Source organism: Rhinopithecus roxellana, chromosome 10 (genome assembly GCF_007565055.1).
Source record: "Rhinopithecus roxellana isolate Shanxi Qingling chromosome 10, ASM756505v1, whole genome shotgun sequence".
In the NCBI taxonomy this organism is placed as follows: domain Eukaryota; kingdom Metazoa; phylum Chordata; class Mammalia; order Primates; family Cercopithecidae; genus Rhinopithecus; species Rhinopithecus roxellana.
The window spans coordinates 138,423,865-138,566,700 of record NC_044558.1 but is presented as its reverse complement, the minus strand read 5'-3'; the positions used below and the strand labels follow the sequence as shown (position 1 = coordinate 138,566,700).

At 48.9% G+C, this 142,836-nt stretch overlaps 2 protein-coding genes across 3 annotated transcripts; one reads left to right on the top strand and one right to left on the bottom strand.

The window, feature by feature from the left end:
- Positions 1–57,776: 57,776 nt before the first annotated feature.
- Positions 57,777–128,739, bottom strand: TSPAN11 (tetraspanin 11). The gene is made up of 8 exons (XM_010386219.2): positions 128,424–128,739; positions 101,175–101,269; positions 91,377–91,568; positions 76,656–76,730; positions 75,618–75,722; positions 72,592–72,750; positions 72,133–72,219; positions 57,777–62,542 (listed from the first exon to the last, which is right to left on the bottom strand). The coding sequence occupies exons 2-8, from the start codon at positions 101,256–101,258 to the stop codon at positions 62,483–62,485; spliced, it is 762 nt and encodes a 253-aa protein (XP_010384521.1). The 5' UTR covers positions 101,259–101,269; positions 128,424–128,739; the 3' UTR covers positions 57,777–62,482.
- Positions 63,161–64,014, top strand: LOC104680306 (39S ribosomal protein L11, mitochondrial-like). 2 transcript variants are annotated; one of them, XM_030939651.1, is made up of 2 exons: positions 63,166–63,290; positions 63,369–64,014. In XM_030939651.1, the coding sequence occupies exons 1-2, from the start codon at positions 63,246–63,248 to the stop codon at positions 63,822–63,824; spliced, it is 501 nt and encodes a 166-aa protein (XP_030795511.1). In that variant the 5' UTR covers positions 63,166–63,245; the 3' UTR covers positions 63,825–64,014. The 2 variants fall into 2 exon arrangements, with proteins under 2 accessions (XP_030795510.1, XP_030795511.1); XM_030939650.1 differs by having other exon boundaries at positions 63,161–64,014.
- Positions 128,740–142,836: the final 14,097 nt, after the last annotated feature.

The following is a 142,836-nucleotide window of genomic DNA, read 5'->3' as shown; positions in this document are numbered from 1 at the left end:
ATAGAAAGTGTACCGTGAATGGCCGGTCGCGGTGGCTCAAGCCTGTAATCCCAGCACTTTGGGAGGCCGAGATGGGCGGATCACGAGGTCAGGAGATCGAGACCATCCTGGCTAACACGGTGAAACCCCGTCTCTACTAAAAATACAAAAAAACTAGCCGGGCGAAGTGGCGGGCGCCTGTAGTCCCAGCTACTCGGGAGGCTGAGGCAGGAGAATGGCGTAAACCCGGGAGGCGGAGCTTGCAGTGAGCTGAGATCCGGCCACTGCACTCCAGCCCCGGCGAGAGTGTGAGACTAGTGTACCGTGAAGATAGTACATTCTGTGAGGACAATTTTATTTAGTATTTAAACAGTGTTATATGTCGTATCCTCTTAACCACTCATTCACACACACATCCCCCTCCATAAGAATTCTTCTTTGTCAGTATTTTTTTTTTTTTTTTTTTTGAGACAAGTTCTGGCTCTGTCACCCTGGCTGGAGTGCAGTGGCACAATCAGGGCTCACTGCAGCCTTGATCTCTCAGGCTCAAGCAATCCTCTCACCTCAGCCCTCCAAGTAGCTGGGACTACAGGCACGCACCACCACGCCTGACTAATTTTTTTTTTTTTAGTTTTACTAGAGATGAGGTCTTGCTATGTTGCCCAGGCTGGTCTCAAACTCCTGAGCTCAAGTGATCCTTCCACTTCGGCCTCCCAAAGTGCTAGGATTACAGGCATGAGCCACCACAGCCCGCCTTGTCGGTATCTAAAAGTTCCGTTTTTAAAATTCTTGGGTTGGTAGCTTAAATCCATCTCCTTCTGCTAGAGTAGGCATGCTTTTTATTCCTTAGAAGGTTTCAAACTTGGGCTTTCTCAGCCTGTTTACTTTTCTAAGATATTAAGTAGATAGACTAGATTTTTCTATGTCATTGCGAAGTTTATTGACTAGTTATAGAAGTCATTTAAAAAATACCTCCCGTGACATGATTCCCATCATTTTCCAAATTGGGAGCACCTAATGGATACTGATGGATGACGCCAGCCATCAGAGGCTTTAGAAATCTCTTGTGCTTTTTGGCAAATCCGACACAATATAAACAATGCAAACTGCTTGTTGGATATCAATGTATACATTTGAATCTGTCTCTTTTTGATGGTGGAACACACTTTATTTGCATAAGATCTACCAGAGAAGCTGGCCAGCAGGTTTTTACCCTGAACATCCCTGGTAATGGTAACTAGTTGGAATTTAAGAAATTCAACTTTGTCAGAAATTATTCTTTTCAAAAATATGACCCTAGAGACCATCAGATAATATTTTGGCTCTTTGAGTCTTTGTGACTAATATTAAGCATGGCAGGCATTTTCACATCAGGTCAGTCTAAACAGAGGGTCAACCCTTTTATTCTTGCCTCTAATTTTTTTTTTTTTTTTTCTTGAGACAGATTCTTGCTCTGTTGCCCAGGCTGGAGTGCACTGGGGTGATCCCGGCTCACTGCAAGCTCCACCTCCTGGGTTCAGGTGATTCTTCTGCCTCAGCCTCCCGAGTAGCTGGAAATACAGGTGCCCACCACCACGCCTAGATAATTTTTGTATTTTTAGTAGACATGGAGTCCGCTGCCTCGGCCTCCCAGAATGCTGGGATTACAGGAGTGAGCCACTGCTCCCAGCTCCTCTTTTTTTTATAACATGCTGGTTCTTCCTTGCCACCAGGCATCCTGGCTAGAAAAGCAAAGAGGATGAGGCATATTCTTATTCAGTTTCCTTCTTAGGAGCAAAAGTTCCTCGTGTATGGGAAAGGCACAACACTAAGTTTCTCAAGAGCAGTTGTTGTAAATCTAATTGTATTTTTCACCATTCTTAGCATTGGTGAGGTACACATTACACTTTCTGAAAATAAATTTAGGGAGTGTGTTAAAATATGTGTATATGTATATGTATATATGTATGTGTGTAAATCATGGAGTGAGCTACAGTAGTTTATTAATTTTTGTGTGTTCATTGTGTGGTTAAATAAAATGTATACAACCATAAAATGTGGATTTGATTATCTTAAACATGGAGAGCTCCTGACTCTTTTTTTTTTGAGATGGAGTTTTGCTCTTGTTGCAGGCTGGAGTGCAATGGTGTGATCTCGACTCACCACAACCTCCACCTCCTGGGTTCAAGCGATTCTCCTGCCTCAGCCTCCCAAGTAGCTGAGATTATAGGCATTCACCGCCATGCCCAGCTAATTTTGTATTTTTAGTAGAGACGGCGTTTCTCCATGTTGGTAAGACTGGTCTCAAACTCCTGACCTCAGGTGATCTGCCTGCCTCGGCCTCCCAAAGTGCTGGGATTACAGGCCTGAGCAACCGCACCCGGCTAGAACTCCTGACTCTTTAGTATTACCTGATTTATAATTTTTATGAAATCTCCCGCTTTGTTAGCTAAATATTTTCTAAGATATTAGAATGTTGAAAAGTTGCCTTTAACAACTAGCATGTTCAAAGGTGACACCGTTTTCCTTGCAAGGAAGTAAGCATCTGTTCTCTAGGGGTACCGAGAGGCTGGTCAGGGTACGAAGAGGACAGTAAGGACAGGTGACCCCACGTTAAACTCTACTATAAGAATACCTTCCCTGTTCCTTGTACCATTCAGGCTAAAATGAATTGACCATTTATTAGAATTCTGAAGAGGCAATTTGTGTATGAAGACAGGACAGTAGGAAAAGACTGCTGAAATTCTTTATGTACTAAAAATAACTGTACTTGAGATTGATAAAATTAATGCTTAATGCTTCACCAAGGACTTTTTTTTTTTTTTTTTTTTTTTTTTTTTTTTTTTTTTTGAGACAGAGTCTTGCTCTGTCGCCCAGGCTGGAATGCAGTGATTCTATCTCAGCTCACTGCAACCTCCGCCTCCCGGGTTCAAACAATTCTCCTGCCTCAGCCTCCCTAGTAGCTGGAATTACAGGCATGCGCCATTACACCTGGCTAATTTTTGTATTTTTACAAAAAAAATACAAAAGAGATGGGGTTTCACCATGTTGGCTAGGCTGGTCTCGTACTCCTGGCCTCAAGTCATCTGCCCACCTCAGCCTCCTAAAGTGCTGGAATTATAGGCGTGAGCTACTGCGCCCAGCCCATCAAAGACCGTTTTAAGTGAAATTGACTTTTTTTGTGTGTGTGAGTCTCTGGTGTTGACAAGTAAAATGGTTATTAATACGTTTGGTGCTACCACCTTGACTTGGGCTAAGGTGCCAGCAGTTTATCCCACCAGTACCTTCCCTGCCATCAGTGCACTTGTCAAAAGTGAAGAAGGCAAATAATGTCTTATTATTGATATCAAAATAGAATCATTTAAAAATCCAGTCTGACAACTATTCTCATTTGATTAGTCTGTTTACATTTAGTGTAAACAGATATATTTGGATTTGTCTGCTATCTTACTATTTGTTTCTATTTTATCCCATCAGTTTTGTATGCTCACTTTTCCTCACTTTTCTTGCCTTTATTTGGAGTAGTTTTTTAAATTTTTCTTTCCCTCCACGTCCCTGCCAGTAGCTTGTTATTCATTGTTTTACTACTCTTTTAATGGTTACCCAAGAGATTATAATAGAAATCCTTGCTTAAGTAAGATTGTAATGTAAGTATTGGCACCAGTTTCTGGACAATGTGAGGGCTTTAAACACTTTCACTCCATTAACCCTCCTTCTTTTTAAAAAACTTTTTTAGAGATAAGGTCTTGCTGTGTCACCCAGGCTGGTGTGCAATGGTGCAATTCTGGCTTGTTTCACCCTTAAACTCCAAGGCTCAAATGATCCTCCTGCTTCAGCCTCTCCAGTAGCTGAGACTACAGGCACATGCCACCACACCTGGCTGATATTTTAATTTTTTGTAGAGACAGGGTCTCATTATGTTACCCAGGCTGGTCTTGAACACCAGGACACAAGCAAGTCTGCCGCCTTGGCCTCCCGAAGTGCTAGGATTACAGGTGTGAGCCACTGTGCCCAGCCATTTACCTTCCTTTAAAAAGTTTTTTACTTTGAGAAAAAATTTGAACCTGGTTGGATGAAGCCCACCTAGGTTATAAAAGATTATCTCCTTTATTTAAAGTCAATTAAGTGTAGCTGTTAACCATGTCTACAGAATACCTTCACCTAGATTTGTGCTTAATTGAATAAATTGGGTACTATGACTTTGCCAATCTGACATACAACATTAACCATCAAAGCATATTCAGTTTCTTCTCGTTGTCAGGGAACAACAGCCATTTGCACTTTCCATTTGTTCATTCATTTATTCAAGAATTATTTTTTGAACACCAGCTATGTGCCAGATACTGTGATAGATGTGTGGATATGTGTTCTAAGATCCAGACAGCTGACTTACAGATAACTGTTACAATAGAACCTATTTATAAGTTAGGGCCCTATTATATATAAGGTTATACCTTCTTTTTGAGTTAATTTTCCTGCAAGACATAGACAGAAATGTATTCATTTTCATGACTTTCATCAGTCTCCTTGCTTAGTTCTTTGTCAAGTAAATATAAATATCTGCCAAATAGCTATCAAAAACAACATTTGGCCAGGTGCAGTGGCTCACACCTGTAATCCCAACATGGGATAGGTGGGGGCGGGAGGATTGCTTTAGAGCAGGAGTTCTTGCTGCAGTGAGCCAGGATTGCACCACTGAACTGGGTGACAGAGCAAGACTCTGTTTCTTTAAAAAAAAAAAAAAGTTTACCAATAGTTTTACCAGGATGGCTGAACTCAAGAGTAATTGAAGTGGAAGAAAAATCTCTGCCCCATGTGGCAGCTGATTTCCAAAAGGGGCAAGAAAGGACAAGACCCATTGCATAAATGTTTTTCAGGCCTCTGCTTTCATCTCATTTGCTAATGTCCCATTGTCCAAAGCAAGTCACAAGGCCAGTCTAGGTTCAAGGGGTGGGGAAATGGAGTTCATATCCTGGTGGAAATTGCTACATATAATTTGTGACCATTTATTCTTTGCCATCTACTGCAATGGTTTGAAAGAAATATGAAGCACATGACAGCAGGTTGGCAGATGGTCAGAGGGTCACATCAATGGAGCCCCGCCGGGCATATTCTGACATATATGGATGGTGCTTTCTAGGCCATACTGTGGTAACCTGGCCACTGTTTAACATAAAGGGTGAAAGCTGCTGATTATATAATTAAATCAGACAAACCACATCATTTAAGCATTAAAAAATCTCCTTTGAAGCCTGAATTATTGGTTTTCCCATTATATCAGCCAGACACCTTGCCAAATGGTGCCTTTTGTTTTATAGGCATTATATCTGCAATTTAGATTACTGCATTTTTCCTTTATTCCTGTGCTTATAAGCATACCCTGAATCCCTAAAAAAAAAAAAAAAAAAAAAAAAAAAACCCTGATTTTCTTCTTTTCCTTGATTATACACCTTCTAAAAGACTGCTTTGGGCTGGGCGCAGTGGCTCATGCCTGTAAACCCAGCACTTTGGGAGGCCGAGGTGGGCGGATCACCTGACATAAGAGTTCAAGACCAGCCTGGCCAACATGGTGAAACCCCATCTCTACTAAAAACACAAAAATTAGCGGGGCGTGGTGGCGGGTGCCTGTAATCCCAGCTACTTGGGAGGCTGAGGCCAGTGAATCGCTTGAATCCAGGAGGCTGAGGCTGCAGTGAGCCGAGATTGCGCCACTGCACTCCAGCCTGGGCAGCAAGAATGAAACTCTGTCTAAAAAAAAAAAAAAAAAAAAAAAATTAGATTCAGAACAATGCATTCTATTCTCCCAGTAATAGCTTTTTATGTTTTCTTAAATAAGTAAAGTGGAAGGTATGTAATAGCCATTACTGCTTCCTCCCGCTGGGAGAATTACTTAGTTTTAGTAACATAACATGTCATGCTTTAAAAATCTGGCAAGAAATGATGAAAATATACCCTTCAACAAAGTTCTGCTGACGTGAACTGAGTTGCTAAGATACTTAGCCAGGCAAATTCAATTATAAACTTTGTGACTCAACTGCACACTGATTTTCAGGATCTTGCAATGTCACCCTACTGACCTGGAAGAATGAATGCACCTTTAACGAAGGGGGAGATTACTTGCTTCCCATTAGCAGGCTCAAGCTCAGTATTTTCATAGCATATGTAATAAAGCTTTGGAAAGAACACAGTTAAAGTGATGACCATTAGCTGGAGTAGGAAAAGATTCAACTCAAACATATTTCAGTTATCTTAAACAAATTCTTCCCTGAAGTGTACACACATGCAATTAGTTGCCTTTCCCGATGAATGTTGTACAGCCATATGCCCCAGAAGAATTTGCCTCCATTCAGTTACAATTTACAAAAGGCATTTTTCAAACATCTCCAGCGATACACATAGCTGGGAAGAGTGTTAACTGCAGAAGCACTCTGATTTATCAAGCAAATAACTATGTGAATGTGCTTTGTAAACTACAAGATACTCTGAAAATATCTGTTGTCATTCTGGTTGAGTTTTTTTTTTTTTTTTTTTTTTTTTTTTTGAGACAGAGTCTCGTTCTGTCGCCTAGGCTGCAGTGCAATGGGGAGATGTCGGCTCTGCCTCTTGGGTTCAAGTGATTCTCATGCTCAGCTTCCTGTGTAGCTGGGACCATAGGCCTGTGCCAACATGCCTGACTAATTTTTGTGGTTTTTGGTAGAAACAGAGTTTTGCCATGTTGGCCAGGTTGGTCTCGAACTCCTGACTTCGAGTGATCTGCCTGTCTTGGCCTCCTATGCTGGGATTACAGGCATGAGCCACTGTGCCCAGCTGTCATTCTGTTTTTTAACTCACGTATGTAATACATACAGATTAATATGTTACACCTTCTTCAAAATGACTTTGCAATTGGTTGGACTGAAAAATGAAACAATTTTGGTAACACTCTTCCAAGATCGGTGAGTTTTTCTGTTGTTTTCTTTCTTCTTACCATTAGACTATAGGCACAATGTCTCAATCGTATTTATAATTCCTTGAAAGAATTATTTCTAATTATCTATGTAATATACACCTATTTTAGAAAAGTTTAAAAATGGAGAAAAGTATGAAAAGTAAAGTAAATAATAATGAATTATTCCATCACCCAGAGGTAGTAGTCATTAATATTTAGTCCATTTTCTTCTCATCCTTTTTCTGCACACATAAGTATATATGGAAATATGAAAATGACATGTATTTTTGATGTGATTGTATAAGAGGCAATATAGAATACAATTGAATATTGGAGAGATGTGCCATGATTTACTTAACCAGCTCCATTGCTGAGTATTGTTTACAAATTGTTACTATTACAAATATTATTATAATGAATATCTTAATGCATAAAGTTTTATCTGCATTTCAGATTATTTGGTTAAATTAGATTCCTACAAAGAGATTCTGTTAACCATTCTCCAACAGTATGGTCCCCTTTTCTGTTATTACTGCTGTTGTGTAAGTACCACCCCCTGAGCCCCCATTCCCACTTCCCACTGAACGGAACTTTTTTGTGTTACCAGTATGATATTGCAAAAATGATGAAGTGTGATTTCTGCGGCCAGCCATTGTGGCTTTCCCCTTGATCTCTCTGTGCTGGTTCACTTGTTCTGGCAGAAGACTTCAGCATTCCTTTGGAGAGGTCCATGTGGTAAGGACGTGAGGCATCCCCCAACTACTATGTGAATGAGCTGCCTTGGGAGTAGATCTTCCAGCCCTGGCTAAGCCTTCAGACATCTGAAGCCTTGGCCACCAGCTGGAATGAAACCTCATGAAAAACCCTGAGCTGGAACCATCTAGGCCAATAGGCTCCCAGATTCCTGTCTGGTAGAAACTATGTGAGATAATAAATGTTATGGTCCTTTAACATATTTAAATTGCTAAATATTAGGGTTCTTTATTATGTAGCAATATATTAGTAATATATAGATAAACTGGGTCAAAAGGTAGAGTATTTAAATATGCTTGATTGTGTTAAATGACTTTCCAGAAATGTTATACTGATTAACTCTTAATAGAAGTATGTCTATTACAGTCATGCCTGTAATCCCAGCACTTTGGGAAGCCAAGGCAAGAGGATTGCTAGAGCCCAGGAGTTCAAGACCAGCCTGGGCAACATAGTGAGGCCACATCTATACAAAAAATAAAAAAGTTAGCCAGGTGAGGTGGCACACACCTACAGTCCTAGCTACTTGAGAGGTTGAGGTGGGAGGATCACTTGTACCTGAGAGGTCAAGGCTGCAGTTAGCCATGATTGTGCCTGGGTGACACAGCAAGACTCTGTCTCAAAGAAAGAAAGGAAGGAAGGAAGGGAGGGAGGGAGGGAGGGAGGAAGGAAGGAAGAGAAAGAGAAAGAGAGAGAGAAAGAGAAAGAAAGAGAGAGAGACAGAGAGAAAGAAAAGTGGTATGTGAGAATGTTTATAGTATTACACCTTCATTACCGTTGAGTATTTATATTTGTAATCTTTATAATTTCATAGAAAAAGTAGGGCATTTTGCCATTTAAAAGTTTTGCTTGTATTTGTTTTCTAGTGAGGTTAATATTTTTTTCATGTTTATTTTTATTTATATTTCCTCTTCTGGGAAACCTCTTTATATATAATTTGCTCAACTTTCTATTGGGGTCTTAGTGTTTTTCTTTGTGATTTGCATAAGCTGTTTATATATAAAAGGCATTAATCATTTGTCATGTTTGTTATAAATATTGTTTTCCAATTGGTTATTGTTTTTTGGTGTCATGTTTATATACAGGTGTTTTAAATTTTTATGCAGTTCAGAGGATTATGATTTTTTTTTTTTTTTTTGAGACGGAGTCTCGCTCTCTCACCCAGGCTGGACTGCAGTGGTGCAATCTCGGCTCACTGCAAGCTCCGCCTCCCGGGTTCCCGCCATTCTTCTGCCTCAGCCTCCCAAGTAGCTGGGACTACAGGCGCCTGGCACCTCGCCCGGCTAATTTTTTGTATTTTTAGTAGAGACGGGGTTTCACTGTGTTAGTCAGGATGGTCTCCATCTCCTGACTTTGTGATCCGCTGGCCTCGGCCTCCCGAAGTGCTGGGATTACAGGCGTGAGCCACCGCGCCCGTCGGTATGTTCTTTTGTGTTTAAGCTTGAACGTGCTTTCGTTTGAAGAGAAGATAAATGCTCATCGTTTTTGGTTTTATTTTATATTCGGATCTTTAATTCATCTGGGATTTATTTATTTATCTTGGGAGACAGAGTCTTACTATATTTTCTAGGCGGGAATGCAGTGACTATTCACAGGTGTGATCATGGCACACTACAGCCTTGAATTCCTGGGCTCAAGCGATCCTCCTGCCTCAGCTACCGAGTAGCTGGGACTACAAGCATGCACCACCGTACTCGACTTATTATTTATTTTATCACCAAATAGCAAGCCAATTTCTGCAATGCTATTTATGAAATAAATGGAACAATTTCCTTCTTTCCTGTTGATTGGTAATTATTATATATTAAGTTGTTTTAAAATCTTGTGACTTTCTGTGCTCTCTATTCTATTTCACTGAAAGCTATTCTTGTGTCAATATGACTCCATTTTAATTATTGCAGATTCATAATTTGTAATAACTGGAAGGACTAGTTAGTAGAATGACTTTAAGAAATATAATCTTTCAGCCTGGGCAACATTGCAAAACCCCGTCTCTACAAAAAATACAAAAAAATTAGCGGGGTGTGGTGCGTGCCTGTAGTCCCAGCTTCTCAGGAGGCTGAAGTGGGAGGATTGCTTCAGCCCAGGAGGTTGAGACTGCAGTGAGCTGTGATTGGGCCACTGAACTCCAGCCTGGGCAATAGGGTGAGACTCTGTCAAAAAAGAAAGAAAGAAAGAAAGAAGGAAGGAAGGAAAGAAGGAAGGAAGGAGGAAGGAAGGAAGGAAGGAAGGAAGGAAGGAAGGAAGGAAGGAAGGAAGGAAATAAATAAATAAATATGAGAAGAAAGAAAGAGAGAAGGGAAGAGAGAGAAAAGAAAGGAGGGAGGGAAGAAGGACGGGGGGAGGAAAGAAGGCATTCAGGAAGCGGAAGACGAGGAGAAGAAAGAAAGAAGGCTGAGGGAAAAGGAAGCGCGGAGGTTCGGCCAGCCAGAGCATCAAGGGCCCCTTACTCACCGACCCCTCCCTCAGTACCCCCCTTCCTACCCCCTCCAGTCAAAACGCACCCCTCCTCCCTCCCTCCCTCCCCCCGCCATCCCTCGACCCATCAAAGAAAGAAAGAAAAGAAAAGAAAGAAAGAAGGGAGGGAGGGAAGAAGGGAGGGAGGGAGGAAGGAAGGAAGGAAGGAAGGAAGGAAGGAAGGAAGGAAGGAAGGAAGGAAGGAAGATCTCATGGTCTCTCAGAGCCACAGAACTTTCCAGAATGCAATCAGATGTTTAAGAGTTGGGTGGCCCGTCACTAAAAAATATGAGAGAAGGCAAAATTTCATCAAAATCAGTTTTGTGGAGCCGGCCAAAGAAAAACATTTTAATATTCTAAGAGGCAAAGAAATGAAAAATCCAATCAAGTGTTCTATCAGAGGCAGGTTAGAGGCCGACTTCTAACAATAAATGGAAGAAAGAGGGAATTATATGATGTAAATGAGTTCTGCTGCATAAACAATGTTTGGTCCATAAATTAGTCTTCATATTTTTGTGTATTTTTGTCCAGATATGGAAAGTTTAAAATAATTGAACAGTAAAACTATCTGAGCCTGGGAAATGTCTAATAAACATTTCTTTGATAACTTACACATTTTTTTCTTTGGCCATAAGTTTTAGATTTTTCAATTCTTGAGTCAGTTTTGGCCATTATATCTTTCTGTTAATCATCTAGTTTACTGAGATTTCTGTTTTATCTGCATATATGAATAATTGTTATTTTATCATTAAAAATTTCCAGACTATTGCTGATTTCTTATTTTATCTATGCTTTTTTTCACGTGTGTGTGTGTGTGTATGTGTGTGAGAGTGTAGAGTGAATTTGACAGAAAGATGCTTACTTCATTTGTATTTTCCCCCTCCCAAAACATCTGCTCTTGGGTTTATCTTTTTTACTGCTTTTATTTTCTTTAAATTTATTTTCATTTTCTCTTTTCTTAGATTTGTTTTAGCTATTCTAATGTTTTGAGTTGAAGAGTTAGATTTTTTTTTTTAAAGAAGAAAAACATTTAAGGTTATGAGTTACACTGTAGCTTGGCTATAACCCCTAACTAAGTTTTCTATGCATTGTTCTCATTTTCATTATTATTATGATTTTCTTGAGACAGGGCTGGATTGCAGTGGCATGCTCATGGCTCACTGCAGCCTCAACTTCCCAGGCTCAAGAGGTCTTTCCACCTCAGCCTCTTTAGTAGCTGGGACTACAGGTGTGTACCACCATGTTCCACAAATTTTTTGTAGAGATGAGGTCCCATTATGTTGCCTAGGCCGGTCCTGAACTCTTGGGCTCAGGTGATTCACCTGCCACAGCCTCCCAAAGTGAGCCACTGCATCCAGCCAATTTTCATTATCTTGCAAATAGTTTGATGTTATATTTATTTTCCTCTTTGACTTAATATTATTTTATTTTTTAAAAAAGAAGCTCTGAACAAGCAAATGACTAGTCTCTCTCTTTATTTGTTTTAGTAGAACTTTTTTTTGGTTCTTTTTTGTCCTAAAATAGTTTCTGAAAATTAGGCCATAGAATAATTTTAGGAAAAACAACAGAAGTCATTGCATTTAAATCATTTACTTCACTTATTTGATCCTAGTCTTATGTGTCCCAGATTAAATCAACTGGCTTTGAAAATCTGAGTTTTATGCCATTTAACTCTGAATGAAGAGTACAAAGTGAAAGACTTGGGAAAAGGGACGAACTTACCCCAAGAAGCCCGGGGCTCCTTGCCTGGCAGATGGCCAGAGAGAACCACACCACCTTCCATTTCCAAGTCCCTAAAGGAGAGGCTCAGGGGCAGAATGAGAATTCTTCCATGAAGTTCAACCCAAGTTGAACAATTACATGTAGAAGAGAGTGAGCAAATAGAGAGCTTACTGAGTGAAAAATGATTCTGAATTCTACAAAAATGTAAGGTCTTCAATCTGGACCCTACTCTATGAATTGTGCAGGCTGCACTAAAACAACCTGGTGATCTGATGTGTAGGAAGAAAGTTAAAGAGTTGATCAGATGGATAGTTCATGATGGGTGATTCCATTCCAAGAGCCCATTGACCAGCTTTGGTTTTGGTTGTATCATAATCTCCAATCATTAATCCTATTGACAGAGTGGAATATTTCAGTTAATAAGACAATATAATTAATAGAGCTATCATTGAGCCCAAAAATGGATTGCCAATTTTAACATAATTATTACAAAATATATGCTAACCCCCAAATAATACTATGCATGATGTGACCTCTCTTTGATTTGGAAGAACCTGGAAAACCTCAGAGGGTGTCAAGGCATCACTTAGAGTATCAGTTATGATTATTTGGAAGTATAGATGGATCAGATGAGAGAAATGACAAGCAGTACTGCTCAGAAGGGAGTTCCAAAGAGGATGACCCCCAAACGGAACCTCCTGCAGCTGAGTTTAAAGAATTCTGTGTTCATGTGTGGTACATGCATTTTAAATTCGCAACATTATTGACATCTGGTCACCTCATCTTTGCATATTGTCCATTTTATTCCAAAAGCCCTTGGCATTTTATCTGGGATAGCATGGGTAAACTGAAACATTTGACCTCGACTTTCTCCTCTTGTCTTTCATCTGTTTCTGGTTCATTGGCTGGGACTTGCACCTACGGGAGGATGTCTCATGCAGACTTGCACATATGTAGGGAGTGTTGCATTGAAGGTCTTTGCTGGACCTTCTGTTCAGAAGGTGATTTTCAAAAGGGAGCAATGCTGCCAATGCAGCTTGCTTCTCTGGACAGATTGAGAAGCCCAGATTCAAAAGTTACCTGTCATTTAAGCAAGGAGTTTGTCAAGCGATCATGGTTCATTTTATTGAAAAGACCTTAAGGAGTTGTAGGATTTATTCATAGATTGCTGAGAACAATGGCAATATTTTTATTTTTACAGATTTTGCACTTCTGATTTTAGGTTAAAGGCTAACTTGTTTTTAGTCTGCTAAGGGGATTGTGACTTGAAAATTTTTATATTCTGATGAGCTTTTTGGTAGTGTCCACAATATTTAAAATATTTCCTAGATGAGATCCATGTTCTCCACTTATTGATGCATTGCAGACCAATTGGAGTGATGTGTTTAAGGAAAATTCTTCCTAGTTTAGTAAGTAAGCTAAAAGCTTTATTTTATTTTATTTAAAATTAGTCTGCAGATACTTTCCCTCACTTCTGTAGGCTCTTGGAAGATAAACATTCAAACAGCGAAAACAAACAATAAATTAAATAAAAAATAAGCATGTTGTATTGTCTTAATTTCTGCCTCAGAATTTGTGTTTTGTCTTTCTGTCTTTTTTTTTTTTTTTGATGTCAAAATAGATGAGCTCGTATACTCTATGGAGTATAAATTGTTACTGAAGTCTTTATTTTTGGTAATGAATGAGTAAGGATAAGAATATCCCTGTGATTATTAAAAAAACATGGAATTATCCAGGAAATTTTCCTTACAAGGAATTAAAAGACTCCTGTATTAAAAAAAAAAAAAAAAAAAAAAAAAAACGAAAAGAAAAGAAAAAAGAAAAATATTAAAAAAGTACTTGTTTGTAACTAGCTCCATCTGGTGAGAATTGGTTAAAATTACATGATTCATTTATGAATCTCCTTTGAAGTAGTAGCATTTTTTTGAGAGCAGTTTTCCATTTTAAAGAACTATAAATCCTGTAATTTTATGTTTTATAGAGTCCCTGATTATAGACTAGAAGATTTCTAGTTATTATAGAGCCTGTTTTAGAAATTAATTTATGGTGAAAAACAGCTCAAAGATATACCTAATGAATTAGTCACTTCTCAACATCATCACTGCAACTTTTTGGAGAAGCAGTAAAGTGGACAGTAAAGCTAAATCCTGGTAAAATACTGACTCTTCTTGAGAGGAGAAGTGGGCGTGGGGCGTAATAGAAAGATGGTGATGAGACTGCTCCAGACTTTAGGATGAAAAGAATAACCTTGTTAACAGTTCACAAATTGCTTGCATTTGCTTTTTAATTTGCTTTTTTGGACATTTTTGAGGTAGCTATTTCAGTCGACTCTTGAACAACATGAGTTTGAACTGTGAGTCCACTTTTACAGGGATTTTTTTCTCTTTTCTTTTTTTGAGACAGGATCTCCCTTTGTCACCCTGGCTGGAGTGCAGTGGCGTAATCACGGTTTACTGCAGCCTTGACCTTCTGGGCTCAAGCGATCCTCCTGTCTCAACCTCTCCAGTAGCTGGGATTATAGGTGCATACCACCACACCCAGCTAATTTTTGTATCTTTTATGGAGAGGTTTTGCATTGTTGCCTAGGCTGTGCGGATTTTTTTCAACAAATGTTACCCCAAGTGTGCCTGCCTCTCCTGCCTCCCCTTCCACCTCCTCCACCTCTTCCACCTCTACCAACCCTAGACAGCAAGACCAACTCCTCCTCTTCCTCCTCCTCAGCCTACTCAGTGTGAAGATGATTACGATGAAGACCTTTATGATTATCTACTTCCACGTAATGACTAACAAATATATATTTTCTGTTTCTTTTCTTTTTTCCTTTTTTTTTTTTGAAACAGAGTCTCTGTTGCCCAGGCTGGAGTGCAGTGCCATGATCTGAACTCATTGCAATCTCTGCCTCATGGGTTCAAGTGATTCTCTTGCCTCAGCCTCCCGAGTAGCTGGGATTACAGGCGCCCACCACCACACCTGGCTAATTTTTGCATGTTTAATAGAGATAGGGTGTCACCACGTTGGCCAGGCTGGTCTCAAACTCCAGACCTCAGGCGATCCGCCCTCCTTGGCCTCCCAAAGTGCTGGGATTACAGATGTGAGCCGCTGTGCCCAGTGTAAACATATATTTTCTTCCTTATAATTTCCTTTTCTCTAGCTTACTTTATTATAAGGATACAGGATACACATCACATACAAAATATGTGTTAATCGACTGTTTCTGTGGGAAGGCTTCTGGTCAACAATAGGTTCTTAGGTTTTTGGGAGTGCCCTCTAGCCACCACACTGCTCAAGAACCAACTGTTTTCCCTTATTTTGCAGGTCAGGAAATAGTCTCAGAAAGGTGAGGGCTGCTCTCAGTGCTGCAGGACATTGTGGATGCTGTGGGTGCTGCCTGGATTCCCCTCCAGGACTGAGACACTGCTCGTTCTCCAGCCGCTGGGGGAGCCGCTGCCTGGCACCTCTCACCTGTGCTATTTTCCCAGTGTTGCTTTTAGCCAAAGAAAGACACTGCCCAAGATTAAGCTCCCTCCCTAGGGACCTTGCACGTCCAATGACTGGCTCCTGTGAGGTACCAAGACTTGTCCACCACGCCTCAGTTTGCAATATCTCAGAAGGGCCATCCCAGATCCAGAGCTCCTCATGGACCTACTGAGGCTCAGCTCAACTTTTCTATCTGCCAAATTCTTCGTCTTTCACCGCTTACAGGTGCTATTTCTATGATTACTCTCCAGTAACTTCTGTATAGAAATCTCAGTGTCTCAGAGTGTGTTTCCCAGTGAACTCCACCTGTGACAGCTGGTACTGGATGTGGTCCTAGGAACCGACTCTAAAATAGGAGGTTGTAGCTGCACCTGGCTGGTTGTAATAAGGACCCCATCACTGGTAGTAGGTGGAGCACTAGTAGCTCCAGGCATCCACGCCAGTGCCAGTGTTCACATGTTTACAGTTGGCAAACTGGGACACGATACTGGTGGAAGGGGATACGCTGGCAAGTGTCACATCTAGGACGTTGAGAGTTTCAGGGGAAATTAAGTAAATACAAGACTTTTGGAATTAGATGGCTGTTGTTGGAGGCTATCCATGCATTGGAGAAAGACAATGACTGCCTGGGTTGGTTACTCAATCATGTGAGAGGAAGTATGAAGCCAGAACTTGGCTGCATATACATAGAATCTCATCTCCGGTAGCCTAGGGGCAATAAAGCTAAGAAATTATATGAATAGCAAAGTTCCAGAAATTGTTGAATTCTTAATTCTCAACTCCAGCCAGTTCTGCCATATGGAGGTCAGGGTACTGATTTGGAAGCAGTAAGATTCTGAGATTTTGGATGGGGATACAAGCACTAAAAAATCTTGAATTATCAGGTTCCACTGGACCTGTGGGCCTGCAGAAGTGACCCACTCCTCTCTGTTAAAGGCTAGAGCCTCTGACTTACTTGAAGATCACATGGAGGATCCTATCTTGCAAGAAAACCCTAGTTTGTTTAGGATGGACTGTAGAATTGCGTAGGCGAGTAAAAAGTAGCACTCCGGTTTGACGTGGGGCGGAGTGCTGAGGGGTTTGCTGGGGTGTAGTTGTGTGGGTCTCCTAGGAGGTCAGCAGAATTGATAAGAGCAGGAGAAGTAGAATTAAGCCTAGAATATCTTTAATTGTGTAATAAGGGTGAAGAGGGATTTTGTCAGAATCTGATGAAATTCCTGAGGGGTTAATAGACCCTGTTTCATGTGATAAGAGGTGAATGGCTACTAGGCTATAATAATGAAAGGTAAGATGAGATGAAAAGTGAAGAATTATGTAAAAGTCGCTTTATCCAATGAGAATCCACCTCAGATTCACTGTACAAGGTCGGTTCTAATATATGGGATGGCCAATAGATCTGTAATTACTGTTGCACCTCAGAATGATGTTTGGCCTCATGAAAGTATGTAACCTATTAATGTTGCTGCTATAACTGCTAATAGAAGAATACTGCCAATATTCCAAGTTTCTAGGAAAGTAAGTGACCCCTAGTATAAGCCTCGACCTACATGTAAAATTAGGCAGATGAAGACTATCAAAGCCCCATTAGCATGTAGCATAATTATAATTCAGCAATAATTTACATCGCAGCAGAATTGAGTGACCGAGAAGGCGGTTAGAGTATCTGACGTGTAGCGTATAGCTAAGAAAACCCTGTGATGATTTGAAGGGCCAGTCAAATACCTAGAAGCAAGCTGAGACTTTACCATGCTGAGATGTTTGATCATGCAGGTGGCTCAATAACCGAGTGACTAATAATAGAGAATGTGTTTTTCAGATGTTAGTCATTAGAGTTCTTAGAGTTGAAGCACGACGACGATTTCTGATGTCATTAGTTATGGTTATATCCCATGTAAGAATTATGACATACACTGTATTCTTATAAAGTATTATTCTTATTACAGGCTTTATGGGGTTTTCTTAAAAGCCTTCTCCTACATATGGAGGCTTGGGTATATTAGCGGAGGTGTGGGTTGCAGTACTGTGTTAAATTTTGGTGGAACTTTTGTAGGTTTAATAGTTTTTTTGTTTTGTTTTGAGACGTAGTCTCGCTCTGTTGCCCAGGCTGGAGTGCAGTGGCACGATCTCAGCTCACTGCAACCTCCGCCTTCCAGGTTCAAGCAATTCTCCTGCCTCAGCCTCCTGAGTAGCTGGGATTACATGCATGCGCCATCATGCCTGGCTAATTTTTGTATTTTTAGTAGAGATGGGGTTTCACCATGTTGGTCAGGCTGGTCTCAAACTCCTGACCTCATGATCCGCCCGTCTCGGCCTCCCAAAGTGCTGGGATTACAGGCGTAAGCCACCGTGCCCGGCCTGGTTTAATAGTTTTAAATTTTTATTTAGGGGGAATAGTGGTTGTTTTTGGTTATATAATGGCAATGGCTACTGAGGAGTATCCTGAGACCTGAAAGTCAAGTGTTGTTATTTGGGGTGCCTTATTATTATGGTTGCTGTTAGAGTTGGTGATAACTATGTGATTAATTGATTATGATGAGGTGGAAATTGTAACTGATTTTAAGAATATGGAAAACTGGATGACTTTTGAGGTTGATGAAATAGGATTACTTCGTGAGGTTTCTATGGATGTAGCTGCCTTGTGCAGTTATGGGTGTTGGTGGGTGGTGGTTGCTGGTTGATTTCTGTTAGTATCTTTACTGCGATTGTGATTATGTGAGGGAATAGGGTTAAATAATTAAGAATAGAGTTAGAGATGGAATAAGGAAGGAGAAAAAGTAGAGCATAATTAGATCTTTCTGGGTAGATACAATGGTGGAGGCTATCATTTGAATCTGGGCAGTATTTTTTGGTATCGATTTTTCTAATCAAATCAGGTCTAGTAGAAGAGAGGTTAGGTTTTGACTTGCATGTAAATTTGAGTGCGGTGTTGTGCAGTGTATTGTGATTGGGTAAAAATCCTACTATGTTGGAGAAATTAAACATTTGTGATGGGTGCTTGAGTTTGAGGTTGTTAGTTATAAGGTTAAGTTCTATTGCTAGTGAGAAGCCTAAAATAATTACGCTGAGGGTTGTGAGTTTGAGGTGAAGGGTCATAGTCATTTGGGGAATTGATATTGGAATAATATTGTTGGAGATGGAAAAACCCGGCAAAAATAGTACCAATTGTTAGGCGTTTGATTGAATTGATTAGGAGGGGGTTGTTTTTGTTGATGAAAATTACAGCCATGAAGCGGGGTTGTCCTAACAGTGCAAAGAAAATAATTTGGGTGCTGTAGACAGCTGTTAGGGAGGCGGCAATGACGGTAATTAAAAGGGCTCAGACGTTGGTATACAACATATTTGCGGTTTGGATAATAAGATCTTTGGAGTGGAAGCCTGTTAAGAAAGGCATTCCTGTGAGTGCAAGGCTGCCGGTAATAAGTGAGGAAGAGGGCCTGCAGAAGTGACCCACTTCTCTCTGTTAAAGGCTAGAGCCTCCGGCTTATTTGAAGATCATGTTGAGGATCCTGTCTTGCAAGAAAACCCGTGCTCTGCTCAGCATTCAGCTCTACCTCCCGCCTTGGCCATCAGACCCGAAACTAAGGTCAAGTTACAACATAATCCCAGCCACAAAAGTGCTGGGCCTGCTAAGAAAAAAAGGAAACCTTGTCCTAAAGTAGTTGTAGGCCTGGTCAATGTGAACCATCAGGAACTGGGGGATTATGTACGGGACTGGATCCTGAGGGTGCTGAACCAAAGGAAACAAAATACTAATTGGAAAAGGGAGAACTTTCTTTTACGGTACGGAATTTACACCCTGACACGGACCCCGGGAGTGGGCGCCAATGCACTACTACATTACAACCTCTAAGAGGTTGCCTCTGAGAGGCTTGAAAAAGTATTGGCCCACGTTATGTGAGGTAGAATTGGAAGAACTGCCACAGCAAATGGTGAAGGAAGGAATCAGAATGTCCAGAGCAGTGGGCATGCCAAACTGGTTAGACTATAGAGGCCAGAAAACCCACCCTGCACAGTGTTCCCTGGGAGGGCCCAGAGCGTACACCGTTTACTGGCGTGCTAAGGTGTGGCCTGGTGAGGAGGGCACCAGCATCACTGAGAAGCCCTGGAGTTGGCGTCCAGCATTCCGAAGGGCAGGCTGATGGCAGGAGATGCTGTTATAGCACTGGGCTCACTGCCAGCAATGGGGATAATAGGGTCCCGAAATAACAGAGGCTGGGGGCAAAGCCCAATGCTGCACGCCAGGTAGGTACAGCTGAGAGTACATTGGCTGTGAACACTCATGACAGGATACCTGGATCAGGAAGGGCTTTCACCCCACCCCAGAATCACACCACATTGCCTCAGTGAAGCTTGAGAGTACCTGGGTGAGATCTCTATTTTTATTTTAAATTTTAGTTGTTAATTTTGGTTTTCTGGTATTAATGATTTTTTATCAGACAGACATCTTTACAGCAGACCTTTTAAAATCTGGATTCTAAGCCCCAGTGCCCTGTGTCATCTGTTGCATGGAACTGATCAACCTCACCCTCCATGCATCTAGATCAGTGCCATCCTTCTGGATTCTAGATTTACCATTATTTTATTTATTTATTTATTTATTTATTTATTTATTTATTTATTTAGAGACAGGTCTTGCTCTGTCACCCAGGCTGGAGTGCAATGGCAAGATCTCATCTCACTGCAGCCTCCGCCTCCTGGATTTAAGGGATTCTCTTGCTTCAGCCTCCAAGGTAGCTGGGATTACAGGCGCCCACCACCACACCTGGCTAATTTTTGTAGTTTTAGTAGAGACAGGGTTTTGCCATGTTGGCCAGGCTGGTCTTGAACTCCTGGCCTCAAGTGATCTGCCCTCCTCAGCCTCCCAAAGTGCTGGGATTACAAGTGTGAGCCACTGCGCCCAGCCGATTTGCCATTCTTATGGGAATTAAGAAATAGTCACTCAAATTAAGTTGTGTGTTCTGGGTCAGATGAGGAATAAGGAACCCTGTTCAGATGAGGAAGCCCAGTTGAGAAGAGTTGCAAGCTACCTGTATCCCTAACCTTTCAAACAATGATGACTTTGCCTTCTTTCCTCTGAAGACTCAGTTTCCCTTCAGATCTCAGGTTTGGTTTTTGTTGTTGCCATTCTCATTGACCTTTGGTTTCTCAAGCTTTACATTGCGCTGTTGCCCCTTCCATAGCTTTCATCTGTCTATTCTCTCAACCTTTGGCAAAAATCCTTCCTCCCTTTAGGATCACAAGAACGCTCTTGAACTGTCTTCTGTTTACGAAACCTTCTTTTTTATATTTTTCAAGTCTCGGATATGTATTAATTAGTATAATCTCCAAAATAATAGATCAAGATGATTTCATGTATTTAGAGGAGAAATGTTTCCTGGGTAAGTGGGAAATTGTGCGGATGGCTCCTGGAAGACCTTCATTCTAAGCAGCTTTAGAGTGAAACATTTCATTCAGAAATCTGGGCCTTCTTGCTTCAGTTTGTTGTAATCCACATTCACTGAGTTGAACTTGTGCTGATCATTGGCACCCAGTTTGTCTCAGGGTTTTGGGTTATTCTTTCTGCCCCTACTAACATCTGATTGAACAGTGCCAGATGCAAGACACACAGTGCTGCTCCAGGACCTCCAGCTCCAATAAATATTAAGAGGAGGATCATGCTTGGAAGCTTCTTGGCCTGGCCGAGGATCTGGTGGAGCATGTTTGCAGGAAAGGAGAAATACTATGAAGGCTTAAGAGACGCTTCCCTTGAAGGCTGTGTCTTGACTGAGACCCTTCCCATTCTCTTTCCTAGTTCTTTCTTTGCCTTCAGGGCACTGATTATTTTGTAACACTCATATAATGGCATATACATAACCTGGTTAATTATGCATATATAAAATCTTACGTAATTATTTTTATGAGTAGTGGATATAAATCTCATTCCTCAGACTCAGGTATGCAAGAAGTACAATTTAAAGTTTTTTTTAAGGCCAGGCATGGTGGCTCACACCTGTAATCCCAGCACTTTGGGAGGCTGAGGCAGGTGGATCACCTGAGGTCAAGAGTTCGAGACCAGCCTGGCCAACATGGTGAAACCCCATCTCTACTAAAAATACAAAAATTAGCTGGGCATGGTGGCGGGCGCCTGTGGTCCCAGCTACTCGGGAGGCTGAGTCAGGAGAATGGCGTGAACCCGGGAGGTGGAGCTTGCAGTGAGCCAAGATCGCACCACTGTATTCCAGCCTGGGTGACAGAGTGAAACTCTGTCTCAAAACAAATATTTTTTTAAAAAATTTATTATTTTTTCGAAACAAGGCGTTGCTCTGTTGCCCAGGCTGGAGTGCAGTGGCATGATCACATCTTAATGAAGCCTTGACATTCCAGGCACAAATGATCCTCCGACCTCAGCCTCCTGAGCAGCTGGGACCACAGGTGTGCACCACCACAGCCAGCTAATTTTTAAATTTTTTGTAGAGTCAGGGTCTCCCTATGTTGCCTAGGCTGTTCTTGAACTTCTGGGCTCAGGCATTTCTCCTACTTTGGCCTCTCAAAGTGTGGAATCATAAGCCTGAGCCACCACATCCAGCCAAGAAGTGCAAATTTAACATTTTTCTGTAACAGGGAACATTTCTGACTCTAAGCCTTCATTCAGCCCAGGCATGAAGCTTAATCCCAGTCATATCTATGGTTCTCTACTGCTGCCTCTGGGGTTTCATCAAGTTAAGACAGTTCTGTAGAGCTGCCCTGGTGGCAACTGCTCCTCCACATCTGCCAGGCCCCTCCATTTGGGCTCAGGCCTGGGTCCTCTTTCCCACCTGCACTCCCTCCCTGGCTAATCTTCTGCAATTCTTGGATGCTAAGTGCTATCTTTGTGTAGATTTGCCCCCAGCCTCTAGGGCAGACTTCTCCCCAGAACTCAGGATGGGTGTACCCATCTGCCCACTTGGCATTTCCATCTCAACATCTGATTTCTCTTTTCTTTTCTTTCTTCTTTTCGGCGTGTTGTCCAGACATCTAATTTCATCTTGGATTTACCTGAACAAAAGAGAACTCTTGATTTCTACCCTTTGCCTTACCCCTCTCCCATCTTCTTCCGTAGCTCCAGCTGGACACTCATGAGCTCTCCCTGGTGGTGCCTGTTTTCCCCATCCAGGCATTCGGCAAATTCTTTTGGCCCTACTCCCAAAATACATCCCCAGTCCATCCACTCTTCTTTATTACCAGTGCTTTCAACCTAGTGTAGAGTATCACCCTTCACCTAGAATACTGGAGGATTTTCCTTGTCTTTTTAAAAAATTTTTGTTGAGACAAGGTTTTGCTCTGTGGCCCAGGCTGGAGTGCAGTGGCATGAATATGGCTCAATGCAACTTCAACCTTCTGGGCTCAAGCAATTCTCCCACCTCAGCCTCCTGAGTACCTGGGACCACAGGCATGCACCATCACATGTAGCTAACTTTAAAGTTTTTTGTAGAGACGTGGTCCTGCCATGTTGTCTAGGCTGGTCTCGAACTCCTGGGCTCAAGCAATCCTCCCACCATGGCTTCTCAAAGTGCTGGGATTATAGGCATGAACCACCGCGCCCAGCCCCTTACTTCTCTTTCAGCTTCTTGCTTGTTTTCTTATAATCATTATTCCATACAGCAGCCAAAGGGTTTCGCTAGGACTAAGAGTGGGACTGAAATGGTGAGACTATGTCGTAACTCAGCTTAATAGCCTCTACTTCCCGCTAAACTCAGAATACAAACCTAAGCTCTTCCTCACGGCCTTCTGTTACAGTGAACTGGGGTCTGCTTGCCTGGTGCAGTAAAACCAGATATCTACACTGAGGTTTTGCAGCGACAGAAGAGTTCATTTTCAGGGCACCAAGCAAAGAGGACCAAGCAGTTAAATGCCCAAATCCTGACCTCCCCAGTGGCTTGCAGGCAAGGGTTTTTAAAGGCAGGAGTAAATTTCAGGAAAGCCGAAGCTACAGGCAAAATCATAAATCAATGCATGGAGATTACACATTGGCTTAGGCCTAAAAGGGTACGATATTTTGAGGGGGGCTTACAGGTCATAGGTAGATTTGAAGATTTTCTGATTTGCAACTGGTTAAAGAAGAGAAGCTTTGTTTAAAAATTTGGGGTCTGTAGAAAAATGTTAACTGGCTGGGATGGGGTGTGACTTTCTCTAAGCCCCATCAGGAAGAAGTTTAATGTTCAGTTTCCCTCTTATCTGAGGTCTAAATGCCACTGGATCTGTTCAGTGTGGGTCCTCAGTGGGGGTTTCTGAAAGACAACTCAAGGACATATGTTAAGATGTTGTCTTTAGTTCCTACAGGGAAAGCAAACATCTCTGAAACTCGAACGTCCTTGGCTCTTGTTTTAGGCTACTATTACCTTCTTATTTACTTCTAGGGCTAGTGAGGTGCCTGGAATTTCTCTTGAAGGAACTCAGGGTTTTTCTTTATTTTCATGCTTGGGGTCGTCAGGCTTCTAAAAAAGGGGTCCCTGTTGCAGCTCAATTCTTTCCTTGTCACTCCACAATCCTGAAGGGTATAGGGGGACAGACCACTCTGGCTACTTCCTGCTGAATCAGAGCAAAGATTGGGGACTAGGATACGGAGATAGAAATTTTCTATAATAGCATGGAGTTCAGAATATTCACGAGTCCCAGGCATGGCACCGTGGTGACGAACTGTCATTGTATTAGTTGCTTTAGTCACAGCTTCACTACAACATTTTAATGCACATTTGGTCATAATAGAAGGTATAAGCACAATTAACAAGACTGACATGCCTAATTTTAGCAACCCAGAAAACATTGACTGTTTTCCATGAGGAATCCAAGAAAACAAAAAAGAAAACCAGTCTTCAGAGACAGTCCGGGAGGGCTGCTGTACCCACGTGGCTTGCTCTCTAACTTTTTCTAGACGAGTTTCTACCTCCACAGATTCGTTTATGTAAATATAGCACGTGGTATTTGCAACCATACATACTCCTCCCTGCTCCGCTAAGATGTAATCTAGGGCTATCCTATTATCTAAGACAACCTGACCAAATACATTAATTCCTCTCTGCTGGGCTGTGATTGCAATTTCCTTGGCAAAAACTCATGAAGCAAGAGATTTTGAATTCTGTGCTCATAGGGCACCGTTCTCCGCCAAGGTAACAGTTTATCTGAAGAAATACCCAGCTCCGTCTTCTTGGTACTGGGCAAGTATGAATCTATGTATCTCCAAAGTGAGTTGTGGACCATGTTGTTTTACCAAGTAATTTTAAGGAGCTTTTCCAGTGCTTGGTTTCAGCAGTTTTGTTCGTAGAAAACTGGGATAAATGAGTATCCTTACAGGTGAGTTCCTCCTATATGCTAGCTGTCAATACATTCATATGTCCACAGGGTTTCTTGTTATCCCCTACAAACAAATAGATATTCCAAGGATGCACAGAGGGACCCAGAAGATTGTATAGATTAAGTTTAGAATCTTGTAGCAGGGCTTCGTGGATTGGATTAAACCAAGGATCTGGTAGGTCTATTTCTGAGTGTCGCTTTGTAGTAAGGAGTTGCTGAATTTAACTCAATCCAAGATAAAGCTTGGAGGCATTCCCGAACGGGCTGTTAGGGAATGACAGTAATAAGAGCAAGGGCTTCTAGAATTCCCATCAATCTGATAGTAAACTAAACAAAGGGGAGGCATATGATTCCTTCTTCAGCAAACTTGATCAAGGTAGCTCCTAGAAGCAAGGACATGTAATGGTATTTTTCTCTTACACGGTATTTGTAGTTGAGTCAGAAAATGAGAAATTAGACAGTGGGTTAATTATGGTGAAATCAACAGACTTGGGGTGGCTGAGGCTGGAGGATTGCTTGACCCCAGTAGTTTGAGACCAGCCTAGGCAGCAGAGTGAGACCTCATTTCTATTAAAAAAAAAAAAAAAAAAAAAAAATTAGCCAGGCATAGTGTGTGCCTATAGCCCCAGGTACTTGGGAGGTTGAGGTGGGTGGATCCCTTGAGCCCAGGAGGTCGAGGCTGCTGTGAGCTGTGATGATACCACTGTACTCCAGCCTGGGTAATAAGTGGGACACTGTCTCAAAAAAAAGTGGCAATAAAGGCACTTTCGTTATCATTGTGTATGCGGAATGGAACCCCAAATCTGAGGACAATTTCTTTCAGTAAAGCTTTTATTTCTTTTGAAACCCTCTCAGTGTGGCAGGGAAAGGCTTGCACCTGTCCAATAAATGTGTCCACCATGACTAAGAACTGAAATTTTCTTTAGCTCTTGGCTTTACATTAAAGATCCAAATCCTGGCTACCACTCCCCCAGGTCCTAGGAAATATTATAGTCAGGAAGCATTGCAATAAAAAAAAAATCATCTTTTTCTTTTTCACAAGCTCAAAGCTAAAAGTAGCCCAGTTCTGCAGATTACACCCTACTGGGCCACAAGGAGGAATAGAGCACACATTTCCCATTTTAGATGACAACCTTAGGTGACAAGCCCTTAATGCCTCAGCTGGGCTTTAAACTGTTTAAACCAAGCCAAACAATTTTAAACAAGTCAAACAATTTTCCATGTGATTTCCCAAGGTCCCAATCCCTTCAGCTGTCTATGAGGTGTCTCCCATCCAAGGCTCTGAAGAAGCAGAGCGCAATATCTTGCCCACGCAACGCCAAGATGCCTTGCCAAAGCGGTACCAAATGTCTGAAGGAAAACTACCTTGAGGTTATTGTCCATGAGCCTGCCACTTAACAGCGGACGTCTTCCCAGCCAAGTGCCTTGTTTTTAACACTGCAATAGTCATAGCACCCCATGGGCCAGTGGTGCCTGGTTGGCAGCCAAACACACAGATCCCTGAATGAAATAATTCGGGCAGTTGCTAGATAGGATCTGAGGGTGACTATGACTAGAGGCTGATGCACCATGGGCGAGATGCCCACGTGGGACTTTCGTCCCTTCACGGTTGTCAGTTGTTTTAGAACTGAACTAGAGCCCTTACCAGGCACAATAAAACCAGGTCTCTGTACTGAGGCTTTGCAGAGATAGAAAGAAAAGCTAAGATCAGGGAAGGAGAGACCAAGGCAGGCTTTTTCATTAGCCATGGTGTTGAGAAGGCAGTTTGGGTAATTTTCTTTTCTTTTTTTGAGATGGAGTTTCACTCTTGTTACCCAGGCTGGAGTGCAATGACGCGAGCTTGGCTCACTGCAACCTCTGCCTCCTGGGTTCAAGCGATTCTCCTGCCTCAGCCTCCCGGGTAGTTGGGACTATAGGTGTGCACCACCACGCCCAGCTAATTTTTTGTATTTTTAGTAGAGACGGGGTTTCACCGTGTTGGTCAGGCTGGTCTTGAACTCCTGACCTCAGGTGATCCGCCCTCCTTGACCTCCCAAAGTGCTGGGATTACAGGCGTGAGCCACTGCGCCTGGCCTGGGTAATTTTCTTCTATATCATCTAAACCAGGTTTAAATTCTGGTCATCCTTCCCTGTCTAGCTGAAATTCCACGGTCTGAATGAAATTTTTTTGTCCCCCTTGCAGGCACCTTACTATCCTCCGAATTTCTCAAGTACACTTTTTATCTGTGTTGTTTAAGCAATTGGTTCCTGTCTTTTTCCCTCAACCAGACCATCAGCCCTTTGAGGGTAGGGCTTTGTTTCTACTCTTTTGTGACTCCCTTTGTGCCCTCCCCCATTCCCTGCCCCACTCCACCCCATGCCAGGCACAGTAATAGATACTCAATAAATATGTTCATTAAATTGACTAAATGATCCCCTCCAGCCACAAGCACCTGCCTGTGAGCTGGGTGACAGGCTACTTTATTATCTTTCCCATTCTTTATCACATGCCCCTTCCAAAAACAACATTCTAAATGCTGTATTTCTGGGAGGCTCAGAGACCATTTTTTTTTTTTTTTTTTAAGGTTTTTAGCTGCATTGTGTAGTGGAGGGGCAAATTCAAGGCCAGACCTGTGGTCAGAGCAGAAGCGTAGAGTGGTCTGCTGCTCTCAACACTCACTTCAGGATCAGCTGCTGATGACTGTGTCATCTCTGCTGTAGGGCTTGGAGAAGAGCTGTATTCTGGCAGCTCTACAGGAAAAAAAATATGATCGCAGTCTCCCAAGTTTTCTCAGGCAGCAGGAGAAGGTAGTAGCAAACAACCCAGACAGTTATGACCTGTAGCTGTTTAAGAAAAAATATAGGTGAGTGAATGAAGGAATGAGTGGAAGGAAGGATGGATGAATGAATGAGATCACAAATGAACAGCATGCTGCAGTGGAAAGAATCCTGGAGACATGGGGTTGGCATCCTAACATTTTCCTTACTCTTTGTATGACGGAAAAATTGCCTGATGTCTTCTCAGTTTCCTCATCTGTAAAGTGCAGCAAAAGTACATACTCCCCAGGGTGGCTGAGAAGATCAAAGGAGATGATGTTTGTGAAAGTACCTACTTCCTTTGAGGCCATGTCTAACGTAACCAGGATCTCGGTGGATCTGTAAGACTGGGTGTGATGAGTACGTGTGTGTCTGTCCCCCACATGTGGGGTTTTAATTGAGTGGGTTTTAATGTGGAAGGTGCCCGCTGCATCCCGTCTCCCACCCTGTGATGATTACCAGCTATTTCAGATGGGGACGGCAGTGTCCTTGTGGACTGGGCTTGCACTGCGATGGAGTTTTAGAGAGTCTACTTTCCTGGTGAGTTCGACTGTGTTAAGACAGATGGCGGGCTCTGGCCAGTGGCACCATCCCAGTTTGCCTATGTGGGAAGAGCAGGTGCCAATCTGATGAGCTCTGGAGTTGCAGGGGAGGGCGGGTTGGCCCAGCTGCCTGCAACAGCACTTAATTTGGTAGAGACCAGCTGATCCTCTCAAATGGAGACTTGCTGAGGCCATGCCTCATGTTTCTGGGGAAGCTGCTGAAGCTGAGGAGGGGTGGAGGTACCCGACCCAAGCTCCCACAGCTACTCTGTCCCTGTGACTTGAGGCTGCAAACTTCCCCAGAGCTGAGGGCACGCTCTGCTGCTGTCTGAACCCCCAGCTCTGCCTCCCGCGCAGATACTGTGTGAATCTGAACCAGTTGCTTAATGTCTCTGAGCGTCACCCTCCTCATTGGTAGAGAGAAGACAATAATACCTACCTGGAGAGATTGGTATGATAATTTAATGTTAATTACCATTTATCGAGTACTTTCTAAGAGTGCCAAATACTTTATAAACACTTTACAAACATGATTTCAACAGTAAACCTGAGAGAGGTGGTATACATGCCATTTTACAGCTGAAGCAGCTGAAGCTCAGAGAGGTTAGGTAGCTTGCTCTGGGCCACACAGCTGGTAGGTTGCAGAGCCCATTCATACCAGCTGTCTTCCTCTTTGCTTCCTGCAGTAGATGAGATGAGATGTGAAGAGCACTCGGCCTGCAGTTGACTGGATCTGAATCTGACAGATCCTGTGGAATTTGCTGAGATTGGTTGGGGCTTTCTGGGCACTAGAAAAAATGGGGATGGGGTAGAGAGGAGATTAGTAAGCCTGGGACTGCGCTCCCCAGCTTTTGAAGGGGAATCGTCAGAGAGTCCAGGCCATGGGGGATTTTTGGTAGCAGGCTGTTGACTCTTTTCCAGGTTCAGTCAGAGGGGGAGGGCAGGTAATGACGCCAAAGGACACAGCTTGTTCTGCAAGTTTGTGAAAAGCTCTGCAGGCTCAGATCCCAACGTCATTGGATGTGCTCTGGTTCCTTGTACCGTAGGGAACATTTGAGACATGTCATACGGACGTGCTCCTACCATTAGGGAGTGCCCAGTTGTCAGACAAACATGGGCACACATGTGATTGGGAGCAGCAGCCAAGGCAGTGAGCAGTGCAGTGTGAGGATCTGCAGGACAGGCGGTTGCTGCAGGTGACTCATCAGGGAGGGCTTCCTGGAGCAGGTGGGGCTGCGGCTGAAGCACGGGTAGAAGTGACCAGGAGAGGGGTGGCAGCTGAGGTAGTGAAATACATCGAAAGGGAGGGCCCTTCCCAAATTTGGGCCAAGGGCTCATAGTATTATGCTGATCAACGTCTCCTTCTTCACATTTTTAAGTATCCTATGTTGGCTGCTCCGATAGGAAGCCACTGACACATAGTCCTGGGTCCTGCCTCCTGATGTCACCAGACAGACAGGCTGGTGACCACTTATGTGAAATGTCACCTGCAAAGAATTTTACGAAGCCATAAGCAGCAGAGAAGTTTCTGGTGTCTGTATTTTCCACCTTCTCCTTGTACCAGGGCTACCTGTTGGCCTCGGAACAGAGGGTCTCTCTGGCCGAGAGACCTCAGAAGGGGCTTTGCCAAATCCCTTTCTTCCTCCCTCACCAAGGACACTTCCAGTGGACAGCCGGAGCCGCCGCAGCCTGTCCCACCTGAGGCAGAATGCCGTAGAAGGGCTCATACACTTAGCCCACTCTTCTTTCTCTGAGCTTGGCCCGCCCTCCTGGTTGGGCTGGAATTGAAAAACTGGCTTTTCTCTCTGGAACAAATGGCAGTTTTATGGTTTAGGGTTTCACCTCTCTGCAAATCTCCCCCATCCCCAGGCACAGAGAGGGCAGAGTCAGCTTGCCCCCGCCTTCCAAAGCTGGGAGAGGGCATTAGTACAACTCCCTCCAGCTGTCCCTGAGTCCACACAGCCAGCTGCTGCCTGCTGCAAAAGGACATTGATGCCGCCGCCATCTGCAGTTCATTTCCCTGGAATCAACTTTGCAAACAACCTTTTTAATCACGTTTATGACCTCAGCATACATTTACTGCAGGTTGAGTTTCCAGTGATGATGAAAAGCTTGGCTATAAAGCCAGTAGGTTGGGTTTCAAAATCTCAGCCTCATTGTGGATCCTTCTCTACCTTCTTCTCTTCCTTCCCTCCTCTTCCCTCCCCATCTCATCCTCAAGAGGACTAGGATATTCCCTCTTTTTCCCATGCTGTTTATGGTTTACAAAGCAATTCTATCGTTCCTGTAGAGAAGATGCATTATGTCCACTCTATAGGGAGAAAAACTGAGGGTCAGAGAGGCCAAGTGATCTGTCCAAGGCTCCTGGTTAGAAGCAGCTGAGCTGAGCCTGGAACCCTGGTCCTGGGTCTGCATCCTTTGCTGCCCTCGTTCTGCGGAGCAGCCTTGGTCTGGCTGGCATGACAAACATCCTTCCTGGCCATCTCAGAGTCCTCTCCTGCCCCACCCCGGGACATACTGGGCTGATCAGTCTGCAGCTGCCAGGAGCCAGCCTGCTTTGTGCTGAATTGTGGTTTGTGGCTTTTATTTGTTCCCACGATGCCCTTTGTGAATGTCATTGAGTTTGTCAGGGCCGGCTCCTTCTCCTTGGCAAGCTAGGAAAACCGAACCCCAGATGGTGCTCTTCCCCGGAAAGCTTGGCCAACTCTCCCCCGTCTCATGGGGAGAGCCCTGGCTGGGAGTCGGGACTCCTAGGTTTAGATCCCAAGGCCAACTAGTCTATATTCCCTGTTTTAGGGGAAAATCCCTTGCCTCATTTCCTCACTCAAGAATGGAGGTAAAGGTTACCTCTTCAAATCCCAGTCCCCAGTGGGGCAGCGGGAGGTCCATTGGGAGAGTTAGCAGGGGTCATCTGAGAGCAGCAGTGGATGCACTGTTTAGTGCTTAGCTGTTAGGGAGCAGAGGCCGCTGAAGGCCTTTCACCCACGGGCATGCTGGCTGTGCATAGTAAACATGAGTGACTGGCGGAACTGGCCCGGTGTCTGTACAGCACCTTCATCCCCAAGCTGTTTCCTCACTTCAGGTTCTCTCTGGTTTCCCCCAAAACATGACTGCCCCAAAGGAATGACCTCCCAAAGGAGGTCAGGTGTCCGTCTTCTCAGCCTGGAGAGGGGTAGTGGATTCTGCAGGCACCCAGTATGGCAGGACATGGCTGGCATTAGACCTGAGGGCACATTGATTTGTCCCTTGATCCTGCCTTCTGTTTTCCAGGCCTGACTCTGTCATCCTGGGAGAGAAGAGGGTGAGCACACTCTCCTCCCTCATGAAAAGGCATGGAGGGGGGCGGGTGGAAAGAAAGTGGCAGGGCTGTTTTCACATCCTTGCTGGGAACGCGGGGCAGGAGACTGGCTGGCTGGGACGTGGCCCCTGTCTGAGCCAGGCCTGCCTGTGCATGCTGCCTTCCTGACTTCAGCCTCTATTGTCTGTGAAAGGCACACACTTGTACACATGTGCAGAGGGGACATCCCCTGTTGGTCCTAATTTTTACCCTCATTAATATAATCATGATGGCATCTATATTCCCATGTCCCCAGCCCTCCATGGTGCCCTGCCAGGCCACCATGTCCCCGCTCTCCTACCTGAAGTGGATCCCAGCAAACAGGTTCTGAGGGACAAGGGCTCTCCTTTTTTGCCTTGTAGAAGTAGTAGCAGCAGTGACTTCTGAACATCTCTTTCCTGGCTCTGCTGGGCTTTCATGTGATGTGTACTGGGTAGGGTTAGTTGCATAGGTGCAGACCGTGGCGTCGCTGGGGCTGAAACCCAGGAGTCCTGGCTCCCGGTCTGCTCTTCTGGATTTGGTCTTCTTGGAGGGTTATCAGAGCTTCTGACAGGGTTTTGACAGGGAGGGTGAGGAATAAGGAGATAAGCAAGGAGCTGAGTGGGGGTGAGGAAAACAGCCAAGGGTGTGGAAATTTTGAAATGGAATAAAGGCAAAAGAATGCGACTATAGGGCAGGAACAGGGAGGGCATCGCCAAGATGAGAGGTACAGAGAAGTTTGACAAAGAGGGACAGGCATCGTGATCTTATGTAGTCCCCCTGTTTCTATTACTCCCCTTTTTCCTCTTATCTTTTTTTTTGTGGGAATTTTTAAGCATGCACAAAAATACGGTGAATAACGTAGTGAACCCTTTTGTCACCCTCACCTGGCTGCCACATTCTACTGTGACTTTATTCCATCTACTCTCACTCCTTTTTCCCTCCTGGGGCATTTTATTTATTTGAGCTGAGCTCATGGAGATGAGCTCATTCTGTTTCCCAGTTTGGAGTGCAGTAGTGCGATCTCAGCTCACTGCCACTTCCACCTCCTGGGTTCAAGTGATTCTTGTGTCTCAGTCTCCCAAGTAGCTGGGATTACGGGCACGACACCACACCTGGTAGTAGCCAGCTCTCGTTTTCGGAGGAACATACACTCCCCACTGCCAGCCCTCGGAGAAGGGAAGCAAGAAGGATCTAAGCCACGAAGCTGCTCTCTGTGTTTTGGGATTTCTCTGAATGACTTTCTTCTCTCAGTCCCCTAGCTGCAGCCAGAGCCAGCCACCACTGAGAGCACCAGCCTTTTCCCTGGTGGGGCATGCTAATCCCTCCCAGCATCTCTCCTTTCCCCAGCTCTGCATTAGGATGGAACCTCTTACAAAGCAGGAGGGGCGTTAGACAGCCTTTGGCAAAGGGGGATGCTGAGCGTATCCCTGGTCTCCTGGGGAGGAAAAGCCAGGGTCTTTGGATCCAGTTCCCTGCCTTCCCACGGTCAGCCCTCAGAGGATGAGGCCCTCTGTAAAGTATACTCGACGGCAATCATAGGATGCTGTTTTTGCCTTTCTTTTTTCTTTATTATTATTATTATTTTTTATAGAGATAGGATCTCACCTTGTGTAGGGAAAACAGAGATCAGACTGTTACTGTGTCTGTGTGGAAAAGGAAGACATAAGAAACTCCATTTTGATCTGTACCCTGAACAAATGTTTTGCCTTGAGATGCTGTTAATCTGTAACTTTAGCCCCAACCTTGTGCTCACAGAAACATGTGTTGTATGGAATCAAGATTTAAGGGATCTAGGGCTGTGCAGGATGTGCCTTGTTAACAAAATGTTTACAGGCGGTTTGCTTCGTAAAAGTCATTGCCGTTCTCCATTCTCGATTAACCAGGGGCACAATGCAGAGGGTACTAAAAGCCTAAAGCCTAAAGAACTAAGGCTAAGGGTACTAAAGGCCTATCCTCGGACCAGTAACTGCATTTCTAAAACTCCATATTAAGAAAATAATAAGAAAAGCTATCAAATATCTTATGTGTTAGAGTGCTCATTAAGGAGCAATTTATAATAAAGGAAAATTAAAAACAATTTAAATATCTTACATTAGAGGAACATTTTATTTATTCATTTACTTTTTATTTTTTGAGACAGAGTCTCACTATGTTGCCCAGGCTAAGGTGCAATGGTGTGATCTCAGCTCACTGCAACCTCTGCCTCCCAGGTTCAAGCAATTCTCCTGTCTCAGCCTCTTGAGTAGCTAGGATTACATGTGCATGAAAGCATGCCCAGCTAATTTTTGTATTTTTAGTAGGGATGGGGTTCCACCATGTTGGCCAGGCTGGTCTTGAACTCCTGACCCACGTGATCCATCAACCTTGGCCTCCCACAGTGCTGGGATTACAGGCATGAGCCACCGCACCTGGCCCATTAGGGGAACATTTTAAATAAAGTATAGTATGTGCATGGATGAGTGGGTTTGGGAAACTATTCAATGATACAGGGAAAATGTTCTCGATGCACTGTGAAGTTTACATACTGTGTATATATACGCATAATTAGGTTATGTATTACCAACATACATGCCTTACAGTTTGCTCTTTTTATTGATTGATTGATTGATTGATTGAGACAGGGTCTGGCTCTGTTGCCCAGGTTGTAGTGCAGTGGCTCCATCTTGGCTCACTGCAGCCTCAATCTCCTGGGCTCAAGCCTCAGCCTCCCCAGTAGCTGGGATTACAGGTGCGCACCACCACACCTAGCTAATTTTTGTGTTTTTTGTAGAGACAGGTTTCTTCATGTTGTCCAGGCTTGTCTCAGACTCCTGGGCTTAAGCGACTCACCCACCTCAGCCTCCCAAAGTGCTGGGATTATAGGCGTGAGCCACAACTCCCAGCTTTAAGTTTGCTCTTTTTGGTGTTCAGTTCTTGGAGTTTTAAAAAATACATATGGTTGCAGGTGTGTCAATGTAATTTCAAGTGAGGAAAAATAGAATACAGTATGTTCCTAAGTTTTGAAAACATACATGTTTTCTTCATATGGCTGGAAGGAGAGCACTAAAGAGTGATCAAAGTAAGTGGGCCTGGCTTAGCGGCCCTGGAGAAATGGCATGCAAATTTTTAAACAAACATTTTCCTTCTGGGCCTCAGTTTTTTCCCCTGAGATACCATGAGTGCCCTCAGTCCTGCTGTAATCAGTGTGGTGGGTGTGGGCTCCAGGCCACGATAGGTCCTGACTATGGGCAGAGGCCCCGGACTTGCCAGTGTGCCCAGTGGGGCTGGAGAGGTGGTGGGGCATGGCCAGCCTGGGGCTCTGGTGTGTGTCCCTTGGCTCAGTATAGAATGAAAGGCTGCCAGCCGGGGCTGTGTCCTGGCTGGAGAGCAGTGGAGGGCGAAGTCCTCTCCCTGCACCCTCCTCACCATCTCTGCCAGGCAGCTGCTTCAGAGCTGGGGCTCTGGGAGGCAGGGGGCTCCTACAGAAGGAGAAGTCTGCCAGTTCCCCTAAAGAACTAAAATCCTCCCTCTTCTTCTGGGTGGGGTCAGCTAATCAGGGGAGCGAACAGTCTGTTGCCCAGTCCTGTTGCTGCCCCCCTGCCTCCTCTGGTTCCCGAGGCTGGCTTCATGGATCGCCTCTCAGAGCTTCGTTGGCCCCGTAAGGGTGGCATTATTCTTACTTTGTTCCCAGCAGGGAGAAGCCTTCGTGTGTAGTTGGCTAAGCATCTAGAAGCTGCTCTTTCAAAGTCGCTAGCTGGGGTGGGATGTGGATGGGCTGCTTTAGGGCGAGGATGCCCCTGCCAGCAGCCTGGGAAGGCTGCTTGCCCTGCTGTAGGTTGTTGTGGGCATGACCAGGCCCTGGACATGCCTTCTGTCCAATGCCTGGAGCCCTGGGATGCCACCCAGCCTGCCCGCTGTCCCCTCCTCCATCTACCAGTGAGCATGGCTCCCATTCTGCAGATAAGGAGCCACAGCCTAGACATGCAACACAGCCTGCCCAAGCTCCCATGGCCAGTTCTGGAAAGACCCCCGAGTAGAATCTGGGTGCCCTGATGGCCAGGAGTTTTCTTTCCCCTTTGCCTACCAGCAAGGATGTAACAGATGAACAAGGAGCTCCAGTAGTCACCGGGCTTGACCCAGGCCTAGGGCCCTTCCCTCTATGGTGACTACACCCTTATCTCACACACATTCCCAATTGCGCAGAAGTGAAGTGTGGGCCTGTCCTAGAGGGACCATGAGGCAGGGCATTCAGCCAGGAGTTCTGTGGGAGAACTGGGTCCCCAGAGGCCTCCTTGCACAGCCTCTGAATCAGCCTGAGAAAGCTGGGGTGTGGGTGGTGTATTTGGTGGAATGAAGGAGGCTATCATTGATGAGCCTTAAAAACCAAAGCAGAGGGCGGGCACGTTGGCTCACACCTGTAGCCCTAGCATTTGGGGAGGCTGAGGCAGGCGGATCACCTGAGGTCAGGAGTTCGAGACCAGCCTGACTAACATGGAGAAACCCCATCTCTACTAAAAGTACAAAATTAGTCGGGTGTGGTGGCATGTGCCTGTAACCCCAGCTACTCGGGAGGCTGAGGCAGGAGAATGGCTTGAACCTGGGAGGTGGAGGTTGTGGTGAGCTGAGATTGCGCCACTGCACTCCAGCCTGGGCAACAAGAGGGAAACTCCGTCTCAGAAAAGCAAACAAACAAACAAACAAACAAACAAAAAAAGCAGAAAAAATAACTGAATACAGAGGCATCCCTGCAAGCCTGTCATAAGGATGGTTGTTTCTCATGAGCTTTTCCACCTCCTTCCTTGTTGTGAGTGACTGCACAGGGGTTGATTTCCACGTCTTGTCTGCTGGGCTCAGCCATCATGTGGTGATGACCCCACTGCCATGGCAGTTCCCGTTTGTGGAGCATCCCTCATAGGCCAGGCGTGGAGCGGGGTGCTTTACTACCTCACTGAATTTCTGGTAAAACCCCAGGAGGTGGGGGCTCCTGTTGGCTGTTCCTATTTTGCACATAAGGGGGCTCAGAGAAGTGGAGTAACTTGCTCGGGTTTCACAGCAGTTTGCGGGGCACCAGCTCTGGCTGAGGCCCTCACTCTTCCCTCAGGGCTGCATTGATCCCTTCATCCTCACATGGCTGAGCCCTGAGCCCAGGAGAGAGAGCTGTTGGCTAAGCAGCTTAGTGTGCACCCAGATCACAGCAGAAGCAGCCAGGCCTCTGCCCCTCCATTGTCACCCTTCCTGGCTCCCTTTCCATGGGCTGGTCTTGCCCGGGTTTGGCTGAGGAGGGCAGTGAAGTCCCCACTGGTTTCCTGTTTCCTCTGAAACGAGCTTGTTGGGCAGACGGAGAGCCTGAGCTGGGTGCCAGTGATGGGCAGCAGAGGGGCGAGAGGTGACTGAGCTCAAGGGCACCGCCTTTGAGAAGCCAGCTCTAATAGTGCTGTCCTGAGGCTCCACTGTGCTCACAGGCCCTCTCGCTGGGAACCAAGGGCTCACCAGTCGGCCTTGGCTGTCAGTCATAGCTCTCTGGTGCGGGCACCTGGGGTGAGGCTGTCCTTTCAGCTTGCCCATCGGGACAGCTGGGTGTAAGTGTTACAGGGCCTGTCTGGGGGCACCTTGCCCCAAACAGTGCACTCCAAGGGGAGGGTGCTTACACGATGCTGTTTTTGACCCCAACGGTCTGTGCAGAGGCAGGGAGATGACTATGTCTGGGACTTAGCCTTCTGCCCCCAGACTCCTGTCCCCTCCCCAGGAGACTATCAGCTACATGGACCCTGGTCCCTGTGGGTGAACAAGTCCAGGCTGGCCTTATCCTCTTCCTGAGCCTCCTTTTCTTTCCCTGAACTTTCAAAGCCCCTCAACCATTTCCTCAAAGCCTGTGGACATCTCAGGAGGTGAGGAAGGTAGAAGCCCCACCCACTACCTCTCTGTCCCAGTGGGCAGGAGGCCAGGTCCTTCTCTGCCAGCCACAGCCCTGCAGCTGGCTCCCAGTCCTCCCTCTATGGCACGAGGTGCACAGATGGGAGGAGGGGAGGCAGCTGGTGGTGTGGGCTGGGAACTCTGGGAAGTGGCCTGGTGAGCTCTGCCTTGGGAAAACATGCCTTCCAGTCACCTCCTGCCCACCAGACCTTGTGCTCACAGATAGCGAGCGCCAGTGGCAGCAGGTCCTTCCAGAGGGCGAGGCCCCAGTGGCCCCTGTAACCGGGACTGTGTAGTGGCTGGTCTCTTTAGTTACAGTGTGAGAGCCGAGTAATGCGGGAAGAGGGTTCACAGGGGCCAGTTCCTGCTGGAGTAGCAGAGAAAGGAGGGCGTGTGGTTCACTAGGTTCGCACCACCCCAGCCGGGCTCATTCCTGCGGAGTCAGGAGCCTCGGGGGCTTCCTTGCCAGGGCTCTCCCAACCCTTCCCCTCCTAGGGCAGTTGACCTGGCCTCATCTCTCAGCATCCAGCAGTCTGCCGTGGGAGCTTAGGGGCCTCTTTTGCCGAGCCGCTCTCCCACTCTGTGCCTTACTTCTTGACCCTAAGAAGATGGGCACTGGGTCTTTCCAAGGATTCTGGTAGCTCAGCTCACCTAGGTGCTCAGCGATCCTGGGAAGAATAGGAAACACCACCCGCGCCCCCGGCCCTGCTCCGCTCCAGCACCCGCGCCCCCGGCCCTGCTCCCCTCCTGCACCCGCGCCCCCGGCCCTGCTCCCCTCCAGCACCCGCGCCCCCGGCCCTGCTCCCCTCCAGCACCCGCGCCCCCGGCCCTGCTCCCCTCCAGCACCCGCGCCCCCGGCCCTGCTCCCCTCCAGCACCCGCGCCCCCGGCCCTGCTCCCCTCCAGCACCCGCGCCCCCGGCCCTGCTCCCCTCCAGCACCCGCGCCCCCGGCCCTGCTCCCCTCCAGCACCCGCGCCCCCGGCCCTGCTCCCCTCCAGCACCCGCGCCCCTGGCCCTGCTCCCCTCCAGCCTAGGCCGTTGCCTCTGCGGCTCGCTGGCAGCCCCTGGTTCTGGAACTCGGCACACACAAGGGCAGGGCTGGCTTAAAGGTTTTCATTTTAAGTCTCTTAAAATTAAAGCATTTTATTTTAAAGAAATTAAAATTTCTTTCATTTCTCTGAAGGAATGAGGCCTACCCACGCTAGACAGGCAGCCCCATCGGGCCCTGGTGGTATGGGCTGTCTGTGGAGGTCAGGAGCGCCCCCGTGTGTCTGCTCCCCTCCACAGCACATTGTGGTTCTCCCATGAGTTTATCTGAGCTCTCCTGGTCTCAGCCATGTTTTATCCTGTGTCACCTGCATGGTAAGGAGCTCCTTGCCTTTGCCCATTGTGTAAAACTCAACTGCCCTTTATTTGTCCTCAGATCATTCTTTTGAACTTCAAGGGATGCCTGGGGTCCTGTTTCAGGATCTTAGACAGGTCTGTGTCCGTTCTCTTTATTGTCCTCTGTGATTTTGCAGACTTGATTCAATGCCATCAGTCCTTTTCTCCAGAATGGAGTTCCTGGCTTTTTAGTATTCACCTGTCATGTCTCACCATTTCATATGCCTCTTGGGTGTCTGGTGTGTTTCATGTGTCAGAGCGAATCTCCCCAGTAGAGTTGGGGTGCCCTGAAGGCAGGGCCATTATCCCCCCTTTCTAGATCCGCCCATAGCCACACATACAGGAAGACCTTCCCAACCGCACAGATAGACTCGAGAAGCCCCGTCTCTGCTCCCATGCTAGTCCCAGCCGGACCACGCTGAGGTCAGCTTCTCAGTGGCCACAGACATTGACCATCCCAGGTTGACTCAAAGTGCCATGTCCGTGACACCAGAACCCTTTCCCGCTGCTGTGGCAGGAGTGATGGAGGTGTGCAGAGCTGGGCTCTTGGACTTCTGTGTGATGGTTGGCTGCTAGGCTCAGGGAGCAGCCAGGTTAGTGGCCGTGATAGGCATAGCAGCCCTGAAGAAGGGCCTCGGATGCTGGGAGGGACTGAGGTGATAGGGTGGCCTATGGGGGTGGCACTGGGCTCTCTTCCATGTACCGCCTCATCTCCTGTCTGCCTCCCTTCCCTTCTCAGCTCCCTTTCTTCCTCATCGTTCTCCTCTTCCTTTCCCACTGTGCTTTGGGAATTATCTCAGTGGCAGGCATGCCCTCCTGCCACACCATCTCCAGTGGGGAGCTTGGAAGAAATTCCTCATTGTTGGCTTCATACTGCCACGGGTTACTTAGAGGCTGGGGCATTTTTGAGATCAAAAGCTGTCTTTAGAGATGGTCGGAGAGCATTGGTGGCATGCAGAACCACAGCAGAGACCACCTCTAGGACTAAGGAAGAGAGATGATAGTCAGTGTGCACCTGCTGTGTGACACATGCTGTCTACAGGGCCTGGAATCTGGCAGCACAGGGAGCTGGGTGCTGTGGCCTTTCCAGCAATGAGCTGCCCTGGAGATGAAACCCCTGCGCTGTGACACCCTCCCTGGTGTGACTGTACCATGGGTTCTGAAGGAGGAGGGGGCAAGGTCGAGGGCTCTGAGTGGCTGATCTTGACAGATGATGGATGTGTCTGAGAGGGGAGAAGGGAGTTGGTTTTTAAAAATAAAGTTTATTTGTACGGGGCATGGTGGCTCATGCCTACAACCCCAGCACTTTGGGAGGCCAAGGCATGTGGATCACTTGAGATCAGGAGTTCAAGACCAGCCTGGCCAACATGGTGAAACCCCATCCTACTAAAAATACAAAAATTAGCCTGGCATGGTGGCGAGCACCTGTAATCCCAGCTACTTGGGAGGCTGAGGTAGGAGAATCACTTTAACCCAGGAGGTGGAGGTTGCGGTGAGCCGAGATCATGCCATTGCACTCCAGCCTGGGCAACAACAGTGAGACTCCATCTAAAAAAAAAAAGTTTATTTGATTATAAAATTAGCATATAGTCATCAGAGAGTACATGAAAGAACAGCGAGGCATGAAAATTACATGAATTAAAACCACTTACAACGCCGTCATCCAGGGTAACCAGTGTTTATCTTTTGTTGAGTTTCCTAGGCTTGTGGGGGAGGAAGTTCTTTCATTGCACCTTTAGCGTAAAGGACACCTTTACTTTACACAGAGAATGCTGGGTTCTTAGCCTTCCTCCCTCTGACAGTCAGTACCAGCTGTCCACCCCTGGAGACTGGGCAGCCCATCAGCGCCACGCTTGAACTCAGAGCTGGGAGGGGAGGCCAACCTGGAAAGGGGACCCTGCTCCGGGAGCTCCTAGTGCAATGTGGGAGCAAGCAGTGAGACAAGGCTGGGACCGAAGCTCACAGGACAACCCTTCCCAGAGCAGAGGTCTGGCAGGGGGCCAGGCGGTTTCCACCCAGACTTCTCATGGCAGGGACCTCACTGCTTAGCCATCACGTTAGCCCCCTCTGAGTCCCTGGGTGAGTGAGGTTGAGGGATAGGTTTTTACCTTGTAGTTTCTAGCACTTGGTCCCTGTTCTGCCCCCCAGAGCCTCATGGAGTAAGCCCAGACACTAAACCTGGCCATCCTCTCACACTTAAAACTCTGCATTCTTCTGCGTTCCTTGCCAAATCCCTCTCAGGCCAGGCACCTCTAGTTCCCACCCAGTTCCTGTGGGGAATATGATTTCCACCCGCCTGGATGCTGGTGCAGCCAGAGATAGGTGAAGCCTGTAGCCAGGCTTTGTGGAGTAGGTGAGACTGAAATGGCATTTGGAGGGCATGGTGAAGGCAGTGAGATAGGGAAGCTCATTCCAGGCCAGAGAATGGCGCAGGAATGGCCGTTCATCTGTGGCAGGTGTATGCACAGGCCTGTGTGAGCAGGGGCTTACCCTGGGGCCAGGGAGAAATCCCAGGCCCTGGGCTCCCCCAGCCCTATGCTCTTATCTAGCCATTCCTGCCCCCCCAGAGCTCTGGGGGTGGGGACAGAGCCCTCATGCTGTACACATGTGGAGAGCCTGCCACCAACTGGGTCCTGACCAACTCGTGCAGGATCTTCTTGTCACCATGGCCAGAGGCAGCTGCTGATTTGGGACGCATCCCTCGTCCAGCATCTCATGGTGTGCAACCAGAAACAGAACCCTCCTGTTTGGCAAGAGCATGGGTCTTGGACAGCAGCGACCACCTGTGTGAGCCACTGGTGTGAGGTTAAATGGAATAGAGCATTGGGAGCACCCAGCGCAGAGCCTAGAGCCCAGGCCTGGTTCTGGAAAGGGCAGTAGTGGGAGTCATGTCATTCCCTTTGAAGTGCAGGCTGGGCAGGGGCCTGCTTCTCTGCTAGGCCCAGCCTTGCATTCTTGGGAGCAGGTGCTGACTGCCTCCAGGGCTGCAGCCTCCTTTCCCAGCCCTTTCAATGCTCAGAGGTGTTCTTCCTTACCCTCACCCCTGCTCTTCCCACATCCTCAAAGCTGAGGGAGTCTGCTTATTCTGAAGGTGAGGAGCAGTCAGGGAGAACTGCCTATACGTCAGCAGAGAACTGGACAAGAGTGCCTAGCCTTGCCCCTGCGTCAGGCCTGCTGGTGCCTTCTACACCAACCTTGTGCCTGAGTGCCAGGTTTCCGGCTAAATGCTCTACACATTTCTTCACCAAAAAGAGAGCTGAAATGAGTGACTGTGGGGTTCTGTCTTGTCCATTTTGATAATGATGACAATGATGACAACAGCATCCAACACCTATAGAATGTTCACTAGCCACCAGACACTGTTTCTTATGTTAACTTAATTTTTCTTTGCAATGATCTTGAAGGGATATATTTAACATTATAAGAAAAATGAGTTGCAGATGAACTTTGAGTCACCAAGGGCTCTGTTTACAGGCATGCCTCCCCACCATCCTGTCCTTAAAATAGTGATTCCAAGTCAGTTTTCATTAGTGATCCATGAGTGATGGCCAGCATGCAGCACATAGTTTCATGTGGACATTTCTCTCTCTGGTTTATGACCACTACACGGGGTGGATGCATCATGCACCATGTGTGTTGACTGTTGAGTGAAATGTATTTGTTGCTTTCCAGGGGACAGAGGAGAGGCTGGATGGAGGGCAGCAGCTGTCCCACCACCAGAGAGCTGTTCTGGTGCCAGCCTCCCCATCCTGGGGATTCCCTGCTACAGTCTTCAGCTCCCCTTTGTCCTCCAGAGGCCAAAATAGCGGTGCACAGTCAGGAGAGACAATGAGGAGCAAGGCATGTGGCTGGGCTGGAGGGCTGATGGTGCAGGAACAGTCAGTCTTGGGCCCTCCAGCCTGGCTCTGTCTGTCCTGCCAGCTCTAGGCTTTTTATAAAGAGGCTGCGTTAGGTGAGCCTGGAGTGAGCTGTGCATGGACCTCATCTGACTATGGCGTGCTGACCCTTCGCAGAGGTGGTCTAAGGAGACGGGGACCCTGGGCCGACCTGGGTTTGAATCTCCCCAGCAGCTGACTGGCCCTGCCCACGGCCCACATCAAGTAACGGGAGAAACTGATCAGGGCAACTGAAAAAGGAGCCCAACTCAGCTCTGTTAAACTTTTCTCTAGCGCTTTCTTCCCTCTCAAGCCTTTGCCACTGCATACCTGAGATTGTCCCTGTGCCACCCCAAAGGCATGTGGCCTTTGTAAGCTGGTATAGGGAGGGCAGCACAGGGGCCTGTGTTAATTTCATGGAATCGCCAATGGGGTTTCCTTTTTTTTTTTTTTTTTTTTGGTGGCACAGGGGTCCTGTGCAGGTGTGGGCAGCGTGACAGAGTCCCTGAGGCCAAGGCCATAGGCCTGGTGCCTGGCATGTGCTGTGATGGGAGGTGTCGGGTTCCCGCAGGAGGCGAGTGGGTTGTAAGTAGTTAATGCCGGGCTGCAGTGAGAGTTGCCTCCAGTGTAATTGCTGATTTTGGGAGTGTCTTGGCTAGCGCTGGGAGGGGTGGAAGCGGTTAAATGTGGCCTCATTGGCTGATTGGCATTTCTTGAGTTGGATACTAATTCCTTCAGGAGGTCAGAGAAGCTCCCCAGTAGTACCCCTGATCTTGACTTTGGAGGCCAGGTTAAGTCTTTCAGAGGGACTACAGAAAAACCCCTTAGTTATGACTATTCCGCGTTGCTTAAAAGACAGCCTCCTGAGTGGCTGGGATGACAGGCATGCATCACCACACCTGGCTAATTTTTGTATTTTCAGTAGAGACGGGGTTTCACCATGTTGGCCAGGCTGGTCTCAAACTCCTGACCTCACGTGATCTGCCCTCCTCATCCTCCCAAAGTGCTGGCATTACAGGGGTGAGCCACACCACACCTGGCCTGGTTGTTTCTGTTGAATAAACAAGAGCAAGAACAAATTTTTTGCTCAGCTCTCATACGAAAATGCACAGTTTCTTTTTGCTGTTCTCAATCTGTTTCTGTTGTGTTCATTGAACTTTGTTCTTAGCTTCTCTTGCCAGCTCACACCTTGACATAGGTGCCCTCCTGACCCCTCTGTTCATCTTTCTAACACGACCTTGTTTTCTGCCGCCAGGTCTTGGTGGTGGGAGTGCTTATCTTTATCATGAAGAGTTGGAGGAGTGGAGGGAGGGCCTGTTGGGATCTACTTTGATTTTATTTATTTTTTTGAGACAGGGTCTCACTCTGCCACCCAGGCTGGAGTGCATTGGCACAGTCATGGCTCATTGCAACCTCGACCTCCCAGGCTTAAATGCCTTTCACCTCAGCCTCTCATGTAGCTGGGACTATAGGCACGTGTCACCACACCCAGCAAATTTTTTAAAAATTTTCTTCTTAGAGTTGGGGTCTCACTATGTTGCCCAGCCTGGTTTCAAACACCTGAACTCAAGTGATCCTCCTGCCTCAGCCTCCTAAAGTGCTGAGATTATAGGTGTGAGCCACCGTGCCCAGCCAGAGATCTGCTTTAAAGCTGCCCACCCTGAGCCTACCCCAGCCTACACTTGACCAAAGGCCTCACATGACTCTGTTCAGTCTACATATGGGAAGTGCCTGAACTCAGAAGTAATTGATTCTGATTTATAGCCAGGTTGGGGTATAATTAGCAGTTGTGATTTAACGTCATGTGGCCTGAAACTTTGCCATCTTCTCCCTCTCTGTTTGTGTGTATTTAAACCAAGACTGTTTACAAGCATGCCTCCTCGCCATCCTGTCCTTAAAATAGTGATTCCAAGTTGGTTTTCATTAGTGATCCATGAGTGATGGCCAGCATGCAGCACACAGTTTCATGTGGACATTTCTCTCTCTGGTTTATGACCACCAGCTCCCAAGGTAGGGTGGGGAATTAGCACCAGACCTTGACCCTGGGTCCTGAGCAAGTCACATCTCTGAGCCTTGGTTTCCTGCACCAGGGGATTTGGATCATGATGTCATCTCACAAGGGGATGAGGGGCAAGTAACGGCACTTCTCAGGCCCAGCTCACATAGCACTTGGTGGACATCATTTCTTTCCTGCGCTCTTCCCTGAGAGAAGTGGGGCCACTCTCACGGAGGCAGAGGTGCCTGGTTCCAGCTCCTAGCTCTGTGGGCAAGTCACTTAGCCTCAGAGGCCTCAGCCTACTCATCTGTAAATAAACTAATAGCAGTTGTCTTACATATCTCATACAGCTAGAGGGAGGACTAAATAGAAGAGCAGTCATAGGCTCTTAGGGCTGGAAAGGGCTTTGGATATTATTAGTTTCAAGTTTTTGTTTTATAGATGGAAAAACCGAGGCTGAGAGGAGTGAATGATGCCCAGGATGACGCGTCCCATTAGCAGCATGTGGTCAGGGTGCTGTGCTGTTTGGCCTCATGACACTGCTTTATCTAAAGGCCTACTTGTCTGTTAACTCATAAGCATATGCAGAGTGGCTCCCCTCTCTGTGTGTGGCGGTGAATGGACAGATGGCCCCTCTCCTGCCATCTGCTCTGGCCGGTACAAGCCGGGCTGAAGGAGGTCATGTATCATCGCACCAAGGTGGGGAGGCACTTCTGTTGCTGGGCTGAAAACATGTCTTGCTTGCTGCTTCCCTCCTGCGTGGCTCACACAGCCCATATCTGGCTGTTTATGAACGAGATTCCCTCTGTGCCCAGCATCGTGCTTGATGCTAGGACACTCCACAGAGAAGTCTGAACAGAGGCTCCTGTCTTCGTGCAGCCATTTGTAGCTAGAACAGGCACCCGGCAAAAGGTCAGTGCTCACGGGGCGGGAGAAGGCTCTAAGGCTGATGAGGGGTCCAGCCACTGTGGAGCAATAGGGGGTCGGCAGGTCTAGAGGAGGAGGTGGAGCTTCAGCTGGCCTTGAAGGCCCTGGATTGGATTGAGAACAGGGCAGAGAAGACAAGGAAGGCTTTCTGGGTGAGAAGACGTGCTGTGAGCAGGGTCTGGAGGCAGAGGTGTGGAAGGCACATTTGCGAGAACCAGGGTTCATGCTGAAGAGCGAGGAGGCTCCGGGGGAAAGCATTTTGATTTGCGGGGAGGTTTTAAAGTGTTAGTCATTGGGCAGGCAGTGTCTGAGTGACTTAAGTCGTCTAACACAGTGATTGGGGTCATTATTTTGGCTCAGAGCATTGCTGAAAGCCTGGCTTACCTGTCACTGTGACCCTTGGCTTACCCACCTCAAGGATGTCATGGGGCCAGAAGGAGGCAGGTGACCTTCCGAGTCTCTCCTTCTCTTAGAAGCCTGGGTCGAATGGCGCACAGGAAACTCAGGGAAGTGGGTGGGAACCCAGTCTTGCTTTAGATTCGCATTGGCCCCTTCTGTGTTGCAGAGTGACTTCCCGTCTCAGTCACTATCTTAATTTATTGATGAGAACTTGTTTCACAGTCCAGAGCACAGATGGCAGCAGCTCCCTGCCAAAAGAAAACATGCCTGCAAATTGGAAAAGCAGGCTGCCTCCCAGGAGGATAGTGGAGGGAGGAGAGCCTGTCTAGCCAGATGCTGCTGCTGGTCCTGGGCGGATGGGGCTCCGGGAGGCCAGCAGTGTGGCCCCCTCATGGGCGGCCTGGGGCCGGAGCAGCTGGGGCAGTGGCAGGACCTCCTCACCTCTCTCCACTACCAGCTCCTGACTCATGGCTGCCCTGCTTCAGCCTGGTCTCCTTAGCCTGGGGCATTTAGCCTGGGGCTGCAGGCACCATCCACAGCAGCACAGCACCAAGGAGGAAGGACAGGGAAGAGGCTCTGTGTGCTGGGAGCAGGCATGACTGTCCTACGAGGAGCTCCGTGACCTTGGACATGTTTCTCTGGGGAAACTGTGGACAGGCAGCTTTCAGCAGAGGAACCTGAATTGTTCCATGCATAGCTTCAAATATTTAAAGGCCTGTTTTACTTGTTCTTGGTAGATTTCTTGAGCAAAACTAGGACTGATGTGTGTTAGCCACAGGGAAGTAGATTATTGAGTTAATAAGAAAGAATTCTTGACTAAAGTTAAGCAAAAAAAAAAAAAAAAAAAAAAAGAAATGGAATAAGTCGTTGGAGGGTGAACACTCAGATCCTGGGGGACTCTGTGTGGCCGCCTCCCCCTCTGTGGTTCTAGGGAGCTGTGGCCCTTCTGCCTACTGGGTAACTTTGACCAAGATGTCTCTGTCCCTCCATGTCTCTCCATGCGGAAGTGGAAGCACTTCCAGTTAGTTCTCCCTCCTCCCTGGCCCCTGCCTCTATGGCTGTGAGAATGACGGAGCTGCGGAGTTCCTGGAGGCAAGGGGTGCTGAAATACAAAGCAGGGGCACTCCTGAAACTGACATGTTGTCCCTGCTCCCTGAGACGAAGTTCTTGGCAGGTTTTCTTCTCCCAGGGCCGGGCAGGTTCATTACCAGCAGGCATGTCAGGCTGTGAAATTAAAGCCTTAAAAAAAAAAGTCTTCCCATCCACTAATTTATTAAATGTTATTAAATGTTGAGCCTGGCCCTAGCTCACAGAAAGCATCGGGGAGTGCTGAGCCCTAGCATTTGAAAATCTCCTGGAAGCAAAGAGGGGATGAGGGTGGCAGAGGGGCCGAGGGGTCGGGGTGGGGGCCACCAGAGATACCAGACTGGGTGTCTCTGCAGAGAGGCATGAGGCAGTGGGGATTAAAGTAGCCAGGGGATGTGATGGGCTGTGATGGGAGCTGGGGCAGGTAGGGCAGGCAACCTACCCCAGGTCAGTGAGGAGCCAAGGGTGGCTGAAAGGGGAGTAATTTGGGGGCCCTGGGGTTTCTGGGAGTGGGGAAGGTAGGGTGCACAGAGGGCTTTCTCTGGGTTTGTGGGTCTGGGTGTGGCCCTGTTCCTGGGCTGTGGTCTGCTCAGGAACCCCCACCTGTCCCCGTCATTCATTTATTCATTCCTCAAGCAAATATTTATCTGGTATTCCAGGCATGTTCTAGACCTTACAGTGGGAAAAAAAAATGGGTAAGATATGAACCCAGGTGTTGGAAATGCTCTTGTTTTTAGAGAAGGTGGGCAGCAAGTCTACACAGAAGCCTAGGAGGGTTCCCAATGTGCTGCTTTGGGTCCAGCCCCAGCACAAGAGGTCACCCCTGGGGAGGGGCCACCCCTATACCAATGGGAGACTGGTGGCAGCTATGAACGGCTATGGGCAGTGGTTGTCCATGGGTCCTAAGCAGCATGCAAGTGAGGGTAGAAGCTCAGGAGGGAGGGTAGCTTGAGGGGAAATTGTGGGCCCCACCCCCAGAGAAATGGGATGTCTGCATGACATATACATATGGCGGAAACATATGTTAAAACTACAAGTCAATATGGTTCAAACAAAAGAAGAAAAAAATGCCATAGGGATATTGGGCTAATTAAAAGAATTAATAAATGAGGAGTCTGAAGCGGGGGCTCACTATACAGTCATAGCCTGACTGGCCTTAGTTTACCTGCTGTGCATGTGTTGAATGGGCCTGTGGTGATGAGGGAGACCTGAGATGCCCATTGGCTCAGGACTCCTCTCTATGCCAGGGGTCTGCACTTTCTCCCTCCTGCAGAGTCAGGGCAGGGCCCAGACAGGATCACCCTAGGAGGAGGACCCAAAGGAATTGCCAAGGGTGAAGCCCCAGTCTGGGGATTTAACCACAAGCACAACAGACCCAAATCCTGGCCCTTGAGGAGGTCACTGGCAAATGCAAGGGTGAGAATTCATCTTCTCAAATTTCAACGTGGGTTTATTTGGAGCCCTGAATTAAAGTTAGTTTGAAATGCCCTCAGCTGGTGAAGGCGGCAGGGGAGGCTTGATACTCAGGCTGGCCCCTAGGCCTGCCCCTGCTTGTAGAAGGGCACTGATCAGGCCTGGACCACACTGGGATGGTTGGCAACTTCTGGCTGGTTGGTGCTGACACTGGCTGGGGCCTGATCCTCTGAGTCACCCTGCCTCGCCCTAGATTCTCCTGCTGTGGACGAGATGATAGCTTTGGCCATGTCCACTGAGACAACTCTGTGGTTTTGAAAGGGAATTTTCCCAAATGCCACCAGCTAAGCTCTCTGGCTCTGAGCTTTGGCTGTGCTACCACAGGCCTTGCCTCCTTCCTGTACTGGGCGTCCTCCTGCCCTGTTCCTCCCTCTCCCTTCCTGCCACACCCAGGGTGACCTCTGCTCACCATCTTCTTCATTCCAGGGACGTTTTCCCACCACACCAGTGGCTATCCCCACATGCACTAGGAGCCCTGTGACACCCCGACTCGTGGGGCGGAGGTCAGACCCAGAGTGCTGAAGCTCCTGCCGAAGGCCCTTCCGTGTGTCTTTCAGATCCTGGGCACAGCCTTCTCCATAACCACTGCCCAGCACATCCACTGGACTGGTAAGAAGTAGGATGTGTGTGTGGGCTGGCCGGAGTGTCCCCACTCCCCACTTCTCTACTGGATGCTCTGTGGAGGGAGAGGATTTGAGTTTTGTGTTGCTGGCCTACACTCTCCAGATATGACCCCTGCGCCCACCCACCCCTGCCTCCGCCTCAGCCTTCTCAGTGGTGGAGGGGCGGGGAGGAGGTGTCAGCACATGGAGACCTGGGGCATGGGGCACCTGGATGCCTGCATCTGTGTCTGCATATTTGCCAGAGATGATGAGGTGGGCGGGGGGTGTGCTCTGGAGGAACCACCCCCACTGATGGGTGTCTGTCCCCTGCTTTTCCTTACACTGACACTTTGTCCCCCCATGGGGCAGGGAGCACAGTGCTTCCACCTGCGGAGAGACTACCCCCACGGAGGCTGCTGCCATCTGTGGCCGCCATGGGGGAGTTGGCGGGGCAGCGTCTGCCTGCCACTGGGCAAGATCCCTGGAGCACCTCACCAGGCTTTTTATACCTTACAGTATAATTTGTTACCTTTACTTTATTGTGATTAATTGTTCAGGAATACTACCTCTGAGGTAAGTTACGGGTTAGCTTTCTGATCGATAACTTTTTACTGTGTTGATTTCTTTAATGGCTTAATTTATTTTTTCCATAAGTGTGGGGGATGGGTGGGAATACAGGACCCCAGTTCAGTCTCAGTCAGGCCAAATCACTGTGCGACCCCCACAAGGCTCTCTGATGAGGCTCACCAGCCTTTGCTCAGAATGCATGGAGAGGACCCAGGGGTCCTGCCAGGCCTGGCATCTGCAGACAGGAGCCTGGGAGAGGCAGGTGGAGAGAGGAGTGGGAAGGAGGCTGGAGGCAACTAATCACAGGGTGATGGTGTTTGCTAACACAGCTCAGATGCCATAGCAGTGGGGGTCCCCTGGGGGCTGGTGAAGCACTTTGCCAGAAACGCAGCAGAGCTGGCAGGGTCCCTATGCTTTTCACTGAGGAGCAGCTGTTGGGTTTTTCCTTCTTCCTTCCTCCTGCCCTCCACTGGCAAGGGAGGCCGCCCCTTCCACCACATGTGGGCCTTCTCGAGACAGGCTCTGCACACCTTTCAAATTTCTCTCTAGTGTGGATGCTACTCACTTTCTCCCCTTGCTTCTGGGTGGGGAAACTGTCCTTAAGTTTTACTACTCAGACAGCGACAGAGGACCCATCAGGAGGGCAAGTGGGAGTGGTGCCCCTGATCCTGCCAGCTTCACCTAGCCACAGGTTGCCTTGCTGGGAGGGAGGGACAGATGTCCAGTTTGGTCCTAGGACCCCTATCTCCTTCCCAGGGCTCATTGATATCAGCAGTGGGTGGGTGACAATCACATCCTCTGTGATCTCAAAGAGAAGAAATACAGAAAGCCCAAGAGAGATCAGACTGGCCTTAGGGTACCGTAGCCCCAGAAAGAAAGAGCTGGAGTCATGGCATGCACACACCCGGATGTGTGAGATGAACAGACAGGGTTAGGTATTCAATGGCAGGATGCACCCCTCAGAACTGAGGCTGGTCTAGTGTAATGTTTTGCAGTTAAGAAAAAGTCAAGAATCTATGGGACTCAGGGTGCAAAGGTTATCCACTAGCCAGGATCCAGTGCATGTCACTGGGTGGGGCCTTGGTGGGTGGCTGCCCTTCTTCCTACAGTTTGGCTCCTTACCCTGGTTTCCCAGCCAGACAAGGTCTCTTCTCCATCCTCCACCTGCCTGTCTGCTCTCAGCGCTGAGTCATGGCCACCCAGCTTCTTGTCACTCCTCTGTTCATCTTTAAGTAATACATAAATTGGGACCAGGAGGATATAACTTTTGATGTGTTCAGGATTCATATTTTTGGCAGGTGGGAGTGGAGAGTAGGCTGGTCTTAGGGTGCTGGATGGGGTAAAGACAGCTTCTCTGAGACAGGAGCCATGGTGCTGATGCCATACGAGAGAGGCACACATTTGGGCAAAACTACCCTTCCCTAGTCCTCTGGCTGGTCTTCCTGGTCAGGAGTCCTCCCCGGGAACCCCAAAGTGCAGATTCCAGAGCAAACATGCTCTTGTAGACAGATGCTTACCAAACAAGTGCTCAAGTCACCCAGTGGGACCTGGAGCATCATGTGTTTCTGATGTGGGTGTGGGGGGTAGGTTTGTTTATGCCATTTTTAGCTTTTGTTAATATCAACAGCAACAGTCCAGTGCATTGGGAGACGTGTGTCCTCCCTGAAAATCTTGTCTCTGGAGTGCTTTAGGGGCATCCTCTGGCCCTGGAGCCTTTGCTGCAGTGTCTGCTCCCCCGGCCACCCCCTACCTCATCTGTCTGTTTGCAGATCCTCGTTCACAGGTCCTCAAACTGCCTTCTTGGCTCATCCGGTGCTTGGCCGTTTCATCATTTGGCCGAGTCTACATTCAGTGGAAGTCTCCATGCATACAGTAGATGTTCCTCCAAGCCCCCTGCCGGTCCTGCGGAGTGGTCCCCACACCTCCCAGAGGGCCACATCCTGTGAAGCCAGTGAAGGTGGCTCAGTGTCCCTCCTCAGTGTCTCCTGACTATGATCTCACTGGGGCAGAATTCCCCTGAGTGAATTCCCTCACTCTCTGCTTCCCTTGCCAACATCAGAGTTAGTTCAATCAGGTCTGATGCAACCAATTTACAGACTTGTCTCAGAAAGTCCCTGTGAGTTTGTAGATGATTACAGGGGGATGTCTGATGTGGACTCAGCCTTTCTTTGCAGTCATCTCACAGAGGGGGTGAGCAGGCAGGGGGTGAGAGGTGCCTCCGGGCGGCTGGCAGTGGGTGTCAGGGTGCAAGTTTCTTCCCTGCAGCCCCCAGCTGGAGTGGTGTCACCCTCTCTCCTTCTAACATGGGCCTGCATCTTGGGCTCTCTGGAGAGGTTGCTGCCCTGCCGTAGAACCTCTTGTAGATGTTCTGGTTTGACTTGAAACTAGATGGCCATCCCTCCAGGTTTTGGTGGCCAAAGAGCAGTTCAGGTGGATGGAAGTGACTGTCCCTTCCTCTCCAGCCCCTATATAGGTGGAGATGCTAACTAGCAGGGACATGGCACAGGATGGGAGCTGGGTGCCAGTTGCGTGGGGTCCATTCTTTGTCCTGCAGACCCTCAGAGTCCGGTGTGCCCCTCTGCTGCAGTGAGGCAGTAGTCCAGGATGGGTTCCTGCTCCAAATGGGCACTCTGAAGAGGCGGGACCTGAGAGGCATCCCACTGTCCTACTGCAGTAGAAGTCTCGCAGTGGCCTTGGTTGGGTCCTGGTGTATGAGGTTTCCTTGGCTGTCACAGTCACAGTGACACATGGTAGATGACAGCAGCTGAGAATTCCCCTTGCCCTGGGTCATTGCTGAACCACATGTCCCCGGAGAGGAGGCAGGCATAAAGAACAAGTGTGCACATGGGTCTGACAGCAGTTGGAGGTGGGCATCTTGAAACCCCTCTGCACATGGAGCTCCACCCCCTTCTCTCCTCAAGGGGGTGGCCAGGTCCACATGGAATTGTCCCAAGGCATCAGCCTCCAGGGCCCCATCCTGTAACCACTGTGTCCCAAAGCCTACAGAGACCACTCTGTGTCTGAGGGGACCCTCTGACACAGGCCCAGCTGGAGCAGGGTCCCTGAGAGCCTCCCCAGGGGATTTACTGAGAGAGACTCAGTGGCTACAGGATGTGGACTGGTCATGGCAGAGGAGCAGGTAACCCCCATCATCTGTGGAGGACCAACCAAGTCATGGGAATTTTGGTGGAAGCCACCTTGTCTCTGCTTGTTCTTGCTCTGCCTCCTGCCCCCAGGTCTGTGGACCCACTTGTGTGCTTGTGGCTCACAGGGCAGTGGAACGGACTGGCCTCTCTCTTAGCACTGGGCCCCAGTCACACAAGCAGAGCCGCGGAAGTCACACAAGGCAGGCTGCCCTGGCTGTATATGAGGGTCATCTTCCTTCCCTGGGGACGTCTGGGATGGGTCCATGGGAGTGGCTGGGATGACTCTGGGAGCCCTCTCACTGTTGTGCGATGTGGTGGGGGAACTGCCTCCCCATTGGTGCTCAGCAAAGCACAGTTGAGAAAGGGCAGCTTACGAGCTGCAGCAGAACCCTGCCAGCCCTTCATGTGGCTAACACTGGTGCCTGCACACACAAATGTCTATTGGCTCAGACTTACTGAATACTCAAGTAACTCATGCCAAGCACCTAGACAACAGTCAAGGAAGATGCAGACACAGTCCCTGTGCTTGCAGGGCCAACCGTCCAGTGGGGACCCAGAAGAGTGAACGTGATTGCAGGTCAGTGCTGATGGTTATATTCACAGGATACTGGCTGGCCATGTGGGAGAGGCAGTGACCCAACCTGAGGAGAAGGAGGCCCTCCAGAGGAGGTGATGTTGATACTAAGAGCTGAAGATAGGATGTGTTAGTTAACCTGGCAAGGAGTGGAAGGAGATGTGTCCTGTTGATGGATGTGGTCCACAGAGTTGAAGCACAGAGGGTGAAGGTGGACAGTCTGGAGACACTGCCAGATCACAACCTTGAAAACCTGGTCAAGGAGCTTGACGTTTAGGCTGAGAGCAATGCGAGCCATGGAAAGGCTTTCAGCCCAAATGTGATGGGCTCAGATCTGGCCTTTAGAAAGTTGGCTGAAGCTACAGTGTGAAGAGTGGTCAGAGGGACAGGGGAGGCTGCAGGGAGATCAGGCATAGGCACTGCAGTGATTTAGGTGAGAGATGATAGAGCTGCAGGGAAGGGCAGTGGGGTGGAGACAAAGCCAGCAGATCTGAGAGATGCACAGCCTTTGTGGTTAACTAGATTTATTGGTGGGAGAGGGAGCATTTTTGCCATTCATCCAGCATAAATGGGAAGATGACTTATTGTTCATACAAATGGACGGATGAACGGATTTTCTGGGCTCGGTGCTCCTGTGCAGGAGAGGGCAGAGACCAGCATGGTGTAATTAAACCTCTTCTTTTGTGTGTATTGAGCTTCATAGCCTGCAAAACATTATCAAGGTTCCTCCAGACCAAAACTATCTTATCAGCCATCACCACACTTGAACTTTCACCATTAGACATGTACTGTGGCGCGGATGGAAAGGGCACTGGTTTGGGAGTTGGAGACCCTGGGTTAAATTCTCACTGTGCATTTGGTGTCCATGTGAACCTTGGGCAGTCATTGAACTTGTCTTGGTTTTGTCATCCGCAAAATGCGAATAATGCCTGTTTTACAGAGCTGCTGTGGGGATTAAATGAAAGCATGTGTCTAGAGGCATCCAGCTTGTTCCTAGACCAGGATAGGAGCTTGGCAAGAAATTGGTTGGACATGAGTCCCTAAAAAATTAAAGTCAGGTCTTCAAGGAAGAGCATCCTCCAGGCCAAAAGCCGGGGATACAGGAGAACAGTGTGGGAAGGGGGTGGTCGGGGAAGGGGAGTTGGTGTATCAAGGTGGGTGAGCTGCTGCCTGCAGGAGCTCAGGGAACAAGCTTCCGCATGCCTCAGTTTGCTCTGGGTTAGCTCAGCAGCAGCACTCAATATTCCACAGAAGCAAGAGGGAAGCCAGATTAAATAAATGTCATTTTGGACTCAAAGATACTGGCATTGGGATGGCCCCTTCTTAAAGCATTCATCAATTGGGAGGCTATTGATTTAGTCATCTTGCTTTTGCTGAGTTTAATGACAGCCATGAGACAGCCTATTGTCTCCTCAAGCTAACAGAAAGAGTAACAACACTCCACAGGGCATACTTGAGCCAAGTTCTCCTGACTGATGCTGCTTTTTGGGACTTCCCCTTTGTGGCCCCAGAGACCATCAGATAGCTGAGAACCAGCGGGGACAGACCTGGACACTAGTTTCCCTTGGCCCTGTGAGAGGAGAGAGGTGAACTGGTAGAGGAAGGCTGCACAGTGGCCTGTGGTTAGTACCTGTTGCCTAGAAATGTTTCTTCTGGTTACCGAATTCTGGAACTTACCCATGTCCAACATCCAGAGCAGAGCCAATCCACCAGTGGGCAAATTTCTGGAATCCCAAGACAGACGGTCCCCTATTAATGATGGTTCAAATTGTGATTTTTTCGACTTTATGATGGTGTGAAAGCCACATACATTCAGTAGAAACCGTACTTTCAGTACCCATACGAAAACCATTTCTGTTTTTCACTTTCAAACTAGTATTTAATAAATTACATGAGACATTCAACACTTTCTTATAAAACAGGCTTTGTGTTAGATGACTTTGCTGAAACATAGGCTAATTTAAGTGTTCTGGGCACGTTTAAGGTAGGCCAGGCTAAGCTAAGATGTTTGGTAGGTTGGGTGTATTTAACATGCATTTTTTACTTTTCTTTCTTGATGTTTTCTTTTCCCCTTTCTTTCTTTTCTTTTCTTTCCTTTCTTTCCTCTTTTTCTTTCTTTCTTTTTCTTTTTCCTTTTTCTTGGTTGACAGGGTCTTGCTCTGTCATCCAGACTGAAGTACAGTGGTGCAACCATGGCTCACTGCAGCCTTGAACTCCTGGGCTCAAGCAATCCTACCTCAGCCTCCATAGCAGCTGGGACCACAGGTGTGTGCCACCATGCCCAGCCAATTTTGTTTATTTTTTGTAGAGGCGGGGTCTCCGTATGTTGCCCAGGCTAGAACTCCTGGACTCAAGCAATCCTCCCACCTCAGCTTCCCAAAGTGTTGGGATTACAGATGTGAGCCACCACACCTAACTTAGTTACAATATTTTTAACTTACAATGTATTTATCAAGATGTAGCCCCATCATATGTTGAGGAGCATCTGAATATTCTCAATCTATTTCTTTTCTCTGGCGAGAGACCCCAGTTCCTAAAATGACCCAACCTTCTTATTTACCAATGGGGAACTTGGGGAGAGGATGTTGAATTTGACCTCTGGCCCCTAACTCAGGGTTCTCTAAAGTAGAATTTGGGCTTCGTGAACTACGGTGTGTTTTAAAAGCCCAGTGGAAGTTGCTCCTTGTCCCCATCATGGGAAGATTAATGTTCTTGCCTCTGGCTGGCTTTGTTATGCCCTTAGTGTAGTGACATTGTTTATACCTTGCTGATGGAAAGGGCTGGATTCCTGTTTCACTCTTTCCCTCTTGTCCTCTGGCCTGATGCAAAGGCTCCCACCAGGTTCCTGGAAGGATCCTCCCCTTTCTGCTCAAGTTACTGCCAGACAGGGTTTCAGCTAGAGACAGAAGCCAGAGGGTGGCAGGCCAGCCAGCAGCCACCAAAAGCACAGCTTCAGCAATGGCATCATGCTGCCTGCCTGGCTGACATGGCTCTGGTTGGCTGTTGGGGCTGTGTAGGCAGCAGCTGAAAGCCAGTAACAGCGCTGCCTACTTGCAGCAGGAAGGAGCCTGGAGGGCACCTGTCCCTCCTTAGTACATTCGCGCTGGATGATTTGCACACACACATGCACACACTCATAGTGATGGTGGAGGGGAGCAGGCAACTCACCCCAGTGGGACAGATGACCGTGAGCATGCCCTAGGCTGGCTCCATTCCCCTGCTCAACATCTGAACAGTCAGGAGGCCACTGCTATGACCGTTCAGTGAACAACTGGACCTTGACCAAAGAGGCCCTGCAGACACAGGAGAGTGACTGGAGTTCCCCTGCAAAGTGGGTCCCTGCCTGGGGACCTCCCCGGGTGGATCAATGTGTTTACACCGCAAGTGGCAGGGCCCTGTTGGGTTCTCAGCTGCCTCCCTGACCACCCCCATCCCTCTGTCTGGGGATCCCCCGAGCCCAGACTACCTGGGTACTCTTCAGGTTCCTCACTGCCTGATATGGTTTGGCTCTGTGTCCCCCAAATCTCATGTCAAATTGTAATTCTCAATGTTGGGGGAGGGGTCTGGTGGGAGGTGATTGGATCATGGGGGCGATTCCCCCTTGTTGTTCTCGTGATGGTGAGTTCTCATGAGATCTGGTTATTTAAAAGTGTGTGGTACCTATCCCCTCACTCTCCCTCTCCTGCCACCATGTGAAGAAGGTGCCTGCTTCCCCTTCGTCTTTGCCTTCTGTCATGATTGTAAGTTTCCTGAGGCCTCCCAGCCATGCTTCCTGGCAAGCCTGTGAAACTGTGACTCAATTAAACCTCTTCCCTTTATAAATTACCCACTCTTAGGTAGTTCTTTTTAGCAGTGTGAATACAGATGAATACACCACCTCTCAAGCAAGTTTTCTAGGCACAATAGTGAATGAAATAATATGACCATTTTATGTCATAGAAGACAAAAACGTGTACTTTCTTTTAGCTCTGGACTAGGCAACTATTAGTCCCCTCAGCAAAAATTCATCTTTCTGCATTTGCAATGAAAACGCGCCCAACTCCAGGTTTGGGGATGAGGACAAATCAGTTGGTCAATGGTGGAGAAACCCTGTCACAGTGGAGTGAGTTGGTCTGGGGGTGCGGCTTGCAGTAGGAATGTGTGTCTCACCAGACCGAGCCTCCTTGCTCCTGACTTTTTGCCACACTCTGCATCTGCTGCAGCCAAGCAGAGGGTGCCGCCTGCAGTGGAAGGAGCTCACTGCAGGTTCATGAACAGACGCTGGTTGTGCGTCATGGTAAATGGTATGATAACGTGACTGACGGAAGGGAGGAAGCCTGAGGAGGAATACAATTTAAGTACATGTGTTTGAGCCTGGCTCTCTGTTGCAGCCAGGAGCTAATGACACTTGTGAGCAGGAGAAGTCAGTTCAAACACAACAGTGATGAGGGCTGACAAAAGAAGGGTAAGCAGGACCCTATCCAACGTGGCCAATGGTTTACTCATAGGGGAGCCGTGGCTAACACAGCAGCTTCACGATGTAGCAGTGGGTCACAGTACATTTGATGAACTGATGGCCTGGGGCTTCCTTGCAGAGGAGAAAAACAATCAACAGAAGGTAGTCCTAGATACAATTCCTTTATTATCATTATCATGCCCCCTAGCACATGAAGCTGGGCTTCCACCGAGTTCAGGTAAGAACAGGGTTATGTTTACAACGAGAACAATTTCTCTATACACACTAAGTTAAGACATCTGTTTCTAGAATACTGTGATGACCTACATCCATGGGCCTGCTGGTTCCAGGAGTCCATCTGGCCTCACCAACATTGGGCTGTCTGGAATAATGGCTGGCACTTGCACAGGGCAGGGCATGGGGAGCAAGCCTCAGGTTTATAAGCAGGGCTGGGCACTGCTGAAATAGGGGAAGGGAGCAGCCAGAATGTAGCAGGTTCTCCCAAGGCACGTAGAAGTTGGTGGGAAAATGGGGCTGGGGTGTGTAACTTGTCCCCTTCCAGGAAGGGACCCAGGCACCTGGTCTCCTGGCCAAGATTACAGGCCATCCAAGAGTCCTCCAGGGAAGAGCAAGCACTGCACAGACGCACAGCAGAGAGGCTTTCCTGGCTGGCCATGAGCTGACCATGGTGACATGCTTCACTCCCAGCCCCCAGTGGTGGAGCAAGTTGGGAATCTCGGCTGCTGCAGGTGGAGCTCAGCTGGACAGCCTGAGGTACTCGTGAACCCTGAGCATTGTGACATATAAAGGAGGGTGGTTGCATCTTCCTTTAGGGTTTGGTCTAAAGCAGTCGTTCTCAAAGTGTGGTTCCAGGGCCAGCAGCTGCAGCTCCTGGGAACTTGTCAGAAATGCAAAGGATTGGTCTTGCCCCCTCCTGATGAGAAATTCTGGGGGTGGGGCTAGCAATCTGTTTGGAAAAGCCCTTCCAGGTGATGCTGATACTCACTGACGTTTGAGAACGACTGATTTAGACGCTTGGTCACCATACCTTCAGTGGATGTGAGCCTGGCCCAGCAGCCATGCAAAAGACTGGCATTCCCTCCTCAGCCCCAGAGTGGCCAGTACCTCAGAATGTTTTCCAGGTGGGTGACAGGGTGGGCGGTGATGACAGTGACTGTTCCAACTCACTTCTCTAGCTTCAAAACCCTGAAGAGGGCCCAAGTAGCAGATTCTGAAACCAAAGCTGGCTCCAGGGCAGGAGGGCCCCGAGGCACATCACGGTGATCTACCATGTTCCCCCCATACCCCAGGGCCGTGCTGGGCCCTTCTGGATGTGAACACCTCTGGCCGTGCACAGCACAGGCTCCCTGCGAGAAACCACACAGGGTCCACCCCAGAGCCCCAGCAACAGCAGGTGCTCCATGCAGGGGGCTAGAAAGAAGGCAGAAAAGGGCCTCACCTGAAGGGGAGGTGGTCAACGCATCCCCAGAGTGCCCCTCCCTGCCTGCCCAGGGTGGCTCTGGGAGTGGGTGTGACCTGAGGGGTGACCTCCATGTGGACATGAGATTCCGCACACTGCATGAAGGCCCTGAGGGCTGAGGGACAGTCCCTGCTCTTGCTTTGGGGTTAGTGTTGGTACTTGGGGTGATAGGCTGGGTAGTCGTCATGAGCCTTGGCCCTTTGGGCTCCTGGCTGCTGCCTGAGCCCCTGTACCCAGAGGGCCCAGCTGTCAGCCTGAAATGAGCCAGGTTTCCGCATCTCCGGCATATGTGCCGCGCGTGCTGCTTTGTGACAGTGCCCCCTGAGTGACACTCTGTTCCTTACTGACAGCCTGATGGCTCATTATGGAGATGGAGAACTGGGGGACACTGAGGAGAGGGGTTCCCGGCCCAGCTTTCCTTCCTTCTCCCTGGCTGGGGCTGGCAAGACAACAGCCATGACCACTGACAAACAAGTCTTAACTTTGCCCAGCCTTAATTTCCTCATTTATAAAATGGGGGAGATAACACCCTCTTACTGGGGTAACTGCAGGATAAGTATTTATGGTGACAGATTCTAAGTGCACAGCAGGACCTTGGTAAACACAAAAACATGCCTGGACACACGCCTCACTTACTCTGCCTGAGGGGTCCTGGACATGGGGCTGGGGCTAGGGAAGCAGGAGGGAGAAAGAAGAATGGGCACAAGCATTCCACCCCCTCAGCCAAGGCCATGTTTCATTCTTGCCGGCTGTCCTGACACAGGTCACCCGGGGGACTCGGGGACGCGCCCTTCTCCCTTGCTGTCTGCCCCTGCAAGCTTAGGGAAGGGCAGCATGGTGTGTGCAGGGCAAGGATGTGCCCGGGCCAGCTGGGTGGGATCCCAGCTCCTGATGCTGCTTTCCTGGGGCCCTGGCGTGCAGGGGCCTTTTGCCCACACAGGACTGATGGTGACATTCCACAGGCATGTCCTCTCTCTCCAAGGAACTCAAGGCTGTACCAGCTTCCAAACAGGGGCCCAGGAGGAACTGAACTGGACATAGAGCTGTACCCTGCTCAGCAGGAAGGGCACACCCACTGGGGACCACATGGTTGGCTCTGGACTCCAGCCACTGTACACTCCCGGGCAGGTTCTGCCTATCCTAGGCCTCCATTTCCTCTAACCCTGTCTGATCTCCCAGGCTGTTGGCATGGACAAGGAGGTCAGATTTCCAGGCCCTGGGTTGTTCTACCACTGTCTGCAGCTTGGACAAGCCATTCTCTAAGGCAGTCTGGCTGGACGACACACAGGGCAGGAATCACAGCTAATCCTGCCCCAGTAAGGCTGGATCAACTATCCCATGGGGCTGGGGCAGATGGGGCAGGCTCTCCTGGGCCTGCCTTCAGTGACAAGGCTACGCACAGGGCACCTGCCTGCCACCTTTCATCCCCACTAGGGCAGACAGGTAAGACCCCAGCACCCCGTGCCCACTGCCGCCTCCCCTGGGCGCCCCGGCAGGAAGAACATGGCTCTAGCCCAGTACTCCCCCCTCTCTCTCCACTCTCCCTCTGTACTAAGATTTGTCAGTTGTGATCTCATCCTTCAGGGAGCCTGGGAGTCACAGTTTTCGATTATCTGCACGAATTCCAGGAGGTTGGAGAGCAGCACGAATTATGCACTACACCATTTCTCTCTGCCTCTGTGCAGTCTGGGATATCTGGTCTTCCTTTTAATGAATTTGCATTGGCAACTCCAGGGCCTTTTAGGCAGGGGAGATAAACCAGCCTAGGCTCCAAGAAGCCACTGGAGAACACCCAGAGAAGAGGAGGCAACCGGCCCCAAGGCTGGGTTTCCCTCTGTCCATGTGGGTACTTCGTGTGCTGAGGATGCAGCTTCTGGACAGTTCAGGGCTCTGTTGGGGTCAGCACTGCGTGGCCTTGAGGCCACTCCTATGTATGGGAGAGAGAGCACCCCTGCCCCAGGACTGGCCTAGGTCAGCAATGTGCTCATCACAGTGCAATTTGGATCAAGCAGGGAGGCGAGCTGGGACCTCGCTCAGCCTTGGCCTTAGCACAAGGTGCCCCCCTTCGTAGAGGGGAAGAGGGTCCCGCTCTGGGGAGAAGTGCAGGACCTGGGGAGGGTGGAAGCCAGGTATGGTGTTCTTGTGTAGTGAATGGGCTGCCCCCTTGTAATAGCCATTTGGGGGGGTCCCTATGGGTGTCGTACAAAAAGCTGCCAGCATGGATACTCTGTATTTTCTAGGATTTTCTTTCCGTTCTCCCTTATTACTGGGGAAAGTTCTTCCTGAAAATTCCCTGCTGAATTTAGTGATGCAAGAGAGAACCTGGGGAAAAACTCTGTCCACTCTAGGATGGGTGGGAAGGGAAGCAGAGCAGGACCCCCTGGAAGCAGTGCGGTGGCCACAGGGTCAAGGAGAGGGCCCCAGGAATAGTGAGGTTCAGGCAGATGCCCCTCTATTCGGAGCTGCTGCTTCTCAGCGGCTCCGACTTTGCAGGGTTGCGAGTTGGTCCACTCCAGATGTTTGACACACCCACCAACATTAGGAACTGAAGATGGTCTGCAAACCTGGTGCTCCTGAGAATCAGGCCCCGGAACAGGAGATCCCTGGGGGGCATATCACTAGAGGCCAGAGCTTGGGGCTATGGTCTCCCAGGGGGTTTCTCCTGGGAAGGCTGCAAGGAAAGTGCAGGGCTCTGCTCCTAGTGCAGCATGTGCTGGTGTGGCCACCTCACCCCCTGCTTCCTGCCAGGGCGGCTCTACCCAGCCTGTGGCTGCCCTACCCAGGCCTCCCCACTCCCAGGCCCTGCAGGAAGGAGTGAGGCCAGCAGGACATGGCTTTCCAGGCGAGGCAGTGTGGAGAGCGGGCAGGTCAAAGGGCAAGGTCTTGGGGGGGGGGGGAGTGGGGGGCGGGGAAAGTCAGCCCTCCCTGCCCCACCCATGCATTTTTCAGAAACAACAAGGTCAGGGCTTCTAAGCATGGGTGGGGGAAGCCCCTGCTGAATGCAGGAGTGCCGGGGTTCCTGGATTTTCTGCCAATTGTTCCAGGTTCAGGGGTTGGGAGGGAGCAGAGAACCCAACTGCCACCATCCCGTAGTCCACGGGATCCCCTGTGCCTGGTGAGGGGCTCTGGTTGTCTCCTGAAAGGGTCATTTCCCTGCCCAGGATCTGGCCATGGGGGCTGAAAATGGAGAAGAGGGGGCCGAGGGTCCCTGCCTGGGTGGGCATAGTGGAAGCTATGGTCTCAGGCACTTGGTGGATTTGCAGGAGCTGGGCACAAAAGAGGGGGCATCTATGGCCCTAGTGGAGCTGGTGCTAACTCTGCAGGCCTTGCAGATGGCATGTGGCCACCTGTTGTCCTGAGGGGCAGTTGGAAGAGGAGGTGGTTGGCCATTAGTAAAAATGCCGCTGGAGCCTCCGGTGCAAGCAGCAGGTGAGAACCATCCCGCAGATCTGCCAGGTGGAGAGAGCAGAGGGGCAAAGAGAAATCAGAACTCATGGAAGCTGCTGGCCCCCAAGGGCCTGGAGCAGTGCTGTTCACTTGAATCTCCTGGGGCCTGGACAAAGGGCAGATTCCTGCTCGAAAGGTCAGGGTGGGGCCTGAGATTCTGCATTTCCGACAAGCTCCCAGGTGATGGCGGTATGCATGGGGGAATCACATTCTGCCATCTACTATCCAAGAGCAGGGCTTTGCACACTTTAATGGGCATGAATCATCTGGGGACCTCCTTATTACAATTCTGCAGGCCTGGTGGCAGCCTGAGGGTCTGCATTCCTAGCAAGCTCCCAGTTGATGCTGCTGGTCTGTGGTCCTAGATCTCCAGAGACGGCCTGATTTAATTAGGCCCTGAGAGTAACGTTTCCACTCCTTCATCAGAGCTGTCTGAAGTGGACTGTCTCTCTAGGAAAGAGTCTGCCTACATTTTGCTGTCTTTGGACTCCAGAGCAAAACTCAGGTCCATCTTCGATGCTCTGGCTGGTGTATAGGAACCATGGGGGAAACTGAGACTCTGGGAGGAGCCTGCTGAGCTGTCACCCTGTCAGTCAGCATAAAATGACAAGATCTGGACCCTTGACCTCTGGGCCAAGATGGTGGCGCCCAGAGCTTCGCTCTTGCTGCTGCCCTGAGGTGAACTGAAGCCAGCAGTCCCGCATCATGTCGAAGCTCGGCCGGGCCACCCGGGGCCTCAGGAAGCCCGAGGTCGGCGGTGTGATCCGGACCATCGTGCGGGCAGGCCTGGCCATGCCCGGGCTCCCACTAGGCCCAGTGCTGGGGCAGAGAGGTGTTTCCATCAACCAATTTTGCAAGGAGTTCAATGAGAGGACAAAGGACATCAAAGAAGGCATTCCTCTGCCTACCAAGATTTTTGTGAAGCCTGACAGGACATTTGAAATCAAGATTGGACAGCCCACTGTTTCCTACTTCCTGAAGGCAGCAGCTGGGATTGAAAAGGGGGCCCGGCAAACAGGGAAAGAGGTGGCAGGCCTGGTGACCTTGAAGCACGTGTATGAGATTGCCTGCATCAAAGCTCAGGATGAGGCATTCGCCCTGCAGGACGTACCCCTGTCCTCTGTTGTCCGCTCCATCATCAGGTCTGCCCGTTCTCTGGGCATTCGTGTGGTGAAGGCCCTCAGTTCAGAAGAGCTTGCAGCTTTCCAGAAGGAACGAGCCATCTTCCTGGCTGCTCAGAAGGAGGCAGATTTGGCTGCCCAGGAGGAAGCTGCCAAGAAGTGACCCTTGCCCCCCATCTCCCAGATTTCAAACGAGGCAGCTGGGAAGGGGGACCAGTTGCAAAGGCTGTGCCCCAGGGGAGGAAGGAAGTCACACCAATATGATGATGGTTTTCGTGACTTTGAATGATATATTTTTGTACATCTAGCTGTATTGAGGCATCAGGCCTGAATAAACATCCTTTCTTACCCACTGTCCAAAAAAAAAAAAAAAAAAAAAAAAAAAAAAAAAATGACAAGATCTGGTGAGCTCACCCTGTCAATCAGTGTAGAATGCAGCACCAAGCTCAGGCCCCGGGAGTCCTGTCTGCCAGCCCTTCTGTCGGTATCCACAGGCTAAACAAGAAGGGGCTGGATCATCTGGTCCAAAGCAGACACAGGCCTGGGAGGATCACCCTGCATACCCCTTCTCACTTCTCCCACTTCCAGAATGCAGAGGAGCTTTATTCTCCCTCCTTGCTCTTCATGGCCCCCCTCTGCCTTCTTCCTCCTCTTCCTCTCCTCCCTCCCACCCAAGGACGCATTGAGGGTAATGTGATTATGATCCTGATAATGACGATGGCATGTTGCTGAATCTCGGCTGTCCGCACACAGGAGGGGGCACTGGGCTACAGCAGCCCCATGACTGTCCCATGGTACCTGGGGTGAAGGTGGCTTCCCTAAGTATTGAAACAGTGTCCTGTCTTTGCTAGCAGCTGCTGCTGCCCTGATCTTGCTGGTGCAAACCTGGACTCAGGTGGAGCTCTATCCAGCGGGAGGAGAGCAGGCTGGTGGAGATGTGTGCGTCCCGTACCCAGTCTCTCTGACAGGCTAGCTGGGGGAGGTAGTATGGAAGGGGTCCATCTCCTTCCCCTCCTTCCTCCTCTCCATCCCTCCCAACCTGGAGGACACTGTGGAGCCTGAACACTGCTTTCAGCCTGCAGGCTTGGTGTTAATCCACCTGAGGCCTCAGGCTGAAAGGTGGCTTAGGAGGTTATCTCATCTCCCTCTAGCTTTACGCAGGCAGCTGTCATGCTGTTCCACCCATGCAGGTGTCCCTACCTCATGGTTTGATGATTTTCCTGTGGGGTTTTCTGGATCTTTCTTATTTGTGCTAAGAGGGAGGCCAGAAGGGAGCTGTTTGGCTGGCACGGATTTGTGCTGGAAACCATGTCTGCATTGCCTGCAGTGTACGTCTCCTGCTGGGGGAGGGCTGGAGGGGCCATGCTCCCCGGCAGACAGGGTCCTGCATGAGCTGGGTGTTCCCAGGGAGCCTCCCAGGACAGGCACAGTAAGGGGCAGAGGTGTGTGGGCCAGACTCTCATCACTGCATCCACATGCACACACACACATGTGCACACCACGCTGAAGCATGTGGAGGGGTACAGGATGCCACTCAGTCTGGTTCCTGAATAAGCATTGCCATCTCCCTCCTGACAGAGGACACTGAGAAACCATCATGGATGGCTCCAGCAGCCAGCAGGGGGCACGCAGAGACAACACAAGGCCAGCTAACCGCAGGTGCTGGAGGTGGCAGATGGGGTCGGGCCCAGCTTGGAGGCCCAGCCGCACGGTGCCTGGTGCTGTCTTCTGGCAGCTGCCTGTGTGTGACACTTGACCACACATGGGACATTTTTAACAGGGAGGGCGTCCTGCCTTCAGCTTCCTCTGAGGCTTCTGAGTCAGCACCTGGCTGTCAGCAGAGAGCATGAAGGAAGGGCCAGGGAGCGTCCAGGAAGTCATTCCAAAATGATCGTTCGGTTTCCCTTTTAATGACCTGCAGATCCCAGTCTTGACTGTCTTGTGAGTTTTCTATGCTCTGAGACACATTTCCATTTGCAAGGTGAGCATGTTGGAGGTGGGCTAGGTTCTACTCGAGGCTACACCAGTGGCCTGTGTCATCTTGGGTACAGTTACCTCCCTCTCTGAGCCTCAGATCCCCCTCTGCCAATAGGAAAATATCCAGTCTGTACACTGGTTTAGGGTCTTCCTTGGCGAGATTCTTTAAAAACTAGAATAACAGAAACCAACAGCACAACACCCAGTCCTTCCAACACCCCAATCCTTTGAGAGGCCAGGCAGGGTAAAGACCCCCGCTCCCCACCTGCAAGCCAGGGCTTTGCACATGCTATTCCCTTACCCTGGCTCTTTTCCCTCTATCGGGCTTCTTCAGGACTTAATGAGATATCACTTCCTCCAGGAAGCCTTCCCTGACCTCCCGTGACTGGTTAGGGCCACTGATGTTTGCTTCCTAAACCCCAGGGCTCCTGCTAACACAGCACTTAGCACTGCACTGTGACTGCCACACACTTATCTGTCCCCTTCCTTCAAGTAAAATCTCCCTGGAAGAAGGGACGGTACCCTGCCTGCAGTGGGGCCCGGGCACTGGGCACAGCTCCTGGCACACAGCAGCTCTGTTCCAAAGTAAACACAGCCTCCTCTGCCAGTTGCCTGGGCGGAGGCTCCTAGGACGCTGATGTGAGGAGGGCTCCAGGAAAAGGCCTGGGCTACTCTGACATTTTCAGTGAAATGTTCCCCAGCCAGAATATTCTAGAAATTAGCTTCTAAAATTACCTCAAAGTGGAGTGCCTCCAGAGTCTACCCACAAGAGGGGAAGCTGGTGCAGAGGAAGCAGGCCTGTGAGTTGGAGGCCTGGCCAGCTCTGCCACAGCGGCTGTCACCTTCAGCAGGTGACTTTCTGGTGAGCCTTGATGTCTTCACACGTGCACGAATGAGATGAGCCCAGGGACTCTGAACCCTAAATGCACGTTTGACCCAGCACATTTGGGAGGCCGAGACGGGCGGATGACGAGGTCAGGAGAGGCTTAAAAATACCTGTGCACAGACCCCAGCCCAGACAATCCAAGGCAGTCTGTGGACAGGGGGCCAGAGCAATGTGTTTTGTTTGTTTTGTTTTAGACCGAGTCTTGCTCTGTCACCCAGGCTGGAGTGTAGTGGCACAATCTTGGCCCACTGCAACCTCCGTCTCCCTGGTTCAAGGGATACTCCTGCCTTAGCCTCCCGAGTAGCTGCGATTACAGGCACATACCACCATGCCCAGCTAATTTTTTGTATTTTTAGTAGAGACGGGGTTTCACCGTGTTAGCCAGGATGGTCTCGATCTCCTGACCTCGTGATCCGCCCGTCTCGGCCTCCCAAATGTGCTGGGATTAGAGGCGTGAGCCACTGCGCCCGGCCGCAATGGTATTTAAAAACCCGATTCTAGCGTGCAACCAGGACCGGTGGCACTGGTCCAGGTAGTCTGTAAGGCCTTTCCAGGTGGAAGAGTCTGATCGGGGAGTACCTCAGCGCTGTGATGATCCTGTCCAGGTCTGAAACTGCCTCTGGTGTGCCGCTCCATGACTGATGGGGGTGAGAAGCCTGGGAGGTCCCTGCTGAGGGGATAGGTGCACTCCCAGAATGCAGAACCTCAGCGTGGAGGGGATCCTCCCTTCAGCATCCCTGCCCCCAGCCTCTGCCCCAACCTGCAGCCACAGGGAGTTTAGTACTCTGCAAGGGCCACTGTTTAGCAATTCAAATTGTTAAAAAGTTCTTGAATGTGTCTTCTTGAAACGAATTCCACCTACTGTTCACCTTCTGCCCTCTGGAATCTCCCAGGAACAGTCCCTCCCTTCCCCACATGACTGCCTTGGGCATTTCAAGACCACGAGGGTACTGCGTCTGCTCCCCATCTCCTGACCTTCCACACACCTGACTTCCAGGCCCCACACACCCCTTGCCACTCCCTCTGCATCTGGCCACACAGTGGCATCACTGGAGAGCTTCACGAGTACACTGGTGCCCAGGTGCCAGCCCTAGACCATTTTGTTTCATTTTGCTGCGGGTAGCCCAGGCCTGGGGTAGTTTTGTTTTGTTTTTGTTTTGTTTTGTTTGAGACGGAGTCTGTCACCCTAGAGTGCAGTGGCGCGATCTTGGCTCACCGCAACCTCCGCCTCCTGGGTTCAAGCATTTCTCCTGCCTCAGTCTCCCAATAAGCTGGCATTACAGGTGCATGCCTCCACACCCGGCTAATTTTTGCATTTTTCCTAGAGATGGGGTTTCACCATGTTGGCCAGGATGGTCTTGATCTCTTGACTTTGTGATCCGCCCGCCTTGGCCCCCAAAGTGCTGGGATGACAGGCCTGGCATAGTTTTAAAAGCTTGTCAGGTGATCCCAATGTGTAGCCGAGGTTGAGGTCCCTGCTTTGGGGGCTCTGTGGAGGTCTGCTCCTACCTGGAGGGTGGCCTGACCTGGCACTGCCCACACCCTGGCTCTCTCCACGATTTCTACCAGTGCCGTTCCAGGCCACATCTTTGGGGGCAGCACCCTATCATGTAACTCAGGCAGATGCCCTCTCTCTGTTACAGGCTTAAATGCAAAACAAAACAAAGCTCAAGTGCAAGGACTTTAACTCTGTTAAGTGTTTCAGCCTTCATTTCAGCACATCTTCACACCCAGCATGCTCTTTTTTCAATACTAGCTTTATCATACAACAGACCAGAAACGCTAGGTAAATAGTTTAGCATGCTTCCTGGGTCTTTGTTGAGGTCACCAAGAAAAATGAAGAGACAAGTCTGAGGCTGAAGGGCCACAGCCCACTCCTGGAGACTTTTTGCCAAGCTGACGTGAACTCTCTCATCTCCCTCTCACAGCGTGGTCAGTCAGCCTGCCCTGCTTTCTCCTGAGCAGACAAGTGCCTGGTCCACATGTCCACAAGGCAACAAGTGATGCACTGCCAAACACCTGGCTGAAATCAAGGTGTGCTCCCTGCGTTCAATATTCTGTTTAGTTTTCAGTGTTCACAAACCATCTGCTTTAACACTCCAGGTATCGCAGGACATCAGTCTCAAGGTCACTGGTTCCTAAGATGAGAACCTCACTGAAAAATCATAGAACGCTAGATCCAGAAGGTCCCACAAAATAGGCTAGACCCCCAGCTTGCAAGCTGTATTGGAAACCCTTGCGTAGCTCAGGGCCACCAAGGGCTGTGAGGGGAGGTCATGATGCTAGGCTTGTGTCTGCCTGGAACAGCTCCACCTCCTATGGTTTATGTACTGGGCTCCTATGTGAGATTTCCATTGAAAAGAGGATGCTGCTGCTTTAAAAAGGCTCACAAATATCCAATCTGTCCATTTTACAGGTAAGGACACTAAGGGTTCAGAGAGGGAATGAGATTTCCCTGAGGTCACACAGCAAGAGGTGGGGCTATGTTTAGAAGTCAGGCCTTGTAACTCCCAAACAAGATTTCTTGCAGTAGCTGGGGGCTGGGGAACATTATGACACCATGTTGGGCTGGTATTTCCTGAGCCTTGGGGGTCTTGGAAGTGCCAGGCTGGGCATGTAGGGGAGATAAATGCCTGGTGTCTGCTCACTGGGAGGGAAACTGACCCTGGGGAAGAGACTGGTATGAGCCCTTTCTCAAGGCTTATGACCCACCTGGGACTTGAGCAGTGTAGTGCCCAGCGTCGGCTGGCAGAGGGAGCTCTAACCCGAGGCTTGGCTGCTGCAGGGCTGGCTCAGTGGGCCACAGTGGAGAAAACTGGGCAAGAGGTTGAGAGCCACCAAAAGCCATTCCACAGCAACGGCGAAGGAACACGGGCTGCGTAGTGGGGGTTGTGAGTGGGCAGGAGGCGTGGCAGGCCTGCAGGTCCACTGCTCAACAACCTGACCTCTTCAACATCAGACTTACACCAGTATGGTCTACCTTGACCGCCGGCTCTGGGCATCTGCAGCCCCACTCCCTGCCCTCGGCCTCACTGACCTCGTCTGCAGCTTCTACAGGTTCTTGAGGCCAGAGAGGTGAGGAAGAAATAGACAGTGTGGCCCAGGCCTGGTCAGTGTCCATACAGCGCAGGACCCCTCAACACCTGGAGTTAAGAGGTTTCTGGAAAGTTCAGCTGCTCTGTGCTGCTGAGCATCCCTTCCCCTGTTCCCACTGATGACTTCCCTGGGGTTCAGCACAGGGGACAGAAGGCCTGCCCTGGGGAAGTGCAATAGAGGGGCAATGCTCACGCTACCTGGGCTCCCTGGCCCTGCAGCTGAGTGAGGATGACGAGAAGCAGGCTGGTCTGGCCAAGGAACAACAAGAGCCTTTTTTTGAGAGATGATGTGCTTATGCAGAAATCACAGAAATGATGGGTATCATTTATTGAACATCTGCTATCTGCTCAGCCACGAGCTGAGTGACTTACATGGATATTGCTAATTCCCACCACCAGGCAGCAGATAAGGTATTAACTAGCCCCATTTTACAAATGAGTAACTGAGGCTCAGAGATGAAAGAACTGGCCCTAGGTCACACAGCTGTAGGTGGCAGAACCAAGATGGGTGTCCCTCTAGAGGCGACGGACCCTCCTCCCAGTGTGTTAGGCTGCAGCTAGGCCCTCCAGGCCCACAGATGATGTGGGTAGGTGGCGCCATGGTCTCCAAGGACCCTGCACTGGAAGTCTCTCCAAGCCAGTCAAGGCCACTGTCCCCTGCTCTCTTTCCCACAGATCTCTGTCATAGTAGGGAGTTCGGGAAAGCAAAGAACCAAAGCCAGGAGACCTGGGTGCTGGTTCAGGGTGTGAGGCCCTGGGAAACTCACCTCTCTGGGTCTCAACTTTCTGATCTGTAAAATGTGGAGAACAGCTGGGTGCCATGGCTCATGCCTGTAATCCCAGCACTTTGGGAGACCGAGGCGGGCAGATCACCTGAGGTCAAGAGCTGGAGACCAGCCTGGCCAACATGATGAAACCTCAGCCTCTACTGAAAATACAAAACTAGCCGGCATGGTGGCATGCGACTGTAATCCCAGCTACTTGGGAGGCTGAGGCAGGAGAATCGCTTGAACCTGGGAGGTGGAGGTTGCAATGAGCTGAGATTGCACCACTGCACTCTAGCCTGGGTGACAGAGTGAGACTATGTCGCAAAAAAAAAAAAAAAAAAAAAAAAAAAAAGCGAAGAACACTACTCCTTTTCTGGCCTGAGTCTCAGGCTGTTGTGTGGGCCCAATGAGAGGAAGTATCAGAAATCCTCTGAAGTCTACAGAAAACTGGAGAAAGACAGTTTCCACTTCTGGAGGCCTTCCTATGTGCCAGGTACTTCGTAAGTGGGTCACAGGCATCGCCTCATTCAAGAGCTGGGGAAATGGTCCACATTTTGCAGATGAAGAAGTCAATGGACAAGGAAGTTAAATAACTCAAGGTTATCTAGGAGCAAAGCCAGGACTGGACCCAGGCCTTCTGAGACCAAAGCCTCTGCTCCTCCCCTTCTCTAGACGGTGCTTAACCCTGGAGTGGGAAGGGCTGCGCAGGACAGCAGGACTCCTAGAAGGACAGCCCCCACTCAGCTCCTGCTGAGCTGAAGCAGCCATGTACATGAGGTGGGGACTGCAGGGGCCCTTGCTGCTGAGGAGGCCTTCCTGGCTCCCCTCCTTCAGACCCTTGACTAGAGCAACCTGAGAGAGTCACCCTGACTTCCTGGGTAGCAGCTAGGGGAGAGGGTATAGGGAGAAATGGGAGCCAAGAACATTGCTCATCCTAAGAGAGACAGCTGGATGAGGGCGCGCGCACACACACACACACAGTCACCACCCCGGACACCAAAATCCATGGATGCTCAATTCCTGATATAAAATGGTGCAATATTTGCATATAACCTATGCACATTCTCCCCTATATAATACCTGAACCTCATCTCTAGACTACTTATACTACCTTATACAGTGTAAATGCTATGTAAATAGTCGGTATATTGCATTATTCAGGGAGTGGTGCCAAGGTTTGTTCAGTACAGACGCAATCATCCATTTTTTGGAATATTTTTGATCTACAGTTGGTTGAATTCATGGATGCAGAACCCGTGGACATGGAGGACTGACAATACACACACAAACACACATGCACACACAAAGGAATGAATGCAGATACATGCACACTCACACACACATGCACAAGCACCCCTAAACACATATACGTGCATACAACCCCAACCACATGGACCCAGAAGCATGCAGACACACGTACCACAGATGGCTTGCACACTCGCCCCTCCGTGCACACACATGGGGTGCATGCACATACCTGAGCCCACACTCACACTCCTCCCAGGTCCCTGTTCCCGACAAGTTCATGTTGTCCCCCAGCTATTTTCCTTCATGTTCTCTGGGGGAGATACTGACCGTGGGATTCAGCCTTGGTTGCAGAGGGAAGGGAGAGAAGAAGAGAGCAGGGTAGGGTGCGGGTGTGCAAAGGGTCAGTTATTTCAGCCCAGGTGGTTACTGAAGACCTGTGTCAATGCGAGAGGGGTTCAGAGCCCTTCCACCCCTGCCCATCCCTATACTGCAACTCACCTGCAGGCAGGCCACCCCGATGCCCACAGCCCCCATGAGCAGCAGGTGGTCGGCCAGGAACTGCTCCAGCTTGGTGAGGCAGCCTCCCTGTAAGAGAAGGGCAGGTGACGCGGCCATGGCCCAGGAGCAGGCGCAGGTAGGGAGGGAGGGCGGGCTGTCACTGCCACAGAGGCTGAGGACAGGCCAGAGGACTCACAGGCTGGACCCAGCCTTGAACTGCTCACAGGCTACTTGAGTGGACCCAGGGGCATGCCATGGTGCCCTAGACTCTCTGGTATGAGCTGCTTGTCCCAGGGCTTTGTAGAGACTCTGGAAAGCCCCAGGCACTGTGGGCTCGTGGCCAAGGAGCACATGTGTCCTGCTTTCCCACACCCACTTGCCTGATCCAGCCTTTCTGGGGCTCCTGAACGGCCAGGCCGGGGCCCTCTCCTCACCCCCAGCTTGAGCTTGGGTGCTCACCTCCACCTTATAGATGTTGGAGGGGTGGGCCCGCTGGCCGCAGTGCGTCACCACTGTCTTGCAGCAGCTGTCGGGCACCCGGCGGCCCTCGGCCTCCCGCGACAGGATGTACGTGCTGTGCTGCCAGTCGGCTGAGCTGTTGCTTCCACAGCACTTGAACTGGAGGCAGAGGCAGAGGCTGGAGGTGAGAGGCCTGCGTAGGGTTCCAGGCTGCAGGACACATTATTCAAATACTAACCCAACCCCTATTTGTCTATCTGAACCATGGTTAGTTAGTATGTGTATAACGTGTTTTCCCTTTCCATGCTTTGAGAAGAGAGCTGGTCGCTCCAGGGCCCTTCTCAGACTCAGTGCTGAACTGCCTGCAGGACACCTGCTTCCCAGCTTTTTAGCCACCCAAGTCCTTGAAGGAGACTATGCTAGGTGTCTTGGGGGCAGGCCGGGTCTGCGAGGTGGGTCCCCAGAGAGTGAGGCTGTGGACCACTGGGTGGCAGAGCCCAGAGTGGGGACAAAACCACGAGGCAGGGGAGTTTCCTGGTCATCCAGGGGTCAGGATGTGGGGACAGGGATCTAGCCTGGCCAGAGGCTCCGAGGCCCCCATTCAGGCTTTGAAGTCTCAGAGCCCCAGATCTGCCCATGGCACTGGGAGACCAGTGTCAACCAGAGGGGCTGTCATGAGTGCTAAGACCTGGGGTCATCTGCACCACCCCAGGGCAGGAAAGCGCCCACCCAGATATAAAATGATTCCAAGACAGCGGACATTGGTAGCTTCTCGCCTTTCCCAGTTACGGCACTGAGATTCAAAGTTCCTACCCGGGACAGAGAACAAGGCTGCTGTGAGGCTGTTGCTGGTGTGTGTCTGGAGTTCAGGGGGAGGTACGTTTAGTTCAGCTAACAAGAGTTTGCTAGGCAGCTACTATGTGCCTGGAGTGAAGCAACCTGGGTAAGGCATGGGGCCTACCCTTGGGTAGCTTAGCATCCACTGTTGCGTAGTAGGAGATGATAGAAGCTTGTGTGAGGCACAGAGGCTCTGTCCAGGGCCAGGGACAATCCACAGGGATGAACAGGGGCCCCAGGAGTTGAGGAGAGCATGACAGCACACAGACAGAGCAGGGACTGGCACAGCGTGCAGGAGTCACGTGGGAACTGCACATTCCGCGTGACTCTGCCTGTCTGTGCTGGTGCCGCCTGATGGCTGTCATTTGTAAAATGCGGACAACGAAAGTACCTCCATGCCATGCTGTTGTGAGGACTGAAAGAGGTGATTCACATAAAGCACCTAGAAGAGAGCCCGGCGCTGAGTCAGTGGTGAAGGAGAGACACCTGCTTCCACCATCACGCTTATGTGAATAAAGCTTCGTGTGTGTCTGTCATTTATATCCACGTGGTGGTGGATGCTGGCCTGGGTGCTGGCCCTGGCTCTGCAGCCACTGCTTTCTTGGGCTCAGTCTCCTGCCTGAGACGTGGCCTGGGGTTCTAAGTGTTCCTGGCTTGTGTGAGGGCTGTGTCCGCACGCACAGACACCCTGCAAGTCTTTGTCAGCGACACAGCCTTCGCTCTCAGCTGTGCCTTTCCCTATCTGCCCCTGGCCCTGACCTGCCGCTTCCACCCTCTTCACTTAAGCAAACTCTGCCTCTGCCCCATGAAGCCCTCCCTACCTCGGCTGCTCTCTCTTCTGAGGCTCCTGCCTCTTCTGAAGGTGGCCCAGCCTTGCACTGCCTGCACATTGCCTGCTGTGTGTCCAGCTTCCCTGAGGGCAGGGATCCTGTCCTATTCCTCTTGGTCTAGCACAGTTCCTCACAGGTGAGGCCCAGTGAGTGGAGTGCACACTTAGTTTTGCACAGGCTGGCCAGCAGTGTGTGCTGCCTCCTCCTGGTCCTGAGCTAAGCCCATGGGGTGCGAGTGTGCCTGTGGGTGTGTACTTGTGTGTACATGCATGTCCCAGGCCACTATTTCAGAGAAGAGACTCCTCTCTGCAGCACCCAGTAGGAGCTGGTCCTGAGTCTTGGAGAGATGGGGAGGGGCCTTCCAGTTGATCCATGACACCCTTGGGGCTCAGAGCTCCCCACATCTACTTCCTCTACTTGCCTGATGTTCCCCAGGGCCAAGACCAAGGCCTCAGGTCCAGGGGGTGGGGGTGGGGAGTGGGGTGGCAGAGAGAAAGGGGACCAGAGTGGGCAGGTGGGACTGCTTTGAATTTTCTGACATGGACACATTCGGATCCTAGAGCAGTGTTGTCCAGGAGAACTTTCTGCAATGAAGGCAGCGTCCTACATCTGTGCTGTCTGATCGGAGCTCACTAGACACATGGGCTAATGAGCACTAGAAATGCAGTTGGTGTGACTAAGGAATTGAATGTTGTATTTAATTGAGCTGGAAATAGCCACATGTGGGTGGTGGCTGCCATATTGGACAGGACAGCGCTGAGGTCCATTTGCCCATCCTTTATGTCTGGTCAGGCCAGTGGGTGTCCCTGGAGGGATTTGCTGCGTCTCCTCTTGGAAAGGAGAAAACCTTTCTGTCCCCCAGCATTCTGTCTGATGGCTCACACTGGAGGGTTCTTGTGGCAGCTTAACTGAAATATCTCTGCTCGTTACAGCTCACTCTTACGGAGCCGCAGTAGCCAGCTCCCTGGGGAAGGAGGAAGGCAGCCCCGTGGATAGAAGCAGCCTGGAGAGGAGCTTCCTGGGCTGGATCCTGGCAGAAGATGGAGTTCTCCTGGCACAGCCGGCTTCCTGGCCACAGAGGCCCCAGAATGGGAAGGCAGCAGGGGTGGGGCCTGGAGGAGGTGGTCGGAATAGGAGAGGAACCAGGCTTCAGCAGGTACTTTTCATGGCAGTGGGGACATCTACAGATGTGACCATGTTTAATGCTCATATGCCCTAAAGAGGCTTCATTTTAAGGATGTGACATCTGAAGCTCAGAGAGGGTAAGTAACTTGCCTAGGTTCACCCAGACAGGAAAGAACAGTTAGGGTTTGAACCCATGTGGGCTCGGCCTTCAAGGCCCTATGGGGCATGGCTTACATCCTGCTGGAGCCGGTCTACTGAGGCGGTGATCTGCGTGGCTCCAGGCTGCCCGTAGTTCTCAGCCAGAGTCTGGTTCAAGTGCTGCTTCAGTTCATCACTCAGCTGAGGAGGGTAAGAGGGAAGGTGCCATCAGCAGGACCAGCCTCATCCCCGCCCTGGCACCAGGCCTAGTCACACCCCCCACCCCCCAGCTAATTCTAGAACACTGTGGACTATGGACAGTGTGATGCAGAGGTTTCTCAGCAGCATAAGGGACCATCAGCCAGAGAGGTGCAGAAGACAGCTATGGAGAGGAAGATACAAAAACTGGGCCCCCACTTAGGGCAGAGGTGTGATGGGCAGAGCTGAGAGAGGCTGGGGAGACAGCTCAGGTAAAGGGTCACATCCAGAAGCTAGTGGGAGGCGGTGGTGAGGCCAGACACAGGGTGCTTTGAAATGTCTGTTGATCTTAACTGTGATCATGAGGTGATATTGAAAGTATTTATAATTGTTACCCTCTGGGCATCATATCAGCACTGGCTTGAAACAACCAGCAGGGTCATACTGCCTCTACCAACCAAACATTACCTTGGTCATGACCTCAAATTCCCGATTCAGCGGGCTCAAGGGTGGGAGTGGATAGGACTGACTCTGGGACTCACTCCATCGTTTTTCAATCCAGGCAGGCAAGGCCTGATTCTGTTTCAGGGTCTGGCATGTGACCCTGGCCCAGGCCTTTTTTCTTGGATGTCTCTGACAGATGGATTCATCCTCTAGACCATCCTTGGAGGGGGAGAGGGATGACCCAATGTCCCACGGGAAACCCCCGTCCCCAGCTCCCACATGGAAGACATCAGCATCCACACATGCAGCACAGAATTGCTGGAGCCAGGACCAGCAGCTGGGATGCAGATGTGTAGGGGGATTGCCAGGGCCTGGGAAATAGGACCACCCCTGCACCCGCCTCAGCTTCCCTCATCACAATGCAAACCTCCCTACCCACATTGCTTCTTCAGGGCACTGACAGAGGATGCAGGAGGAGGAAACGTCACTCACCCTCTGGTAGTACACATGGGCCAGGACTCCCGCCACCAGCTCAACCAGGAAGATGACGAGCAACAGGCAGAAATACTAGGAGCAAGGAGAGAGGACGGTCACCACTGGGATCAGGATGCTGGTATGACAAACATTTCCCCACAGTGGTGGGGGTGGTAGAGATACCTGCTGGGACCCCTATCATCCAGACTATCTTCCTCCTGGATATACCAGTCTCACTGGCTGCCAGTACCAAGTTCCCCACTTACTCCTTCCCTCCTTGGTCTGCTGACAATTCAGTAATGCATCTACCCATCCAATATGTATTAAATACCTGCTATATGCCAGATGCCAGGTAGCGTAAGACAACTATTGCTCTCAAAGTTACTGATGGTGGGAAGACAGATGAGTGACTGCAATGCTGTGTTATAAATGTAACTATGGGGTAAGCTCTAGAAATGGTGGGAGGCTCCTGGTAGGGTGGGCAGTCAGAGAAGGCTTCCTGGAGGTGGTGACACCTAAGTAACATCTTTAAGGACTGAATAGGCATTTGCTAAGTGAAGGAGGGAAGCACATTCCAGAAAGAGGGGAGAACAAGTGAAAAGCCATGGGGCATTTGTGTTCAGGGAGTGGACAGTACCCTTGTAGCTGGAGTGCAGGGACCAGGGTGGACTGCGACAACCAAGGCTCAGGAAAAACCAAATCAGAGATCCAGGGGAAGGCGATTCCTGCGCTTTCAGCCCTGATGCCCATTTCCTGTTCTTCATGGCCCTGCAGGGGTTCTCATTCCCCTCACCACTGCTCTTCCCACCTCACAGGCCTGCTGCTGCTGCTGGCGTCCCGGCCCTGCACTCAGTGTGACCTGTAGAAGGACATGGGTGCTGCTTCCTTCTCACTCCCACCTGGCTTGCACAGTCAGGGGGAGCTCCTGAGACCCTGCTCGACCAATTCTGCTTGCAGGAGCCAACAGGCCTAGAAGGCATGTTGGGCCTCCCTCTCTCCCAACCCTGGAGAAGCAGGGAGAGGGGGATGAAGCTGGCTACAGGCAGCCATGGAGCTCCCAGGCAGGGACAAGGGAAGAGAAGAGAGGAGAAGAGAGAGGGAGAGAGAGGGAGAGAGAGGGAGAGAGGGGGAGAGAGGGGGAGAGAGGGGGAGAGAGGGGGAGAGAGGGGGAAGGGGGTAGGGGGGGAGGGGGAGAGAGGGGGAGAGAGGGGGAGAGAGAGGGGGAGAGAGGGGGAGAGAGAGGGAGAGAGAGGGGGAGAGAGGGGGAGGGGGAGAGAGGGGCAGAGAGGGGGAACACTATTGCTCAAAACCGGCCCCACTGTGGGGAAGCTCAGCCTGACTCAAGAGCACCTCCCACCCAGGCTGCCCCCAGGCACTCCCCACCCACCTGGCCACAGCAGGGCAGCTGCCCATGGTCACTGGGATGGCTGGATTCTAGGGAAGGCCCAGCCTGTGGGTGAGACTGAGACTCTAGGCTTCACCCAGCAGGGAAAGGAGTGTGAGCAGGAGGTATATGGTGGTGGGTGGTGGTGGGGGATGCCCAGGACAGACAGGGCATTTCAGAGGCAATACTAATCCATGGGCCCATGGGACTCGCCCAACCATCTCCTATACCACTCAGCAGGGAGCCTGGCATGGGCAGGGATTAAGGAATATAGCAGAGGGGCCATTTCTTTTCACAGGGAAAGAACTGTGGTCCAAGAGCAGGGCTTCCTTTCAAATGAAGTGTGTTACCCACCTCCTCATTGCAATTTTACTGTGTCCTATAGTCTCCCAGTATCAGGGACACAGGGAGACTTTCCAGTTTCAGAATAACAGTGTCAGGCCTAGTCCCGTCATTTGTGGGGCCTGAGGCCAAGAGCACAAATGCAAGGTCCCTGCCCCTTCCTTTCCTACCCCAGGCTCTTCGCTGCACCAGGAACAACCTCCAGCTCTGTCTGCCCCTCCCCCAGGGTCAGTTGCCCCTTGGCAGGGGGTGTTGAGAGGGCTGGGTGTGGTGCAGGCTAGAGGCACACATGCCAGGGGTCTAGTCAGCCTCAGGACATGCTTGCAGATGCTGCGTGCAGGTTGTCTGGACAGAGGATTCACACTCCTGGGTCCCTAGGAGGAGGTCAGAAAGTGGTGGGAGGGAGTTGCAGATTCCACAAGGACACATTCCCTCCACCCTATGGACTTTCCACTCCCTGGGGAGGAGTGTGGATGAAGAGGGCCTCAGGCCCAGGCCTGGGTCTACATGTCGTACTGAGTGGGATACAGGGTAAGCTGCGGCAGGAGGCTGAAGAGAGGGTCTGTGGATGGTCCTCCTGCTTGAGGAGCCTCTGAGAAGTAGGGCCCAAACACTGAGGAAGGCTGGGGGAAAGTCAGTGAACTTGGGTTGGGTTCAGGCTCCACCACATGCTGGCTCTAGCTGGATGGCTGCTAGTACTTTGGTGCAAATTAGAAAAACGTGGCTCAGGAAGAGTTGCATGGGCCGGATTTCAGCCTTCTTTGGTCCCCTCGTGTAGGACGCAAACTTTAGGGCTAACAAGGACCCAATGAGAGGGGAAATGTACTTTCCAGTGATCTGACCTCCCTCCTGCCCTCCCAGAGCTCCAGGTCCCACAGCATGAGGGGTGCGGTCCTTGTCAGCCAGTGGCAGGTGTAGCCAGCCCATGCCAGAGTGTGGTCCCCCAGGGAGCCGCCCAGTCCATCAGACAGAGCATGGCTACACATGCACCTTCACCCTACCCAGGGTGAGGCATTCTTGTTTCTGAGCCTCCTTGACTCAGGGGCTCTCCCCTGCCATACGCTGCAGGGTCCTGCGGCTCCCCTCTGACATGCGTGCCCTTCCTGCCTGCTCCAAACTTCCCTCCACCATCTCCAGCTATGGTGCTGAGGCCGGCTCCCTCCCGCTGCACAGGACCTGAAGGCACTGATGCCAGTCGCTCCCAGAGACCTCTGGGACATGGGAGGAAGAGGTGATGGAGGGTCCCTAACTGACAGGAGCACCCAGGCTGCTGGCAGCTAGGAGAGCCACATGCTGGCATCTTTCCACCTTCCTTCTGCCCATCGCCACTGTGGGCTGTGAGTCACACCCACAGGATACTCCTGGATAGCTGGCAGTGTCATGCCGCTTCTCAGAAGCCACTGCCCCAGTTCCTATTGAAGACAAGGTGGCGAACAGGGAGGATGGGGAGGTAGAGATACCAAACCTCACCCCTTGGTTTAGTGGCTGGCTAAATTAGTACATCCTACCCCTGCACAGGCTGGTTCAGAGGCATCAAACAGGCTATCTGACCTGCCGGAGTGACCTCCTCCAGGAGGAGGGGAGAGCGCTTGGCAGGGGCAGTGGTGTGTGGGGATAGCCTTCTCAAGCTCCAGTGTGTAAAGATGCCTGGGAGGGGAGTGAAGGCCTGGCCTGGGGTTTCAAGGGGACTGAGGCCAGGTGCTGGTGGGCACAGGCACTGGCTCCAGGCAGCAGCTTCCATAGCAAAGAGGCTGCAGGTGTGACCCACCAGGTGTGTGGTCCACCAGGCCCAGGAGCAGGCAAAGGGTCCCTCATCAGCTAGGGCTTCAGCCGGGTGAGGTCATGGGCTCTGACAGACCCGTCACCTCTGCCCCTCCACCCTGCACCTTACCCAGCCTTTCCTAACTCCCTGGGTCCGGCGGGATCATCTCAGGGCCCCTGTGGCACACACTGGCTCTGTGTGCAAAGCTGAAAAGTGTTCCTGGTGTTGCTGCACATAGGCCAAGTGTCCAGCCTTCGGGCCTTTGCCCTGCCTGTCCCCCTGCCGAATGCTGGCGCCTACCTCTCCTTCCACACCTGGCTCGGCTCAGTCATGGCTCCACCAGGCCATCCTTGGGCGGGAGCAACTGCCACTCCCCGCCCTCTGAATGCCTGCAGCGCGTCATCTGCTGTCTCCTGACACCTGCACTCTCTGCTTTGCCTGTCTCTCCTCAGCTGGACTGGGCTTCACCTCTGTGTCCCTCCCCTGCCTGCCATGTGGTTCCTCAGTGTAGGTCATCACTGGATGAGTGACACAGCTTTACCCATTGCTCTGTAGCACTGCTTTTGCTTCAGGTGTTACCACTCTGTCCCCTAGAATGACTGTGAGCTTCGAAGAAACAGGGACCACATCTGAGGTTGCTTCTGGCTCCTCCACAGTGCCTGGTATGGTGCTAGGTCTAGACACACACTTAGCAGACATCCCCTGATTAAGATGCAGGAGTGCACCTTCTAATAAAGTATACCTCTGAGACAGCAGAAACTGGCTGGAGCATACCAGCCCCATGCTGGGGGCAGTAGCTTAATCTTTTTCTGATCTGAGAGTAGCATAGCACAGTTACCTTAGTTAAATTTACACCAGTGGTTCTCAACCTGGCACAATTTTGCACCCAGTGGGTATTTGGCAAAAGGAGTATCTAGAGGATCGAGGCCCAGACGCTAAGCATCCCACTGGGTGCAGGGCAGTCCCCCGCAGTGAAAAATTATCTGGCCCAAAATGCCAGCAGTGCTGAGGTGGCAAAACCCTGGGTCACATATTTACCTTCAGGTTCTCAGGCTGATGCTGGGACTTGATTCGCTTATGTGTCCCTATGCACTGTGGGAGCCAGAAAAATAAGATCCAAGGAATGCTACCTAGCTCCCAAGGAGCTGAAAACGGAACATGGACAGAAGCATGTGCAGCACTGTACCCGCCTGGGAGGGCGCCTCTGCGGTAGGAGGCTGCTCGTCCTTGACAAAAGGATCAGGGAAGCCCATATTGCTTCAGCTCACATCCCCATGGGACCCCGGGGGATGGAATTCCACGAGGGAATTCCATGAGGCCAGGTACAACCCAAGCGCTCTCAATGTTTCCTTGGGGATCATCTGTTTTCTGAAGCAGCCATGGATTCCTCCATTTGCCTCAGTGAGCTGGGGAGGGGTGTGACGCCATAAGGTTTGTTAGGGGTTGACTCTAGGAAGCATCAAGAAGGTTCTGGAAACACCTTTAGCCTTCTTTAAGTAGGGTTTGGTATTGCTTTTTGAATTATTATACAAAAGTCAGTAATAAGAAATTCTCAGCCCATATTTCCATGTAGTTAGAATTCACTGGACCTCATGGTGTCCTGCTTTTCCTAGCTCACTGGGCCAGGGAGGGCCCCCGCTCCACCAACAAAGCCCAGAATTCTCTGCAGGGAGCCCCCAGAAGCACTGGCCCATGGCTTAGGAGGCAATACCCCAACTCAGGGTAGGCTGGCCTTGCTTCTCAAAACTTAGTAGAGGAGCAGAGGGCAGGCAGGTTTTCTGTAGTGGGAGCAATAGACAGGCATCCCTTCCAGCAAAAGAAAAAAAATAACCCTTCCTTGGCAGAGGCAGTGCCTTACTCATCTGCACAGCCCTGGAGCACCAAGCCTAGCCTGGCACATGGTTACCACATGTAACAGTAACAGCCCACATGTACAAGCTCTCCCAGGTGCCAGGCCCCCCTTATATGCACATTGCGTGGCATCTCCTGTCCACCCTTGGAGATGAGTACTAAGCATTGCTCATCACATTGCCACGTGGGCACGAGCATCAGCCTCACTTTACAGATGAGGACAGGAGCTTGGAGACGCTAAGTAGCTTGCTGGAGGTCACTTAGCAAGTACATGGTGAGTGAGGAACGGAACCCAGGAGTTCCAGCTGCAGAACCTGTGCTCTGACCTGCTGCATGGTACTGTCCCCACTAAATGGGGGAGCGATGGACGGATGAGCTCCCTGGGCTCACTTAGGGTGGATTCAGCACTTTAGGGCAGGTATGGTTCAGGTGAACACAGGGGTGTCAGTGCTCCACAAGGGACAGAGTGTCAGGAGAGGTGAGGAATGAGTAGGTGAAGATGGATAGAATAGAGGGAAGCCCAGGGAAGCCCTCCCTGCACCAGTGGGGCAGGCAAGAGATAATCCAGGTCCCCTGCCCTGCCCCGGGCAGCTGGCCTTCCCTTTTGCCAAGAATGGCACAAGAGCAGCTTTCACCTGCTCCTCAACCCCTTGGCTCATCCTGGGTTCATGGCCATGGATTCTAATGCCTGTCTCTGCCCCCTCCACCCTTCACTTTATTCAACCCAGCCCGCTTTCACCTCAGAAGCTAGTCACTGTTGTACAAACCTGAGAAACACTCCTGTGCGTGCACACAGAGCCGTACACAGTGAAGCCTCCAGCCTCTGCGCCTTTTGCTCTCGCTGTACCTCCTGCCCAGAATTCCCTGCCCCGACCCCATCTGTGTTCTATTTATTGGCTGCTCAGCCACCAACACTCTCAGCTCAGGCACAGCCTCCACGAAGCCCTCCCTGAGCCAGAGGTTTCTGAGCCATGGGCTCACTGTTAGCATCCTTGTTTCTGAGCCTCCTTGACTCTGGGGCCTCCCTGCTTGTCTCGCTCCCTGGGACTGTGTACACGCTGATCCCTGCTTGCCCTCCTGGCTCTGATCTTTACCTGGTTCTGCCTTCGTGGTCCCTGTGCCCTTGGTATGACCTGAACCTACCCCACTGACCTCCAGCTCCACTCTAGTTTCTGTGACTGGTCTGCCCCTGCAGATCCAGGGCTGCCGGTCCTTCCAAAAGTGACCACCTATGGTCTAATGGAAACAGGTAACGAGAATTCCAAAGAAAGTCCCTGTAGCATCTGCCCCAGAGCCCTCAATAAGAACGATCCCATTTCAAAATATGCCAAACGAGAGCAGTGTGTTCAGCATAGAACGGGATCCAAACATTCATCTTTCCCCATATAGCAAAGTGATTTTATTTCCAATTAATTCTTCAATGTAACAGTTTAAACTAGAAGCAAAACTGGATATTTTCTAAAACTATAGATCCAAAGTGAAGCATAGCACTCTCTGAACCAAACCAATGTTTTCTTTTTGTTTGTTTGTTTTGTTTTTTTAATACAAGGCCTTGCAGGAAATATGCAGAAATATTTCACTGTGACATTAAGGTGAGTAATTAGAAATTGAGTCCTTTTTATTTTATTTTTTTGAGATAGGGTCTTGCTTTGCCACCCTGGCTGGAGTACAGTAGTACAATCATGGCTCACTGCAGCCTCGAACTCATGGGTTCAAGTGATCCTCCCACCTCAGCCTCCTAAGTAGTTGGGACTACAGGTGCATACCACCATGCCTGGCTAATTAAATTTATGTATTTATTTATTTGTAGAGATGGTGTCTCACCATATTTCCCAGGCTGGTCACAAACTCCTGGCCTCAAGCAATCCTCCCAGCTTGGCCTCCCAGAGTGCTGGGATTACAGGCATGAGCCACCATGCCCTGCCAGAAATTGAGGGCTGGACTTATATTGCCTGGGGCAAGCTGAGCCCCAGATAGAGATTTTGGGGCAGATTCACTGGTGCATAAGAGACAGGGCAGCTCAGCATCAGCTGGTGCCATCTTTGAGGTAAGTTTGAAGAACTTTATAAAACTGGAATTTCAAAATTTCTCCATTGGATTGATTCTACCACAAAGAAGGGAGCTTCACTGAAGCATTCCTCATCTGTGTCTCCAGCCATTCTGCGTAATTAGAGATAGTTGGGGTTTGTGAAGCTTCCTGCCACGCCACATCCAGTCAAGGCAGTCCAGGCAGGTTGGGATGAGAGGGAGGTACTAGCCTATTCTCAGAACAGTGCAGCAACAGCCAAAGAAAACCCAAGACGCTGCCAAGGTTAAGCTGCAGGGAGGAGAGCCCAGCCCGAGGCTCCCAGCTGCTGTGTGTGTGAGAGGATTACAGAGGAAGCCGGAAGGAGGGTCAGGGAGCTCAGAACCACCTGCCAAACAAGAAAAGTGAAGCCAGCTTTTTCAGTGGCAACGGCCTCAGGGTGAATTATTTTCTGGCAATTAACCATTAACTGCAGTCGGCTCAGAGGTGCAGCTGCCAGGCCCATTTGTGCAGAAAAGAGAGGATGTAGATTTGGGAGCCTTCAGCCATTCCTATAACCAAGGGTCACTGTTAGAAAGATGGAGATAACCTCTACCCCTCCTGGCCCCAGCCCAGGGCTCAACGCCTGGGTCGTCCAGCTGCAATCACACCAAAGGCTGGGATTCAGCCATTCCACCTGGAAGCGGCTCTACAGTGAGGGCTCAAGAATGTGCTCTGGCCAATGTGTGATACTGACATGTGGTTCTGGGAGCAGAAAAGGGGGCCAGAGTTAGGGTGCAGAAAACCGGTGGACAGAGTAAGGGCATGCTGGAAGAGGCAGGGAGGGACAAAACTGGGTCTCGGGGAGGCAGCAAGTCTTCCAGAGGCACATCAAGAAAATGTGGCTGAGGCCCTTCAATGTTCCAGCCCAAATGTTGGGGGTCTAAGGAGATCACACTGTGTGTGTTCCAGGGGGTGGTGAGGGTCATAGAAGGAGAACACAGTTTCAGAACTCCAGGCCAAAGACAGGCGTTTACTAGGATTCAAGCTGGGATGACTGAGAGCCCAGTCTGAACAGGCTGAGTGACAGTGGTCCCCCAGATTGGGCATTAGGGCCTGGCCAGCTGGCTGGGGCGATGAGGGCCAGTCCCCCTATAGGCAGACACGGCGAAGGGAACTCAGAGGATGCTGGTGTTCAGCGGATTCAGGCATGAGGAAAGTGACCAATTGCTACTTCTTCCCAGTCCCCTGGAAGGACCCAGACTTTCCCATTGGCTGTCTTCTTGCAGGCTGTGGGAGAGATAGTACAGCCTGAAGGCACCTGTGCAAGGAAGGAGCAAGGGTAGGACAAAGAGCAGTGGCAGGGACCCCAGGACAGGGCTGGTGATGGGTCCCTAGCAGTAGTAATTAATTCTAGGACAGGACTGGCTATGGGTGGAAAGGGAAGGCTCCCAAGAACGAGGAGACACCAGGCTCCATGGAACAGGGCAGCCTGGAAGTTAGGGAAAGCCCAGAGGTCAGAGCCTCTGACCAAATCCAATACAAATTTAAACTGCCTGCATGGTCCTTTGCCTTTTAATACAGGCGCCTCGTGCTCCTCACTAGACTCTAAGCCTAGAACTAAGTCAGGGTCCCTTTTTCCTTCCTCCCCTTCTCACCCTGCCTTGGGCCCAGCAGAGCAGGACTTGCCAGGAATGTGCTGGAAATGCTTGTTGCTATTGATGAATTAGGCAGTCCCATCCATGCAATATGGAGCATCCATTGCAAAAAACTGGAGGGAGGTGGTGGTGGAAGTTAATTGGTCGTAGAACCACCCCTTCGAGACAATGCTCCTGGACTGTGGTGATCAGATACACCTGCTGTACCCCGAGAAGGGTGGATGTCAACATAGATCCTATGGGTCTCTTGAGCGGCCAGCTCTTGGGGATGTTTGCATCCTGCTTCTCAAGGATCCTTCAGGGTTCTGAGGCCACCTGATCCATTCCCCTGCCTGCATTGCATAAGCTACGCTGGATGAGGAAAGGCTCATGCTGGAGAGGGGTCGGGGTTCCCAAGCCCTGGCTATAGAATGGTCCCTTTGGAGCATGGTGGGGTCAGCTGACGCACAGGTTAAAGAGCCACCAAACAGATGAGGCAAGGCCCACCCTGGAGCTGGGTGGTTGGTGGAGCAACATAACAGCACATGTAGGTAAGAAACGAGCCAGGGAGGACACAGTCCAGTTCCCAGGCATGGGGACCCAGGCTCTCCTCACCCTGAACTTCCCATCAGCACCAGCTACTTCAGAGGATGTGGCCCAGCTCAGGCTGCAGGGCCCTGGGAGCCATGGCCCTCAGAATAAGTCTTATTTATTTAGGTTCCTTTTTAAGGGAGCTTGGTCATGGTGATGGCAATAGTGATGCGGATGTTCATTAGAGCCACATTTTTACTGTCTTTTTATAATGTGGTGATTCACTTCCTAAGACCTGAAAACACTTCTTCATTAACCTCACACATCATCCTGTATAAAATGGCAACACAAGGAGGCAGGCAGAAGCTGAGTGACTTACCCGAGGTCCCAGAGCAAGCTGGGCAAGGTACACGGAAACCAGCTTTTGAACCTGAGCCCATTTATTTTCAGCTTTGATTGCGGACTGTAGTGCCCTGGTTGATCAAGTCTTGGCCTATTTGATGGAGGTGTGGCAATTCTGGATCCCCTTGTTTACAGAAATTGGTTTTTAGAACTTCTTACTTTTTAATCCATCCCCCAAACAGAAAAGAACGCCCAATAAAGACCCAGTCTAATTTGAATCATCCACCATGATCTTCATTTGGCTTAAAATATGGAAGTTTTCAGAGCCTCCATTCAAAACTCTAAAAATATCCCTCTCTTTTGATCTAGGTGGCCTCTGTCCTGGTCTTTGGCCCTAGGCTCAGACGGCCTGAATGATCTCTCTCATGCAGTCTTTGCTAAAAAAGATCTGGGGTGAATAATTTAAGCCCCACTCCTGTTTCTGCTCGGCAGATTTCCGGTGCCAAGCTGATCATTTCAGCACCAGCAGAGATGTGCTATTTCTGTCCCCGACAGTCACTTCCTTCTTGGGAAAGTGACCTTGAGGGGCTGCAGGTGAGCGAGGAGAAAGGGCTGTGCCAGGACAGACTTCATGCCCATGTGGAAGCTGGATGGTCTCCCTCTGGGTCATTCCTTGGGAACTTCCCCCACACTCCTCCCAATCCAAGGTAGATGCACGTCATTCAGATGCCTGGTCTTTCATCTTTCCCTCTCCTCCTCAGGGACCACTTTGTCTAGTGATAGACTCACTGCCCTTCTCCTTTGGAGCTTCCTTCACCTGTCAGCTGATTCAAGATTTCAAATGGAAGTTAGACATGGAGGGGACAAAATGAAATGAAACCAGAAAGGAATTGCTGAGAGCCATGGAGCACTTTTATACTGCCTTAACCACACCACTTGACTCTAAACAGGAGCCTGGGTTTTAAAATTCCTACTTGTGTTAGCCCAAGAAAGGTTGTACAGCCAGCTTCTTGGTTTAAACAATCAAGTGCTCGATGTTTCAGGGGCTGTTGGGCCAGGACGTGAATTACTCAGGATCCCCAGCTTTACCTCTTGCTCTGTCCTTGGGCCAGTTCTGTCACTGGTTCTTTCAGAGGAGTAGACAAAGCAAAGAAAGCTTTCTAGGCCATGGAGTTTGCTGTTTGCTAGTGCCCTGGCAGAGATGCCTGTCTCCACAGTCCTGCATTGGTGGCTGAGTGCATGTGTGTGTGCATATGCATGTGTGTGTGTGCATGCACACTTTTTTCTGACCTCAGTTTCAAGCTGTTGCCTCCCTGATGTGTCTGTTTAGTGACTTGGACCAGAGAGATCGCCAGTACTGTGTGGGATGGGAGTGAATGCAGACAAGTCTCTACAGAAGAGGGTAAAGTGGAGCTGAGAAGAAGCAGGGAATCTTGCACCAGCCTGTCCAACAGCTGCTGTGCCCCTCCCTGCCTCAAGCCCCAGAGGGATAAGGCTCACTTTGTTGACTCCCTGAAGTGCAGAAGGGTAGGGCAAGAGGTGCCCAGCAAGCCTTTAGGCAAGCACAAGGCCCTGACCTTCACTGACTCTCCACATCTCTCCTGCATGGCCCAGGCACAGGGCTTGGTTCCCTCTGGGCAGGCCGTCTAGACTAAGTGACAGCCAGGTTGAGATGCAGAGGCTGAAGACATTCATTTTTCATGGATCAGCCTGGATGTCTGGACAGATCTCATGAATGGATGGTGTGAGAGGAAGTGTGGAATGGGAGGCTGTGATCAGTGGCTTGGAGAGCACAGCGTGGTCAGGTGCTAAAGCTTAGGCTTCCCTTCTGGCCTTTGAGATGGCCAAGGAGAAGAGCTCCTATGATTACACTATTCTCCAAAAACTCCAATAATTCTGAGTGTCTCCCACTAATGCCTGCGTGACCCACATACTCACCCAGACACTGTCTTTCAGCCTGTAACCTTTGGATGGAGCACTGGACTCTGACCTTCAAGGTCCCTTCTAAACTGAATATGCTCTGACCCAGGTGTGCTGTTCTTTCCTGACTATAATGGGAGCAAGGAGGCACTGAGATGCCTGAGGCTTCTAGGGTCCCCCCACCATGCCCCCGTATCTTGCCCTAGGGTTCTGGGCTAGGTGCTGCAAGGAGCCCTCCTTTGTTACCAACCAGATCTCTGAAAGCCACTGCTCCATGAAGACCTCTCCAGAGATAGAGGGCAGGGTGTGCCCTGCACACATCCTCCCCCTTGGCCTCTGGTCCCTCTGCCTCCCATCAGGCTTGTCCTCCCCAGGGAAGCAGACTCTTAGAGGTGGTTCCAAGAGATTGTAATGCACAGTCCAGCTCCAGGCATTACTTGCTCCACATCTCAGCCCAGTTTCATCATCTGGAAAATGGGAGTGAATATGACTTCTTTGGATGCAGAAGAGTGAGGTGGGTGACAGCGTGGGCTTGGAGGCAGACCACATGCCGCTCACCAGCAGTGTGTATCATGCATTTTAAAACTTTGCATTTCTTCTGCCTCCACATCCCTACATGCGGGCTGTGCGCACCTGCTGGGGTGAGCAGGTACACCAGTGTGATACGGCTGGCCCTGCTACAAGTTCCCCTTGCTACCCTCCCCTGACTGTGATCTAGTGATATTCAAATGCACCAATGGAATCCCCTCCTGCCTTTTCTGATGGTGCCATCCTGACCCCCAGTGAAAGGGTCTCACTCACTCTCTGTTCCCTGCCTGCTTGGGGAGCCCTAGTTCTCCACCCATGTGACCCCCCATCCCACTCCTGGTGGAGTGTGCAGTGAATCTGTCTAGGACAGGGTGTCTGATCTTTTGGCTTCCCTGGTCCACACATAAAACACACTAATGATAGCTGATGAGCTAAGAAAAATAAAATCACAAAAAAGTCTCACGTTTTGGTAAAGTTTACGGATTTGTATTGGGCCTCATTCAAAGCTGTCCTGGGCTGCGGGCGGCCCGTGGGCTACGGGTTGGACAGGCTTGGTCTAGGATCTATGAATCTGGTAAACTCTGTTGTCCTGTGCCTCTCCTGTGCCCCCTCTTGTGGCCACACCTGACTGACCATCACCTAAAAGAACACAACTGCCAGGTGACTCTGGCAAACCGCTTCACCTGCCTCTGCTCTCAGTTTCTTCCCTGTCCATACACAGAGTAAGAGTTGCTGCTCTTCGGGGCAGGGCGAGGACTGAGTGAGTTGATGCGCATGAGTGTTGAGCACAGCACTTGCTCGGCACAGAGTTCAGATTACCGGGACTTTGTAGGTTGCTGTAGTGAGGATACAGGGAGGTGGCTCTAGTGAATAGTGGCCATTTCTGTTCTAATTGGGCTCAGGGAGGAATGCAGGGCCTGTTTCCCAGTGCTGCAGAGGAGCACTGGCCTTTAGTGGCTCTACAGAACCAGGAGAGATGGCTCTGGGTCAGAAGGAAGGCGCTCGGTGGGGGCTTCTGCATTCCTTCTTGAGCTGTCCAGAGGTGAGTCCTGTCCTCTCTAAACTAGATGACCTAACAGAAGGAAGGAGGCAGGTGAGAGCACGTGGCTCAGCAGCCTGCTCATGGGCAGACCTCCAGGCCTGAGGTCCAGAGGCCCAGCCTGAAGCCTGAGGCCAGGCTGAAGGCCTTGCTTGCTAAGGGGTGCAGAGCCAGACAGGATATAAACAGGATTGCTGACACTGCAGAGGAGAGGGGTTCTCTCTCTGGGCCCAACTGCACTGATCCCCGTAAACCTCATGGCTGGTCAGTGCCACCCAGAGGGAATATCCCTAGACACCCTACATGCCTGGTTTTAGTCAGTCATGTCACGTGCCTTCATCCAGCTACGTTGGTCAGATCTGGGATGGGCTACGTGGCTCTCAGGGACCTCAGCTGACCGACCTGCATCGCCCTGCTGGAAATCCTCATGGTAGGCCCCATGTGGGGGTGGGTGGTGGCGTGACTGGCTCTCAGCACACATGTCCCACCTGCTGGAAAATAGCTCAAAACCCAAACTCTGGGGGCCTTCACTTTAGGAGACTTAGGAGATAAGCAACCAGTTTTAACACATGAGCCTAATTTAGATTCTAACTCAAATGTAAACACAACAGCTTATGGTTCAATTGGGAAGATGTGAAGCTGCCTGGTTATTTCATGATATTAAGGAATGACTGTTAATTGTTTTAAAGTGTGATAATGGTAATGTTATCACGTTTTCTAGAAGAGGGTCCTTAAGTTTTAGAGGTACACACTGAAACACTAACAGATGACATGCTGTCTGGGACTGTTTCAGAACCACCCTGGGGTTAGGAAGTGGGCAGGATGCAGGTAAGAGAGTGGATGGAACCAAGATCAGCTACGAGATGGTAATTGTTGAATTTTGGGTGAAGGGAAGACAGAGCTTCATGAAAAACACTCTATTTCTGTATATCTTTGAAAACTGCCATAATAAAACCTAGAAGGAGGAAGGCGAAGAGGAGGAGGAAGAGGAGGGAGGAGGGAGAAGAAGGGGAGAAGGGGAAGTAGGAGGAGAAAGAGAATGAGAAGGAAAAGGGATAAGGATGGGGGAAGGGTAGAGAGTAGGGGAAGAAGGAGAGGAGCAGGAAGAAGAGAAGAAGAAATGGAGGAGGAGGCAGATGGGAAGTGGGAGAAGGAGACAGAGATGGAGATGTGGAGAAGGAGCTGCCACTGCAGCTACTAGGACGGCCCTGCTTGCTTGGGTCCTAAGAACCTGGAGACCGTGGCAAACACCAGACCCAGGAGCAGCCACTACCTCTCTGGCTCTCCCACAGCCTCAGCCTCTCCCACTCCAGGGCTGGGGCCCCTCTCGCTTGCTGGAAACCTGACTGGGTGGTGCAGGGCTCCCCCTCCCTGCCAAGCACTGGGGTGGGCACTGACCGTGGAGAGGCAGCCCTTCTGCTCCCGGAGGATGGCACCGAAGCCCAGGAAGCCGGTCACCATGACAAGTGCGCCTGCAAAGATGAGGATGTAGGCGGAGGTGGCAAAGGTGCTGGAGGCCAGGACGCTGAGGTAGCCACTCTTCTCCACCAGGGTCCAGATGCCCACAGCCAGGACGGCTGCTCCCCCGACCTGCAGGAGACCACTGGGTTAGAGCAGGGGGTGGTGGGGGCCTCAGCAGCTGCCATTTATTCAATGCCCACAGGGCGCCAGGCACTTCTTTTGCACTGGCTCATTCATTCCTCCAAAGGAGGCGAGAATGGTATGGTTACTCAATTTTATAGATGAGGAAATCAAGGCTGAGAGAGGTTAGGAGACTTGTTCAAGATAAGCAACCTGCAGAGCCAAGTTCTGAATCCAGGTCCGACTGTGAATTTGGTGCTTTTTACCGTGGTGGCCTATTGCATATGAGGCCGGGGGAGAGGACTGCAGTTTCAGGGATGACCAATGTATCTGAGTCCCTCTGCCTCCCCAACTTTTCACCTCCCCAACTCCTGCCACCCTTGGTTCCTCTCCCCTCAAAGCACTCCTTCCCTCTGTCCACACTTGCCTGGTGGGGCTTGTTCAAGCACCGCCCCTTGTTTAATCCTTATGTTTGCCCATTTGGGAAGCACAGCTGGGCTTTTTATCCCTACTATACATAGGAAGAAACTGAGACCCATGGAGGAAAGGTAAATTGCCCGAGGTCCTGCCTCTAGTTGGGGGCAGGGGTAGGGGCAGAGGCAGGATAAGAACTCAGAGCCCAGGGCCTGCCCACTCAGTCACGCTGCCTCCATGACTGAAGAGTCTGGAGCCGCCTGGGACTGCAGGAGGAGAAACTTTTTTGCTAACTGTCTGATTCTCCTTTGGTCCTGAGAAGAGGGGAGGGATAGGACCCTCCTGACTTGCAGATAGGGAGATGCCTCCTTAGAAACTGGAGTTGGGAAATATAGCAGGGATGACTTGGCTTGGCTGATTCTATTTGCAATGAAGCCAAGTTATGCTTTCTGTGACTGTTGGACCCAGCAGGGCATAATGTGTGTGTATGCACACATGCACAGCCTCTTCAGCGTGCCAGGTGGGGAGTACGAGGGTGTTTGCCCAGGATTTGGGGACACAACCCCTGGGACCTCTGACTGTCTCTGCCATCTGCTCCTGGGAAGGTGGACTTCTGCCGGCTAGTCTCCCTGCCTCCATTTAAGGATGGGTCTCTTTCCTCTAATGGGTGAGGAATGCTTCCTCAAGGGGTCCTGGGTGTGGTCAAAGCTAGAGAAGTGCCCTGGGCCGTGTCCATGCCCCCTGAGCCTTGTTGCCGAGAGGAGCTCCCCATCTGCCCCAGGAAGACTCCATACAACCTACCCTGTCATTTCCCAGTTCTCCTTCTGGGCATTCACAGACATTTGTGGATCTAACAAACACATATTTACCATTTTCTCTTCTGAGCTTTGCAACAGTTCTGTGAGCATGCGGCAGGGTGGCAGGGCACATATTCTGCATGGTGCAGATGAGGAAATTGAGGCTTGAAGAGAATAAGAATGTGCCCAAGATGACACCATTAGAGTTTCAGAACTGAGATTCAAACCCACGTCTCCTGAGAGAGCAAATCCACGACTCTGTAGCCAGATCCCACAGACTGGCCTGGGCCTGCTCCTCTACTTCTCCGTTTTCAACAGATACTATTTCTTCAAAGTGCCATTTTATCTCCACTGACACCTCCACCAGGTGGAAGAGCCAGGCGGAAGGACACCATCTGGGCTACAGCAAACAGAATGGGAGTGGCTATCATGCAGATTTCTTCAATTCCATGATGTACACATTTTTCTTTCACATTTTAACATCTCTAAAATTGGGATGTATCTTATGACTGATGGTAGTTTATTATTATACTTGGCAGTTTTTCTTAGTGGTACAAAAAAACAATAGTGCATCTTACCACTGATATCTTAGCTTCAGTGAAATCCTAGAATAGGTTTTAAAATTCTCTGTGGGTATAGGTTATCTGTGGCTCATACAACCTCCATGACCAGTGAGGGATTTCCTGAATTTGGGTCAACAAAATTGTGTAAAGTGAGGGTTTGCAGCCAAATATCCTGCATGGAATTCTTTTTGCTCCCTTCAGCATGCCTGGAAGGCTTGGGTGAGGGTCCCAACTTTGCATAACTAGCGGTGTGACCTCAACATAGTCCTTTAACCTCTCTGGACCTCAGCTTCTTCATCTCCTAAATAAGGGATGTATTAGACCAGTGGTTCCCAACCTATAACTACTAAGAACCCCTTTGATTACTTTTCCCCATGGATCTAATGTTTTGAGGGCCTCCACCCCCTCCCAGTCCTTAGGCTTAGCTGTAAGGAATGAGAAGGTTTCATTCCTTTGGAAGACATGCTTGGGACGTGGTCATCTCTTTAGAAAACAAGCTTTTCTCTGGACAGGAAAATGAACACTGCTCACTGTTGGATGGGTCACCAGAGGGGGTCACGGGAGGACAGAAGTCAGCAGCCTGGGTTCTAGTTCTGACTATGCGCCTGACTAACCACACGCAGCCCCTTCTAAGCCTCAGTTTCTTCATCTGTAAACTGGGGGCACTGGATGGGAACATCTCTGAGGTCCCTTCCACATCTGAGGTCCCTCTTAGTACCGGAGGTCAAGCTTCTGCCAAAGAACCTCCGGCAAGGTGGTACTGAACCAGTGGCTCACGGCTGTCACTCAAGCCACCTGGAAACTGCCTAAGTCAGCAGAGAGCAGCAGAAGAGGCAGGAAGAGGGACTGATGGGGTGGGGAAAGATCTGACACCACTGAACTATTCAACAACCACTGGCATACAGTTGATTCAACAGTATTTGGCTCTTTACAGAAACTGATGTGGTATTCCGTGAGGGTAATAACTACATTTTCCTTTTCTTTCTTTTTTTTTTTTTTATCGCTCTGTCGCCCAGCCTGGAGTGCAGTGGTGTGATCTCGGCTCACTGCAACCTCCACTTCCCAGGTTCAAGCAATTCTCCCACCTCAGCCTTTTGAGTAGCTGGGATTATAGTCATGCACCACCACACCTGGCTAATTTTTGTATTTTTAGTAGAAACAGGGTTTCACCAAGTCAGTCATGTTGGTCTTGAACTCCTGACCTCAGGTGATCCACCCACCTCGGCCTCCCAAAGTGTTGGGAATACAGGCGTGAGCTACCATGCCTAGGCAATAACTACATTTTTCAAAGCCATAGCCTGTGGCTGACTAGCCGGCAAGCCCTGCAGAGGGTGAAGCCAGGCAATGAGGATGCAAGTCGGCCAGGAGGGGCGAAGCAGGCCACCCCTGCTATGTAATTTTAGGAACTTTCCATTCATAGGAAAGAAACATGATGGGGTGAAGCATTAACCTAAGTGGCTGCACATGCCTGAGGGCTGAGAGAAATAAGGCAGCAGACCTGGAGGAAAGCAGGCAGAGGGTATAAAAGTAATTGTAGGCGTTTTTCTTTGTGTCTCGCTACCATAGGGCTTCCACAATGAGGGAAGGAAAGGGATGGGGCAGGAGCCAGGACCACTTGAATCCCAATAAGGAAGGATCCTCTGGGCAGGGGAGTTCTCCACCCTCAGTGAGGAGGAGCCCATGGCTCAGGACGCGGGAAATGCACAGGGTGACGGGAAGTGCACAGGGTGATAGCAGACTTTGTGTTTACTGGCTACCTGCTACATGCCAAGCCCCACACTGGACTGAAAAGCCTTCGGGGTTGGACAGGAGCTCACCCATGGGAACCACAATCATCATCTGTGCTCCTCCTCCCTGCTCAGTCTTATCCGTGGTGCCATCACCCACCAACCCCAGACACCGCAGGGTCACTATAGGTTCCTCCTCCTCTCAACAACAACCATGTGCCAATTCCCCTCTGCCCTCAAACCTGTCTCCATCTCCCCGCCACACTGCCCAACTTGGTTCCCCACCACAGCCAGCTGCCGGCTCCTGACTCCTGCTCCACCCACAGGCTGATCCCCCAAGGCACCCCCGGCTCAGAAGTCCCCACCAGCTCCCACGCCCAGGGCACCAAGCCCAAAAACTCTTTCACATGGCCTTGGGGCTCTTACTGTCTGGCTTTAACCTGACTTTTTGGCATCATCTTCTGGTATTTTCTTTCCCCTACACCTGGTTTTTTTTTTTGTTTTGTTTTTGTTTTTTTTTTTTTGAGGCGAAGTCTTCCTCGGTCACCCAGGCTGGAGTGCAATGGCGTGATCTCGGCTCACTGCAACTTCTGCCTCCCAGGTTCAAGCGATTCTCCTGCCTCAGCCTCCTGAGTAGCTAGGATTACAGGGGCACGCCACCACGCCTGGCTAATTTTTGTATTTTTTTTTTCCTGGGTTTTAATCAATTTGAACTAAGTAGTTGCTTTTTCTTGAAAACAGTGTGGTTACCTAATAACTCAGGCACTATTAGCAGAGTGGTAAACAGGGTGAACTCTGGGACGTGGCTTGGTGTCTGAGTCCAAGCCCCTCTGTTCACTGGTGTGGATTTGGATAAGCAAGGCAGCCTCTGTGGGCCTCAGGGAGGCTCTTATTCCTGCCACCTTTCACACATTGTTCTCTCTGCCCTTCCTCTTCCATTGAACTCCTACACACCCTCTAAGGCGCATTTTGAGATTTTGAGTGTGGCACCTGCTCTGACTGTCCTGGGCAGGTGAGTTCATCCCTCTTCTGCAAGCCTGCGGTGCTGCTCACTTCACAGCAGCCCTCGGCACTTGGGGCAGGGGGCCCCTCACTCCCCTCAGAACACAGCCCAGCACACGGCCTGGCACCTGGGAGCCGCCCCAGTGAGTGTGGGACTCAGTGGATGGGGCTCTGCAGAGGGCTGTGGAAATGGCACCTGCTCCCCTACCTGCCTCTGTGTGCTGAGCTCCTAGGGCAACAGCTAGTGTTTCTCTTTCCTGCTTGATGGCTGTTTTGATTTTTAAAGGGGCAGTCTACAAAGTCCCAGCAGTCCCAGAGAGGAATGGGCTTTTTCTCTGGGTCATTAAGAAGAGGCTCCTGGAAAGGCTGGGGTTGCGCCCTAGGTATCTTAAGGTCAGACTGATACTTGGTTACTCTCATTCCTTCTTTCAACCAATACCCACTGTGTACCTGCTATGATGATGCCAGGCTCTTGGGCCATCATGGGGCCCATGCCTGACACTGCCACTGCCCCTGCCCCAGGATCACTTGTAGGACACTGGGTTGAAAGACCTGACTTAGTAATCACCAGGGTGACTTCTGCTATGAAGAAGAAGTGAATGGGTCTAATTTGGGGAGCAAACACAGCATGGGGGCTCAGGGAGAGGACTGGGAGACCAGGTCTGAACAAGACTCAACTTATTTTAAAGAATGGTTTCCCATTCCCACATCAGAAGAGTCAGCTGAACCCTGGGCTGCAGTCCTGATACAGCACGGCTGAGCCCTATGCCCACATGCAGGCAGGCACCCCAGTCCCACGCCCGAGCTGCCAAGCTCTCCAGGAGGGCACACAAAAGCATGCATCAGGTGCTGCTGCTCACCCTCCTCATGAACGACCTTCTCTGAGCGCCAGGCATGCATTTCTCTCTGGCTCTGCCCATGCTCCTGCTGCCTTGGTTTATGGAATCTTCAAAGGATAGGCTTGTCATGCTAAGGGCTATTTTCCACTTTAAGGCATCCTTGTTTTTGGCTCTCTGCCTTTAAAATCAGAACACTACCTCCTCTGCTGTCTTCCCCAATCCCATGTACCCCTATAACAAGAGCAAAATCTCATGAGTCTTACTGAAGGGTGGAGCTGGGAGGGAACATGTGATCATCTGTTCATCTTCCAAACCCAGCTCAGAGCCCAGAGGAAACCTTCCTTGGAGCTGTCCCCGCCCCATCTCCCAGCAAATCATTCTGTCCTCTGTACCAACTCCATGTCTTGCACATGTTTCTATAATTATACTCATAGTCTATTTATTTTATTGGATACCTTGTGTGCCTCCTCTTTTAGCCTCTTGATTAAATCTCATTCATCTTAATATCCCTAGCAGAGGGCTACACATGGATGGAAGGAAGGAAAGAAAGAAGGGAGGGAGGAAGGGAGGAAGGGAGGAAGGGAGGACGGGAGGACAGGAGGACAGGAGGACAGGGGGACAGGAGGACAGGAGGACAGAAGGAAGCAGGGGAGGAAGGGAGGGAGGGAGGAAGGGACTGATTGATTTCAACCTCTTTTATATTCTGGACGGAGAAACCAAGGCCTGGAGAGAAGTGACTTTTCCACAGTCACACAAGAAGGCCAAAGCAAGTGTGCAGAGCAGAAATTAAGAATCCTAATGCTCAGTTTAGTGCCCATTTAACCAACTGGGCTGCTGACCCACAACAAAGCTGCTTGGCCTGGGAAGCAAGTCACTGGTGTCTGGGCTACAGCAGTCCTAGAGTCCTGAGCTACAGCAGAGCAGCTAGAAGGGGTTACCCTAGGCTTCGTCCTGACTTGTCTCATCTGCCATGGCGCTGTGCAGACCAAGTGCACATCCCCCTCAACTGTGACTCTGTCTCCCAGCAGATCCTGACAGCACAGAGGGGCAGAAGACCATGGTGGGGGGTCGGGGGTGGTCCTGGGTCCTGACAGCACAGAGGAGCAGAAGACCATGGTGGCGGGGGCAGGGGGGTGGTCCCAGGCCACTCAGCATCTCAAAGAGCAGTGTAGCAGAAAAGCCATCACCTGTTCTTTCTTAGATGGTAAGCCTGGAAAGTGGGCAGTAGCCACATTCAGTGGGATGTTGATGTACCAAGAGAAGGGCTTTGAGCCTTGGCAGAAGGTGTTTCCCTCCCACGGACTCCCTGACTCCCGAAGTGATGCTCTCAAGTCATCTCACTACCCTGCTGGGGCTCGAGTCCTCTGTCTTCTCTGCTACCTGTCTTAGCCCCATGTATCCCTGGTCCCTGAGAAAATACCAAGGCCTCAGCTAATGCTCAAGGGCGGGACACAGCTTCTGGAGCAGAGGCATCCTCTCCAGGCAAGGGAGCAGCTGCTTCCTCAGTGCTCCCCATAGCCTGGCAGAGAGCCTGAGAGGCTAGAAAAGTTTTGATTATTAACACAGCCAAGCAGCTGAATAAAATAATAAGTTAGAGAACACCATTGCAGGGGCGATGGGAGCCGTAGGGAGCCACAGAAGAAAAGGGAGGGGAAAGAAACACATCTCCTGGGTGGCCACAGAGGAAACCCTGGACCACATTTTCTTTTACGGTTGCAAAGGAGGCAAGAAAGTGTCAGCATTTTTGGTTCCTTCCCTGCTCTGTAGGATCATCCAATCAACACCAGCTTAACTGAAATTCTAGGTGGTGGAGGCCGGGGAGGAGGTGGGAGTGAGGGACAGGGTGGTGGGGAAGGATTGCCACCTGAAGTCTGACCTCGTTCAGGTGGAGGTGAAGACGACTCTGAATTTTTCACACTTTGGAATGTGACCCATTAGGGTTGTGATATAAGTTTAGTGGGTTGTAAGCTGCACTAAAAACAAAAAGAAGGAAATAATCAAAATAGAAAAAAAATCTGTGCGCATCACGCAACATAAGGGTAAACTTACTTTGGTGAACAACGTTCCACATAACTATTTCTTATGTTTCCACGTATATCTTACATGGGACATGATCCCAAAAGGCTTAAAGCCAGCGCTATTGGAGACTGAGGTTGAACCTTGGTCTCTTGTTTACAATGAAGAGCTCTACCACCCACCATCCACATGTCCCAGATGCCTTTTTAGGTTAAGGACTCAATCCCGACAATTTCACCTTTTAAATCCCTTCACTCTCTGCAAATACTTAGATCCCCATTGACACTCCCACAGTGCAAGTCACCACCATCTCCTGCCCTGATCAAAGCAAAGTCTAGAGGGAATGTCAACAGTGGCTGTTCCTGGGGTGGCCAGTGGTTTGGGTTGGACTGGGTCCCCCAAAAGATATGTTGAAATCCTTACCCTTGGTACCTGAGAATGTGGCCTTATTTGGAAATACGATATTCACAGATGTCATCAAGTTAAGATGAGGTCATTAGGGTGGGTCCTAATCCAACATGACTGGTGTCCTTGTAAGAAGAAAATGTCATGTGAAGACAGGGACACACAGGGACAACAGTGTGTGATGACAGAGGCCTTGGAGACTGTAGCGATGCAGCCACAAGCCAAGGAGTGCCAAGAATCGCCAGCCACAACCAGAAGCTGGGACGAGGCAAGGAAAGATTCTACCCAAGTCTCATAGGGAGCTTGGCCCTGTGACACCTTGATTTTTGACTTTTAGCCTCCAGAACTGTGAGGGAATAAATTTTTGTTGTTTAAAGCCATCCAGTTTATGGCACTTTGAAATGAACATAGTGAGATAAAAACAATTTTCATTTTATGATACTTTTTAATATTTTAGAGATTATCTGTAGTGGATACATAAGACTTTTATAATCAGGAAATAAACAGTTATTCTTAAAAAGAAATGCTTACTTAGCAAGAATCCTTATCACCCTATTGGATTTGTCCCTCAGAATGGAAACCATCTCTACTACACAGTTTCCTATCCATATCAACACAGCTTTATTACTGCACCATCTTCATCGTCACGACTTCAGTATTGCAGGAAACTCTTGCCCAGGAAGGTAAAAGTGACAAATTATTTTATTATTCCTTTCAGGAACTTTGCAAACATTTAAACAAATAGCAGACTGCACAACTTTTTAATAGATAGCATCTAATGACTGGTCTATTTTCCAAGACTCTTCAGAACTCTTGCCTTGCCATGTCTACCCACCCTAAACTCTCACGTCATGGTCTTTTCCAATCTTAAGCAAGCCCCTGTAGGAAAGACCCAGAAAACTCAGACATGTCCCCCACCTTTGCATTTGCCTTTCTGAGATGCTTCTAAGACTCTGTCAAGTGTCTTCTCCCTTACCATGGTAGCAGGAAGCCCAGCTATGCCTTATCATGGGTTGATCGGGTGGTATTTTTAGGCATTTGACATCTAATATATTCAAAATACTGCATTTATTGAAGGCAACCCCAACAGGCTAGAATTTATCATTGAATTGTAGCTGGGGAAACAGATTCCTGGAAGTTAAGTAGCCTGCCCAAGGCTCCACCATTAGTAGTCAGCAGGGCATGGATCCAGCTGCCTGCAAAGCCTGCACTCTTGTCGCCCTTCTGCCTTCTCAATTTAGTGAGACTGTTGTAACAAATATATACATTCCAGTGTCTATTTTTGGGAACTGATGGTATTCTGCTCCCAATTACCCAGATGATTGCTTCAAGTGGACAGACTACACCCCTCTGGAAGACCTCACCCAGACAGGCTCCTGAGGGGAGTCGCCATAGTGATCATTTTCATCACAGGCAGCAGTAGTCGGAGCCTCCAGGACTTCTGTTTCTCTGCCCTGGGCCTGGAGAATGTTAACCATGAAAGGCGAATGGACTTCAGTGGAAAACAAGTTATTATTTCAGGCAGTCACATTTTCCAAAAGGCACTGGTGCAACAAGTTAGTGGGGAAGAAAGAACTGGACCCTTCGTACAGTAGGGCTAGAACACAAAGCTTATTGTTATGTTTGTGCCTCTATTCAGATGCCAGGTGGTACGAACTCCATGCCAACCTGCAGACCCAATTCTTCTCTTCCTTCTCAGTAGCAAAGGTACTCCTGAGTGGGAAGAGTTCATCCATGGTTGATCGTTGATCTTTGATTTGGAAGATATCAACCTCAAAGTGGTGACACAGAAAAAGGTGGCTTGACTCATTCAGTGTTCTGGGAAGAGGATGTGTGTGCAGAATTCACTCACCCAGAAGAAGAAGTTGAAGACAAAGAGTAAGTACTTCAAGTAGACGATCAGCCAGTCGTCCTGCTCAGTCTTATAGTGGGCCATGGCTGCTGGGCCTGCAGAGAAGACACATATGCTGGGCCAGGGAATCACCAAGAACCACCTTGTCCTTCCCAGAGCCAGAGCATCTTGGCAAGGTTCCCTTCGAAGGGCTCATTAACCTATCTGCCGGGGGCTTTGAGGCTATGCATGGGTAGCATGGAGCAAAGATCTGGGAATTGCTAAGGACACCAAATAGAGGTGAAGTGGGGCAGAATCTTCCAGAACTTTAGATGTCAGTTTTGTCCTCTTGACAAAGGTCTAACCTACAATTCTCCCACAGACTTTGTGCTAGTCTTACTGTATTCTTAATCTCTTTTCCTGTCTCATCAGGGTTGCAGGACACAAGTTTACCTGTCTTACACACACACACACACACACACGCGCGCGCACACACACACACACATTCAGCATCACTACTTTGCATATGAAACTTGCACTCTGCATCATTTGAACAGGACTCTGAATCCACAGGTGTGGCATGAACCCCAGAGCAGAGCACCTGTGCTGGAAAGGGCCCCAGTGATCACCCATTCCACCCGACCTGGCTGCTGCAGCTTGACTTTCCAGATGAGGAAGCAGGCCCAGACAGTCCTGGTGGTTTGGCAGGAAGAAGTACAAGAGCCCCTGGAGTCTGACTCCCTGGGTTCACACCCTGATCTGTCACAAGATGTGTGATACTTTGGGCAAGTTATGTGACCTCCCATCCCTCAGCATTCTCATCTGTAAGTGGGGATAATGACACATATATTATAGGGTTGTTTTGAAGATTAAATGAAATAATCTATGTGAAGTGTTTAACATAGTCCTTGGCATGTAGTAACTGTTCAATCAATGTTAGCTATTATTACATGTCATAGAACTGGGGTGACAGCCTAAGGCTCCAGTCCTAAAACTCCCGTCTTTACCCCAGCACCATGCTGTCTCTTGTCCTGACGCCCACTGATGGACTCTCTGGGAAGTATGACATCAACAGTGGTGATAAAGGCAGAGAGGGCCTACTGTGCCTAGTAATCTTGTTTGCTTCTCTGTCTGAACCTCAGAAAGTCTGAAGCCTTTGTAGCTTCCCCTTCTTGAGCTACATTTGCCCCTGGGAACGTGCACACCCACACTCACAGAGTAGTTGGTCTTTAAGAAATTACCCCCATTTTGGGAACCTCTTTTATTTCAGAACCATAAGCACGGCTATGCTTATTCAGGCAGACGATCAGCCAGTCATCCTGTTCAGTCTTATAATAGACCATGGCTGCTGGGCCTGCAGAGAAGACACATGGGCTGGGCCAGGGGGATTTAGCATTTCCATCTCTTCCTCCATTATTTCCAACCCCCAATTGGGCCCTCCTTTCATACTGTTCTTGCCTCCTGGGCTGGTGCTTGGCCACGCCCCTGTTATTTCCTCTGAGCCACTGTTCTGCCTCTTATTTCAAGCTCATGGGCTCACCGAGACAAGAAGAGAGGAAGAGAGAAAAGACAATGTGGCTGACTTATTTGTGATTTCTATTTGCAGACTTTGAAGAAGGTAATTTAAGACTGCTAGTCTTCTCGTTAAAAAAAGACAAAACTCATTTTTCTTCAATTTAGTTTTCGAGGTAGGCTGGTAGAATAAATACAGAAGGAGAAAAAAAGAAAGCCTGTAAGAAATGGCCATGGATGGTGTCGGCCAGGGGATCTAACAGGAGTGATTTCACGGTCATGCAGTCAGTCCTGACAAGAGAGCAGGTGCAGCGTCTCCTGGGCCACCGCAGGCCCTTAGCAAATGGCATAGTTTGTGGGGCCTGGCCACTCCTGTCTGCAGTCTCTCTCCCTGTGCGCACCCCTCCCCTCCCAGGCAGGGCCACTGGACTTCTGCCCCAGAACCTTCTCTCTACTTGCGGCAAAGGGGCCTGATTCACTCACTCAAACCAGAGTCAGGGCCCTGCCCTCTAAAGGAAAATTGTATTTTTTAAAAAGAACTTCAGGCAGAAGACAAGGCTTAAGGAAAAGAAACCATTCTAATGGTAAAATTTCAGTCATTAGTGGTAGGGAAGATAGAACCATAAAATGTCAGGGTCAGGGGAAACCTCTGGGCTCACTTAATTCAATCTTCTGCAGAAAGAATGAGGAATTTTACATATTTAAGATGCATATTTAACAATGACTTTTCTAAGGTCACATGGCTAATCTGTAGTTGAGTTTCCTATTCTCCACTATTCAGTGCTCCTTTCCCCAACACCACGTGTGGAGCTCTGTGCTGGGGGTGGCAGAGGCCCCAAAGAAGTGTCCATACCAGCCTGCAGCCAGATGACTGGATCTGAAAGCTAGCTTTGTCATTTTACTGGCCGTGTGACCTTGGGCAAGTTATTTAACCTCTCCATGTAGCTAATATTTATGGAACACTTACTATGTGCCAGGCACAGAACTAAGTGCTTTACACTCATGATTTCAGTCCATCTTCCCAACACCCCTATGAAATAGGGTTATTCCCATTTCATAATATAATCAGGTTTAGACAGGTTAAATAATTCAACTAAAGTCACATAACAAGTAAATGACAAAGTCAGAGCTGAATAAAGAATCTCTGCTTCTGGGCTTAAGCTTTTACCCACTGTGCAGTACTCACAGAACGAGATCTACCAGGGCAAAGGAGGAAGGGGAGGGACCAGAGACTGCTGGTACCCCTAGTATTTGTTAGAATAGAACCTCTCAATTTTAGTTAGATACTTAGTCACCTGGAACAGACAACATTTCCCAGCCTCCTGTCCTGCTAGAAGGAGGATTCACTGCTGGCCGGTAAACGGTATATAAAAAGTGGTATAGGCAACTTCTTACAAGGATCATTTTTAGATATATGTTTCACATGCATTTGAAAAGAATGAGAATCCTGTCATTATAGGATACAAATTCTGTATGTGTCAGTTAGATCAGATTTGTTAATTGTACTTTTCACATCTTCTATATCCTTACTGATATGCTCTATTGGCTATTGAAAAAGGTATATTCCAGACTCCCACTATGATTGTGAATTTATCTATCCCTTGCTTAATACTATTAATTTTTGCTTCACATATTTTGTAGATATTTTATAGAGTGCAAAGAAATTTGGAGTTGTGATATCCTTCTGGTGGATCAAACTCTTCATCATTAATAAATGTCATTCTTTATCTCTAATAATCAGAGGTATCCTTAATGTGTGTGTGGTGGGGGGGATGTCTCTCTTCACCCTTTCTTTCTGTTGGTTGGAATGCTGATGTTATGGCTGGAGCTCAAGCAGCCATCCTGGGCCATGAGCTGGAAACCATGGGTTCAAGGAGTCTGGGTCTCAGACGAGTTTAGAGCTGCCATACCATCCCTGAGCTGCTTACCTCCAGACTGAGTTTATGTGAGAGAAAGACAAACTTGTAGCTTCTTTCGGCTACATGTCTGAATATGTTAATGCTCACAGCTAATAGCACCCTGACACAGCAGAGGAAGCAGTGGGTCCTAAGGTGTGTAGGAGCATCCCATGCTGGGGAATGGCAGGTCTTACACAGCAAGACCAGAGATAATGCTGTGCAGTGGTTGCCAAGCAATTCTGACTGTACAATTGCCTCCACTAATTTATTGATAAATATTATTCATGTACTATTATCAATCTACATGCAGATATTCAAAGTTTAATTCTGTACTTTTTAAAGGTAAAAATAATTAGGGATACAGATTCTAGTAAGTCCTCCCTGCACCCCAGTGTACTGTCTGTCTCCACTTTGGAGGCCACTGGTACAGAGTATGAGTGGAGGGAGTGAGAGCTGAAGGATATGTAGGAGGTCAAGAGTGACCTTACGTGCCAAGCTCTGAGACTTGGATTTGCATCCTGAAGATAAGGCTGACCCCAGGATGGTGGTGCTTAAGTCCAAGAAAGAGAAGGGGGTAGGGAATGGAGAGCAGGGCACAGACTCCTCAAGAGCACAAAGAGGAGGTTCCATCAGGCAGGCAGTATGTGTAAGAGGCAGGGGAGGAAAGATTCTGAGGAGGAGCCCTGCTGTCTAAAAAGAGAGCCAGTGGAGGAAGAAGAAACAAGGCAGCAAAATGGTATGCAAGGGAGAGGGTAGAAGGAGAACCAGGGGAGTGTAGGGTCCTGGAAGCCAGGGAAGACAGGGTGGTCCACAGTGCCACATGCTGCCAAGAGGTCTCAGTCAAATGAGGACTAGCAAGGGCTCACTTTCATCCATGGAGGACAGGTGGGGGGTTAGGGGTGCACCATGAGGTGAGAGGAAATGAGACTGGGAGGTGGATATTTTCAAATGACAAGGCCAGGAGGGAAGCAGCTAGGAGGCCTGGGAAAGGAAGCTGATATGGTTTGGCTATGTCCCCACCCAAATCTCAACTTGTATTGTATCGCCTAGAATTCCCACGTGTTGTGGGAGGGACCCAGGGGGAGGTAATTGAATCATGGAGGCCAGTCTTTCGTGTACTATTCTCACGATAGTGAATCAGTCTCACAAGATCTGATGGCTTTATCAGGAGTTTCCACTTTTGCATCTTTCTCATTTTCTCTTGCTGCCACCATGTAAGAAGTGCTTTTTGCCTCCCACCATGATTCTGAGGCCTCCCCAGTCATGTGGATCTGTAAGTCCAATTAAACCTCTTTTTCCTCCCAGTCTTGGATACATCTTTATCAGCAGTGTGAAAATGGACTACTATTAGTAAATTGGTACCAGTGAGTGGGGTATTGCTGAAAAGATACCAGAAAATGTGAAAGCAACTTTGGAACTGGGTAACAGGCAGAGGTTGGAATATTTTGAAAGGCTCAGAAGACAGGAAAATGTGAGAAAGTTTGGAACTTCCTAGAGACTTGTTGAATGGCTCTGACAAAAATGCTGATGGTGATATGAACAATAAGGTCCAGGCTGAGGTGGTCTCAGATGGAGATAAGGAACTTGTTGGGAACTGCAGCAAAGGTGACTCTTGTTATGTTTTACCAAAGAGACTGCCGGCATTTTGTTCTTGCCCTAGAGATCTGTGAAACTTTGAACTTGAGGGTATCTGGCAGAAGAAAGTTCTAAGCAGCAAAGCATTCAAGAGGTGACTTGGGTGCTATTAAAGGCATTCAGTTTTATAAGGGAAGAAGAGCATAAGAGTTTGGAAAATTTGTAGCCTGACAGTGCAGTAGAAAATTTCATTTTCTGAGGAGAAATCCAAGCCAGCTGCAGAAATTTGCATAAGTAATGAGGAGCCAAATGTTAATCCCCAAGACAATGGGGAAAATATCTCCAGGGCATGTCAGAGGTCTTCATGGTAGCCCCTCCCATCACAGGCCCAGAAGTCTAGAAGGAAAACAGTGGTTTTGTGGGACGGGTCCCAGGTCCCTCTGCTATGTGCAGCCTAGGGACTTGGTGCCCTATGTCCCAGCTGCTCCAGCTGTAACTGAAAGGGGCCAATGTAAAGCTCAGGCTGTGGCTTCAGAGGGTGGAAGCCCCAAGCCTTGGTAGCTTCCACATGGTGATGAGCCTGTGGGTGCACAGAAGTCAAGAATTGAGGTTTGGGCACCTCTGCCTAGATTTCATAGGATATATGGAAACACCTGGATGCCCAGGCAAAAGTTTGCTGCAGGGGCAGGGCCCTCATGGAGAACCTCTGCTAGGGCAGTGTGGAAGGGAAATGTGGGGTTAGAGCCTCCACATAGAGTGCCTACTGGGGTGCTGCCTAGTGGAGCTGTAAGAAGAGGGCCACTGTCCTCCAGACCCCAGAATGGTAGATCCACCGACAGCTTGTGCCTGGACCATGTGCCTGGAAAAGCTGCAGACACTCAATGCCAGACCGTGAAAGCAGCTGCACCCTGCAAAGCCACAGAACTGGTGCTGCCCAAGACCATGGGAACCACCTCTTACATCAACGTGACCTGGATGTGAGACCTGGAGTCAAAGGGGATGATTCTGGAGCTTTAAAATTTGACTGCCCTGCTGGATTTTGAACTTGCATGGGCCCTGTAACCCCTTTGTTTTAGCCAATTTCTCCCATTTGGAATGGCTGTATTTACCCAATACCTGTACCACCATTGTACCTAGGAAGTAACTAGCTCACTTTTGCTTTTATAGGCTCATAGGTGAAAGGGACTTGCCTTGTCTCAGAGGAGACTTTGGACTGTGGACCTTTGGGTTAATGCTGAAATAAGACTTTGAGGGACTGTTGGGACGGCATGATTGGTTTTGAAATGTGAGGACATGAGATTTGGAGGGGCTGGGGCAGAATGATAAGGTTTGGCTGTGTCCCTATCCAAATCTCAACTTGAATGGTATCTCCCAGAATTCCCATGTGTTGTGGGAATGACCCCGGGGGAGGTAACTGAATCATGGGGACCAGCCTTTCATGTACCATTCTTGTGATAGTGAGTAAGTCTCACGAGATCTGATGGGCTTATCAGGGATTTCCGCTTTTGCTTCTCTCTCATTTTCTCTTGCCACCACCATGTAGGAAGTGCCTTTTGCCTCCTGCCATGATTCTGAGGCCTCCCCAGTCATGTGGAACTGTAAGTCCAATTAAATCTCTTTTTCTTTCCAGTCTCAGTAAGTCTTTATCAGCAGTATGAAAACGAACTAATACAGAAGCGCTTTTGTGTTGTAAGAAAGGGAGGCTGGAGCACGCCTAGAGCACTGGGAAAGGCTCCAAAGCCCACTTAGGCTCTGCTGCCTCTAGGGAAAGGGGACAGGGCTGAAGGAGAGAGAGAGGAGGAGCTACTAGTGCTAGCAACCACTTCCAGCCCTCCTCCTGGCTGCCCAGTGAACTCCCCTGTCTAGGACCTTGTTGTACCCCACAATTTTTCTTTGCCTAGAGAGTGATACACGAGGTGGGCATGGTAATGGCTGCAGTAGCCCCTGGAGAGAAGCAAACATATGCCACTTGAGGTGGGTTCATCTGCCCCCGCCAGTAAATGGAGGGACCTGGACTTTGGATAATCCCCAGAAATTGTTTTCGCTGAGCTTCGAGGAGTGTCTTCTGATTTCTGGGAAGCAGACTGGCCTTCCTAAGTGGGTTATTTCTGTTCATAGGAATTGGGCTTCTTGAACCAATGGGAGGAGGTGTCCCTAAGGGGCAAGAGCCAGAGAGTGGGGGGCAGGCAAGGCAGAGACTCCCACCCAGGGGTGGTAATCAACACTGGACACAGAATCACGGACAGGCCCAGGAGGATGAAGGAGAGGGACCATACCCCCAGACCCCCACCTCTGTGAAGCTGGTCTTTTCTTTGGCCTCTGAAAGGCCCTGATGCATCCCTGCTCCAGGTCATTCATGCTGTGATCTGAATCAGAAACACCTGCTCCTCTCTGCCTGTCCATATGCTCAGTGCTCAGAGGGATCCCATCCTCTCTGAAGGTGGCTGTCCCCACCTTCCCAGATCCCCAGAGTGGCACCGAGTGCCTGTGGACCACAGCAAGTGATTTGGGTCCTTTTCAGTACCATATTTACTTAGCAGGCTGATAGAGTTTGTGGGGTAACTCTCCGAGCCTGTTGGCTTGAGCTGGGGCAGCTGAACCTCACAGTGCAGTCGGGACCCTTTCTCTGGGTCTGCCCTTCTTTGCTGCCTGTGCTTCGTGAGGTATGTTACTGTCTTCTCGGGGTGTTTGTTTTCCCAGCTATCAGCAGAGTGGTTCTCCTGAGCAAGTCTCAGAATTATCTGGAGGGCTTGTTAAAACACAAATTGCTGGGTCCACCCCCAAAGTTCTGGATCATTAGGTTTAGGGTGAGACCCTGGAGCATTTGGTCTCAGAAGGGTGATTAATGATCTCCATTTGCCCAGAACAGAGGGATTTCTTGGAATATGGTAATGCTGTTCAGTGTTAAACCTGGGTAATACCGGAAAACCAGGATGGCTGGCCACTGCTCCCAGATGCTGCTGGTCTCGGGACCACACTTTGATTCAATGTTCTTCAAGGCCCTTTCCAGTTCTGAAAGTTCATGACCTTGCAGTGTAAGTATCCTTCACATCTGAAACTAACTGAGTGGGGCGGAGCACAAGGGTGGCCGTGTTCTCTCATGCTAACTCACATTTAGGACACAGTTCCTGTTGAAATGTCAAGGATTTCCCAGATACCCTGGTAACGGGCCTCAGTGGGCCTTCTTCCAGGCTGAGGTTCTGACTGCAGAACAAAGCTGGGATTCAGGGGGAGCCAGCAGGCCCTGGGGGCCTTTAATGTCATAGGCAGGACCCAGGCCATAGGACATCTCAGAAAAGCAACCGCAGATGCCTTGATGGTGAGGTGATGGATTTTGGCGACTTTCTTCAGGGCCGGATGTGTAATGTCATGGGCTGTGAGACTTGGGGATCACTGTGTCTCCGGCTGGATCCCCCCTTCCCTAAGTGAATGAGGGTCAAAGCACAGAGAAGACAAGGGACATGTAGAAAGGGCCCAGCTGGCTGGCCAGATGTGCTGGGAGTCCCAGTGAACAGGGCAAGGCTCCGGCCAGGGCCAGCGACCAGAAGCAGAGGGACCACAACTATTGGCTGAGCGGGAGAGCTGAGTCCTTTAATGGTGATGGGTGGCAGGGAGTTGAGGAGTGCTTGGGAGCTGATTTTTATAAATCAGACATAAATACAAGGCATTTTCAGGCCCTGGGCCAGCTACATCCTTTACACACTCAAAGATGTGTGGAGTCACCAGCAGGTACCAGGCCTGGTACTTAGAACCAACGGACTTAACTCCTTCAGGAGCTGACAGAGCCATGCAGTGTGGGCCACAGGCATATAAACAACTTCCAGACACGGGAGCACTTTTGAGATGCTGGCCTGTGTTGATAATGGGAACACAGAGGGATGGGTGTTCATTCTGCCAGACAGGGATGGTGGGGGAAGGGGGATGGCAAAAGGAAGGGGCATTTAATCTGGTCCTTGAGGACAGGCAGGGTTTCTGAGGGCAGAAAAGGAGCAGGGGTTGCCCAGGCAGAGGGGACAGTGTGAGCAAAGGCCTTGGGGAATGGCTGGGCAGCATGGGCCAGTGCAACAAGAAGCACTGGGAAGTCGGGTTCGGGTTAGGGCCTGGAACAGTCTGGCTGGCCTCACTTAGTTGTGACTTGCCTCCCTTTCCCCACATCCTGTACTCGTGGGATCTCATCAGCTTTTTAGCAAAAGCTCCCATTAGCAAAAGCTCAGGTTGGGGGACTCTGACTCTCTATTCCCTAAGCGGGGAGCATCCCATACCCAGGGGAGGGCTTCTGGGGAACCTGGTGCTTCTAAAATAAAAACAAAGCTGGCACATTTCACTTTAAATAAAGTCTTCCAGGTTCAACCATATTGTCACAAGCAACAGGATTTCCTCCTTTTAAAAGACCAAACAGTCTTCCATTGTGTATATACACACATTCCGTTTATCCATTCATCTGTTGATGGACACTTAGGTCGATTCCATATCTTGGCTATTGTGAACACTGCTGACATGGACATGGGAGTGCAGATATCTCTTTCACATACTGACTTCACTTCCTTTGGATATAGACACAGAGTGGCTTATGTTAAGCGAAATAAACCAGGCACAGAAAGACAAATAACATATGATCTTACTCACATGTGAAATCTAAAATCATTGATCCCATAGAAATAGAACGGTTGTTCCCAGGGGCTGGGGTGGTTGTGGGGGGTATTAGGGAGATGATGGTCAAAGGGTACAGAATTTTTAGACAAGCGGAGTAAGTTCAAGAGATCCATTGTACAACAAGATTATTATAGTTAATAATATATTGTATTCCTGAAAAATATTAAGAGAGTGAATGTTACATGCTCTCACCACAAAACGATAATTATATGAAGTACCACCTACATTAATTAGACTTATTCCACAATGTATATATACTTCAAAAATCCTGTTGTACATGGTAAATACATACAGTTTTATCTGTCATTAAAAAAAAAAAAGGAAAACTCCCCACAAAACTAGTGTGTTTGCTATGGGGATAAGCTAGACCCCACTCTGCATCCCTTCAGTTAAATAAGTGCCAGTTTCTACCTCTGAGTTCTTGGCCAACAAAAGGTCATGCCTGCTCGATGGCCAAAGACAGCTGGAAAGGAAAAAACAGTCTAAATGGTTTAATTTATAACTTAATTTAGGCCTCAGATGAAACTTGGTTACGGTCCCTGCATGTGGATTTCCACACCCCATGCCAACAGCCTTGTCCTTCTGTACCCGTTTCCCTCTTATTTAATTTTCACTTTCCTGCTCCATTCCCGATGAGTGGACACTGTGACTGTCCATATTCCTGAAGCTGTCATAGAAGTGAGACTTCTTCAGACTCTTGGAATGGGGTAGCTGGAAGAAGCCAAAAGGATCCTGAGCTCAGCTCCTTTATGTGAGAATCAAGGAAGCTGAGCCTGTTTGGTGGAGCTTGGTGTCGGGGAACAGGAGGTCACACTGTGGCCAAAGTCACACTGCAGATTAGTGGCAGGGCAGGATCTGGTTTCCTGTCTCCCAGGCCAGTGTTCTTTCCACAGCTACCAACAACATTTTGATTGGCAGATACAGTAATTATAAACATAAACATTTACTAAATGCTAACTGCATGCTAGGCATGCCGCAAACCAAGTGATGTATGTGTATTAATTAATTTAATCCTTAAAATAATCCCATGATGGAATTATCATCCCTTCTTATAGAGGAGAAAACTGAGGCACAAAACAGTAAGTGGAGACCCAGACACATGAGAGCAGATGTTTGAGACCCAGCAAGTGAGACCCGGACACCCAGAGCAGATGTTTGACTTTTCCTTGTGCAGATCTAGTTTGGGTTTCTTGTAGTTTCTTTTAGCTTGGTGGTCTCTGGTGGAAGCTAAGAATGAGGGGATCTGCCCTGGGCAGAGACCCCAGTCGGGGCTGTGGGAGGCAGCAGGGACAGTGTTCTCTGACCTTTAAGGGAACCTGAGTCAGCAGGGCCATGATAGCTGTCACTGCAAAGAAACCAACTGCTTGGAGAACCCTCTGGAGGGAATCACAACTTCTCCCTGGTCCTCTGTCTCCTTGACTTAGGCCAAAAGATCCAGTGGCTGCCAGTGCCACAGTGAGGCACAGGCTGGGCGGGGGTCTCTGAGCAACCGCTGGCCTTTTCTATCACCATGTTCATTGTGTGCAGGTAAATGAATTCAGGCAACTCTTTTGGACCAAACCTGGGGTCAGATTGCTAAGTACAGAGTCATGTGGATGGTGCTGTAAGCAGAACTTGAATTAAAACCCTAGCACTAAGAATTCTTTGTCTCTGTGCCCTGAGAGACATGTTTTCCTAAGTACATGACTATTTTTTTTTACTTCATTTGCAAGTAACAAATTGCATTCCATGTCTTAGTCAGGACTCTGCTCCTATTATTAGGCAAGTGGTTTGACTTGTCCTTATTCTCTAGATGCAGACGTACAGACAGAGTCCCTGGATGGTTTGCTATGTGTGTTTCTCTTTCTTTTTTGGTTATATTCCAATGCCACATACATGCCATGCTTTTCCTAGATCCTTTTTTCTTTTTTAAAAAAGCTGCAGTCTGAAATGAGAACTTCTTCAGTGCTTGTGACAAAAATCAGTGACGAAGCAAACAGAAAATAGCCACTAGTTGGCAAGTTTGAAGATCTAGGTGTGAGTACCAGCTGCCACCTACAGCAGCGTGAACCCCGCACAAATCCCATGACCTCCAGAGCCTCCCTTCCTCCTCTGTAAGATGGAGACGATGCTGGGCCAGCTTTGTCTCGCTTGCATGGTGACTGTGAGGACCAACTGGGATGGAGAATTTGTAAGAACAGTGAGTACTTCAATTTTACGGCACCAGTGCCAGACAAGAGTAAAGGAATGATTAGACCCAAGTTACTAAGAGCTTCCCAATGAAAGACAATGGGAAAAGGTTGGGTAACCCTAAAAATACATCATTCAGAGCCTAAATCTGATGGCTGGGATGCAGTCTCAGCACTTCTGCCCCTCAGCCCACCGGCCTGCTAGTGCACTCTATTCAGATGGTTGTGAGGGGAGACCCTGTCCCCAGGTGGCCATGAAAAATCTACTTGGAGAAAACCAAGACCTGAGTTTAACAAAGCAAATTGCTTCCGACAGGAAAGTCATTTAAAAGAAGTGGGAAGAAGGCAATGGCTACAGTGATAAGCGCTGTAGAATGAGAGAAGTCCCTCATCTCTGTTTTCAACATAGCAGCAAGGCGCAGCAGAAGGAGCACCCTTGGTGGGGTTGGAAGAGGTGCCCCCAGGCGGGGCTGCAGCTGGGGTGCTCTGTGGGTGGGGTTCCAGGAGGCAGCACCAGCAGGCCTCTGCCATCCCAGCAGGGCCAGTGAGGTCATCAAGTCCAGAAGGTGACAGCTGTCTTGGTGCTTGGGTCACCTCTACATATTCCTTCCTTTCTCAATAGGCCGCCAAACACCACTGCAACTTAAGAGGGGCTAGGCCTACACCTAGGCACCTGGGTTCTAGTCCAAGTTCTATTTCTAACTTGCTCCCTGCCTTTGGGCCTCAGTTCTTCTCACCTATAATACTGGAGTGACCACCTTCCTTACTGGGTTGGGTAAAAATGCAGCCTGATTCCAAGACTTACTGCTGGCACAGTAGTTTCGGACCATTTCTGCATCGCCAAATGCTCTGTGCATTTTGTGTGCCTAGGAATAACTGTGGCTAGTGTTTATCATGTACCATGCATCAGGCACGGTACTAAGAGCAGTTGTCCCGCAGTATACGCGGGGGATTGGTTCCAAGATCCCCAAGTATAGCAAAATCCACGCATACTCAAGGTTGTCAGTTGGTCTCACAGAACCCTTGCATGTGAAAAGTCAGCTCTCTGTATATATGGGTTTTGCATCCTGCAAGTACTGTACTTTTTATCTGTTTTGATTGAAAAATATGCACATACAGGTGGACCTGCACAGTTTAAACACACGCCATTCAAGGATCAACCGTACCTTGTAACAGCGGTCCCCAACCTTTTTGGCACCAGGGACTGGTTTCGTGGAAGACAATTTTTCCATGGATGGTGGAGGTAGGGGCAGGAAGGTTTTGGGATGAAACTGTTCCAACTCTGATCATCAGGCATTAGATTCTCATAAGGAGTGTGCAACTGAGAGCTCTCACATGTGAATTCATAATAGGGTTCATGCACCTATAAGAATCTAATGCCACTGTTTATCTGACAGGAGGTGGAGCTCAGGCGGTAATGCTCGTTCACCCACCACTCATCTCTTGCTTTGAGGCTGGTTCCTACTGGGACATGGTCTGGGAGTCAGGGACTCCTGCCTTGTAAGCATTCTCTTTTAATCCTCACCACCCCATGAGGTAGGCACGCACATCATCCACATGTTACAGAAGAGGAAAGGGAGACAGAGGTTAACTCTGGTTTACACCTGTTGTGGACATAATTATGAGCAGTGCTTCTATTCACTTAAAAAACATCCCAGGTTTGCTCTTGACCACCATGTTATGCTGCTTGTCAACAATATTCAATACTTCTCAAGCTTCCAAACCCGTCAGATTCCCTCCACACTCTATGTCTTTCTCCAAGCCACTTCTTGCTCTTACATCCCAGGGTCAACAATCCCCATTAATGAAGCCTGAGGCATGCCCCTTAGCTATATTATCTGATAAAATCTGAGTTGAGTTCTGGGCTCTGAACACCCAACAGAGTACCTGATGTATGAATGAAGGAAGGAAGGAATGCACTAAGGAGCCATGTGAATGCTCATGAACTCTTTGAGAATCATATAAGTATTTCTTATCCCACTCAGGCTCTCACCTGGTTCCCCAAGAACCTAAGTCAAAGGTATTGGAATGGAGAGAATTGAAACTCAGGTCATCGCTTCCATGGCTTGCGCCTGTGGGAATGTGCAGGATGCATTTCTGTGCAGGCACCAGCCAGTTCTCCCAACAGGGCCCTTTGGGAGTCTTTCACAAGCCAGTCCAGGGATTGCCCCTGTCTTTTTCTCCCTGAGCTTTCTCTGCAGTCTCCACAGTGTCTTCTCTTTTCCCTCGTTTTCCAATTTCAGCCTCAGATGAGAGACACAGACCCATGTCCATTGTATATCAAAGTAAAAAATCCTTTTGAAAATAATCCAAACAAGGCACCAACGTGAACAGGACAGTTCCACTTATGGGAAACACCTGAGGGCATCATCAGGCCCTTCTTTAGAGGAGTGAGACCTCAGAAGAAACCCACAGCAGGAGGGAGCAGCTCTGACAGGGATTGAAAATGAATATGCAGTCTCCTCACTTCTCTTAACCCTTTGCCCACTTTTTCTTGCCTTTGCTCCAGTCCTTAAAAACGGACCCACAGCAGAGGCCGGGAAAGCCCAGAACCCCTAAGGCCCACCACAAGTGTGACCTCACTGTCAACAAACACAAGTGGCTCCCTTCTCCTGCTGTAGAACTCAGCGTCACAAGCGGCAGAGCTGTTAGAGATGGAGCGCGTGCATGTGGCTGAATTTGAAGGTAGATCATTACATAAACGAGTGCCAGATCTGAGGAAGGCGCATCATCCTGCCTCTGTTTCAGAAATTATGATTTCCTAGTTATGAAGACAGGTCTTTTATGGCCTTGAGAAACCATCTCTCTCAGACTCTGGCCAGTAGTCGAACACCCAGCCCCCTGCAGCTTCAGCATAGTGGTCGGGCCCTCATCTGGTCCAGGTTTCTTACTTGTCTCAATAACTCAGTGAGGCAGATGCCATTCCTTCGGGATTTACTTTTTATTTTTTTTTGATGGAGTCTCGCTCTGTTGCCCAGGCTGGAGTGCAGTGAAGCAATCTTGGCTCAATAGAACCTTCGCCTCCCAGGTTCAAGCAATTCTGCCTCAGCCTCCCGAGTAGCTGGGACTACAGGCATGCACCACCATGCTCACCACACCCGGCTAATTTTTATATTTTTAGTAAAGACAGGATTCACCATGTTGGCCAGGCTGATCTCGAACTCCTGGTGTCAAGTGATCCACCCACCTCGGCCTCCCAAAGTGCTGGGATTACAAGTGTGAGCCACTGTACCCGGCCCACTTCTGTTTTATAAACAAGGAGGCTGAGGCTCCTTTAGCAGACCTGGGAATCAAGCCCAGGTGTTGCTGATGCCAAAGTCAAGGTCTCTCAGGTTTGGGCTTTTAGTAGGCTTTGAGGAGGGAAGATAAGCTGTCCCCATCCAGAATTGATTTCTCTGTCCAGGCTTGGTCCTTGGAGCACTGAGATGCTTCCTGAGAAGCTGCTCAGAGCAAGGATGGAAGCTTCAGGGGTGACCCATTCAGGGTGAGCTCAGGATCTGTAAGGCAAAGAGCAGCAGCAGCAGAAGGCCCAACACCCCAGGGTGTTGGGGTTCCCCTGAGGGTGGGACATGGTTGAGACACATGAGAATGGCTGCCCCTGGAATTGTGCAAGGCACAGTCTGTGCAGGTGTGCACAGCTGCCCTGCAAGTGCCCAGCTGCTCATTGGACAAGCTACTCATCTTCTTTCTAGCTCTGATTTTTAATAAACCAGCACCCCTTCTAACTCCCCATCCTTCCCTGCCCAGCCTAAGTGCCTTCCTTTTCATGGGGTCAGCTGGGGAAATCCTGATGTTTATTGGAAGTTACCAACCAGGGACTGGGCAGCACAGTATATAGTGGGTGAGCAGTTGGGGCAGGTGTCTAAGGGCTGGGTTGCTCATGTCCAGTGAGGGCGGACAGACATTTGAGGGGTGGTACACCCAATAAAAGACCCCCATGGATCTCTTTAAACAGATAAGCTGTAGTGATCTGTAGGTAGATATTTTCTTTTCCTTCTAGAGGATGGGATGTGGCATTAAACTTCCTTAAGTTTGATTCATAAGGGAGCCAAGACTACTAATGGTCTCCCGGAAGATTTTTCTCCCCTTCTTCCATTAAAATGGAGTCATAGCTGGTTATGTGGCCACCTAACAAGTGACTGCATTCCCCAACCCTTCTAGCAGCTAGCTTTGGCTATATAGTATTCTTGACAATGGATGAGTGGAAGTAGTACTCCACCCCTGGACCTTAAAATACTTCCCATGCACATTGCCACAATCTTTCCCCTTCTAGTCTTTCCCTTGCCACAGATGTGTCTGAAACCAGCTTCAACCATGCAGACAAGGACAGCACCTCAGAGTGGTGGTTCTCAAACATCAAGGGTACATTAGAATCACCTGGAGGGCTTTCAAAACTACAGTGCTCCCCTACTAGAGATTCTGAGTAAGTCTGGGGTGATGCCTGAGACTCTGCATTTCTAACAAGTTTCCAGGTGAGGCTGATGCTGCTGGTCTAGGTACCACACTTTGAGACCACGCACTACCCTTAGGGATGGCAGAGAAACAAGGGCAGGAACCTGGCTCCCTGTGTGACTGCGTGGAGCAGAACAGCTTGCCTAGCCTGAACTGTTATATGAGAGAAAAAGACGCTTCTTTTTTCTTTAAGCCACAGTCCTGTTGGGTTTCTGACACGCAGCTCGGCCTTTGTTTTAATTGACTCCTATAGCTGGGGGTCAGAGACTTCGTACAAATGTCCCTGCTCCACTACCCCCATCCTCCCCCAAAAAATACTGCTCTAGCTCCACTTCTAGAAGCAAAAAATTAGTCCTGAATAAGACTAGTATAGTGAGCCAGGATACAATCTCAGCTGTTAAGATGCAACAGTTCAACCTAATGACCATGCATACTTTGACCAGACTTTCTCAAGTCACATTTTCTTAGATCCTGTTTCCCTCTTAAGTTATTGCCAGATCTTTCTTCCTCTGAAGCCTCACTTCATCCATTCTTCCTGCACCCCACCACTGTCTGACCTCCTCCACCACCCACTCACCCCAAAGTCACTCCTAATTGCCAGAGCCAAAGGTGGCTTTTCCTATCTCCTCCTACTTCATCTCTGCTGAATTTGAAAAGTTGGTCACACCTTCTTTTGAAGCTTTCTTTCCCCACTTCTGGTTTCATGTTACCACTCTCATTGTATTATTCTCCAAGTTTCCAATTTGCCTTGATCTGAACATCATAACCAAGTCTCCGAAACTGTCCTCTCTTCCTTGGCCTCATCGACTGGTCCTCCTGGTTTACAGCTTTAAGGCTGGCATTCCTTCCAGGGTGAGGTGGGGAACATTTTGTGCTTTGCCTCTTGTCTCCTCTTTGCTACCCCCATTCATGCCAAACTCCAAGCATCTCCAGCTGATGACTCTCAAAGCCTGCTGGGCTCCAGGCTCATGCTCATGACCACAGGCCCCCTAACATCCAGCATGCCCAAAACTAAGTCAGTATCTTCCCACTGCAACCCATCCATCTTGTATTCCTAATCTGTGACATTCCATCCACCTACGCAGTGCTCACTCCTTTTTCTCAGTGTTACCACTTCCCACACCAACACTAAGCCATTCCTTTCTGCAGCTCTTCTCAATGAACATCTTGTGAACCCACCACTCCACTCTTCTCCCTGATACTGCCCTGCCTGAGGCTGCCCTCCTTATTTATCATTGTAGGGGTGTGCTTGGTGGTTCATGTATCTATTTTCTCCCTTGAAATTAACCAGTTAATTATTAATTCATTGAACGTCTGAGGCCTCGTATGTGGCACACAATGTGCCAGGTGCTAGAGATTCCCAAAGACAAAGAATGAAGAAAAGAGAATGAATGAAGCTGTCCCTGACCTCAAAGAGCTCACAGCTGGGGAAATGGACACATCAACATCACTGTAGCACAATGTATGCAGTTCGGGGAGAAAAATGTGTGCAGGAGTGCTGAGGAGGGAGCTGTGGGCAAGTGTTTTGAAGGAAGAGCAGGAATTAAGCAAAGAAGGTGACAGAGAAGGTATGTGCCAGGCTCAAGGTTTCAGGATTTTATTTTGTAAGCAATAGGGAACCACTGGGCTTTCTGATCCAGGGAATGAGACTTAAGAGTCACCCACCACTTATGAGGTTAAATTAAAGAAACCTAAATGGTTCAGCAGGTTATAAACCAGAGCTGGCGTTAGGGAATAAGCATCCATTTAGATGAGTTCTAAAACTACTTCTCTGTAGGGATAATTGGGCATGTGTTAATTGATTTCCTGTGATTCTGCAAGACCATGGCAGAGACCATGTCACCTAGGACAGTCAAGGGCTGTCCAGCCTGGCCTATGGTCAGTCCATGGCAGCTGACCCAGGCTGCCTAACTGCACCAATGGACCCAGCTAGGAGAGTGGAGAAGGCTGCTGGTGACCCTAAGCCCATGCAGGAAACACTGCCTCTTGGCACTAAGAGCACAGGGTTTTAACTTTCACACAATGGGTTGCAAAAATACTTTCCCAAAAGAACAACACAGTCAGGTGTGGTGGCTCCTGCCTATAATCCCAGCACTTTGGAAGGCCGAGGTGGGCAGATCACCTGAGGTCAGGAGTTCAAGACCAGCCTGGCCAACATGTGAAACCCCGTCTCTACTAAAAATACAAAAATTAGCCAGGCATGTTGGCGGGTGCCTGTAATCCCAGCTACTCGGGAGGCTGAGGCAGGAGAATCACTTGAACCCAGTAGGTAGAGGTTGCAGTGAGCTAAGATCACGCTATTGCACTCTAGCCTGGGATACAAGAGTGAAACTCCACCTCCCAAACAAAAAAAAAAAAAAAAAAAAAAAAAGGAGAGAGAGAGAGAGAACAATGCGTTGGCTAATATACTTACTGCTCCCTTGAAGCTGAGCTTAATTATAGTGAAGGATACAGTCTATACTTTTTCCCACACTCAGAGAATGACCTCTGTGATAATTTCCCCAGTCTTCTTGACTGAATGGATGTATGATTTCTGTGGAGAAGAGCTGCTCTTTTCTTCACCCCATGGAGACATGTTGTATGAGGCCCTGTCTGGGTGGGAGCTGCTTGCTCACCTCCCTGCAGGGAAGACCGGTGCTTGGCACAAGGGGAATTTGGCTGGGGAGAGTGTGTGCTCTTGGATCACAGGAGAGGGGCAGGGGCTGAAGGAGTCCTTGCTTCCCATGATGACCAAAGAAAGGGGAGTTGCCAAAGTGATGCGAGGGACATCTGTTGACAGCTGTGTTGTGTTTATAAAGGCAATGGCACACAGATGGGGGTGGGGACAGCCAGAGGCCTAGGTTTCAGAGGCAGAGGTCTTAGATTTAGGAGGTCCCTCTCTACTTGCCAGCACCTCAGGCAAGTCACTGACCCTCTCTGTGACTGAGTTTCTTTACCTGTATTCTGAGAAAGTTATGGTAGTAGTAGATTCTTTCAAATAAATTTTTATGTAGAGCAGGGGTATCCAATGCTTTGGCTTCCCTGGGCCACAATGGAAGAAGAAGAATTGTCTTGGGCCATGCATAAAATACCCTAACACTAATGATAGCTAACGAGCTAAAAGAAAAAAATTGCAAAAAAACTTCTCATAATATTTTAAGTTTCCTAATTTGTGTTGGGCTGCATTCAAAGCTGTCCTGGGCCACGTGCAGGCCGTAGGTTTGACAAGCTTGATGTAGAACCTCAGTATATAAGGCAGATAAAGCAAGATCTCTTTTGTTGAAGGGGTGTGTTAAGCCTCCCCAGCCATGTGGAACCGTAAGTCCAATTAAACCTCTTTTCCTTCCCAGTCTCAGGTATGTCTTTATCAGCAGTGTGAAAATGGACTAAGATGACAGAGAAGCTGAGCCTAGATGGATTCTCTGGAGCCTGTACCCAGGCCTTGGGATCTGAGTCCATGTGACCACAACAAGGCACACATGGCTGCCAATTCCAGCAGGTGCAGAGCAGGAGTCCTCTGTGGTTGGCTCTGCTCTGCCCCTGAGGCATGAAGCCAAGACAGAAACATCTGAAGTGCATCTTCCCAGTCACCCCCGTCCACCTGGGCCTGGCCCACTCAACAGCTGGGGGCTAGTGCCTTGCAGACATTTGAGAAGGCCAGGGAGCTGGGTAATCATGACTCTGAGAGCCCGCATCCATAGTCCCCCAGAGAGCCGGGCCAAAGTGGATGACACCTCCAGGTTTTGGGGACTCCTAGGTTTGGATTTAGGACTGAGATTGGAGCTAAAGGTTCATAGGCATCTCTATTCATGGGGGCCCTGGTGTGTGTTCACTGCTGTGTGTAGGTGTGAAGGGAAGGGGTATAGGACATGGCCCCTCATGGCTGTCTAGAGGACACGGGAGGCATTCCAGGCCCCAAATCAACAATGATCTCAACTCAATCTGAATCAAGAGCTCACCATCAGGCTTGATACAGGGGACCCAGAGTCTAAGACACAGGGGCCTCAACAACACTGCTGTCCCTTCCACTGGAGAAGGTCCCCAGAGCAGCCTGTCCCAGGTCCACAGCTGCAGCCACTACAGCCACAGCCACTCTTTGCTTGACCTGACAAATTTCTGAGAACTGGATGGGCAATGACTGGTTGGATGCTGCAGAGGACACGCATGAGCTTCAGGGAGAGGTCAGTGCAGAGGCTCCTGCACCATCCCGGACAGAGGTCGCGGGCAGCTTTCCTCCCTTTTCCCATCCCCAGTGCTGACAGGAGGGAGCTGGAAGGGGGAACATAAACGTGAGCCTGGTTCTCTGATGTTTGGTTTACGGGTTGGGCTGTCACATACATGGAGAGAAGATTAATGTCTTACTGGCTGCAGGACCTTGGGCAGGTCACCTAATCTACCTGAGCCAGTGTCCTCCCGATTTGGGGGTTGGGCTGTCACATACATGGAGGGAAGATTAATGTCACTCTTACTGGCTGGGGGACCCTGCGCAGGTCACCTAACCTATCTGAGCCAGTGTCCTTCTCTGCCTGGTGAAATTAGAGGGCAAGGATCACCCAGAGAGTGACTGTGATGCCCCAGCCTGTGCCTGAATTCAGTCAGTGTTGGTTGGATGTGCAGCTGCCTCTCCCCACTAGAGCAGCAGCTGCAGCCCAGCAAGAGGATGGTGGCAGTTTGTCATCCTGCGGCTCTGGCCGGGGTCAGCCAGGCCAGAGGAGAGTCCAGCCTGTGGGGTAGAAAGAGAGGCTCTCCCACAAAAGCCTTCATCGTGGACCACGTCGTTTCATGCTTAAGGACATTTACAACCTGTCCACTGGGAATCAGAAAGGCAGCGTCATTCCCTTCTAGGCATCAGGAATTGAATTTCAAAAGCCAAATGACTTAAAATCTCATCTCCTTTCCCAGATAGGAGGATTTGAACAATTTCTCATTTGCTTTCAAAATAGTCCCTATCTTGTCTCTGGAACAGGATACCATGGCGTAGCAGTAAGCCTAAAAGACAATTCCTTCCATGGAGTTATAACTTGGGGGCTCCTGAAATTGTATAAAACATTTTTACCATCTATGTGCTGTGGTTCCATAGGTTTTAGTAGAGCTCCAAAGGAGTTTGTGACACTCTCACACAAACAGGGTATGAACCATTGATGTCCAACCCTTCCTCCTTTTTTGGGTAGGCACAGACAAGGCCTGAATTATCAACTCTCAAGAGAAGGATCATACGCCCAGCACAGTCGCAGAGACCTAGTGAGCCCCAGGGATGCTACTAGAGGAATAAAAACAGTTGAGTTAGCGATGCTGAGTGCATTGATGAGTAGTTGACAGCAGCAATGCCACTGCTCTGGTAAGAACAAAATACAAGTGCATATATGAGCTATTAAATCGGAATTGTGTAGTTTGATGATTCTACACACGTTAAATGCTCAGTCTTTTAAACTGGCATTGCACAATATTAAGGATGAACAGTAAAATTCATGCTAATAATTTAAAATTTTAATTTTTCTTTACTTAAAATATCATTAAATAGTAAATAAAAATACCACATGACAAGTTGAGAGAAAGACCATGGAAAAAAGGAAAAGGCTTATATTTATAAAGGTATAAATATACCTTTAATGGTATCTTTTCCTGCATTTGAGCTAGGGTTCCATGTTTTCATTTGGCACTGGGTCCCACAAATTACCTATCTGGCTCTGGTTGAGGAACTTCTCCCTGAGGCACAGTCTTGGTGATGACTGATAAGCACCTTCCTAAAATGTCCATTCAATGAACATTTATTGAATTCTTACTGTTTGCCAAGCTTTGCACTAGTTGCTAGGGATAAAAAGTTAATAAACATAATTTTATTCTCAAGTAGGATAGGATGAGGACTCTATTTTTTTTTTTTTTTTTTTTTTTTTTTTTAGAAAAAGTCTCACTCTGTCGCCTAGGCTGGAGTGCAGTGGCACGATCTTGGCTCACTGCAACCTCCATCTCCCAGGTTCAAACGATTTTCCTTCCTCAGCTTCCCGAGTACCTGGGATTACAGGCACCTACCACCACATACAGCTAATTTTTGTATTTTTAATAGAGACGGGGGTTTCACCATGTTGGCCAGGCTGGTCTTGAACTCCTGACCTCAGGTGATCTGCCCACCTTGACCTCCCAAAGCACTGGGATTATAGGCATAAGCCTAGGACTCCAATTGTAAAAGCACAGCATAGGACCGTGGTTTCCAACTATCAAAACCCTAGTGCTTATCTATAAAAGGCAGTTCTGGGAGAGAAATCTCTTTACTGCATTTCAAGAATGCTCATACAAACTTGAATTTCTACCTGACAAAAAGGCTTCAGTCAAGCTACCACACCAGCTATGTGATTAAATGTTTGCTAACTGTGCCAGACCTCAGACAAATCAGACAACACCAGTCTGCTTCTGTCCTTTGTTCTTTTTTCTTCTGGGCTTTTTAAACACACTAGAATCTGCTAGCAAATGACCTAAACTGATATATATCAAGCAGAAAGGAATCAAACTATCAGTTATGGGGTCTTTGATTATTAATCTTTTTAAGATAGAGAAATACATTCTCATTTATATTGAAGTTTGGCTGACAAACCCTTTCAAAACATGAAGCACATATTAAAAAAAAAAAAAAAAAAAAAAAAAAAAAAAAGAATGCCTAAGCCAGGACAGGGCTGAGAACTGATGGGGGATTTATCCCATACTACCATCAAGGAGGGTCCCCTACTCCCTTTCAAAACAGACCAGGGAACCATCAGAGCAATTCTCATTTCCTGAACCTCTGTAACATCCTCAATTCTTGATATTTTACAGCAAAAATCCTTAAGCCTCTAAGCAGGGCCACGTGCTTGTACGAGTGCTTGTACATTGTGCAGGGCAGTGAGAGAGGGACGCAACTACTTCCCTCTCCATAGTTGAGAGTGGAAGTCACATGGCCAGTTGGAAAAGCATCCCAGGGAGAAAGGGAGTGCTTGACTGGCCTGGGGCCTACCAAGCACGACGCCATGGACCCCCTGACTACTACAGGGGAGACCAGCATTAGACAAGGTCCCACAGTCGTCGCCACCTCACCATGAGCCCTTTTTCAAAGTCCTTCATTGTGGTCATCAGACACCTAGGTGCTCTGTACCTCTCTTCTGAGTTCAGCTTAGGCAGGCATCCATGCACCCTGCTAGGAGTTGAGGTCATTTCCTCGATTTACACATGAGGAAATTGAAGCTTAACATAACACACAGAAGTTCACATGGAGAGGAAGGGGCAGAGCCAGGATCTGTGCCTGAACCATCTGGCCCTAGAGCTGGGCTCTCCTGCCACCCTTGCTGCCGGCTGTCTCTGCCTGCCCTCTCTGCACACTTTTCCTTCTCGGAGCTCCAGCTGCGGCTTGGGTGAGTGCCACTTAATCTGCACTCAGCTGTTTTCTCATCCCTTCCTGGGAATGAGTTTAATGTCCTCAACAACGAGTGCTCAGAGGTAGGTCCTTAATGCATGTCTCAGGGCCTGGAATTTCAAAGCTCACAGCAGGCACTTGGAAAACATACATGTATAGTGTATATCTGCTGCCCCTCCCCAATTTCCTCTACCTTGTGGAGTGCCATCTTGTGAGTATAAACCTTTGAACCCAGAAACCCACCAGAGTCAGCCAGAGCAGGGCATCATCAAAAGGGAAGCAAAGACAGCATCAAAAGGAATGAACAGAGGATTTAGTTCTCTACTCCCGACCCTTCTCTCCACTTCTCTCCACAGTCTCCCTCCTCAACAATCCACCTAAACCAACCAAACTGAACACCACCACCTCCTCAATCATGCGCACAGTCATTAATGCTCCTCCTATGGGGCTTAGAAAAGGGTGGTAAATCTAGATTCTGTGCCCCGAACCCAGGCACGGTGTTGGACACAGCAGCTGTGCTGCCACTTCCAAGTGTATTTCTAGGAAAAGGCAACACAAGAGACTGTTTTACATGGAGGAGAGCTTGGAAAGCCCAGGAAGCATGGCTGATATAAATACAGGTCAGGGTCATCACGTGTAAATATAGCCAGGTTTCGTCACGTGGCTGTCTTCTACGCTCAGTAATCACTCAGAGACCAGAGTTCCTCAGCACTGGCAACTACTCAAGAAAAACAATGCTGAGTGGGCATCTACTGGGGGTGAGGCACATCTGGGCAAGTATGCCTGGGAATACTCCCGATAGAGGATGATGACAGACAGAGTCACCCTAGATAGGTAGCTCTCAAATATCTGTGCACAGCTTGTCCACCTTGCAGATGTTTGGTGTCCTCTGTCTAATGCCTGTCTCAGATATAGATGGGTTAGAGCTCTCACATAGCCCTTGCTGCTGTGTTGTAAGCAAAATCGTTTCCATATTAACTCTGACCAAAATTCAGGAAATTTAACCAGTAGCATAAAAATAGCCATAGGATGAATTCCATGGCTAAGCAGAAATGGTTTGTGGAACAACCACTTTGTACGTCTGAATCTTGCCTATAATACTCGTTGAGGGTCAAGTGCAGATTTCTTCCAGTTGCGGTACTATTATTTCTACTCGGAGTTGAAAAGACCCCTCTAAGTCTTCTGGTGCAACAGTTTTTTAGTTTTATTTTAGCAAGAGAGCCTTTACTTCAAAGGAGATCCTATCCGGAAGCTGACATGTAACTTAGATGGACCCCGAGCTGCTGGTGTGAGGGAACTGCGGCCCTGCCAATGGAGCCTGCTCTTCCCTTCCAAAGCTCCCAGGAGTACAATTGGAAAAACACACATGCACACTCCCTTCCTAATTGATTCACTCACTCATTCACAAACAATAATATCTCTTGAGCACCTACTGTGCTGCAGGTGGAGCCAGCAGGTAACAGCACAAAGGCAGCCCCGCTTTTGGTGAGCTCACATTGTAGTAGGATGTGGCAAAGCTAAGTTCAGACAGGTCGCAAGTGCTAGGAAGAAACAATGATGTGATCATGGCTGGGAGGTGGCTACTTTGGATGGGGGATCAGAAAGGCCTCTCTGAGGAAGCAAAACACAGTTGAAATCAGAATGATAATCTGGAAAGATGCCCTGATTTGGACCAAAGAGGAAGCAGGACCAGAGAGGTGATGTGACCTTCCCCAGGCGGGAGCTGAGCCAGGACCTGACCTGGGTTGCCGGCATCTCCCACCCAAGGATCTTTCCTTTCACAAACACTACTAAACAGCAACCACATGTAAAAAAGTCTCAGTGACAGGTGACATCCGAGGCTGGACAAACCACCCAACTACATCCTGGAATTCGGTGCCGTCTGTGCATGACTTTTGATGCCTCCCTCCTTCTTCAGCCCAGTCCAGGGTTGGCCTTGGGTCTGAAGGTACTGTAACCCAAGAGACAGAACTCAGTGGTGGACACTCCAGAACTGTGACCTTAGCTGGGAAAGCTTCTTCATCTCCTATCTCCCTGGCTGCAAACTGTGAAGGGTGCTCCTTACTGCTTCATTTGGTGGCATAAAGGGAAAAGCAAGTTGGTGGTTATAAACGTCCTGGGCTCATCTGAAACAGGGCTCTCTGGAAAGTCAAGGTGCTCTAGGGAGACCTAAAGACACCAAAGTCAGTTTTCCTCTTGTTCTGCAGCAGGCACTCACACAAGAACTACGGGGAATCACACAGGCCTGTACATATTTTACACACGAGTCCAAAGGTGGGTGTAAAATTCCTATTATGCTGAATATCGTGGGAAGGAGCACACAAATGCCTCCCTCTGGTACCCACAAACCAAACGGCTCTGGGCCACCTAAGCACTTGCCAGACCACCAACTTGGCCCCTGTGGGCCAGTAGTGCCCCCTCACCCTAGGAGTCTTAAAGCATTTCCAGGCATTACTTGGAGCCTCCAGTCCCTTGGGAGACAGGTGGGGCCAGTGGTTATTAGTCCCATTTTGCGCACAAAGCAACTGAGCCCCAGATGACCTATCTGTCCAGGGAACAATGCTACTGACACAGTGACAGCCATTAAGTTCTGATTCAAACCTGTCTCCAGCCTCTAACTGCTGCTTTCCACTACAATCCACCTGCCCACAAATCGAACACAGACCATCCACTTTTGCCTACCACCACCCTCATTCTCTTCTTCACGCTCTCCTGCACACACCCTATGCTCCACAGTGCACTTAGGAGTTTTTCCATAAGCTTCCCCTTCTCCTCATCCCCCACCCCCACCCCACAATACTTGCCAGGAACTGGAGACCTCTGGAACACTTATTCCTCCTGCACACACAGCAGCTTAGACTCAAGTTAAGATGTTGTCCCACCAACCCCAGCTGAGCTGCCTCCCCTTCATACTTTCCAGCCCGTTCACACATGTGCACACTGCACATAACGCTGGTGAAAAGGATACAGCCCAGAACCTTCCATGCCTTCTTTCCACATGGAGTTGCCCAACTGCACGTGCAAGGACGGGCACGAAAACACAAGTGACAGGGCCTACACAGCCATGTTGTCACAAATACACAGACGGGCCCAGAACGCGGGGACATCCCTGCACAGGCCCTCTGAAAGCAATGTGTACCAGATACAGCAGCTGCCAGCACTTAGCAACCCCTGCGTTGCATGGGGTATGCTGCCAAGGCCTGTCTGCGTCTTGCTAAGGCGACTCTGGGTCTGTCATCTTGGTGTACGCACAAGAGGACAGCTACTCGAACTCAGGGTGGACAAAGAATGACATTTTCAAGAGGACCAGACATGCCCCGGGCACGCTGGATGGCACGAGGCCCTCAGAGGCCCAGAGTTCTCTCGCAAGCCACAAGTGCAGAAAGGCAGACTCAGGCGCGAAGTTACGCACGCCGTGCTGCGTGTTCCGTGCAGACACCAATACCTGCTCACATGCCCCGCGATGTCCCAGGCATTCCTGCCTCCTCCACTCCTCATCGCCAGCCGGCTTCCCTCTGCCTGTCCAAGGGAAGCTTGGAACAGTCTAGCTCGGGACTGCTGGCGGGGCTGGCAGCGGAGGTGGAGGCGCCTCTCCCAGAACCCCAGCCTCTCCCTTGGCGCCCCCACTCCCCAGGCGCGCTTCTGCACTTACCCGGTCAGGGGCTCCGGACGCGGCGACGGAAGCTGCGCCTAGAGAGGCGGAGAGCGGCGGCTCCCGGGGCCGCCCAGCCGCCCACCGCCCGCAGCCAACGCTCTTCCCTCCCAGCCCGGGAAGGTCAGCTTGCGGGCAGCACGGCCCGCGCCCGCGCGCCCACGGAGGCTTCCTGCCGGCCCTAGCGTCTCCCCCTCGCCGCCCCGCCCCGCGCTCCGCCGCGACGCCCCGGCGCCGGCTCTCTCAGCCCAGCCGGCAGGACGCGCCCAGGAGCCCCGCACGCTAGCTGCCGCCTCTTTGTTTGGGAGTTTGCCTCTGTGCGAAGGGAATTAAATCAGAGTCCGAGGCAGCTGTGCGGTTGCCGGGGGGATCCCTGCGGGGGGCGGGGCAAAAGGATCGACTAGTGGGGCGGTGGAGCGACTTTCAAACTCCCGCCCTCCGCAGCTCCCAGCTTATGTCCCCCTGCCCTCTACGTTTGTCGGCCCCTGGAAGAGGTTGGCCTTTGGGGGTTTCCAGGGACTCTAGGGACAAGCTTGTCTGATAAGAGAGAGCCTATCCATCCCCCTTCCTCACCACCCCCCATCACTGCCCTGTCCCTGTCAGAGTCCTGTGGAGCATCAGCTTTACATTTCCTGGGCCTCTGGGAGAATCAAGGTCTCTCTAATCAGAAGCAAAAAGGAAGAGCAGAGAGTAGAGTCCATCTGTTCCTGCTGAGCCCTTGTGAAGGTGCAAAGCTGGCCCTAACGGGACCGGCCCTAACAGTGGGGCATGGATTATGTATTTCCCAAAGTAACCAGGGCCTTGTGCTTATCCAACCGTGTTCTTTTGAAACTTAGCTGCAGTGAGGAAGATTACCCATTTACCAGGTTGCTAGACCAGGGAAGCCACTGGAGGCAGGGAATGCTGACAAAGCCACTGCACCGGGAGCACCAGCGTTCTAAATACCCCAGCTGACTGCTGAGAAGGGCTTCGCAGAGGGGCCACGCGGGAAGGAGATGATTCCAATAGTCCAGTGAGATGAAGACTTTAACTGGGGGATGAATGCGGAAGCTGCAGCAAAGGAGAGTCTACAGAGTGTGTGGTGCAGGAGGAGCACACAGGAGCTGTAAGGTTGTGGAAGTCTGGAGGAGCACCTGCAGTGGTGTGACTGGATTTAGTGTGGGAGGAGCACACTGGGGCTGTAACGTTGTGGAAGTCTGAAGGAGCACCTGCAGTGATGTGACTGGGTTTAGTGTGGGGCAAGTTGGATTGGAGAAGCAGGCCACCTTCTTCCAGGGGCAGATATCCAGCAAATGCAATTGGAAAGGTGATTCTGGAGTTCACAGGAGAGGCTGTGAATTTTGGAATCATCTGGAAAGAAGTTGGAGGTGGAGGGAGAGGGTAGAAAAGGTAGAGAGAACAGGGCTGAAGACAGAACCTAGGTCTACCTAGAAGGAGCCCATGAGAGGAACGGAAACCATCAGGAGAAACCATGAGGGAGGGTCAGGACTGTGCAGGGTGACAGGACTCAGGAGAAGAGGGACGTTCAGTGGGGGCCCGGGCTGCAGGGACACCAAGGAGGAGGGCGCCCAAAAAACTGGTTTAGATTTAGAAATTAGGAGATCTCTGGGTTAGTTCAAAATAACTATTTGGGTGGTGGGTTTTATAAACCGGGTTGCCACTCCTTGGGGGTGCCTCTGTATCTCGGATCCAATTGGTTGATGGGGAGATACAAAGGTTCACCTCTTTGCTTCCATTATGGAGGGCCCTGAAGGGCCACCCCAGCTCCATAACTTCCCAAAGGATCCGCCGAGGCCTCTGTGGAACGCAGCACAGTTCAAGTTCATTCTCTGCCGAATCCTGTTTCCCTCACTCTCTCAAGGTGTTGTTCCCAAGAGTACCTCCCAGGAGACCTCCCACATACCACCTCCATCTCTGTGCAGAGTCTGTTTCCTAGAAATCCATTCGGAGGTACAGGGACACTGAGAAAGGGCGCGGGAAACAAAGAAAAGGTGGGACTGAGGTAAAATCCACCCCGCAAGAGCCTGTGGGAGTGGAGGTCAAGCAGCGACAGTGGGAGGGAGGCCTGAATGAGCCCAGGCCCGGACACCTCTCCCCTTGGCCTCTAAGGGAGCCGTTTAAACAGACAGGGATGGTCAGAAAAACTCAGAGAAGGTGGTGTGAAGGAAAGAGCCTGGGGAATGGGGAGTGAAGAGGAAGCTTATTCGTAGTAGAAGATGGATTTTCAAAAGCCAGAAGTAAGAAAGAAGAGTGGAGTAGGCCCGAGGAGGGGAGGAATGCTGGAAGAGGGTAAGGGTGAGGGGAAGTCAGTATTCACCAAAGTTAATAACATTGAAACAGCAATGAGGAAAGAGAGGGTTGGAAAACGGCCTAGAGTGACTTTTTTAGCAGTAGGAGAGGGTGAGTGATGAATGAAGCTCTGGGCTAGAGTATTCCCTTTCTAGTAGTATCCCCAGTAACATTAAACATCTACAGTGGAGAACCGATGGAAATATAATATGTCATTAAAAAATTTCTGTGAGCCACGTTTAAAAATGAATATAAAGAAACAGGTGGAAGTAATTGTAATGATATATTTTATTTAACGCAGTATATCTAAAATATCATTTCAACGTGTGTCAATATGAAAAATCAACGATAAGATATTTTACATTTTTTCCTATTAAGTCTTCCAATGCTGGTTATATTTTATGTGTATTGCACATCTACATTCAGACACTACATTTTCATTGGAAATATTCAATGTGTATTTAGATTTCATAACATTTATGGTTGAGGAAATAGATTAACAAACCTACGTTGCCACATACAAAATTATGCTTTCCAACAATAGAATCAAATGATCAATTTTTAAATTTATGTTAATTAAAATTAAATGAAATAAAGAATCCAGCCCTTCAGTTGCATGTGGCACATCTCAAGTGCTCAGTAACCACACGGGGCTAGTGGCTACCGTATCAGAACACACAGGCCTAGAATTCTAATTCCTAGACTTCTGATTTTGGCTTTCTTTGGTCCTCACCTTTTATGAAGGAATGGACCTCTTCTCCTACCAGCATTGCACCACTAACAAGATCCTAACCTATTCCATCTTACTTCACAAAACATACTTGAAGAAGGTGAGGGGGAAGACTGAGAATCTACCATCTAGGAAAACAGAGATGGGAATTCAGCTTGGACTGGAAAAGGTATGAGGAAGATGAGATAAGAGTTGGAAATATTCCATTTTGATTCTTATTCTGTGGTTGTATGAGGAGGGAGGATTCTCTACCAGGTTGGGTACTCCAGAGATAGAATGGATGGTGCTGTGAGAATGAACAGGACAACTCCTATTTGTACAGGGTCCCATTTTAGCAGCTTCCCATGAGCATGGAGCATTGGTTGAGTCACAGGCACTAGGATGTGGCTAAGTCTGGGTCCTGTATTTCCTGCATTAGCAAAATGGGGAGGGTAATCCCTTATTTGGAAACAAAAAACGGAAGGGGCTAAGTGAAATCCCCCAAAGGAGAGTTTGGATCCCAGATCTGGAGACCTATGCCTCCGCTATAGTTTAGATATGGTTTGTTTGTCCCCTCCAAGTCTCATGTTGAAATTTACTTCCCAGTGTTGGAGGTGGGGCCTGGTAAGAGGTGTTCCAGTCATGGGGGTGGATCCCTCATGAATGGCTTGGTGCCATTCTTGCAAGAGTGAGTTATTGCTGTTAGTTCCTGTGATAACTGGTTGTTGAAAAGAGCCTGGCACCTCCTCCACACTCTCTGCCACTTCTCCCAACTTGTGATCTGCATATGCGGCTCCCCTTCACCAACCCCCATGAGTGGAAGCTTCCTGAGGCCTTTGTCAGAAGCAGATGTTATCACCATGCTTCCTGTACAGCCTGTAGAACCATGAGCCAAATAAACTCCTTTTCTTTATAAACTACCCAGCCTCAGATATTCCTTTATAGCAACGCAAATTGACTAAGACGGCCCCGTATTCAGGCCTGTAGCTTATCTTCTGTCCCCAGCGGGGTGCTGGCAGCTTCTACTTTTAGGCCATGCTCTGGCACCATTTCCCTGCCTTTATATCTGATAGCGAGATCTGTCAATGGATGCAGTAGTAATGGAGTTTGTAGAGACTCCTTTAGAAATTTAGAAAAAAAAACCCAAAAAAACCAACTTAGACTTCCTTGTTTGTGATCTGAAATGACCTACATCTATTGCTACTTGGTGATACAGTGTAGGTCTTGTGAGACCCTGCTCCATGCCAGCACAGGGCCTGATAGCCTCTCTACCCAACAACAGTATCTATATCCATTCCTAGAAATGGAGTCATCGAAAATACCATCTTTTGTTTTGTGGGTGGCTACACACAGACACACACACACACACACACACACACACACACGACAGTGAGGAGAATGTTCTGTTATTGTTGGCATCCCTAGAATATATGGCATGTTAACCTGGCATTCAGGTTGTACAGTAAACCCTCATAGGTCAGAACTGTAAAACTTGCTTTTCTCCGTCCTCTGAGCATATGTTTGTCTTTCAAAAGAAGTTCTAGTCACTACCTAGGAGGGTTGCAAGGAAATGAAGCTACTTCTGCCTCCCTGACATCCATACTTGGTTAAGCTGCTGTCCTGATATGGCCCTAATGTCTACTCTTTGTATGAACTCCTGACTAGGCCATTCTGAGGAAGATCAGCTAGGTTCTTGGAGATATTAATAGAAAACATTCCCTTCAGGATACACATCAGAGACAGCTAGTCTGACTCAGCCTGCTTCTCTATCTTTAAAATGGGGAGAAACTTCTCCTGAGATTCTTTCTACTCTCTTAGAAAGTGAAAACTCGCCTTGGTTTTTTAATCCATGTGAAAAATAGAGCTAAAAAGCCTTTTGTTAGCATCTGTCTTTCTTCTAGAAGGACTGGGGAATGACCAGATGTTAAATATTGATCAGTTAGGCTTAGCTTTAATTCCGCCTGCATTTGGCTATGAACTTGATGACTGACCCTGCCGATTTTTGCAATAATATCTGGTGCTTAATAGGTAAAGAAACGACTGCAGAATTGAACCTCACAGCCTCAAGTATAATTCCCATGAGAAAGATGTTATAAGTAGAAATTTTTCAACTGTTTTCAGGCATACTTCCAATCACACCAAGAACATTAGTTGCACTAATTAGTGCTTGAAATATTGATCTTCATTAGCAGTGTCAAAAGCATTGTTCAAATATCCGTGCTCTCTTGGCATTCTACATGAAGGAGCTTACAGCTTGGTTCTTTCCCGGGAGAACATTAGTGAGGGCAAAACAGAAAACCATATGTAGTATACAGGAAACATAAGTAGAGACAGCCGAGCAAATATCTAAATAACATACAAAATGACAATTACTTACAGCTGGATTTTTTTTTCTACATGTAGCACACTGCTAATCCTCTCTCATTTCTCCAGGAAGCTTTCTAAAGCCTGCTTCTGTAAGGACACAGGTTCTCTGGACCCAAAGTCACATACTGGGAAGGAAGAGAAGCCTTTGGGTAAACATCATGAATTTCCCTGGAGCAACTATTCTATTTAAGATTTTATCTGAGATTTTTTGGGAAGAAGGGAATAGGTTTAAAAAAAAATTTCAAAAGTGTAACATCTATCTATGCTCATTTTAGACAATTTGATCAGTATAAAATATTAAATAAGAAAGTAAAAACCACTTGGACTCTTACCTATCAGAAATAACCACTATATTACTGGATTTTGGTGAATATCTTTTAATTGTGTGTGTTTGTATGTGTTTGTAATCCAATTTTTTAAAAATTTGAGACTATATTCTAGTCAGCTTTTTATGTCAATGGATTTAAGAATATGTTACATCATTTTAAATGTAATGTATGGATATACCATAGTTTATTTAACTGATACCCTATTAATGAATATTTAGTATGTTTTCTTTTCTTTTTTTTTGAGATGAAGTCTCACTCTGTTGCCCAGGCTGGAGTACAGTGGCTTGATCTCGGCTCACTGCAACATCCACCTCCCGAGTTCACGTTGATTCTCCTGCTCAGCCTCCCGAGTAGCTGGGATTACAGACACACATCACCATGCCCAGCTAATTTTTGTACTTTTAGTAGAGACGGGGTTTCACCATGTTGGCCAGGCTGGGCTTGAACTCCTGACCTCAGGTGGTCCACCCACCTCGGCCTCCCAAAGTGCTGGGATTACAGGCGTGAGCCACACTCCTGGCCAGGATGTTTTCAATTAAAAAAATTTTTTTGATGATGTTGTTATGAAACATTCTTTCATATATGTACTTGCCTACTTCTTCAATTATTCTTTATGGCAAATTCTTAAAAAATGTATCACAGAAAGTATTTCTTTTGGTAGCTGAACACACACACTCGTATAGATATGTTCACACATACACATACACATGTATACATACATATGTGTGTGGTGTATATATAGGCATATTCACACGTACACACATGTATACATACATGTGTATGTGTGTATATATATACACATAAAAAGTCAAAAATGTTTTAAACTTAAATATAGTTGTTACTTCTTGAGAAGAGACTGGGATTGGGGATGCAGTCAGAGGAATTTGACCAAACCTATAATGTCTTGGTTTTTTCACGGGGAGAAAATATATGTATAACTTAAAATTAGTTAAAATTAAGGGTAACGATAACCAAAAATGGATAAGATAAAGTAGTCATCAAATGGCAATCACACATCATTGCAAATAAAACGATCTGCTTCCTTCTGCTGAAAAAACTTAACGGTAACTACTGGAAGAATAGAAATAGGATGTGTAAATGTTAAACTGCTAACATAAAAAAAAAAAAAAGGAACCAGGACACCTAAAACTTTGATTAATCCAACAAAAGTAAGAAATGAAAAAATTAAAAGAAACAACAAGAAAGCACAGTAACTAAAAAGTACAAGCATATGGACAAATAAGTCCAAATATGCCACTATTTAGAATTAATATGATTAGGTTAATGTGTCCATTAAAAGATGGCAACTCTCTGGATAACAAAACCAAATGCAGTTATATGTTGCTTAAAAGGGACCCACATGAAAAAACGACACAGAACGTTTCAAAATAAAGGAGTGGAAAAGATATATTAACTAAGGAAATGATGGCACCAAGAAGTAGATGTGCCAATATTAATATAAGATAAAATGAACCCAAAGCCCAAAGAATGAATGGTCAAAGAAGACTATTTATTTTTTTGTTTATTGATTGATTGATTTAGAGATGGAGTCTTGCTCTGTCACCCAGGCTGGAGTATAGTGGCATGATCTTGGCTCAATGCAACCTCCATCTCCCAGGTTCAAGCAATTCTCCTGCCTTAGCCTCCCGAGTAGCTGGGATCATAGGTGCATGCCACCATGCCTGGCTAATTTTTTTTTTTTTTTGAGATGGAGTCTCGCTGTGTTGCCCAGGCTGGAATGTAGTGGCATGATCTCGGTTCACTGCAAGCCTTACTTCCCGGGTTCATGCCATTCTCTTGCCTCAGCCTCCCGAGTAGCTGGGACTGTAGGCGCACGCCACCACGCCCGGCTAATTTTTTGTATTTTTAGTAGAGACGGAGTTTCACCATGTTAGCCAGGCTGGCCTCGTACTCCTGACCTCAAGTGATCTGCTCGCCTTGGCCTCCCAAATGCTGGGACTACAGGCCTGAACCACCATGCCTGGCCAAAAAAGACTTTTTTGATTTTGTTCATGTCCACCAATGAACCTTTGTACATAGCTCCAAAATGTATAAAGCAAAAATGATAGGACAAGTAGACAAAAAATAACCAAGGATTGAGAGGTGCATTTTCCAATACAGTAGCCACTAGCCACACAGTATAGCCAATCATCACTAGGTTATTTAATACTTCAAATATGGCTAATCCACGTTGAAATGTGCTATAAAGTATAAAACGTATATTGGATTTCAAAGACTTGGTATGAAAAAATAAAGTAAAATAGCTCTGATATTTTAAATATTATATTTTGAAAAGATCATACTTTAGATATGAGTTAAATAAAACCTATTAAAATTATGAGAACTTATGAGCACAAAGAAGAACACAAAGAAGGAAACAGCAGACACTGGGGTCTTCTTGAGGGTGGAGGTTGGGAGGAGGGAGAGGAGCAGAAAAGATGAATATTGGGTACTGATATTAATTATCATTTATTAATTAATTTATTAATTAATTTATTAATTAACCATTTATTAATTCCTGGATGATGAAACTGATCTGTACAACAAACCCCTGTGACATGAGTTTACATATGTAACACACCTTCACATGTACCCTCAAACCTACAATTAAAGTTAAAAAAGATTGCAACCTAAAATAAATGGATAAATAAAATCTATCAAAATTAATGTCATCAGTTTATTTTTGCTTATTTTAAAGTGGTGACTAGAAAATTTAAAATAGCATGTGTGTTTCTCATTGTATTTTTATTGAACAGCACTGAAGAGGATTTAAATGAACACAAATAACAAATATGGTATAATAATTATAGAAAAGAAACATTTTGACATCACATTTTATGTTCTTTTCAGTCATGCAATATTTATAAATTGATCAATCACCTGACCATAGGAAAATCTCAAAAATATGTGAAAACTAGCTACGGGCAGAGGCTGTGATATCCAAAGACAATGCTTTTCCCAACTCAAATGGAAATCACTATTGCCTATACCAATTTCTGTTGCCTTTCCCAGCGATTATGGGGAGGTGTCTATGCAGGTGGGGTCTGCAGATAGCATGACCCACATGGCAGGGATTCTCTATCTCTCTCAGGAGTCCATGGCACCAGAGGTCCTACTCTGCCTGTTGGCCCCAGCTCACAAAATTTATTGAGTCAGAACTCCCCTTTCGGAGCACAGTGACAACAGCTTGAGCCTAGGAGGAAATGCCCTGTCTACAAATTGCTCCATGTTAATGGAGGCCTGGAAGGGGACAGGCCTGACTGGCTCAGCTGTTCTGAAGTATTCAACTGATGTTACTGAGATCCCAGGCTCTCTTCCCTACATGGATCTCATTGCTCTTAACTTGGGGTGCTCTGGAACTATTCTTGCCTTGTGTAATTCCTCCTACTCGTTTTGGCTTGGTGGGGTTTTTTTTTTCTTTCTTTTCTTTTTCTTTCTTTCTTTCTTTCTTTCTTTCTTTCTTTCTTTCTTTCTTTCTTTCTTTCTTTCTCTCTCTCTTTTTTAATATCAATTCAGTCCTATCTTTATAAAAAATCATACTTCAATATTTCTAGTCTGCAGGTAGCATCCTTCCTTGATTTCCAGCCACATTATAAATCTATTTTTTCAAAATATAATTTCTGTTATTTCATAGTACTTTGTGTAGGTGAAGATGTAGAAGTGGGTATGCACTCTGACCTCCTGATCCATTATGAGATACAAGTTTTTGTATATTTATCTCATAACCAGTCACCTTACTAAAAACACTTTTCATATTAAAATAAACATATGTATCATTATAAAGAATTCATGCAAAATATTTTTCAGTGACATAAGAACTCAAATAAATTATATGGTTGTGGAGAGTTGCTATACTGCACGGTCCTTCTTGTTACTAGGGATACTTTGAGGACAAAATTTTGGAAGCTCAATTAAAATAAAGGATTTTGACTGCCTTTAATTAGCATCTCAATCTCTCTTTCTCTTTCTCTCTCCCTCTTCCTCTCTTTCTCTCTATCTCCCCACCACCCAACCCTTTCTTTCTTCCCTTTTCCTGGTTGCCCTCAACTACAGACAAAAACTACTTTATGGGCATGCAATCTGTGCAGTTACACAATGCCCCACACTTAGATGGGCCTAGCGCTTCATTAAATGCTCTGCTGTTGCTATCTTGAAATTCTTAATAATTTTTGAAAAAGAGGCTCCACATTTTCATTTTGTACTAGTCCTTGGTATTTCTGCAAAACACCTATCTAGTGTTATACATTTTCTACCCAAGTTAAAAGATTAAAGCTTGTGGCATTTTGCTGAGCCCAAAGCAAAAATACATCACGTGTATCTTGGGAAAATTCTTACCTTTACTTCAGGATTGGTGGCGGTGGTGGGAGGTTTGAATTTGGGGGAAGGATTAGGACCACAGCCACATCCGTTAGGACTCTTGTGAGCTGACTTCACCTTCACCTCTTGATGCTCTTTTTCATGCTTTCCTCTCCAGTCCATATCACAGCTTGCAGTTCGGTACACACAATTTGTCTTTTCTTTCACACATTTGCCCAAGAGGTTTCCATTGCTTCCAGTGCCCTTTCCCCCCATCTGCTTGCTGAATTCCTATTTAATCTTCAAATTTTGCTTAGTTATCACCTCCTTTAGGAAGTCTTCCCTGGCCTCTCTAGGTAGAATTCAGTGACTTGTTTTTATCTCCAATATCTAAGAAGAACTTAATCAAGGAACAGAATTTTTTTTATACTTCTTTTCCACTAGAACCACTACAGTGATGGTTCCCAACTTTTGTTGTGTGTGTGTGTGCACACATCACAGCATTAAAATACTAAAACACACTAAATAAGTCAGGAATAATTACAATACAATTACTACTGCAGTGTAAATGATTTTCAAAGCAACTATAAAAGCATCCAACTATTATCACATTATCATTTGGTCTCCCTTTAATACTGGTTTTCTGTTCTGTTACATTTTTTTATGTTCCAGTAAACACCAAGTTGGCCAGATTTTACATTTCTCACCTTACATCACAGCCAGCTTACCCCATGCTCCACTGTGATATGACTTGTTTGGGTCTGTGCTCCATTTGACAGGCATTGCTAACATGTATATCCCATTAAGATGAAAATATATGTTAGATGTTAGTTGAAATTTGGCAGCCCACCATGACCACCCCAGGATCAGTTGCACAGATTGTTGACTGCACCAGGGTGCTCAGTTGAGGGGGAAAAATGGGGACCAATGGTCAGTTTAATGTGCTCACCTGGCTGTGCACCCTGGACTGCATCTGTCCCAAAGGCAGGCCTTTTACAAATTTATACAAAAGGTATCATTTGGACTAATGGTGTGGGCTCTGGCTTGGACAATCCTCGGTACCACAGCAGGTTCTTTGGGAACTGCTAGAGAGCAAGGGCTGGATTCTATTCATCTTTACTTCCCTAGCACTTAGTATAGTGCTGGGCAATAACAGAACTGAATACATGTAGAATAAATTATAAAACCATCAAGACACTCTGCTAATGGTATGCAACATGATTTGGGCCTAGTCTATAGTCTTGTTAACATAAATTTTCCAATCTGGTCTGCTGGTGCAGATTTAAGTGGCTCTTAAATGTGGTGTCCAATACACTAGTGTGACATGGTGAAAATTATAGCTGTCACCCCAATCCCTAATCCCCAGCCTCCAAGAATCATGCATAGCCCTGGATCCTTTGCATCTGTGCTGAAGTCCACAAAAATCCCTGGAAGTATGTTAAACTCTCAATTAGCCTTCATCAAGTGTGCTGTCGTGGAAAGAAAGGCCAGAGTCTGCTGACCAATGCACTTCCTCCTTATCAGACAGGAATTCCTGCAATCTCCCTCCCTGCCCTATTTCCTACATAGCACATATGTGATGAGCGCGGTTTTAGAAATTAGCGCTTAATGAGAACTTGAACATTCTAGCACTGGGCGATGGCTTAGAGGTCACCTAGTCTGATCTCACAATCAGGAGACTGATCCCTAGAGAGGGAGATGATGTCACATGGTCAGGTGTTGGCAGATTAGCCTCTGGAGCCTCCGCCTCCCTCCTGTGGTCATGTGTGTGCCTTACTCCTTCCTTTCATTCAGGTCTGCAGCAGTTCTCTTCCTATCTACCCCGAGCTGCCCTCTGGCCATTCCCTAGTCCTACTCTAAGAGGTGGCAGAGCCGAACCCAGGAGGGTGGGGAGAGGAAACGGCAGCAAGGTCTATCTGCTCCCCAGTCGGCAGTGCCGAGGGCCAGCTTGGCCTCTGTCTGGAGATACCACATTGGCACTGCTGGATTTGTGCTAATGAAGAGTCAGAAAATCAGCCAGACTCTCATGGGATACAGGGTGAGTGGAGGCCAGCAGCTGAGGCAGTGGGAGACCCACTCATATCAGGCTGATTGTTGAGTACGGTGCCCAGAAGTCAAACCCACACACTCTCTTCAATCACAGAGTTCCCATCACATTCCTCATTTTGTCTCAAGCACCTGTTTCTGAAGCCTTGGGGGAGGGGCCAGCACACGGGCTTTGCAAATGTGTCTTCTTGGAAGCCTGTGTGTGGGGTCTGGCCCAACCCCAGGCTCAGGACCTGCAGTGGCTCCGGAGAGTTAGGGACTTGGCTACCCCAAAGACTTCCACCCTCTGACCTCAGAGACCTCCCAATTCAATTGCCTCACAGGTCAGATGAGGAAATGGAAGTCCTGAGACAGAGAGAGCGAGAGTAAGAGAGTGAGCGAGAGTGAGCGAGAGAGACAGAGACAGAGAGAGAGAGAGAGAGAGAGAGAGAGAGAGAGAGAGAGAGAGAGAGAGAGAGAGAGGCTAATGGCTGCAACAAGAAAAGGCAATAGACTCAGGGCTCTTGACTTCTTGACTCTTTCCAGGGCAACAGGCTCCTGTTGGTTCTTGAGTTCTCAGATGCACTCCCCTAGTTGGTCAGCAAGCCAGGCTGGGGAGCCACCACCACCAAGTCTCCTTGTGGATTTTCATTCCTCCATTTAATAAGTGTTTCAAGGGCACTTACTATGGGCCTGGCACTGTTGTCAGCACTGGATGTGCAGCAAAGAACAGTGTAGATAGTGCCACAGCTCTCACTGAGCTTGAAGTCTAGTGGAGCACACAGATAATGAGTGACTAAACACAGAGAAACAAGGACATATCAGATAGTGATGAGTTCTATGGAGAGAAGAGACACAGAGATGTCATGGAGGGTGACTGAGGAGTGCAGGTCAGAATCAGAGTCAGGGAAGAGCTCTCCTGGGGATGAGATCTGAGTGATGAGAAGCAAATAGCCAGTTGATATGGTTTGACTTTGTGTCCTCACCCAAATCTCATCTCGAATCGTAATCCTCACGTGTAAAGGGAAGGACCTGGTGGGAAGTGATTAGATCATGGGGGCAGTTTCCCCCATGATGTTCTTGTTATAGTGAGTTCTCATGAGATCTGATGGTTTAAGTGTGTGATGGTTCACCCCCATCTCACTCTTCATCTTCTGCTACCATGTAAGATGTACCTTGCTTCTTCTTTGCCTTCTATCATGACTGTAAGTTTCCTGAGGCCTCCCCAGGCATGTGGAACTCTGAATCAATTAAACCTTTTTTCTTGATAAATTACCCAGTCTCAGGTAGTTCTTTTATAGCAGTGTGAAAGCAGACTAATACACCAATGAAGATTGGTCAAAGGTAGGAAGCCAGGTAGGAGAGCAAGTTCAGGAAGAAGGCACACAGGTGCAAGCCCCTGAATCAGGTATGAACCTGGCTAACCGAGAACCTGAGTTCAGCGAGCAAAGGAGAAAGGGGAGGTAAGCAACAGGCAGGAGATACAGGTGAAGGGCAGATACTATGAGACCCGAGGGCCAGGGAGAGGGGTTTTGTTTTTGTTGTCAATACAATGAGAGTCACTGGAGGATTTCAAGGAGACAAATCCCATGCTCTCACTTAAATTGTGAAAAGATCATTCTGGATGTCATGGGAAGAACAGAAAGGGGCAAGAGTAAAAACAGGGGGATGAGCTATCATGCCTGGATTTTCACAAGGCTGCTCCTGCAAGGCTGTGCAGGCTGCATACTGCCCAACTCCAGGGGTGCCTTTTGTTTGGATGAACGGAGGCAAGATGGCGCACTTCCGGGTTCTTCATCCCCCCCAACTTTTCCCGCGCGCACGAAAATCCAGCCGGCGACCCGGGAAGGTGCAGACCAACTAGGCATGCACCAGGTGATGTCAATCTGAAGAGACCAAGATTTACCTGGTTGCACCTGTGGAACGCCCCCTGACACGCCCGTGCCCCGCCTATCGCCCTCCCACTCCTAGAAAAGCCGCTCCGGAGGCACGCCACGCGCGGCCTTCCTCAGTCCTCCACTCCTGTCGGGATGTCAGGACTGTGGGAACTCCGTCCGAGAGCTGTACGGGTGACTCTGGGGGCCCCTTTTGTCGGGGGGCCAACAGACCTCTCCCTACCCACCTTCTTCCCTTGAAGCTAGGTGACCAAAATAAACTTGCAGTTTTGCTCCTACCCTTGCCTAGTGGCTGGTTCTTTTGTACCCGCTCTGGTGGTCTTAGAAAAACAAAACACCTTTCACCTGAACAGCAGTAGGAACGGTACCCTCTGAGGCTGTGTGTAGTGAGCTGGGGGATTTTTGGTCCCTTATGAGGCTCAAAGATACCTTCTACCCTATGTTCTCATGTCAAAGGAGCAAAATAAAAATTCCTTTAATATCGTTTTCTACACAAAAGTAAG

Bases quoted from the DNA above. Each gene is read 5' to 3' on its own strand.
- TSPAN11 (XM_010386219.2), bottom strand. From the start codon at position 101,258: ATGGCCCACTATAAGACTGAGCAGGACGACTGGCTGATCGTCTACTTG. The intron at 75,723-76,655 runs GTGAGTGACGTT...TACCCTCCTCAG, and splicing joins CCCATGTGTACTACCAGAGG to CTGAGTGATGAACTGAAGCA. The intron at 72,751-75,617 runs GTAAGCCATGCC...CTCTGCCTCCAG, and splicing joins TAGACCGGCTCCAGCAGGAT to TTCAAGTGCTGTGGAAGCAA.
- LOC104680306 (XM_030939650.1), top strand. From the start codon at position 63,246: ATGTCGAAGCTCGGCCGGGCCACCCGGGGCCTCAGGAAGCCCGAGGTC.